At 41.6% G+C, this 102589-nt stretch overlaps 1 protein-coding gene and 2 long non-coding RNA genes across 4 annotated transcripts; 2 read left to right on the top strand and 1 right to left on the bottom strand.

Annotated features, from left to right (window-relative positions):
- Positions 1-9376: 9376 nt before the first annotated feature.
- pkp3.L (plakophilin 3 L homeolog) lies at positions 9377-71303 on the bottom strand. 2 transcript variants are annotated; one of them, XM_041589327.1, is made up of 14 exons: positions 71210-71303; positions 56073-56259; positions 19771-19859; positions 18849-19552; positions 16895-17018; positions 16303-16507; positions 15735-15909; positions 14891-15008; positions 14609-14770; positions 14263-14454; positions 12942-13095; positions 12532-12724; positions 12287-12374; positions 9398-10063 (listed from the first exon to the last, which is right to left on the bottom strand). In XM_041589327.1, the coding sequence occupies exons 1-14, from the start codon at positions 71243-71245 to the stop codon at positions 10028-10030; spliced, it is 2463 nt and encodes an 820-aa protein (XP_041445261.1). In that variant the 5' UTR covers positions 71246-71303; the 3' UTR covers positions 9398-10027.
- On the top strand, positions 23447-29003 carry LOC121402938. The gene is made up of 3 exons (XR_005966878.1): positions 23447-23569; positions 28643-28780; positions 28923-29003. It is a non-coding gene; the product is annotated as an uncharacterized LOC121402938 (long non-coding RNA).
- LOC121402937 lies at positions 29029-33056 on the top strand. Its single transcript, XR_005966877.1, has 3 exons — positions 29029-29112; positions 32586-32638; positions 32729-33056. It is a non-coding gene; the product is annotated as an uncharacterized LOC121402937 (long non-coding RNA).
- Positions 71304-102589: the final 31286 nt, after the last annotated feature.

Raw genomic sequence — 102589 nt, 5'->3', positions numbered from 1 at the left:
GCTGTACTGCAAGTTGGAGTGATATCACCCCCCCTCCCTTTTCCCCCCCAGCAGCCAAACAAAAGAACAATGGGAAGGTAACCAGATAGCAGCTCCCTAACACAAGATAACAGCTGCCTGGTAGATCTAAGAACAGCACTCAATAGTACTAGTGTAGTGTTCACTGAGTGTACTAGTAGTGTTCACTGAGACACATTCAGTTTCATTGAGAAGGAAAAACAGCAGCCTGCCAGAAAGCATTTCTCTCCTAAAGTGCAGGCACAAGTCACATGACCAGGGGCAGCTGGGAAATTGACAAAATGTCTAGCCCCATGTCAGATTTCAAAATTAAATATAAAAAAATCTGTTTGCTCTTTTGAGAAATGGATTTCAGTGCAGAATTCTGCTGGAGCAGCACTATTAACTGATGTGTTTTGAAAAAAAACATGTTTTCCCATGACAGTATCCCTTTAAGGCTGCTTTTCTACATCTTCCACGTACAGGTTCTCTATGACTGGAGAGATTATGGACCCATGGCACAAAGTCCAATAAGTAGTTTTGAATGTGGTGTGCTGTTTTATCAACTAAGGGGACTACTATGTTGATCAATGTAGCAATATCATGTCTCAAAATTTATGGAACTAACAACTGTCTTGATTGGATCGTCTTCCTTGTGAGTCCATATCGGCATGGAGTGGTTTCCCCTGGTAGAGGCCTTGATACATAGCTGGATTGATGACATTATCCTTCTCGCACTATTACAAGCTGCTTGTAGGATCCCTTGTGAGTTGTCCATATGTATTAAAATCACTGAGTAGTGTGGCCACTTTGGAGGGATAGTCTGATGGGTCACTACCACCGTACGTCTGTTATTTGGTGGCAGGATTGTGACACTTGGGCTCTTAGCAAGTGATGTCAGAGTCCTCCTCTCTTGCAAAGTTAGACCAGAAGGAGAAACTTTAGCATTCGCTACGGCAGCTGGTACTTTAACTGGATCTTTCCAGTGTATATGACATTATTGAGAATGGAACAACTGACCTTCCCTGGCTTGGTGAAACAGGATTGAGAAGGAAACCAGACACTGGACAACAGACCAAAATCCAGTATGTGATACCCAGAGGATCAAACATTCTTGTGATGAGAATTTGGTCAGTGGTCTTGGCAGGAGCCAATCAGAATAATCGAGGCCAATCAGAAAACTCAGGAACCAGGAAACCAGACAAATATTGCAAAACAGAGCACACCCTGGAACTTTGCAAGAAAGACCTAAAAATGTTAATTTTAAATAATGCCCCAGATCTATTTTACAATGGGCCTATAACTACATCTAACTTGGACTTTCTATGTTTGAACTAGAATCAAGACAAGGCAGATCTATACAAATGCTACTGTCATAATCTGTTTGATTTGACCCAGAATGAGTGAGACTGAGCAATGAACTGTAGAGATGGAGACATGGAATTTAATAAAGTCAAATTCGTAGGTCAGCATTACATTGTAACCTGCCCCGCGGGTAGAGGCTCCCATGGGGCATGGTCTTCCGGCGCCTAGTGGTGAGCGCGTTGCTTCTGCACATGTATGCCCGGTTTTGGCTCAGGCGAAAACTTGTGATGCACGTTCACATTTGGTGCATGCGCACCCTACACCTCTCCAAAATTGGACGCTGTTCTAAGGTTCATTGGTTCCCTTCTCCATGTCCATTTCATACTCCTGTCTCCCATTGGGCCTATTGGCCTTAAATAGCGGCTTCCCCTCCTTGCCCAAGCTGGCTTCTGTTTAATCAGTTCCTGCTCAAGCTTTGTACGTAGGGTTGCCACCTGGCCGGTATTTTACCAGCCTAGCCGGTAAAAATGATGGTTGATCCTAATGTTATTAATAGGGAAAAAAGATAAATATATAGGAAGGCCGGCATTTTTTTCCAGAAACACTTCAACCTTGCCTGTATTATTGTTACCATTGACGTGTTCAGGTTCCCTGATTGGTTCAGTTTTAGGGAAGTGGCCTCTAAATAAAATGCAAGTAAAATACAATTCACATAAAAAAACATGTTGAAATTCTAGTCCCAGCAGCCAACCTACAGCAGTCCGCTACATAATCATCACCAAACTGCCTTCCCCTCAGCTAGAACCGGCAGGATGGCAATCGGAACGCTTCGTTTTCTGATGTCGCCCGAAGTTTCCTCGTGATGCAACTTCCGTCGACTTCGGAAAACAAAGCGATCTGAGTGCCATCCAGCCAGTGGGAAGGCGGGGAGGCAGTTCGGGGAGATTAATCTTCCAAAAGAAGAGGATATTTGTCACCGGGCGACTAATCTCCCGGAATCTGTCCGTGTGTCTCTGCCCTTAAAGTCACGAAATACCTTAGTAAATAGTAGGGGAAAAGGACTGAAAAATTTTAAATATCTAACATTTTAGGAAAACCTGCTCCATGGTCTCATGCCTCTTCCACTGGGCTAAAATAGCTTTTGAAAGTTTTTCTGTTTAAGTGAATAAACACACAACCTTCTGAAGGGGTTAAACCTGTATGGGATCGACTCTGTATAAATGGCCATGATTGTGTATAGTCACCTTCTACTATTCTGTTTACTCGGCATTCAGCACAGACAATAGGTACCTCATTTGCTAATTCACCATGACATTAACGTACTAATATGGTGCATCCAAGTGGCACTCTGAACGCTTGGTTTTCTGAAGTCGCCCAAAGTTGCCTCACAAGGAAACTTGGGGCGACTTTGGAAAGTGCCTTCCTGCTGGTGATAATCTCCTTTTAGGGGAGATTAGTCGCCCGAAGAAGAGGCGATTTGCCGACAGGCGACTAATCTCCCCCAGTAGCAGCGTGTGCCACTGCCCTTACTTTCCTTGTGCTTTCCAATTATGTACTGGAGCAGGTCTGGGCAGGGGGTCCATAACTTATGCAGAGACCATATTTAAAATGTAAATTCAACTTTTATGGGGCCCATTTATTAAACCTCGTTTTTTTTTTCTGGTCGAGGTTGTAAGGAGGAAAACTAGATTTTTTTTCATGAAAAAATAAAAACTCAAATTTTTAGATATTTATCAAACCCATAAGCTGCTAAAAATCCGAAAATCTCAAACCTGTTGAGGTCACGTATTAGTCAAATTTTCGCGATAAAATACAGTTTTGAAGTGTTAATTGCAGAATATGAATTGACGCTTGGTTTCAGGGTTGGACTGGGCCCTGCCGCCCCAGTTCCGCACACAAATCTGAGCGATACAAAGGCATCTTCATGCCACGACCTCCCGACAAAGGAGGGTCTCACCTGGGGGCGCCAGAGGGAGGCCCTGGGCCCCCAGTCCGACCCTGCTCGGTTTTGTAGTTTTTTTCTGGAAAAATTATTGATAAATGAGTTTATTTGTGGAAGGGAGTTTGGTTGACTTAGTTTTAATACAAAACTGAGATTAATTTAATTATTTTAGTAAATAAGCCCCTTAAAGTTACCATAGGCAGCTTTCTTGCCACCCCTGTTAGCCTGCCACAAACTGAGGCAAGATTAAGGTTTCCACCTTTGCCTGGGGCTAAACCTGAACAATAGGGGTGTGGCAGATAGCATTGAGGGTGGAGCAGTGATCTTGGGATGGGCATGATGACATCAGAGGCAGGAACAATGATGTCGTGGAGCTGTGATGCTGGGTCAGGGTTATTACATCACTTATGCAACTGGGTGGATTTCTGTCCAGTTCTTGCAATGTTTTAAATGGGACAGAAAGTTTTAAACAGACCTTTGACAAACTGAGATGTCCAGTTGAAACCCTTCCTCTATCTTTTCTGCCTGATAAGTAAGACCAATCCTTTAACTACAGGTATGGGATCTATTATACAGAAATCAGTTATCCAGAAAACTCTGAAATACACCCATGCTCATTTAGAAAAGCTATCTCTTATTTTTAATTGATTTGCTTATTTCTGTTTCTTTAATAACAAGAAATTAGCTGCACTTTATAATAACTAAGCCACGGCAAGCCGGGAAAGGTAAGTGATCTTGGTATTTAATTGGTTTTCATTTGGCCAGATTATTGTTCGCTTTTCACAAGGAACAGGCAGTAACCCTGGACAAGATTCTTTTTTCAGGAAGCAGCAATCCCATCCAGTTGTCACTATCCCTGCACAGAAGAGCAATAGAGCGTGTCAGTCGTGTTGGCTGACCTATATATTATTCATTAATAAGGTGAGATAAAGCTACTCAGTCTTATAAGATATAGGTATTATTTATATATAGTATAGAATGGGGTACATTTTTACATGCTGGGAGTGTGGAGTGTGTTATTGTATAGTCACACACAGGCATGAAGTGTAGTGCCTGCTTCTTCTTCATACCTTTGCCGTACCGCTCCCTAAAGCTGGGGGTCTGTGGCTGGTGCACCCGGACCACATTAATATTTGGAGAGTCATTTACAATTTATTCTGGGGCACCTTGTTTTCTCCAAATTACTGCAACATTAATTAGATTGTCATGGGGCCCCCTATACCTCCTGGACCCCCTTGCAGCCGCATGGTCTGCTTCCTCTGTAGTTACGCCCCTGAAGCCTATGGAGTAGACTGGGGGGCATGAAAACCATTTGACCCACAAGCCTCCAGTTGGACAACCCTACATTAAGACATAATGGAAGGGATCCAGAATTTGTTGTGTTAAGTTAAAGGGATCCTGTCATCGAAAAACATGTTTTTTTCAAAACACATCAGTTAATAGTGCTGCTCAAGCAGAATTCTGCACTGAAATCCATGTCTCAAAAGAGCAAACAGATTTTTTTATATTCAATTTTGAAATCTGACATGGGGCTAGACATTTTGTCAATTTCCCAGCTGCCCCTGGTCATGTGACTTGTGCCTGCACTTTAGGAGAGAAATGCTTTCTGGCAGGCTGCTGTTTTTCCTTCTCAATGTAACTGAATGTGTCTCAGTGGGACATGGGTTTTTACTATTGAGTGTTGTTCTTAGATCTACCAGGCAGTTGTTATCTTGTGTTAGGGAGCTGTTATCTGGTTACCTTCCCATTGTTCTTTTGTTTGGCTGCTGGGGGGAAAAGGGAGGGGGGTTATATCACTCCAACTTGCAGTACAGCAGTAAAGAGTGATTGAAGTTTATCAGAGCACAAGTCATATGACTTGGGGCAGCTGGGAAATTGACAAAATGTCGAGCCCCATGTCAAATTTCAAATTTGAATATAAAAAAATCTGTTTGTTCTTTTGAGAAATGGATTTCAGTATAGAATTCTGCTGGAACAGCACTATTAACTGATTGATTTTGAAAAAAATGTTTTTTCCAATGACAGTATCCCTTTAATCACAAGATAAAACAATGAACCTTTTGTACAAAGGAGATTCTTATGTAACAAAGAAAAACCCTGTAACACTATTAATGTGATTCTTTTCCTTTAATCAGACCCTGTACAAGGAATCTTTTTACCACTAAATCAAGTAGTTCAGGCAGCCAGGTCACCAATCCTTATAACCTAAATATTACTCCAGCAGTGATCAAGCCAACTTCAACGCTAATCCTGCCAGACTTGTGTTTCCACATTCCCAAGGCAACAGCCACCACAAGACTATGTCAACTCATATGAAGTCTTCATGTAAAATGCACCATGTATTAGAATGGAAGAAAATGAATACTAACAGGTGTATTTCTAAGTCTGACAAAGCCCTTATTGCAGTTGCTTCTGAACGTGAGCCGCTGTTGGCACCTTATAGTTGTTCTCTTTCTCTGGGTTACCTGCAACAGGATTGGTGCCAAAATAGATTCAGGTGAGTGCTGTGTTTCCTTGAAACATGAAACCGAATGAATTCTGCTTGAATTATTTAACAACGCCTGCTATGCCCCATGCTGGACAGTCCTGTAACTGTAAGGTGGTGATACTGGGCCATTGTTTGTGTCTCTTGTACATAAGGAATATTTGTTTCACTTGCTGGAGCTTTCGCACAGACCCATCTTCATCCTGTTTGAAAACCAGTACAAGGAAGTCCCTGTGGACGTCACACAATTATTGGAGTCCAGAGAGGAAAGCTCAAAGTGCTGCTGTGGAAGTCTGGCTTTGTGGTATGTGCTGAGGGATCTGATGCTTAGATTTCAACGGGTTTCTATTCCAATGGGGAATCATCACCATGCCACAGCAGTTAGCATTGCTTTCCTTCACCGCTACAGTCCTACATTTGATTCCAGCCAGGGAGTCTGTCAGAGTTTCCTCCTGGTACTGCAGTTTCCTTCCACAATCCAGAAACATACAGACAGGTTAATTGGTTCTTGATAAAGTTGCCCTAAATCTGGGTAAATGTGATAGGAACCTTATACTAAAAGCCCCACTTGGGCAGAGATTGATGCATAGTCTCCGTAAAGTGCTGCAGAATATGTAGGTGCTGTAAAAATATAGGATATTGATAATAATGGTTCCCTAATGCACCTTATCAAATTGACCCTGCCGAGTGCCTTTATTGCCCTGTCTCTGGCCCTTTAATATCTCATCAAAGTTACATGGCATGGTGCCCTGTAATACATAATAGTCGTGACCTGCCCCCTTCGTGTTTCATTGGTTTGTCTCAGTTAGCCTCGAAGGTCTCCCTGTCAGAAGCGAGGGGTGATCCTCAAACCCCCGAACCAAGATGACGAGGAACCTATGATGACTCCAAGCAGTGAAACTACAAACCCTGATCCAGATGGTGATCTTGGTACAGTGCCCTTCACTCATGGGTGAACAACTCATCTTGACCTGTCAATCCCTATTCCATCTTTATTCGTTAGTTAGATCAGCTAGCGCTGGGCAGGTTTCACAGAACTCACATTGGTTGGTAAGAGGTAGTACAAGGCCAGCTAGCAGCATAGTTTGGGGTTCCACCACAGAGTAAAGAGGGTTCAGCAACCCACTGGCATGTCAGTCAGGGCCACAGTGACAGTTAGTCAGGGCTAGATAGAGCTTGAAAACTGTTGTTGGCAGGGCCGGACTTGCATAGTGGGCGCCCCTAGGCCCATTGCCGTTTGTCACCCGTGCCCCCCTGTATTCATGCAAATTTTCATAATCATGACCTGAGTAATGTGGATTGGGCACAGGAAATTTACAAAATTATTGTATCTTCTGCACATGCCCAGTGTTTTTGAACCAATGTGGGTGTGGTTGGGCAGCATGCTGCCCCCCTAAAATCCTGCCGCCCTAGGCCCGGGCCTAGGTGGCCTTTCCACAAATCCGGGCCTGGTTGTTGGTAGCAGAGACAAACTGGTCTTCTAGAGTCCCAGAGGATTCCCTGGTAGGCCACAAGTGTAGTTGGCACCAGTCTAGGACAGTTCCCATAAGTTATTTTTATATCTTAGGCCAAAGTAAGATAACATTTAGCAGTACAGGTATGGGACCTATTATTCAGAATGCTAGGGACCTTGGCTTTCCAGATAAGGGGTCTTTCTGTAATTTGGATCTCCATACCCTAAACGGGACCATAGACGTAACAATAACAATCTTTCTTGGAAACAATCTTTCAATACACACGTGTAGAGCTGAATCGTCAGATATACAGGTAGATATACGGGAAGAAACAATAGAATTCTACCTGTATCTGACGATTCAGCACTAACAATGGCCGATGTTTGAGTGGCTTCAAAGGAGCCCGATCAAAAATTTCCATCCAGCCCGATCAACGAGCCGACCGATATCCAAGTCTTTTGCCGATATCGGTCGGCTCTTTTCCCACCATACACGCAACGAATATCGTACGAAAATTTGTTTCGTACAATATTATCTGTGCGTCTAGGGCCACATTAAGACTACTAAAAAAATTATTTGAACATTAAATAAACCCAATAGGCTGGTTTTGCCTCCAATAAGGATTAATTATATCTTAGTTGGGATCAAGTACAAGCTACTGTTTTATTATTACACAGAAAAAGGAAAACATTTTTAATTATTCAATTAAAGTGGAGTCTATGGGAGATGGCTTTCCTGTAATTCAGAACTTTCTGGATAATGGGTTTACGGATAACGGATCTCACACCTGCATCTTCCCTATATGCTTTGAGAATGAAAGCCAGGTGTAAGCTTTGGTATAATGTTAAGTTGTTCTTTTGTTTACTATTTCAATCTCATATTCATCTACTATGGAAAATTATTTTATATACTGTACAAAATTCTTGCATTTTCCTTTTTAATCTACATGTCACTTATGTATTACCTAAGAATTGTTTATGAAAATTCCAATAAAATGTTACCTAAAAACCCAATTGGTTTGCGGGAACCCCATGTGCCTCATCAGTACACAGTGTTAAAGGGAAAGTAAAGTCTAAAATAGAATAAGGCTAGAAATGCTGTATTTTGTATACTAAACATAAACATGAATTTACGGCACCACAAGCCTAATCAAACAAATAATTTATGCTTTCAAAGTTGGCCACAAGGGGTCACCATCTTGTAACTTTGTTAAACATCTTTGCAAGACCAAGACTGTGGACATGCTCAGTGTGGTCTGGGCTGCTTAGGGATCGTCATAAATGATCAAAACAGGGAAACAAACAAAGCTGGTTGAGTTCTGCATGGCTGGGAAGTAAGGCGGGGGCTCCCCCTGCTGTTCATAAGTATGATTGTTTCCCTGCAGAGCAGTTAGGGACCGTCTGACAATTCCTATCCACAGCAGTAAATAAAGGGAGAATTTCACTGCATACAGTCAGGTTTCTTATAAAAACGGTGCATATTTTTTTAATTAAAGTATATTGGAGATATTAAAGGGATTTTTTTTTTTTGCCTTTACATGCCCTTTAAAGCCAAAACGTATTATAACAAAGCACACAGCCCACATTCCCCAGACATAGAACAAAGAAAGCCTGGGTCCTGAGTAAACGACAGAGTGTTGTACAGTTAAACAGGAATTGTTTGGGGGGGTGGGGGCTATAAGTCCACAGTTCTGTCCTATTCTAACTGCTCTTTTAGTTGAACTTTAATTCCCATACAAAAAAATACCCATATTAGAATACAGAAGAGCTCACAGAAGTCAGCAATCACAGCATACATTTGGGAAAAACAAGGGCCCCTAAGCATTCAGAACTCAAAACTGAAGAAACAATTTGCTATCCCCAAATATGAGTGAATTACATTCACATTCAATTTACAAGACCAGCTTCCTATGTCTTTGTTTTGTTCGGATGGAAACCCTCCTGGAAAGAATCCGCACTTTGTATTGTACTTAGGAACATACTGTAGCTTTGAAGATATTTCTGTCTGAAACTGTGCGCACCCCTAAGGGGTCATTAAATAGGACAGGTCCCAGCAAGACCTCCGAATCCATAAGAAAGGTTCTACCTCCGCCACGAAAGCCAGGGAATGGCGCTGTAAGAAACCTCCCGAAATTGAACTGTTAACCCATGAAACATATCCCGTAAGCTCGTTGTTTAAACAAATGCAAACCCATTTTTTTTTTGTCAAATTGTATATTTTATTGACGGAGCCGCTGCCCTCAATATTACAAGAATTGCACTAGAAGGAAGAAGGCACTTGTGCGTGAGGTCAAGAAGCAAGCGCACCCACTTAAATACTCCCCTGAGATAAAAAGTATCCAAATTCAATCATATTTCATTTCAATACAAGACAAAGTGAAAGGGCTTGCTTGTTATTTGCAGTCAAAGTGTTACAAAAAAGGTCCTTGAGGATCAATGTAAAAACCCAGTTATCGGCTATCTTCCACCCTTATCTAAAGCAAACGTTGCCGGTGGCCCTTAGGAAACAGGAAAGGAAGGCTTTGGCTACGCACCCCACCAGCACAGGAAGTGAAGGAGCAGAGATCTGCATATCCCAATAAGGCAAATTGTACTTATAGAAAAGTGTTAAATGAGTGTGTGTGTTAGTGCACTCTGAATGCACGCGGCCCACAAATGCACATTCACCTATATAAAATTTAAAAACAAACTATCAATTTATCTACAAAGACCTCCCCCTCTGCTCGGCCACTTGGAACAATGGGAAGTGTGGTGGCGTTTCGGAAGATCATTGACCCCTAGTTAATGTTGGCCTGGTGTTCTTAGTAGAGGAGAGGTATAACTGATCCATCCGCAGGGTAACACATCATGGATTGAGAAAGTCGTCCTTGCGATATCCTTTCTGTAAGAGTAAAAGAAACAATGGCGCCAGATGAGCACATACACCGCACTGGAAACTTGTACCATTAAGGCAACACGACTTACATATATATTACCATTAAACTAGAACTATGGAGGGTTCGCCCAGTAACAGAGGGTAAAAGCTGATTACATGTATATGCCGCAGAGGAGAGGTTTACACTAGAACACAGCAGCAGCACAAAGTAAGTACTATGCAGCCCAGGGTCAGACTGGACATTGGGGGCCCATCGGGTTACAAACCTACGGGGCCCCCCGCGTGCAAGCACGAACACCAGCGGGAGGTGCGCATGCGTGAAAGCCTTGCGCTGCACCGCTAATTTTAGTTTTCGGTCTGGTGAGGCGGTCTGGGCCAGCAGGGGCCAACCGTTTTTTTCCCAGAGTCAGTCCATTCCGACCTTGATGTAGCCAAAGCCATTTTGACATCATCTCCAACAGGAGCTAATAGGGAGGGTTTGGACTCTTCAAGTCCCTTCTTAACCTCAGATTAAGAAGAGGTGAGTTTGGGTGTGCGCTATCTGGAGAATCCCACCCAAACATCAGTACTGTGTCGGACTGGGATGCCAGGGGCCCACCAGAGAACATTAGTCATGGGCTCACGATCCAAACTATTTCTCCTCTTCCTCATCTCACTCTCTTTCTATACCTATTTAGCCTCTCTGTTTCCATACAGAAGGCAGTAATGACCATGAAATAGGCCAAATGGTTAGAAGCAAGAAGACCCACTGACACCTGGGCCCATCGGGAGTTTTCCTGGTTTCCCTGTAGGCCAGTCCGACTCTGCACCAGTAAACTGTACAGGTATGAGACCTGTTATTCAAAATGCTCAGTGCCTGGGGTTTTCCGGATAACGGCTTTTTCTGTAATTTGGATCTTCATACTTTAAGTGGCAGATTTATCAAGGGTCGAATAGTAAATTTGAATTCAAATTTTCCGAGTGTCAGAATTGACACATTCGAATTTTAACCCCCCTATTCGAATCTAAATTCAAATGTGAGATTAATCACACCTCGACCAGTCATAATTTGAATATTCGCCACCTAAAACCTGCGGAGTTCATGAACAAGTCAATGGCAGAGGTCCGTTGAGCCATTTGGAGATGTTAATAGCCTTTTTGACATTGAGTCTTTTTTTCCAGATAAAAAAATCCATTTGTACGAATCGAATACGAATCGAATTTTCGGGAATATTAGATATTCTTCTCTTTTCTTAAATAACCTCCCAGTCGAATTGTGAGTATATTTGAATTTTAAAAAATTCACATGAATTCGAAATTCGACCTTTGATAAATGGACCTCCCTGTCTACTAGAAAATCATGTGTAAACATTAAATAAACCCAATAGGCTGGTTTTGCTTTCAATAAGGATTAATTATATCTTAGTTGGGATCAAGTACAAGCTACTGTTTTATTATAAAAGAGAAATGGAAATTATTTTTAAAAATTTGGATGATTTATATAAAATAGAGTCTATGGGAGACGGCCTTTCCATAATTCTGAGCTTTCTGGATAATGGGTTTCCAGATAACGGATCCCATACCTGTACTACTTTGTGTCAACAATAACATTCTTTCTCCAGTAGGTGGTGCTCATGTTATATCATAGAACACACACTACCTTGAGCGGTTTCAGTATTTGTAGTATTTGTTTGCTGGAAAAAAAAAAAAAAAGGCCCATATACTCTAACGTTTAGTTTAAAAAGTTGTCCAGTCGCATGAAATTTTTGGAAAAAATGAAATGGGACGGGTTCTCCCATCACAAATTTTTCAAAGATCATGAAACATTCACTTGGGTTCATACATGGATTGCATTACTGATATTAACTCAGTCCAGTTGCAGGGCTGCTTAAAACAGTTGTAGTCTGCTGCATGCATCTGTGCAGATAACCATGCTGTGTGTGGATGTCATATGTGCACTGTGCTTTTTATAGTATCTATGCCAATACACTGCAACATAAAGCCTAAACACTTGTGATTGGAGGAGGAAGCAGTATGTGTGCTCAAAAGTCATAGTCCCCTGCATCAGGGAGAGGAGTTGCACTGAATCAACTTTAAAAGCAAACAAAACTAGAATAATAACGCAAATGTTTCATGTATGTATGTATATTTGATTTATACAGCTCTACGTGTGCATGTAGCAATATACAGCAGACAATTAGTTCCCTTTAAATCAGAGAGTGATTATCTATGTAAGGCAAGCCCACTTACCGCCTTGTATTCCCGATGCAACTTGCTGTACTGCCACATGTTGGTGAGGAGGCTGCAGGCTGCCCGAGAGGCTTTATCACTGTCAGGGCTGTAGGGATAAGACATTTTAAGGATCATTCTGACTTCTCAAAGCACTAATACTGGAAGGAGCCATATTGTATCCCTTGACAATCCCATTGCATCATGTGACCATATGCCACCACCCACCCAGTCCCAGCTCACACACATTTAATCCCTTGTCGTACCTGTCTTTCATCTTCTTGATATACATCAACTTGCTGAGCCCATTAAAGTAGGCAATATCTCGGGCTGCGAGGGGCCCAGCCACAGTCAGGTTGTTGAGGATAGCAATGATATTCACAAGCACTTCTGCTGGCGGACATTTCTCTCCTGAATCTGCTGGGAGTTTCTCCAGAAGATGGCTCACTAGCTTGGTGGCTAAGAGAACACAGCAAAGGAAACCCATGAGAATGCTAAACAGGAAAATGCAGCAGATAAAAATGAGGCTTAGTAAATAATATTGGAGATGTAAAACATAGGGAGGTCCAGAGTAGGTGTGTCCTTTATACACCAGCATGGTTGACCGGGAAGTCTAAGTCTAAGAGACTAAGGCATTGACCCTATGGTCACCATGAAGAATGCATAGGGCACTTACACATTTCATCCTTGTTCTTGGCGTGTCTGGACAAGTTGCGGATCAAGCCGGTGAGAGAGCGCAGTTGGTTGTGATCTGCTGTCCGCAATCGATCCAGAACTGGGTTCAAAATACGCTCCTGGTCCAGTGCCACCTGACTCAGAACGGATGCCCACTGTGAGGACACAAATATAACTGTATTAATAGATTTATTTTCCCTCTAAAACACTGTAAGTCAAAGAATATTGCCAGTGTGCCGGCCGATGTTCCCATAAGGGCTCACAGAGACGCCCAAACCTGGCTGTTTAACCCTGGAAACTCCCACTTGCAATGACTTGAAACTACACACACACACTTTTTGGACTAAAACCCTACTAATTAAGCATATGACAGGCTGCATGGCTTCTTAGCTGGCTAAAGAACCCCCTTTAAAGAATACCACAGTGTACCATGAACCTGAGTGAGGCTAATGAACACTTTTAGATTGTAAGCTCTCTTGGGCAGTGCCCTTTTCACCTTTTGTATCGGTTACTGGTCGCTATTTATGTAATTCTGTATGTTCTTTGTATAAACCTATTTAATTACAGTCCTGCGAAAAATGTTGGTACTCTAAAAATACATGTTAATAATAGTAATTATAATAAGTTCTGATGTACAGCTGCTTAGATATCAGCACAACATTTAAAAAAGCTGCTGGCTTGAAGGCAGTAGGTCAGGAGGGCCCATACTTTACTAATGTGAGGTCTACTTTTAGTGATGTTGTCCCATTATGATCTACATCCATAAAAGCATTGTTAGCATTCTGTTCCATGGAAAATATTACTTAAATATTATATTGATTTATGAGAGAATTTATATTGCTATATTTAACTGACAACTTCTTATGTAACCTTAACGTAATAAATAGCTGAATATGTTCATCATCACACGTTTATACTGCCTAAAGGTGACCATACACGATAAGATCCACTCGTTTGGCGAGGTTTCCAAAAGAGTGGATCTTTCCCCGATATGCCCACCGACAGCAGGATGATATCAGGTTAATCCGAACGATCTGATTATACAAAGGAATTGGCGCAGACAAATTGTAGGACCTCATAAACTATCCGATGTGGTCCTCAATCTGCCAGATAAATATCAGGACCGATATCAGCAGCTTTAATCTGCCCGGGTATGGCCACCCTTACCCTTCTCTCAGGCACGCAATGGTAATGAAATACACCATCCTCTCCTATGACTGACCATTCATTTCTTTTCTGTCAAGGTTCCAGCCTGATGTAATTCATCTAATATCCCTAAATCTGAAAATGCTGGGATTTTTTTTTTTTTTTTAATGGTTTACCCTGCGGTCTCCAGCGGTGATGTTCTGCAGGGCTCCTGCCGCTGCCTCTGTGGTGTATTTGTTCAGTTCACAGTGCTGCAGCAGCCGGTTGTAAAGATTGACTATCTGCGGGTGCCATAGTAACTCCATTCCTTTGGGATCCCTTGAGATCTCTGTGAAGGTGGCTATGTCTGCACCCTGCTGCTGCTGTTGCTGGAAAAGACATCAGGACTTGTATTATCAGAAAAGGACACTGGGACCTTCATACCATCTCAGTAGGGGAAAACTTCTGTTCTATACATTTGTTCTACTGCCACTGAATCAAAATAAAATGTAGAACAGAGTGCTCTGAAGTCCCACCGCTTACCTCTTTAAGTTTGCGGCTCTGGGGAGTGAAGCATCCCACCATATCACCCGCTGTGGTACGTCCTCTCTGACCGCCCTCCAACCTCTGCAAGCTGGACGGTGGCATCTCATCGTACAGACGGTAAGACAGATTCCTCAGCACGCACACTACATTCTCCACACTCTGCGATGGAAGGGAAGAAATCAGACAATAATGCATCTCTCCCACTACTGCCCTTCTAAATATCATAATGTGCCTCTTTTTTTTTTAAAGATTCTAACCCACACTTCAGACCACTCTCACCTTGTCTTCAGACTTTCCAGACTGCAAAGCATTGTTTGTGTAGGAGACCAGGGAATCCAGCAGACCTGGGCACTCGCGCATTTTCTGACGCGTCTCAGGGCTTGCTGAGCTCAAGTTCCTGCAGGGAAAATCGATACTTCGTCATCAGTGAACCCCACGAATAAAGTCCCCAAGTTGTAATGACCGGGATTGTTAATGCAACCATGGGTAACACAACAGTCAAACAAATGGGGCTATCCGTCACTCCAAGGAATCCACAAGGCCAAAATAAAGTAAAAACAATATGCCTTGTTTCGGATTTCCGCTCCTTGAAGCTGTGGGTCTGGGGCTGGTGCACCTGGACCATTTGTTACACTCGGTGATTAATTGACATTGGCACTGTAGCACCTTTTCCTCCTTTCTTTCTTGCACATTTATTTATCCTCTGTATCCTTTCCTCTGAGATCAGCACCCACTATCCATAATAATATAGAACTAGTACAAAGAAGAACTGAGCAACTGGGATATTGGGGGCAAGCTTCTGAAATATAGTGCACTGTTTGCCTTGAGACAAAGCACAATGACTTATCCCTGTTGTTCAGGTCTTCTGTGTGTGTGCCAGTTCTGTTTTCCTTTGGAGCTGAATTTGTGCTCAGCACAGTAGAACCCCTGTACACCCCTGATGGCTGGTCTGATTAGGGACCCAGTTACTATTGTCCATAGATAGAGGTGTAGAAGTGTTAAGGAGCCAACAGCAGCTCCACAGTCCTCAGCAGACACAATACAGAATGCATTGCTTAACTAAAAGTTAAAACACCATAACACACTTTGCAGAGTATATTTGGAGCCATAAAAAATGGAATACCTGAGGTAACCAGTAGCGTTGTAAAATATTTCTGCTTCCGAAACATTCTGCTGGATAACGGCAGAGCCGGCAGTTCCAGAGAGAGGAGAAAGTACCCTCTGTGTGAGTTGGTTTAAGGTGTCCCTTGCCAGCCTTGCTTTCAGGTTATCACTTGATGACAGGTTCCACAAGATACCTGTAATGGAGAAAGAGCGAGTGTGAGAAGTGTACAGGCAGATATGGCTGGTTAAGATGGGGGTGCGCATTCCCAAGAAATAGGGGAAAGTCTGCAACCCACATAAAGGAAATAAGACCCACCACTTCTGGAAGGGTTAACAACCAAATAAGTGGGGACATTGGCAGCCCTAATATTTTGCCCTGATATTGAGAGCAACCCGACAGGATCAGTTAAAACTGCCTCCATGATGGCACCTCTGGCAATAAACTGAAACCGGTGATTTTTTACAAATACAAAACTTTGCATATGGTCAACTTGAGCATCTGCGAGGAGCATAGTATGAAAGGCTAAATATATATAGCTCTTTATCTGAGTAAATTAGATGAGAAAGTTGAGAAGGAGGGAGAGAACCTGTAACATTCTTTCTGAGTTCATCATCGGGCTCTTCCAATGCAGTCATCAGTTCATAAATGCCATTCTCCTCCACCAGAGCCATCTTGTTCTCAGGGTTGTCATAGATGAGGTTACGCATGGCGCCTGTGGCATGGCGCTGGACTTCTTGGTTATCGCAGTTCAACAGCTTCACCAGCTTGGGGATGGCCTGCAGGCTGCGTGCCTTTGAGGTGCAAAAGAAAAAGAATTGTTTTATTGTCTTTGCTCTCCCTGGTCTATTTGGGGGCTGTGCTTCTGTTATGAACATGTCCCAGGGTATCACTATATATAGGTCTGATTGGCAGCTGTGCACTAGGATTATCATGACTGTGAATCATTCCTCTATTCTTCAACTTCTAGAGTTTAACTGGAGGCTGAATAAGACACATGGCGCCTATAATAATTCATGAAACATAATCTCATCTTCTGTTTGGCAGCAGGAACCTCCCATTCCCTTTTCACATCCAGCCACTATTATAACCAGCTCTGCTATTTCCTGCTGATAAGCACATAAAGTGACACCTGATTCTAATGAAAAGAGTGTGAAACATGCAATCACTGTGGGTCTCACCTGCTTTTTGGCCTCGCCGTCACTGTAGCATCGATGCTGTATATACGCAGCACCCAGAACCTGCAGGTTTGCATCGGAAGCCATTAAATACTTCACTGCCATTGGCATGTCCATATCATCAAACCTGAATGAGGCAGAAGCATACATTAATAAGTCATATCCTTACAGGCTGGAGACAGGTTGATATAAAAACAGTAAAACAGAGCCGGTTCTGTCTGCTGTATTTTGATGGTGGGCTAGGGGGCAGTACAAGGCTTTACTAGTGTTTTCACTTGATATCTAGATTAGGGATGCACCGAATCCAGGATTCGGTTCGGGATTCGGCCAGGATTCGGCCTTTTTCAGCAGGATTCGGATTCGGCCGAATCCTTCTGCCTGGTCGAACCGAATCCTAATTTGCATATGCAAATTAGGGGCAGGAGGGAAATTGCGGGACTTTTTGTCAGAAAACAAGGAAGTAAAAAATGTTTTCCCCTTCCCACCCCTAATTTGTATATGCAAATTAGGGCTCGGATTCGGTTCGGTATTCGGCCGAATCTTTCGTGAAGGATTCGGGGGTTCGGCCGAATCCAAAAAAGTGGATTCGGTGCATCCCTAATCTGGATACACAACCCTTATATTAGTGTCAGTGGATAATGGAAAGGCCCAGCAACAGAGGCAGAGCTTATAGCAAAACACTAGCACATAGATATGAACATGCAGTGCCAGATTTAGGGTAGGGCCAATAGAGCTCCGGCCTTGGCTCCAGCACCAGATGGGCTTATTGTGGAAAAATATTTTAACAGAATACAAAGACATAGGGGCAAATGCACTAAGCGACGAAAATGTGCTAGCGATGGCTTCGCCGCACTTCGCCACACTTTGTTTCGCCAGGGCAGCTCAAATTCACAAAAATTCGAAGTTGCGCCCAGGGAGGCGAAAGATAGCGAAGTTGCGCTATAGCGTTAATTGGTCAAGCAAAGCGAAGTTACGCTAGCGATGCCTAATTTGCATACGGCGCCAAGTTCAAGTACAATGGACGTATATGCAGCATAAACTACATTACACGACACAAGCCTGGGAAACATTCATTAAATAAAATAGAGGTCTTATATTGCCTTACACATGTGCCCACTGTATAGTTTAGGTGCCATATGTTAGGAAATGTAGGGGGGGGAAGGAGGGTACCCCCAAAAAAAAATTCGATCTTTTTTCAGCCCTGAAAAATATAAAAGACGCCAGCATTTTTTGGGACTTAGAAAAAAAAGTTCAACTATTTTTGAAGATCCTCCTATCTATTCTATTGCACTTTGCCTGGTCTGAGGTGACGAAGTCAAGTCTGGCGCAAGAGGTAACGTTCAGTAAAATCCGCAAGTTAGTGAATTAGCGTAGTTACGTCCCTTCACCAGAGCGCAACTTTGCCTGTCGTTGGGGAGCGAAGTAGCACTAGAGTATGTCTACTTCGCTAACGAATTTACGCCAGCACCCGTTAGTAAATCAGCGAAGTGCCAAAATGACATCACACTGGAGAATTTTCGCTAGCATTAGCCACTTCGCCCTTTAGTACATTTCCCCCATATTATCTTGTGAAAAGTGTTTTACTTTTAGCTGAACTACAGTTTCCAGCACCCCAATGACAGCAGCAGGTCATTATCACTTGAACAAACCCCACAGAGATATAAAAATGTGCTGAGTGTGAGCAAAGAATTTACCCTGGCCGCAAAATGCAGAGCTGAATAGCAAGACCACCAGTTTCCATTACCGAGTATGTGCACTGGAAATCAGCTTCCGGCGAACATGCCCTTATTTGGAGATCAGTAACTAAAAGACTGGGGGCATTTAATATCCTTTGGAGGAATGCAATTGGCCCTCAGGACTCCATCTAAACAGCCCCATATGGAGATTCCCAACTGCTGAACAGGGTTATGTTTTTGCCTTTTATGGATCCAATTCAGGTAAGTCACTTACTACTTACCCACTGGTGAAAGAGTGCTGGCTCATCAGGCTTTTGTGGCCATCAAACATATCGATGCCTCGAATTTCCTGCACTTGGTTACCAGACTCAGCAAGGCTCCGTACTGAAGGTGCCCTAGAATTATGTTCCATCATGTTTGTTACATAGGTGGAGCCAATGCCACCTGATGATTGCTGCAACTGTTGCATCTGCTGAATTTGCTGCATTTGCTGCATTTGCTGTTGGGAGCCTGTATTGATAGTGCCATAGGGAGCAGAACCCACTCGGTTGCGGTTGGTAGTCTGGAAGCGTTGGAGGGTGCGCATTGCAGGGGCACGGATAGTTCTAGTTTGTGCCACCTCTGCCCTTTCCACCCAAGAACTGCCTCCACCATCTTGCCCAATGTTGCCTGACAGAGATCTCTGGAGCATTGGTCCAGCGCTGGAAGTAGACATCTGACGGCCATAAAAGGATGACTGAGAGGCTGATCCCTGATTGTAGCGTTCTTCTCCATCTCCAATTCGCAGGGAGCGTAGAGACATTGAATCATAATCTCCCCGGGCTGGGTACATCTTTTCATGGTAGGAAGTTGGGCGGGAAGTGGTATAACCACGTGGCTGAGAAGCTACACTGATCCTCTGGTTGCCCCCAACATCCACAGCAGAACGAGATGAGTAGCCTGGACGCATTCCTCCCACCGATGAATATCCTGAAGTACGAACAGCCTGCAAAAAAAATATGCTTTTGTAAATAAGGCAAGACTAAGATCTCATAACCTGATATTTCAGGGGAAGTACAGTAATTGTATCCTTCACTTATCAGTTGATCCACTCTCCCACTTTTACCTCCAGCGTGAACCAGAACAAGTAAGGGGACAGCATCACTAGGTCCACTGCTAACCCCTCATGCACACCCTTATTTTCCTCCATCACTTGATACTTACAGACATCCTTGGTTCGCTGTTAAGAACCTGTGAGCGGGAACTGTAAGATGCTGACGCAGATCCATATTGTGTTCTGGGCAAGAAGACGTCTGTGAGGAAACAACCAAACAAACACCCTTTAGACAATGCCAATATAGACGATGTACCCCCAATCTATGGCCAAGAGTACAAACAGCAACTTGTGGTGCTATAGCCTCCACAGCTTTTCCACATTCACAACGTAGTGAAACAATGTTACAGATCACCCCAAATGACACTAATGGGAAGGCCCAATGTGCTACACCCCACAAGTGTGATACAATGAGAATAAAAGACCAGGAGAAACAGAAAACGTAGGCTCTGTGCATTGCGGAGGCCATAAAAGGCAAGTGAAACACTGGTAATTAAAGGGATTGTTCACCTTCCAAACACATTTTTAGTTCAATTGTTTTCAGATTGTTCTCCAGAAATAAAGACTTTTTTCAATTGGTTTCCATTTTCTATTTTTGTACCGTTTTTCCAAAATCTACATTTAAAGTTGAATGTTCCTGTCTCTGGTGTTTCAGTCTGGCAACTCGGGGATCCAGGAGCAGACTCTGAATTGTTACAGTTTTGCGACATTTAGTTGATACATTTCTCAGCAGCATCTCTGGCGTATTAGTAAATATTGTATCAATTCTAACAGCTGCCGTTAGTAAGTAAACCTTAAAACAAGTGAATGTAAAATTGAGGAGGGTGCTATTCTAAGAACATTTGCAAAGTATATATGAAAGGATACATGTACCGTTAACATGAATGAATTTTGTTACAACAGCGCCACCTGCTGGTCATTTACCAACCAGTTTGACCACCAAGTAGTCAAGAAAGTTGTCAGGAGAAAGAAAGAGGCTGCTCTGATGTTCTGCTTAGGGAAGATTTTAATTTCTAATTTTTTTTCTCACCAGAAGAACCACAGAGCAGCCTCTTTCTTTCTCCTGACAATTTCCTTGACTACTTAGTGGTCAGACTGTTTAGAAAATGACCAACAGGTTGGTAAGGTGAACAACCCTTTAATATGTGAGATCAAAATCATAAGAAACACGGTTCATGTATCTTGCAGTTTTGCAGCAGTTGAAGCTGATAAAACATTTATCAAGTGCAACCTTTTGTGCAAGTGAATGACACCTAACTTATAACCAATTAAAAGCAAGGCAAAACAAACCACATCTAAATACCCCTCCAATTTGCCCTTCTGGAAACAGAATTTTTTCCTCCATGAGGCAGTCAGACCAGTCCCTGGATTAACTTTGAACAATGAGTTTATTTTAGTAATCTCGCGTTTTCTCTCTTGCGAAAAAGACATCCGACCCTTTCTTAAACTATGTATAAACTCTACAACTTCCCAGCTCTCACTGTAGTAACACATGTTCACCCCTTAACCACATTAAGGGCAAAAGTAACCTACACGGGCATGGCAGAAAAGTCCTATTTTAAAAAGTCCTATTTTTAAATGTTGGAAGATACGGTATGTATTTTCGTATACCAGCCACCTTTTCTGTTTATCCTATTTTGCTAAAGAAATTAGGGATGCACCGAATCCACTATTTTAGATTCGGACAAACCCCTGAATCCTTCGCAAAAAAGATTCGGGCGAGTACCGAACCGAATCCTAATTTGCATATGCAAATTAGCGGTGGGAAGGGGAAAAATGTTTTATTTCCTTGTTTTGTGACAAAAAGTCACGTGATTTCCCTCCTGCCCCTAATTTGCATATGCAAATTAGGATACGGTTCAGTTTGGCTGGGCAGAAGGATTCAGCCGTATCCTGCTGAAAAAGGCCGAATCCTGGATTCGGTGCATCCCTAAAAGAAGTAAAACCCATTATTATTTAAAGGAACAGTAACATCAAAAAATTAAAGTGTTTTAAAGTAATAGAAATATAATGCAGTGTTGCCCTACACTGGTAAAACTGGTGTGTTTGCTTCAGAAGCACTACTATTGTTTATATAAATAAGCTGCTGTGTAGCAATGGGGGCAGCCATTCAAAGGAGAAAAGGTTCAGGTTACAAAGCAGACAACAGATAAGCTCTGTAAAACATAATGGTGTTATCTGTTATCCACTATTTAACCTGTGCCATATAGACTTTTTTCAATTTCCACCATTGCTACACAGCAGCTTGTTTATATGAACTATAGTAGTGTTTCTAAAGCAACCACAGCAGTTTTACCAGTGCAGAGCAACAGTACGTGATATGTGAATTGCTTTAAAACGATTTAATTTTTTTGATGTTACTGTTCTTTTAGGCAATAGATACAACATATTCATTGCTAAACAAGGGGTCATACTTCCCCTTTAAAGCTCTAGTGCGGGCTCGTAGCAATGAAACTGGGCTTCTCTTGTGTAAATTAGTGTAATAAGATGTTTGTCCAGTCTGCGCAAGGTTTGAAATCTCATAATGACTGATGAATGTCATAACAATCACACAGTGTTCCAGTGTTTGTGTGTGGTGTGAACGGCAGCCCTTTGTAGTGTTACTTCATACAATGTGACCTTGGAATGCAGTGTAATGGGATTCCTACTACGGGAAGAGTGAGAATGCAGACGCACTCACCTTACAGATGAGTTTCTCGCTCGCAGCGACTATTGAATAAGTATAATGAGCATTTACATTGTACTGAGAACCGAGAGTACCTACTTAAACCAATTACTAGGTGATGTGTAAAATAAAGGTCGATTTTCACAGTGCTTCGGGCAAAAGATTTCGATTGTTTGTATTGTGGGGCAGGGGACTAGTGTACCAGAAATAGGAAACCATTATATTGTCGAACTACAAGACTCAGCATTCCTCCAACAGCCAGTGGTGTAACTAGAATCAGTGATCCCCAACCAGTAGCTCGTGAGCAACATGTTGCTCTCCAACCACTTGGATGTTGCTCCCAGTGGCCTCAAAGCAGGAGCTTATTTTTGAATTCCAGGCTTGGAGGCAAGTTTTAGTTGTATAAAAACCAGGTCTACTGCCAAACAAAGCCTCAGTGTAGGTTGCCAATTCTCATAGGGGCTACTAAATGGCCAATCACAGCACTTATTTGGCACCCCAAGAAAATTTGTAATGCTTGTGTTGCTCTCCAACTCCTTTTACTTCTGATAGTTGCTCATGGGTTCAAAAGGTTGGGGATCCCTGAACTAGATGATACTGGGCCCCACAGCAAATACATTTTTGGTTCCCAAAACATTCCCAGTGGTTGTTTTGCCAATATATGTTGAAATTGATCATTAATTAGGGCCTCATGGGGCCCCTATACCTCCTGGGCCCCCCTGCAGCCGCATGGTCTGCTTTCTCTGTAGTGACGTCTTTGCCAACAGCCCATTATAAAGGTTTTACGATTGATGGCTCTGCACCATCTGGATCTGCTGCTGCACTAAAATACTTCTCGGCATAGGCATTGTATGAGGATAATTATAATATTAATAATGTATTTGTATTGTGCAACTCTATTGAAAACCACTGAAGCTTTATAAATAAGTCATAACATCTAAAAAAAAAAAAAAAAAAATCTGGAAGCAGGCCTGAATCCCAGAGAATCCCAATGACTGTTCTATGGAAATGCAACTTCCAATAAAAAGGTGCCGGCGCAGTTCTTGAGGGTGCGGATCTGCAGTTGGTGGCTCTCCAGATGTAGCTGAACTATTGTTCTCAATGGCTGGCGTGGAGATATTTACCCTCTATGCCTTAGGATAAATACTATTAAATGTTCAGGGACAGTGTCTGATGGGACAAGCAGGCGCCTCAAATCAATGGAAGGCCCCATGGCTCCTTTAACCTGTTCGATGGCTTTCCAGGTAACTGCAGCAATGTCTTTTTTCTCAAAATTTTCTGTAAAACTGCTTAAAGCATCACTGAAAAATGAATTGACATGTTTAGCACAAACATGAAAGGAAACATAAATGACATCTGTAGAGAGGGCTGCTGGCCCCAGGCCCTGCCTTGTTTAAAACCAGCTCTGAATGTAATTTTATTTTGCATATGCCTAATGGGACTTGTAATATGCTTTTAGGTCAGGAAAATTAAAGGGATTGTTCATCTTTGAATTGACTTTTAGAATGATGTAGAGATTGATATCCTGAGACAATTTGCAGTTGGTCTTCATTTTTTATTTGTGGTTTTTATTCAGCAGCTCTCCAGTTTTAAATTTTCAGCAATCTGGTTGCTAGGGTCCAAATTACCCTAGAAGCATGCATTGATTTGGATAAGAGACTGAAATATGAATAGGCGAGGACCTGATGAGTAATAAAACGTAGCAATAACAATACATAATAATATGTAACTTAGTAAGTAAGGTTGAAAAAAAGACACACGTCCATCAAGTTCAACCTTTTTACTTTTTTTTTTTTTTTAAATGATTGCCAGTTGATTCAGAGGAAGGCAAAAAAAACCCCATCAGAAGCCTCTCCAATTTGCCTCAAAAAAAAAAATTCCTTCCGGACTCCAAAATGGCAATGGGACCAGTCCCTGGATCAACTTGTACTATGAGCTATCTCCCATAATCCTGTATTCCCTCACTTGCTAATAAGCCATCCAACCCCTTCTTAAAGCTATCTAATGTATCAGCCTGTACAACTAATACATTTGTAGCCTTATAGAGTATTTGTTTTTTAGATGGGGTCAGTGACGCCCATTTGCAAGCTTGAAAGAGTCGGAAGAAGAAAATAATTAAACTATAAAAAAATGAAGGCCAATTGAAAAGTTACTTACAATACGCCATTCTATAACATTCTAAAGGTGAAGTGTAAGGTCAACCACCCCTTTAAGCACCAGGCCCTCTTGCATAGGAATGCACCACACTCTGCAGCTTGCACCAAATGCTCCATGAAACGTGCAGTTAATATATCGGCAGCTGTAGTGAATATGGCACAAGTACTGGGTGTATTGTGTGCATAGTGCACCCCTAATTTTCACTTTTGCATGTTGAATCTCATTCATTACTGGGAGGCCTTAAAGTGGTGGTTCACGGTTAACTTTTAGTATGTTATATAGAATGGCTTATTGTAAGTAACTTTTCAATTGGTCTTCATTTTTTTTTATAGTTCTTTTTAATCATTTGCATTCTTCTTCTGACTCTTTCAAGCTTTCAAATGAGGGTCACTGACCCCATCTAAAAAAACAAATGCTCTGTAAGGCTACAAATGTATTGTTATTGCTTGAAAGTGAATCGTGAAGAAACGGTTTACGGCATGAGTGGATCTGTTTACTGTAGTTAGACGCTGAGACGGCTAGGAACAGGTATGTTTGAAGCTTGTGAACAAAAGAATCGACTGAACAGGTAATGAAATAAAAAAGGTGCCACTTTTTCTCAAGTTCGGTTAGGTATAGCAACCAAATGAATACTTGGGGTGGTTAGCCATTGAGTTAACTTTTAGTATCATATAGAGAGTGATATTCTGAGACAATTTTCAATTGTTTTTCATTTTTTATTATTTGTGGTTTTGCAGTTAATTTTTATTCAGCAGCTCTGCAGTTTGCAATTTTAGCAGTCTGGTTGCAACGGTCCAAATCACTCTAGCGACCAGGCACTGATATGAATAATAGACTGGAATATTAATAGGAGAGGGCCTGAATAAAAACAAGAGTAATAAAAAGAACAATAACAATACATTTGTAGCCTTACATGTTGTTTTTTTTTAGATGGGGTCAGTGACCCCTATTTGAAAGCTGGAAAGAACTATAAAAAAATAAATAATGGAGACCAATTGAAATGTTGCTTTGAATTGGCCATTATATAACATACTGAAAGTTAACTTAAAGGTGAACCTCACCTTTAAAGGAACAGTAACAAAAACAAAGTGTTTTAAAGGAATGACAATATAATGTAGTGAAGTGCTGTACTGGTACAACTGGTGTGTTTGCTTCAGAATTCATATATTGTAACCTCTGCACACCTGTACTTCACTCTCCCTGCTTATGGTGGTGCTGGACTTCCGTAGACCGGGCAAGGTTCCTTAGCAACAGCGAAAAGAAGTAACCGGAACCGCACATACACCATTTTTTTAGCAGTCGAGGAATATTTATTGTGCCACCAACAAGATCAACGTTTTGACAAAGCAAGGTATAAGGCATCATTTCTTGGGGGGGGTCCTTTGTTTTAATAACAGATACAGACATTTGTATTGGAATAACTGATCACAAGGGTTAATATAAATCTACCTAAAAACCATGGTTATTTAGGGTAGAACTACACGGTGCACTTCCACGCGTTCTGACGTGATGAGAGGAAACGCAAGCATCGCATTGGATGTGCCGAATCTAATCTCACGTACAAGCGGATTGCACCCGACGCATCACGACTGTTGGATGCGAACGCTACATGTTGCCTCTTCATCCCACAGTTGTGTCGTGCCAGATGCAATCAGCTTGTACGTGCGACATTTGTATTACTTACATCCGACGCGACGCTTGCGTTTCCTCTCATCGCGTCGAAATGCATGGAAGTGCACGTGTAGTTCTACACTTAGTCTCAAGTTCATGGAAATATTAGATCATTTTGCCCAAAACTGTACCTTATTAATCAACGATTGTGGCAGTGCCTTGCCTTCCCAGCTGCCTATGCATTCTTATATTAAAATCATATGACTATGAATCGACACATAATCTCTAATTAGAAGTGTTTTGCTGGGAATGTCAAGCGCTGCCTACAATAACATCTGATTGCAGAGAGTCTGAGGTCACTGCTTGGAGTAAAGCCAGTGGCTGAATGTGATGTTGTCTCTGAGATACTCAGTGTTACACTGCTAGACCCTGAGACAGCACAGCCTTTGGGACTATCCCTGTATTTAACGTTTACACTCAAAATAATTTAAAAGGGATAATCTGTCAAGTGACTGCCCCACCTTCGCCATTCAGGAATGCAGTCTGACACTCCTGTCATAACTATTTTACCCCTGGAGCACTGCCTCTCAGAATTACCACTTTCCTATTCCCCTTTCCCTATTGCCACTATTCCTGTTGTTCTGGCTGGCCAAACAATGTTTAGGAGAACATTTTCTTAAAAGCCTGCATTAACAAGATTTGAAGCTGACCCGCTGTAGCATTTTCAGGTTGTCACATTTAGGGATTAAGAGAAATCACACGATGCCCCAGCAATCGCCACAGCATGAAAAACCGCTGGGACAATCCACACGGTGCAAAAATTGTATGAATCTTCGTTTCGTACGATAGTATCTTTGCTTCTATGGCCAGCTTTAATCTGTCAACTAGTAATGACATACTAACAACATGGTTTTAGCCATTTTCCCTACTCCAGACTAAAGGTAAAAAGTTCTATATAATAAACAGCTTATTTTTTAACCGTACATAAAGCGCATGCTTCAATGGACACCACTACTGTTGAAAACAAATGATTTACTTGAATTCTGAAAAACCTATAGCCTGCTCTACTGCTTCTATTCTTCAAAGGGCAAGTCAAGCCCAAAAAAAAAAAACTACCTAATAAAAGAAAACTTAATTCTAAGCAACATTGCAATGTACATTCATTACAAATGTTGTATAGTTTTTAAGTTATGTGATATCATCAGATAGGAAATACATGGAGAGATATTTATTGGTAGCCAATATATATCTTTTAACCTGTCCGATCCACTGAATTACTGATTGCCATGGTACGAAAATTGTCAGGACACTCTACATGGCCCGAAAATTGTACAAATATTTGTTTTGTTTCAGACCTGTCATTGCTGGGGAACCAAGAGTTTTGCAACATTGTTTAAAAAGTAACAACTAGGAGTTAAGCAAATGCTGCTTTCAATAGCAATTGCATTTTACACATCATTTTAAAAGCACAAAAACTCTTAAATAAATGCATATTGGAAAGATGCTTAGAATTATGTATTTTTTTAGGCAAATTTTTATTTTGGGGTTGACTTGCCCGTTACCGTTTTTGCTGTTCTGCAGGGCCCAGTGGAGGGGATGAAAGAGTGGGACTTGTATAAGAGAGAGAGAGAGAGAGAGAGAGAGAGAGAGAGAGAGAGAGAGAGAGAGATTTATATATCCATCTATCTCTATCTCTATCTATCTATCTCTATATATCCAAATAGCAAAGAAACCGCACTCCAGGTCTTTTAAGGTGAAAAAATCAAATCATATTTATTTCGATGTTTCGGCTCCTAACTCAAGCCGTCCTCAGGAAGTGATAACACTTCTGCCCAATTTTCGGCCAGATATCGGGTAGGCCTGTTGCAGGTCTCGGCCCACTGGTTGCTTTTATCAACCCGTGTATGACCACCTTAATTTGTAGCAGACTAACACAACTAACTGCTGATGGTTTGCAAAGGCACTTGTGTTAATTAGCACCGATGTTCAAAAATGCTCACAAAATCAATTAAGTGACTTGCTCAAGACTACAAGGGGTCAATTGGTGTAGCCTGTAAACACACACCCTCTCCAATTTGACATCAGCATTCACTTAACCAAAAGTTTATGTTTCTTTTTGTGTAAGTATTCAGTGCAGTGAGGATAACCAGAAAAGTTGACCAACTGCATGGGTGCCATATTGGTTAAATGATCTTTAATAAGCACATCACACTGTGTATGACCAGGTTTAGACCATAAGCAGTTTAGTAGAGGCTCCTCCTCATGATGAAGTGCACGTTTATATATACATATTTAATATGTATTAATTATTACTATGTGCTGTTAATGCTCATCTCTGTACTAACAAAAAATAAATTTCTGCATAAACGACCACTCGTAGGACTCGTATCAGTGTCCAGCCATGAACTCAACGGAATGTCAAGTGACACTTGAGTTAAGCTTGTGCACTTACAACACTGCAGCAAGAGATTAGTAACAATGCATTCTTTTAATAAATATAAAGAAAATAAATTAGAATTGTCTCTGATTTGTATTCTTCTATCCTATAGTCACGCTACTCATGACTGAAAATCAAAGGAATCAGAACTCTTTTTCTAATTTGACTAGTCCTCCAATTGAAATGGATCCCTCTGTATTGGCAGTTCAGTAACAGATGTTGGACAACAAGTTATATTCCTGCTCTACAAGTAAAGCCCTTTTACTGCTAGAATTTATTTTATGCCACCAACCTAAAGATCCTTCTAATAGTTTCCTTTCAATATTTCAAAACAACCTTCTGTATCCAATCTATGCTGTCGTTTATTTCTTTTAATGTCTCTGTTCCTGAAGATGGATTCAGATGAGTAGACATGTTTCACCATTAATTGAGGACAGCGAAAGCCTTGGTTACATCTGTATTTGTTTAGTTTCATCATGGAAGAGAGCATGAGATGTTAGAAGATTAAGAACCCATGACAGCTTTCAATGAAAAGCACAAAAGGAAGTACTTGACTTGCTCCCAGTGTTTATTACTGGCAAGGTACGTAAAATCTTACGGTGGATTGTCACCAACAACTAGTGAAGAAAAAGATTGTTATATTTGTTTTGTTTTTTAAAAGAGGGTTGACCTTTGAGGTACCTTTTAGTATATCACAGAATGGCTAATTCTAAGAAACTTTTTAATTGGATTAATTTTTTTCTTTTTTATAGTTTTTAAAGTATTTGCCTTTTTCTTCTGACTGTTTCCAGCTTTCAAGTGGGAGTCACTGACCTCATCTAAAAAACAAATGCTCTGTAAGTCTACACATTTATAGCTATTGCTACATTTTATTACTCATCTTTCTATTCAAGTCTCTCCTATTCCTACACCTCTTATTCAAATCAATGCATGGTTGCTAGGGTAATTTGGACCCTAGCCACCAAATTGCTGAAACTGCAAACTGGAGAGCAGCTGAATAAAAAGCTAAATAACTCAAACGCACAAATAATAAAAAATTAAAACCAATTGCAAATTGTCTCAGAATATCACTCTTATCATCTACACTAAAAGATAATTTAAAGGTGAACAATCCTTTAAATGTTGTGTCATGACACGAGGCACCAGTGTACAGTAGTAACTGTAAGGCCCATGACAAAAAAAAAATACACAAACAATCTTTACAATCTTACTTTATTTTTCTTATAGTTTTTGAGACCTAAGTTTTGTTGTTTTTCTTTAACATTAATGTCCCTAATAATACGATTTTTGAGTCAGCTTCAAAAAACAGTCCCTGATTCATTGTGCATCACTGTGTGTCAGCTGAAGCTGTTGGGGATAGGCAGTGAGAAGAATTTGGTATCACCAAAGACAAACAATTGTTGGGCTGTGGGAGCACAGTAATACAAAGTTACATGTTTCTCAGAAGAAGGGAGTATGTAACGTATGACTATTTGGATGTTTGCTATGTGGCTACAAATATTAATTATCTGATGCAGATCCCCAGATCCAATGTCAATAAGGAACACAATATAAACAGCAGATACACGCTATGATTCTGGGAGATTAGCTGCCTGGCGATAAATCGCCTCTTCTTCGGGGTGACTAATCTCCCTGAACTGCCTCCCGCCGGCTAGAATGTAAATTGTCGTCAGGATGGCACTTGGAGTGCTTCGTTTTCCTAAGTCGCTCCCGAAGTTTCCTTGTGGGGCGACTTCGGAAAACGAAGTGCACAAATTGCCAACCTGCCGTTGCTTTACATTGTAGCCAGTGAGAGGCAGTTCGGGAAGATTAGTCGCCCCGAAGAACAGGAGATTTGTCGATGGGCGACTAATCTCCCCGAATCTGAGCGTGTGTCTCTGCCCTTAGATCTGTTTGAGACATATTGTTCCTATCTTTCAAGTGCTGTCATCAGCCAAGTTTTACAGTATTTTGAATTTAAATATTTTTTAGTAGCTACTTAAATATTTATGTGCACCCTGTGATATGTCTATGAAAACAAGCATGGCAGCTTTGTCATCGAACACACCCTTGGATGAAAGAAATCACCTATGGTAAAAACTGCAATTACAGTACTTGCGTTCTGTTTTTTGTCACATTCACTGTCAGAGTCCCGCTATCTCGCTATCTCGGTCTATGAAGTGTCAGTCGTAAGTCTTATCTCTCAAGGCACAATAGAAAAGTATCCCAAGTATTTAAAGGGATACTGTCATGGGCATTCTTGTCTACAATGTTTTACTCAATTCTGCGGTCTTAGAAGGAATAATTACTGATGATATATATCGACTACTATTTAATGCACATCCGAATATTCCATATGTGTATTTCCTCCCTAAGATCCATAAAAGTCAAACAAACCCTCCTTGCAGACCTATCGTTTCCAATGTGGGCTCTATATGGCAACCGCTAGCCATTTACATTGATATGTTCTTGCAAGATATTCTTCCCACTTTGACTACATGTCTAATTGATACCACCGATTTTCCGACTAGGCTAGAGAAGGTAACATTACCATCGAGTGATTTCTTTCTATGTTCTTTAGACGTAAAAGATCTTTTTACGTCTATACCCCATGACGACGGAATAGAATGCATTCGTACATACCTGTCCCAGGGGAAGTTGCCCAACTACAAAATACATTTTATCTGTGATCTGTTGGATAATGTATTGAGGAAAAATTATTTACAATTCAACCAGGACTTTTATTTACAACTGCAAGGCTGTGCCATGGGTGCGAACATGGCACCTGCCTATGCCGATATCTTCATGGATTTTTTTGAAAAAAACCTTTATATTCTGCAATAACGAGTACACACAGTATATCCATGAATATATGCGCTACATGGATGATACTTTTTTTCTTTGGTCAGGTAGCCGCAAAACCTTGGATAATTTCCTTAAATATCTTAATGAAGTGCATGCTTCGATTAAATTTACTTTAGAGGTTAGTCCCACTGAAATACACTTTTTGGACGTTAATATTCAATCTACAGGCTCATCATTTGTCACAAGCGTATTCACTAAGCCCACAGACAGAAATAATTTGTTACCTATTAATAGTTTTCACCCACCAGGCCTAGTAAAAGGTCTCCCAAAAAGTCAATTTTTACGGGCAAGACGCATAGCATCTACGGATGACCTATATTAATTTGAAGCAACTAAAATGATGGGAAAACTTAAAGAGAAGGGACATAACTTAAACAGTTTACAAGAAAAATACGAGGAGGTGCGTAGAATCCCTAGGGATAAACTACTGTCCAAAAAAAAACCTTCATCTGCAACCACAACATCAAGAATCCCCTTTATTAGTTCATACGATAATAACTCTAAGGCAATCCGAAACACAATCTTGACATTGGGACATATTAAAAACAGATGCAAAATATGGTCATATGTTCCAGGCTCCCCCTCTTTTCTCCTACAGACGGGGTAAAAATATTGGACAACTTATTAAACCTCATAAACGAAAGTTACAGGTGGGTGGTTCAACGCATAATAAGGGCACCTTTCCCTGCAGAAACTGTGGTCATTGCAATGGAATAATATCAGGCAACACAGTTACACATCCACAACAGGGCACGAAACATGAAATTAATGGATTTTTTTTACATGTGATAGTTCTGATGTTGTTTATTGCATCAAATGCCCATGCGGCTTAGCCTATATAGGGCAAACTTCAAGACCCATAAAAACAAATCTAAATGAACATAAATCGACTATCCGCAACTATCAGCCTCATAAAATCGATAATGTCGAACCAACAGCCTCAAGTAAATTTAAAAAAGAAACATGGCTTGCCAAACATTTTTTTTACAAACGGCCACAGAGTAGCACAACTCCGCTGGCAAGTTCTAGAGAGAAAATAAAAACACAACAAGGACAGGATAAAAAGAGAATTTTATTGCAGAGAGTGTTATTGGATCTGGTTACTCCAGACTAAATATCCTAAAGGTCTTAATGAAGAGTTCAGTATGGCTTGTTATCTATGAATTCACTTTACCTTGGTTTAACTAACTATCTTTAATTAATCTTTTCAGATAAGAAACCTTCAGATAAGAAACCTTTGTACTAAATCCTGATGCAGGGACAGGTATTCTTCTATTTTTTCGCCTTCAGAGACAGGGTAAGATTATATAGTTACACATTGTAACCATTTTTTATGTCCATGTTTGTTTTATAGGTACTGCAACATTGTTAGAATTGTTTGCTACATTTGAAGCATTGCACTTATATCTTTTCCCTCTGGACTTTGAACTTTACTATTTGGGAAACGAATCAAAGACTTATGGTTTATGTTTTTGGCTATGTTTTTTTATTATTGTATTGTATTATTTTTTCACAGTTACCAAGGCCTTTTTTTAAATGAAGGTTCAATTTCACTAATTGAATGCACTTGTTAATTAATTGATTGATGCACCTATAAATGTACCATTGTACACAGATCCATTATGCTTGACAAAGGGGCTTGCCCCGAAACATTGCACTTCCGCTAATAAAATTTTACAAGGTTTTCACCTGCATTCACATCTTGTGTGCCAGTGTGCATTTTCTCAGTATCTGATTTGAGGTTGCCGGTTACCTCTATCACTGAGCACCAAGTGGATTTGGATTTATCAGCACAGACAGGTGTGCGGGAGCAATCACTAATTCTCGTCTACAAGACTTCTCTCGGGCTTCTGCTTTTCTCTGGAACTCTCTGCCACAAGCTGTCAGACTTTCTCCTTCTTTCCAAATTTTCAAGCGCTCCTTAAAGACCCATCTGTTTAAAGAGGCTTATTTGATGTACCTTAATTAATCATTGCTGTATCAAAAATGACAGTGTTTATACAATCCTAATGTCTCAATTGTACCCTAACCTTTTAGTTTGTAAACTCTTATCTCTAGGTCCTTCTAACCCTATTGTATTCTGTAATCATTGTTTGTTATCCACCATTTATTCCCTGTTTGCTATAACTGCAGTAAAGCACTGCGTATCTGGACAGCACTATATAAGTAAATGATGATGATGATGGGAAAAAAATGTTTTTTCAAAATGAATCAGTTAATAGTGCTGCTCCAGCAGAATTCTGCACTGAAATCCATTTCTCAAAAGAGATTTTTTTATATTCAATTTTGAATTCTGACATGGGGCTAGACATATTGTCAATTTCCCAGCTGCCCCAAGTCATGTGACTTGTGCTCTGATAAACTTCAATTACTCTTTACTGCTGTACTGCAAGTTGGAGTGATATCACCCCCTTCCCTTTCCCCCCCAGCAGCCAAACAAAAGAACAATGGGAAGGTAACAGCTGCCTGGTAGATCTAAGAACAACACTCAATAGTAAAAACCCATGTCTCACTGAGACACATTCAGTTACATTGAGAAGGAAAAACAGCAGCCTGCCAGAAAGCATTTCTCTCCTAAAGTGCAGGCACAAGTCACATGACCAGGGGCAGCTGGGAAATTGACAAAATGTCTAGCCCCATGTCAGATTTCAAAATTTAATATAAAAAGATCTGTTTGCTCTTTTGAGAAATGGATTTCAGTGCAGAATTCTGCTGGAGCAGCACTATTAACTGATGCTTTTTGAAAAAAACATGTTTTCCTATGACAGGATCCCTTTAAGTCTCCTGCTTAACTGAGACACTGCTATTCTCACTCCTTTACCATCATCCTCAACTGCTCATATATATTCTATTAGAAGCCTAACTTGATTTGCGGCTAAATGTAAAGAAAACCTACAGTATATACAGGGAAACCTCAATTTTACATCCCCTGATTTTAAGTTTTTCCTAATTTTACAGTTTTTGACTGATTTTACATTTTCCTGTATACGACACCATTTTTTTCAGTCCCATGAAAAACATAAAATGGAGGGTTCTACTGTAGTACGTATTATCTCCCATGCAGACTTGGATGTACCTTATGGTAGCTCAAACCTCAGTGCAATTTCCACTCACATAAGGAAAAGGAAAACTGAAGGATGGTTCTGGATGCTGACAACCTAAGGGAGTAAGAATGGTATGAGGAGCACTTAGGAGGTTTTATATCATTTTTTAAGTAACAAAAAAAAAAAAAATATTGATTAATTTATAAATATTGATTATTGATTAATAAAATATAATCAAATAATTCAAATGCTATAAAATGGTTTCCTTTTTCTCTGTAATAATAAAATGGTCCAAACTAAGATATAATTAATCCTTATTTGAGGCAAACCAACCTATTGGGTTTATCTATTTTTTTTTTTTAGTAGACTTAAGCTTCTGATGAAGTGGCAGGGAACCACAAACCGCGTTAAGCGGGCAGCCCTCATGGGAGATATGCTGCTGTGATTTTTAATGGATGTACAATAAATGTTTAACTTTTTAACTTTATATCCTGGCTCTACGGTGCTCCGTTCTTCTACACAAACTCTGATTTAGTAGACTTAAGGTATGAAAGATTCCTTATACCCAGGTCCTGAGAATGTTGGGTAACATGTCCCATATCTGTATACAATTATTCCTCTTGTCATGCCAGGCCATTCCAGGTAATCTGTACTAAGGCATGGGTCTACTCAAATACCATAGAGTCTGATAATGACTTGCATTAAAATAACTATCAAAAAAGAAGAAAAAAAAATCACCAGATCCAATTTACTAGACAGGTATGGGATCCGTTATCCAGAATGGATACTCTCTCTACATTTTATCCAAATAATCAAAATTTTTAAAAATGATTTCCTTTTTCTCGGTAATAACAAAACAGTACCTTGTACTTGTAATATAATTATTTCTTTTTGGAAGCAAACCCAGCCTATTTGATTTATTTAATATTTACATGATTTTCTAGTAGATTTAAGGTATGGAGATCCAAATTATAAGAAGTTCTGTTATCCTGAAACTCACAGTTTCTGAGCATTCTGGATAACAGGTCCCATACCTGTACTGCAATCACTCCTCTAATTGGCGATTTTTTGGCACACAAATTTTTTCACCTCTGCCCTACTGCAAACTAATTTACAGCACCCCCTAACCCCTTCCCAACCACAGCAAGCACTCCCCCCACTCACGGCAGCCACCGTGCAGGAGCTTCTGGCTTCTAGTGTGCATGCTCCTGGTTGTCCTGGGCACCAGACCTGAAGACATGTGGTCGACTTTCAAAGCCCCATACACGGGCCAATAAACTGCTGACTTGGTCAGTCGGCAGCTTTTATCTGTCCACCTTAAAGGAGAAGGAAAGCTACGGAGGCATTTTATTGCCAATAGATTAGCTGCAATAGTGCAAGCTAGAATGCTATATTTATTCTATAGAATGTTTTACCATACCTGAGTAAAAAGCTCTAGAAACTCTCTGTTTGTTTAGGATAGGAGCTGCAGTATTAATGTGGTGTGACATCACTTCCTGCCTGAGTCTCTCCCTGCTCTGGGCTCAGATTACAGTAGAAAGGGGAGGGGGTGGGGAAGAGGAGCAAACTGAGCATGCTCTTGCCCAGGGCAATGAGGTTTAAGCTGAAGGCAGGAAGTCTAATACAGAAGCCCATGAGTACACAATAGAAGGAAAGAAATGCTGTGTTTCTTTTGACAGGGGACTCAGAGCAGCATTACTTTGGGGGTTTACTGGTATATTTAGATGGACCTTTCTGATAAGGCTTACTTAGTTTTAACCTTTCCTTCTCCTTTAAGAGTGAGGGAAGAAACAATAGTCCACTCAATAGCCCAACAAAAAATAGTCCAGATTTGCACCTTAGGATCCCTCCTAATAGATACAATTCCCCGTTTAAACATTATGTTGTGCAGTTTTTGCAGTTGCAATTTAAAATGATTTCTGGTTACTGTGATATTTACACACACCTGGTTGAACTTGAGCTTCAACTGTGCCACTGAATGACAACATAAACTTTATTTCTTCTTGTGTCTCCCCTATGAGTCTGTACTTGCAGAAATATTAGAACACGATAGAGATAGCTGAAATTCCAAAATGTACAACAAAAAGGTCAAACAATGTAAATTATTGAAAATATGTCAAAGAATGTCACAGTTTACACCCCATAGTAAAAAAATTCACATTTGACCGTAACTGCTGAGGTTTCCTATTACGATTTCAGACGTGCTTGCCGCAAGGTGAACATAAGGTTGCTGCTGTTGGGGGGAGCTGTGTTGCTTTTGAAACAGAGGCTTCTGAAAAAATTTAACTACTGTACATCTTTCTAAGTTTTTGGAATTCCAGGTAAAGTTGTTGTACCATGTTAGTCAGTCACAGGGGAAAAAAAATAACAAAAAGTGGTATAAAGGTGATACCTTTATTGGCTAACTAAGATAAGCATAGCATGCTTTCAGAACATTTTGGTTCAAGCTGAATATATGATATATTTTATTTCTTTCTTTATTATTATTATTATTTATATCATGTTTTTTTTAATAAAAAACTTCTGACTCTTTCCAGTTTTTAAATGGGGGTCACTGACCCCAGCTAAAAACAAATGCTCTGTAAGGCTACACATTTATAGTTGTTGCTACTTTTTATTACTCATCTTTATATTCGGGCCCTCTCCTATTCATATTGCAGCCTCTTATTCAAATTAATTGTAAAAAAGAGAAGAGAAAAAAGAACCTTGTTTTGTGACTGCGAATTGCCTTCAACGGTTAAAACTAACCCTCACTTCTGTAGACCGTGTGTCAATTCGTTAAGTGACCAACTTTTTCATTCACCAATCAGTTAATACATATATGTAAATTTCTCACCTTGTGCCAATAAATATAAAGTGCATGTGCTTAAATAAATACAACCAATAAAATATTGATTGTCACTACACCGGCTCTGTGTGTATTTTATCAATTAATAATTCTATAAAAAAGCTAGTACCAATTAAATTAGCAAATTCTTAGTTTTATATTAGTTAACTAATGAATTATAATTGATTAATATAAGATATAAAATGCCTGTGCTGCATTGGTTGATAAAAAAAACCTCCTAATTCATATTTATCGTGATAATTGAGGTAATAAATACGAAAAGTGACCAGTGCTAATGATAAAAAAGTTGATTGAGTAAGTTTAAATTAGTGCTTCTCAGTTGCAGATTAACCCAACCGCTCCTTGAGAATAAGTGAGGAATTATGAAAAATAGATAGTTGGTGGAGTTGCTCCCAAGATTTCTAGTTATGATTTTTTCTAAGTGCCTAGGAGCACCACAAAGTGGGAGAAGGCAGAAACTGAAGGGCTGCGGTCTTGTTTGTTAAGCTTTTCTATCTAAGAAGAGAGGCTATTTAACCCTAAAAAAACGCAGACCATTCAGTTCATGGAGAGAAAACCGGTTTAAGATAAAGTTACAGGAAAGATACCCGTTTGTTTAAAAAGGTGCAATTTCTATTCACCGAGGTGAAATAATTATTAAAAGAAAATCAAGAGTCGAGTCTTGCCCTAACACGCGTTTCGCCACAGCTTTCTCAAAAGGCAAGAATGCATGTTTGTTATAGTAATTAGGACCCTAGCAACTAGATTGCTGAAATTGGTGGGATGCTGAATTAAAAGCTAAATAACTCAAAAATCACAAATAATAAAAAAATTAAATCAAATGCAAATTGTCAGAGAATATAACTCTCTGCATCATAATCAAAGTTAACTGAGAGATGAACCACCCCTGTTCGAATTTTCAGAAAATAGAGGTCTACTTTTAGTGATGTTGTCCCATTATGAAACAGGCCCGGATTTGTGGCAAGGCCACATAGGCCCGAGCCTAGGGCGGCAAAAAATTATGGGCGGCATGCCGCCCAGCCGCATTATGGGGACTAGTGCGTCCCCATTCAATAGCGCCGTTTGCTGGCACACGTGCGCTCGCGGGGGGAGTGTGGGCCTAGGGGCATCCGCCCGAGAAATCCGGGCTTGTCCATAAAAGCATTGTTAATTCTGTTCCATGGAAAATATTACTTAAATATTATATTATTTTACGAGATAACTTATATTTCTAAATTTAACAAAATACCATTTGTTCTACTCATCACCAGCTAAAGGTCTACTGGTAGATCCCGATCTAGCTTTTGGGCACCCCTGGCCTAAACCTAACAAATTGCATCTCTGCTTTAAAGGAATTGTTCAGTGTAAAAATAAAAACTGGGTAAATAGATAGGCTGTGCACAATAAAAAATGTTTCTAATATTGTTAGTTAGCTAGAAATGTAATGTATAAAGGCTGGAGTGATTTTATGTATAACAAGTCAGTCAGAAACTACTTCCTGCTTTTCAGCTCTCTTGGTTTACACTGACTGGTTACCCTGGCTACCAGGCAGTAACCAATCAGAGACTTGAGGGGGGGCTACATGGGTCATATCTGTTGCTTTTGAATCTGAGCTGAATGCTGAGGATCAATTACAAACTCACTGAACAGAAATGTCCCATGTGGCCCCCCTTCAAGTCGCTGACTAACTCAGAGTTATAGAGCTGAAAAGCAGGAAGTTGGATTCTGGCTGTTTTATTAGACATCTGTTCACTCCAGCCTTTATATATTACATTTTTGGCTAACTATATTAGAAACATTTTTTATTTTGCACAGCCTATCTATTTACACAGTTTTTATTTTCACACTGAACTATTCCTTTAAGGAAACAAAGTATATGACACTAAAAACATTTTGTATGGAACGCATAATGCAACATAAAATTACTGTTTATGGGAAAAGCATAGGAACCAAGAGCTATGTGTCACTACAGAAACAGACCAGTCATTTACAATAACACTTTGGGTGTGGTGTCTCCAGAAGAGAGCACTGATATAATTAGCTAGAAAAAAAAAACGTAAGGACCATTTAACTGTAAACAAATCTCCATAGTCCCTGCATAAGAGACCTCCCCAAATAGTGAATATGGTCACACGGTTATCTCTCACCCTGAACTGTGCAGAGCATGCTGCGTGTAGGGGCCCCAGTCATGGGTTTCCTGCATTACATGTACAGACTGTATGTAATTATGGGAGCAAGTGGCCATGTATTCCCTCACATTTCTATAGGCTTGGAAGTCAGATAAGATAAAAGCAAGAGGTCTCAGATTTCCTCAGCTGAGATGAGAAGTGGATTCATTATGTTCATGGGAAATGCCTGATAGTACAGTCAGTACTGGTACTTTTCATCTTAAAAACACTCAAGTATATTTAGCTGAAAAAGTCAGTAGTGCCATGAGAGGACACGAGAGCTTTAAGGTGCTTCTTTCCCAGCAAAAAAAAAAGCAACCAGTGCCATCCTCTCTTTCTGTGGCATGCAGCAGTTGTTTTATGTGGCCTTTTTTAAGGCCATGCATAGGTACTTACAAATTAAAAGCAAAGCAACTAGCCTTAATACAGCTCACAGACACCAGCCTATTCATTTTAAATCAGTTTAGAATTTATGTGATGAGACCCTGCTGAGAAGAGGGATGGCGGAAAGCAAAATTAAACTGAAGGAATATAATGTACTGTAGCAGATATGTCATACTGAATATGCAGGATTTTGTTTTTACTTGCCTAGTGACATCTTTTTCATTATAGATTTTCTTCCAAAGGTCAGGAAAGGACACACTTCATTGACAAAAAAAAATAAAGAACACTGAAAGTTAAACTAAAGATCCTAAGGCAAAATTCTACCTGGAGCATTACCCAATGCCACAAGGCTGCTCTAACTGCTCACATGTCAAACAGTCCTATGATAGATTCAGACAGGTACCTCTCTGGATATCCTGTGACACCTGTTCTGATCTCCTCCCATGTTTGGACAATGATGTGCATGCTCTGGGCCAGCGTTAGTGTTCAGTGTGCAGGCGCCAGAGCACTGTCAATGCTGTAAACTGGCTTTAGAGTAAGGAAGGCACACAAATTTGAGTGGCACAGGTCTGCTGTTTCTCAATGCATTTACTACAGCCCTATGAAAGGAAATAAAGGTGAAACACAGATAAATTCACATCCAAGCTTTGTCTAGGCATCTTTCATTGGCACACAGGGTGTTGGCACACAGGGTGTTTCTTCTACTGGAGTATTTTAGCTGGGGGAAAGGAACCCAAAACCCTGTCTGAATGGGAAATGCCTGATCGTACAGTCAGTGCTGGTATTTTTCAGCTTAAAAACACAAGTATATTTAGCCAAAAAAGTCAGTAGTGCCATGAGAGACACAAGAGAGGTTTAAGGTGCTGCTTTCCCAGCCGATATATTCCTGCAAAAAAATGCGACCAGTGCCATCCTCTCTTTCTGTGGCATGCAGCAGTCATTTTATGGTGCCTTTTTAAAGGAACAGTTCAGCGTAAAAAATAACAACTGGGTAAATAGATAGGCTGTGCAAAATAAAAAGTGTTTCTATCTAATATAGTTAGTTAGCCAAATATGTAATGTATAAAGGCTGGAGTGACTGGATGTGTAACAGAACAGAACACTACTTCCTGTTTTTCAGCTTTCTAACACTGAGTTAGTCAGGGACTATAAGGGGGCCCACATGGGACATAATTGTTCAGTGAGTTTGCAATTGATCCTCTGCATTCAGCTCAGATTCAAAAGTAACAGTTATGACACATGTTGCCCCCCTCAAGTCACTGATTGGTTACTGACTGGTACCCAATCAGTGAAAAGCAAGAGAGCTGCAAAGCAGGAAGTAGTGTTCTGTTCTGGTACGTTAGGCATCCAATCACTCCAGTCTTTATACATTACATTTTTGGCTAACTAACTATATTAGATACATTTTTTATTTTGCACAGCCTACTTACCAAATTTTTATTTTTATACTGAACAATTCCTTTAAAGGCCATGGATAGGTACTTACAAATCAAAAGTAAAGGAACTAGCCTTAATACAGCTCACAGGCAGCAGACTCAATTTTAAATCAGTTTAGGGTTTATGTGACGAGACTCTGAGAAAGGCTGTAAGCAAAATTAAATTGAAAGAAAAAGAATGCACATCACCTGTATTTCCTTTCAAAAGGCTGCAGTACATGCCTTGAGAAACAACAGACCTGTGACACTCACATTTGTGCTCCCTCCTTACTCTAAAGACTTTTAACTTTGACTGTGCTCAAACGCCTGCACACTGAACACTAACGCTGGCCCAGAGCATGCACAGCATTGTCCAAACAAGGGAGGAGATCAGAACAGGTGTCACAGGATATCCAGAGAGCTACCTGTCTGAATCTATCATGGGTCTGTTTGACATGTGAGCAGGTAGAGCTACAGCCTTGTGGCATGGGGTAAGACTCCAGGTATAATTTTGCCTTAGGGTCTTTAGTTTATCTTTCAGTGTTCTTTATTTTTTTGTCAATGAAGTGTGTCCTTTCCTGACCTTTGGAAGAAAATCTATAATGAAAAAGATGTCACTAGGCAAGCAAAAACAAAATCCTGCATATTCAGTATAATATATCTGCTATATTAAATTACTTCTAGTTTCAACTAGTTCCATGATTGGGGCCTACGTGACATTGGTGATTAAAGGGCAAGTCAACCCCAAAATAAAAACGTGCCTAATGCAAGTTATTTGTAAAAACAAGTGCTACTGACAGCAGCATTTGCTTAACTCCTAGTTGTTACTTTTTAAACAATGTTGCAAAAATATTACTTCCCCAGCAAAGACAGGTCTGTTAATCAGCTGCCTTATATTACATTGTATCAAGAGTCTGAGCCATCAGTGCAGAGAATAGAAAGGGGCAGAGAGACACTGCTTTCACTAGGAATATATAGTGAATAAAGTACCCCCTCTTGTAAATTATAAGGATATTATAAGTTACCGAAGAGTTTCATGACCATATAAAAACACGAAAGCACGAAAAACATACAGTCATGGAACTCCGAGGTAACTTCTAATATCCTCATATTTTGCAACAGGGGGTATTTTATTTATTATAATACACAAGTTGCAGTGAGTCATGTGACAGAAATGACATCAGAACTCACTGTTTATAACTGATGACTTCAGAACTCACCATTTACAAGGATATCATTTACAAGATATTCATGGCTTTTGTGTATTATATACACATAACTTAAAAACCATAGAACATTTGTAATGAATGTATATTGGACAGTTGCTTAAAATGGCGTTTTCTTTTATTAGGCTGAATTTATTTTTGGTGTTGACATTCCCTTTAAGGTGGGTAATCGTTAACCGGGGGACAGTTAGAAAACTTTAAAACTAAACGCAAATCCTATTTCTTCAAGCATAGTTTCTCATTCAGTCTTGGCACTTATGGGCAATTCCCCACTGTGAACTGCAACATTTATTACTCTTCTTTATGTGCCTGCGAATTACCTACTCACCTAGGGTGCAAGCTCTAGGGGAAGGAACTTCTTTCACCCTGCAACTCTGTATATAAAGATTTTTTGCAATCTTTCTTTGCCCTGTTGGTACTGTTTCTGTATTGTAGAAATCTATAGTATTCGGTATACACTAGCATATTACTATATTTGAATTTATTATGGTGAATATAAAAGAGTCAGCTTTAAAGATGCAGGCTCCCAGCATTCGTTGGCAGAAATTGAGGGACAGTAGGAGTTCTAAAATTGCTGGAGGGATGTAGTATGGACAAACATGCCCTAGCCCCACCCAATACCTTCAAACAAACAAAAACTCACCTTGGTTTCTTGTGTACCTGCAGTGGCAAGTGCCATGTTTATTTTGGATTTTCTTTTAATTCCCAAACAGGTTCTACCTATTTTGTACAACATCACTTTGTATATTACCATTTACATAATCTTTACTTGCGCTCAACCCACATTTTGGCAACTTGAAACTGATCAATTAATGGAGACAGATTTTCATTGATTATAAAGACAAGCAAAAATAAATAAATAGTATTAATAGCTGCTCTACCACTAGCCTGTCCCAATCTGTCTTAAAGATAAAGCAGTAATGCATCTACCCTATCTGTTTGTATATGGACAACTTTAGGACTGGGAGCATGTACTTGCTTTGGGAAATGGTGTAAGAGTGACCCACATAATTCTAAGTGTCAACTACTTTAATATTAAATGGCCTTTGGTTTGAATGCTAATTGCAACTCAGCTTTAGTTCTCCTTTAATAAAGAGAATATAGAATATATTTTAAAGTAGATAGATACATGGTAGCCATATGTATGTAATATGCATATGTCTCTTTGTGTATATATAGTATATATATATAGATTATATATATATATATATATATATATATTCTCCACAGGTCTTTATTTGGCAAGATGTAAAAAAAATGATTACACACTTAAGAAAATGCAATCGCTGGCAATGACAGTTGGTGCTTTCTGTGTAACCAAAAGCTTATTTTCAGCTGCATTTCCCTCCTTTGTAGGCAAAGGTACACAGACACAATAGCAGGGGGCTGACTTTAGCTCGCACATTATAGGGAATACTATTAAATGTTTAGGTCATACCCCCCCTAAATCAACTTGCTTTTCGTCTCTTACAGACCATTTGATGATTGGTGCCTCTTGAATTGTTGTCACCCACATAAGAAACATATACAGCACCATTTGCATTCCCACTATTTGCTGCTCCAAGATTTTATTTTGTCTTGGTCTCCAAATCAAAGGATTCTTCACACGTCCTCTCTTTCATTCCAATTCCTGATTGCAACCTCATACTGCCAGCCAACTATTCTACTCTTGGGTGGATGCTTTAGTAGCTATATTACCCCCTATCTTTCCACTTTTTTTTCCAAAAAGGAAATTATTTTTTGAAAATTGAAATTATTTGATTAAAATGGAGTCTGTTGTAGATGGCCTTCACATAATTTAGAGCTTTTTTATAATGGTTTTTTGGATAACAGATCCCATGCCTGTACTACAAGTTGCAATATTTAGTTAAAACATTTTATGGATGCTGGGTTTTCATTTGGAGGGGCTGAACTTGATGGACTTTGTCTTTTTTCAACCCAATTTAACTATGTAACTATAAACACCCAAGCAGTGTTTGGCCAGGCAGCATATTTGGTTATATTTTTCTGAAACAGAGAAGAAATGCCAAATGGATTTTAGAAATCCTGGAGTCCTGTAGCCAAATGGCTTTAAAAAAAAAAATCACAGAATTATGAAGTGATTTTTAAGGGGTAGTTCACCTTTAATATAGCAATTCTTCAAATAGTCTTACAGCATTTAATTTTTTTCTTTTTAGTTGGACTGTTTCCAGCTTTCAAGTGGGGGTCACTGACCCCCCAGAAGCCAAGAAACTATTGCTCTGTAAGGCCATGATTGTATAGTTTTTGTTAGATTTCATTACTTATCTTTCTATTCATGGCTCTCCCGTTCATAATTCAGTATTTCATTCATATCACTGCCTGGTTGCAAGCGATACATGAAATCGCCAGATAGCTGCTGAAATTCCAAACTAGACAGCTGCTGAACATAAAGCTAAATAATTAAAAAACCTCATATAATACAAAAAAAACCCATTCTCTCTCTGCACCACTGTCTGTATCATACTAAAAGCGGATTTAAAGGTGAACAACTCCTTAGAGCAGAGACACACGCTCAGTTTCGGGGGGAGATTAGTCGCCCAGCTTCTTCGGGCGTCTAATCTCCCAGAACTGCCTCCCACCGATGTTAATCGGTCGTTTTCCAAAGTCGCCTGAAGTTGCCTCACGAGGAAACTTCGGAAAATGAAATGCTTCGTGTGCCATCCTGCCTGCGATTTAGATTCTAGCCAGCAGTAGCCAGTTCAGGGAGATTAGCCGCCCGGAAGAAGAGGCGATTTATCGCCAGGCAACTTAATCTCCCCGAATCTGTGTGTGTGTTTCTGCCCTTATTTAAAAAAAAAAAAAAAAAAAAAAAAATTATGTAATTATATTCTCCATGCAATTAACAGGTTACTCAGACACCTAGATTAATGAATCTAAGTGAATAATAAGGTCAACCCATGGCCAGACCTATATCATTACAAATAACATGATTCAAATTACTCTAATTAAATTCCATCAACATGTCATTAGGGGGATAAATGTCATAATGACACCCAGTTCTAGATTCTTTTTTTATAAGATTGACACTAAATAGTGACATGAAATAAGTTCTCATAAATGCTCCGAGTTGATCGTTATCACCCTAATGATATGGGGTTAGTCAGTCTAATTGGTGTTTGCGACAGAAATAAACTTAGAAATTGTGTTGGAATGATGCCACATATCCTTAAAATACTGCCGACTCTTTGTTTTATAACTAAACATACAAAATCTTGTAATGAATGTATGATGAGATCTCTATAAAACATATAACGAGGTAAATCATATTAATAAGAAGAAAAGCTTGCAAATAATCAAAGAAATAAAGGTTTACACCCATATTAACAGAGGCTGAGACACACATCTCCATAGCAACCTGTAGGCACACACACACCCAAACATGCCCACACACACACACAGCTGTGTCTCAGACTTTGCCTTTATTCATGGGGGAGTTTCCCAGTGGACAAATTCAAAGCCAGGATCCACATAAGAAGTGAATGATGTGTGGCAAGGGAAAGAGGGACACGGATAAAGGAGAGAGTCAGATAGAAATGAGGGGGAGGGGGAGAGAGGCTGCATGAGAGAAAAGCAAACATAGCAAGGTGGGCTCTCAGGAAGGGAGGGAATGAGAAGGACAGGGATTCAGTCAGGGAAAGAAAGACTGGTATTGTGACCAGCTGATGAAGATACACTTAAAAAAGGGTTATATAAGCAACAAGCCATAGATAGACAAACATTTCAGGTAGCGTTAGTGACCCATTGTGTGAGGCAGTGAGTAAGAACAGACACGCCCCTTGTAGGTAAAGACATCAAGGAAATGGCTTCCCCACCCAGGGAAAGGTAATCTTAGTGTGTAACAACACCACACCCTTCCTGAATCAGCACATGTTGTATGGGTGAGGTGTCCAGAGGAAACACATTTATGTGCAATACATACCTGCGCATTAAAATATATATAGTGTGTTTCCCACACATGTACAAGTGTGTATAGAATGAGTCACCCCATAACGGGGGGACACCCCTGTTTGAACACATAAGCCCTCAAACAACTAGATTAGGCATCTAATGCTACTTGACAGATTGATTTTATCATTTATACTCATTGCCCAACAATTTGCAGTGATTTGTAATCTAGAGCAAAAATGCACTCTAGGCCAATGCAGTGTGACGCTCCTGTCACTGTATCATTATACTGACACTTGGTCACAAACCCTGCCTCCCACATATACAGAATGAACAAATTATAAATGTTGTTTAACTCCAACCACCACACTTTGTAATTGTTGTAATTCCTTTAGACCCTGGTCACGCAGAGCGTTGGCTATGCTTCTCTCCACCCACGTTTTGTAGGCAAACGGATCCGCTCTTTTCTCTAGCGAAACCGACACTGACAGGCACAGCTTCTGTCTGGGTGCAGCTACACAAACCATTCGGTAATCTTTGGGTCTTCTTCCTTACCTTCAGCAATATTCGCCACTTTCGGCGCATGTGCAGTTATCACAAAGCAGAAGACTGCTCCAACTGCGCATGCGCCGATACGGGCGCTTACTTTCCGCAGATTAAGCAATGAAGATGGCGCCTGTGAGCTCCACTGCACCAACTCTGCAACAAGGGGTAATTAGGGGCATTTACAGATGTTAACACCTGTGCGGGGGGGGAGCAGAGAGGGAGGACTATGGAGGGTAGAGTTTTTTATTAGTTGGGGGGTTAAATTCCCCTTTAATTGCACAGTCTGCTGTGGACAAACTTGTGGCAGGTCAACCGATTGACTGCAAACTCCCACCATCATCAACAATCTTCTGTTTAACCCTTTAGCTGGCCATAGATGTAAAGATTTTTAAAAGATCCGATCGTCATCGTGAGTCCACGATTATCTCGAAACGATCGTACAAATTGTCCGTCAACTAAAAACACCAATTTGCTAGGAAAACAAAGGGTAGCTGCCTGCTTGGCCCTGCAAACATAGATAGATTGCACTGGGACCGATAAAAGATTTTTTAACCTGGCCGATCAATTTCTTGACAGATGTCGGACAAAAAATAGTAAGATGTACGATCGTTCGAATCCCACTAATCGCACGATAATTTCAAAGGATTGGTCGGACTTCGCTAAAATCGGTCGTTCGGCAAGAGAAATCTTTGCCTCTATGGGGAGCTTTAGACTTTTGGATTATATTTTGATTGTGCCATGCTGTAAAGTGCCAAAAAAATATGATTTGTATATACTTAATAGACTGGGCATTTCATTTATTGAGAAATTTCCAAAGAGCCTCCTTCTGCTTATGCAGATACAAATATACTGTCCCCATTACCCAGATCACGTTAATGGAGGCCAAACCAAAGACTGTCCAACCAATAACTGGCTATTTATCAGGCTAGCATGACAATACCATTGACCCCTGTGAACTGTTTACCAACTATGTATGGCTAGCTTCACACACAGCATCTGAAATTCATCACCCATCTGACAATGTTTCCAGCCACCAGCACCGCGCCCAAACTCCCCTGTTTATAACTGATATGTACATTATTGTAAGGAAACAATCGCAGCGATGAAGTCAGGGATCTGAGATTAGGTGTTTGGACAGCAGAGAAAGCCGATCTCCAAACAGCAGTACACTGGCCAAGAGCTTTACCAAAAATGCAACACATAGGAATATTTGACTCGCTACATATGGCTGCATTATTAATACGTATCTCAACGATCCGAAGAACAAGACTGAGCCTGCAGAACACTGTACAGCTTAGCCAGACACACGCCAGCTGCACATTATTTCCCATACATAGCAGGTACATGTACAAGGGACCAGCTGATCACTTCTTCTAAATTAGACCATAGGCCCATAAATGGTTACCAAGGATAGGTGCCAGGGAAGATCATTTCGAGTGGGCAAACTTTTTTTTTTTTATCCTCCCAGTTCCCCGTTGGCTGCCCACATCAACATATGCAACCAAGGCAGAAAATTCTGATTCCAAGGCTATGTTCTGGGGGCCTTTGCTACATACCGAGTTTAGTTAATCCAAATGCCACTCACTGAGTTTGGCTAATCCAAAGGACACTCACTGTGTTTGGCTAATCCAAAGGCCATTAACTAATTTGGCTCTCAACTCACATCTGTGTATTATTCTAAGGAAATGTATAGCGTTAAAACCATGACCTACAACACAGCAGTTACTAAGTGAATTTCAGCTTCAGTGAAAAAAAATAAAAATAAACACACAATCTTACTATATACCTAAAGTACCTAAGGCTATACAAACACCCATGCTTATAGACTACATCTCCCAGCATTCCCAAGATACAGAGAACAGTAGATCTACAGCATACAGGGTCAGCAGTTCTAAGACAGTAATGATCCATGCCTTCCAAAGTTGTACACAGGAGCTTATCATCTTGGATCTTGTTAGGGCATCTTTTGAGTGTCAGTGGCACTGCCCATTTTCAGTGTGAACTGGGCAGCTGTTGAAAAGTTAAGTTTAGGTGCTGTAGGAAATCATCAAGCAGAACATGAAATTCCTCTGTCAGCAAAGTTGACAGGGACCAATAATTAAATTCTGATACAAAATGCACTGTTTTCTAATTGCCATTTAATGCGGATCCAAATTAGTTATTATCAGCCTTGTATAATCAATTTTATATTGTATATATACTGTATAATGTGAATTGATCCCTAAGCTCAGTTAACAGCAACCCAGAGCATGTGATGTGAATCTACTGAGGGCATGTTCAGAGGTACAGATTCACTTCTAAACTACTGTGGTCCCCTTAGGCTGGTACAGAATCCCAAAACATTAAAGGGATACTGTCATGGGAAAAAAATTTTTTTTCAAAATGAATCAGTTAATAGTGCTGCTCCAGCAGAATTCTGCACTGAAATCCATTTCTCAAAAGAGCAAACAGATTTTTTTATATTCAATTTTTAAATCTGACACGGGGCTAGACATTTTGTCAATTTCCCAGCTGCCCCATGTCATGTGACTTGTGCCTGCACTTCAGGAGAGTAATGCTTTTTGGCAGGCTGCTGTTTCTCCTTCTCAATGTAACTGAAGGAGTCTCAGTGGGACATGGGTTTTTACGATTGAGTGTTGTTCTTAGATCTACCAGGCAGCTGTTATCTTGTGTTAGGGAGCTGTTATCTGGTTACCTTCCCATTGTTCTTTTGTTTGGCTGCTGGGGGGAAAAGGGAGGGGGTGATAATCACTCCAACTTGCAGTACAGCAGTAAAGAGTGATTGAAGTTTATCAGAGCACAAGTCACATGACATGGGGCAGCTGGGAAATTGACAAAATGTCTAGCCCCATGTCAGATTTCAAAATTGAATATAAAAAAATCTGTTTGCTCTTTTGAGAAATGGATTTCAGTGCAGAATTCTGCTGGAGCAGCACTATTAACTGATTCATTTTGAAAAAAAATTTTTTTCCCATGACAGTATCCCTTTAAGTAACCATTAAGTGAAGCACCACTAGCCTTATTCTTTGTTAGCTTTTAGCTTTCCAATAAGGACCTTCCATACTTTGTGAACAACCATGTCTCTGTCCTTTTTTAACAGATGCGCATTAAACACATTTTTCAGAGTACCAAATACCAAAACAGCCCCATCATTCTCAATACTTGGCCTGAAATTGTTGGGAACCTATTCATTATTAGACAAACTGACCTATCAGTCCATGTATGGTCCCAATATTGGCCCAACCAGATACTTTCAATGTTTTATGGATGACCTACCAAAATAACACAATATGAAGAGCAAAAACACACAAATGAAAGCATTAACCAACCAGATGTTTAATTTGCTCAGCCCAACCCATTGTCTGGTCTTGCACAGCTAACAACGGATTCTAAGAAGTATGTAAGCACAGCAAAATGTTCCTTATATTGAATTCTAAACTAGTCATACTGCTTTGTCAGGGTAATTCCTTGTTCCTGAATATTTGCAGGCTGACTACCTAAATTAGACCAGGGCGGACCATTTCTAAAAGTTCTTATAGTCTGATATTAGCAGGTGATTAAGATGGGTGATGCTCTAGTATTAAAACTATTTAGGAGTTCATAAAACCTCTTAATTATAAGCTGTTAATACAATTGGAACAGTTGAACACATTCATCATGTTGCCAATTGCAGTTCTAAGACCGGATATATTTTTATGTGTATGCACTACGGGGGTCTCTAATTAGGTTCACTGGCCAACCCATAAAGGCATACGGTCACATTTGACCATGCAAGCTGATTCTGAAAATTTCTGAGTGTTTTAAGGTGGGGGACTTTCTTATTTTTGCTTGATATTTCTAAAGAAGGCAACATGTTAGCAGAGAGGCAGGAGCCAGACGGTAAAAAGTAATCTGAAACACAAACTGTGGCACAGGGGGTAATATACACCCCCTAGATATGGTTTGCCAAGTACTGATGCTCATGCTGACCAATCACCCAATGCATTTCTAATAATGAGAACTGAATGCTCAGGAATTTTTGGAAGTGCAGCCTGTTGCCATGGGCATTCCCACAATTACAGTAAATGTCTTAGCACTAGAAATGTACCAGAATGATTCCAGTATTACAATGGACTTGCCAGTGATTAGTCTAGCAAGGTATTACTTAAAATGTATTACATATGCATTATGATAAAGTTAAAAATATAGCTTATTTCCTAAATTCAACCTACTACATTTCATACTTATCCAGAACTTCATCTTAGACCCCAAAAGGTTGCACTTGGTCACCAGTCTAATCAAGTTAAAACCGCACCCCTATTTCTAACAATATAGCTTGCTATACCCCATCACAAGCTATTGTATCTTATGCTATAAACATTGAACTATTATTTTTATAATACATGGGCAGTACCGAAAACAAAACAATGACACATTACAAACTATCCATAAGTCAAGATGAATTTCCACTCCTCCTTAGTAATATTTTATTATTACACCAGTATAAATGATGTAATAAGATATTATATAAATCCAAACATAGCAAGTCCCAACAAAATCATAGGTCTAAGGTAGGTCTAAGGTATACTACGTGAAAGTCTTTCTATTACTACTGTCAGACTCCCAACCAGGTTTTGTCCTGCTCAGGTCGTTTTATTGTTGCCTAAATGACCACCATTAATTTTAGTACATAGGATTGCCCCAGTAACATCAGAAAGCCAACTGTGTTTCTGTTTGGGGGAGGGGGAATTACTTTTTAATGTCAGGATCCCTACCTACTGAAAATGATAATATGATTCAATTCCTTAGTTGCCCCTACTGTGCTGTGGGTGTTTTCTAACCCAACCATTCCCTGATCCAAAGCCCCTAGCTATGAAACCATTTATTATAATGCTAAACTTTACCATCTAGTTAAGAAGAGCTTTATTAGTCTTGCAACACTAGGCCTGAAACATTTGCTGAAAAAGGAATGTGAATAAAATGTACACAGCTCTGTGATCTTTCAGGAAAGGACAATAAGCGTAGGAAATCCTAAAAGATCTGTACAGACCTCAGTGAAATTTCTGTGCAACACAATGTAAAGTTATTTTGTAACAACTGGGCAGGGACTAATTATGGACCGTGTCGGCGGAGTATTATATAATACATTGTTGCTATGTATATAATAATGATTATCATATCACACTTTCTGATGTAAGAAACATGACATATAGATTTCATGGTTTTGCCCTGCGATTCCTTCTAATGGTACAATATGTGCACAACAAGGCCAGTGATAGGAAATAATTGGGCAAACACACAAAAGCACATGACATAGCGTGACCTAAATCAGAGTTCAATATGACTCTATTATACATGTTTATAAGTCTCTCTCTACTAGAAAGCGGACATGTATGTTTATATTGGTATATGTGTGTGAAGTATGTGTACACGTGTGTCTCTTGGTTTCTCTTTAGTGTGGAAGCTTTAAAAATCCAACCAATCCTGAACTTGTAAAGGCCTGTCCTTCTGGGCCACTGTTCTGTTGACTAAAACATACCCTCTTTACACCTTACTCTGCTTAATTACACCTAGAAAAATTACACCAGGACTGTGCAGAAGTTGTAGAGCCACATTAGGTTTAGCACCTAGAGTAAATTGCCTTCAGCCATATCAGTGCAGAATACAATAAACTTTCAGTTACTTAAAGGAGAATGTTGACATTCCCCTTCTAATTAATAACTTATATTGTCCTTAAAGTAGGGATGCACCGAATCCAGGATTCGGTTCGGGATTCGGCCTTTTTCAGTAGGATTCGGATTCGGCCGAATCCTTCTGCCCGGCCGAACCGAATCCGAATCCCAATTTGTATATGCAAATTAGGGGTGGGGAGGGAAATCACGTGACTTTTTGTCACAAAAAAAGGAAGTAACAATTTTCCCCCTTCCCACCCCTAATTTGCATATGCAAATTAGGGGTCGGATTCGGTTCGGTATTCGGCCGAATCTTTCACAAAGGATTCGGGGGTTCGGCCGAATCTAAAATAGTGGATTCGGTGCATCCCTACCTTAAAGGGGTTGTTGACCTTCCAAACACGTTTCCAGTTCAGTTGTTTTTTAGATTGTTCCACATAAACAAATACTTTTTTCAATTGCTTTCCATCTTTTATTTCATAGGGTAAGGCCACATGAGGAGATTCAGGGAGATTTTGTTACAGATGTTACTGTTGCTTTAAGGTAGTCCCCATAGGATCCTTGAATTAAATGACCTGGATCTTGCTGTTTTAGGATAAGGCATAGAGGGCACTGGCCCTGTGCCCCTGGATAAAATGTTAATAAACTATGGCTATCGTCCAAGGCCCTTGCTTTCCAATATTGCCAAGGTCCCTTCTCTTTTCTAACACCTGCCCTGCCACTTATTGAACAAACACCTTTGCAAATAAACTGCAGTGTCAGTTTCCATAAGACAAAAGCAAGCAGACTTAGTATTTAACCCTATTTCAGTTTCGGGAGTTTTTCACATTGTTAGACATTGTGTTCCAAAGCACTTTGATCTTTTACAAGAGGCGCAGGCTATACCTGCTCAGAGGAAAATGAGCAAATTAGACTAATAAAAGAAGCAAGTCATTATCCCAGATTTTGCATTATAAGGAGTATCTTCGATTCCATGCTGAAACTGCACGACAGGACACCAATACATTCATTATTTACATCAGCAGTAGCAACACAATGGGTGTGCTGCTGTACGCACAGGTGTCTGTGTGTTTGTGTATGTGACAGCGTGACAATAGAATCAGAAATGGGAATTATCACATTTAATCCAAGTAAAACTAGTATAAAAAGAAAGTCCACTTTAAAGGGGTTGTTCACCTTTAAATTAACTTTTAGTATGATGTAGAGAGTGACATTTCGAAACAATTTGCAATTGGTTTTCATTTTTTATTATTTGTGGTTTTTGAGTTATTTCGCTTTTTATTTAGTTTGCCATTTCAGCAATCTGGTTGCTGGGGTCCGAATTTCCCTAGCAACCATGCACTGATTTGAATAAGATCAAAGTAGGTTGGAGTGCAGGACAAATCCACGGCAGTAGGTCGTGACTGCAAAAATTATTTTATTTTATTATTATTATATCCAAAATGTGCGATTTTTTTGCAATATCAGACTACTGCTGTGGATTTGTCCTGCACTCCAACCTATCTTTGAGCAATTCTATCAGGGTATCAGCACAGGATACCCTGCAGGACGAACAATAAGCAATTGGTGTCGGTGAGCTACAGTTCATCTTATATTGTGGTATTATCCTACACTGATTTGAATAAGAGACTCGAATATGAATAGGAGAGGATCTGAATAGAAAGATGAGTAATAAAAAGTAGCAATAACAATACATTTGTAACCTTACAGAGCTTTTGTTTATTTTTTTTAGATGGGGTCAGTGACCCCCTTTTGAAAGCTGGAAAGAGTCAGAAGGAGAAGACAAATCATTCAAAAACTGAAGGCCAATTGAAAAGTTGCTTAGAGTTTGCCATTCTATAGTATACTAAAAGTTTATTTAAAGGTGAACAACCCTTTAACTTTGACCTTTTGGGCTGCTGATGAACTATAAGTCCCATTAACATCATCAAGGTTAATAAGTGATCAAGTCTCATCTTTTCTAGTAGACACCAATGAAGAATACATGCTACAATAATAAGCTACTTCTAATGCTTTACTAAGAGCGGGCATTTTTGATGGCACTCCTATGTCTAAAGTTTGGTAGCCCTGCCCAGTTGGCACACCTTGTCTGTTTTATATGAATGACTGTTTGTGTTTAGTACAAAAGAGGGAGAAGTGAGTAAGGTCTGCTCAACTCATTGAGATTGCCTATGACTAAGTGCTAGGTAGGCATGAAATGCATTAGGCCATGTGGGGACTTTTTGATACTTTTGAATATGGATTAATAAATAATATTTTTATTACAATTAGCATGTTTTGGGGATTTTTATTTTGAAATTCTGATCATCTCATTGAAATATCGCTTTAACCCTGTGTGTGCTGGAGGGATAACAGGTTCCTGTAGGAGCATAAAGAGTTAAAGGGATACGGTCATGGGGGGGGGAAAAATGTCAAAATTAATCAGTTAATAGTGCTGCTCCAGCAGAATTCTGCACTGAAATCCATTTCTCAAAAGAGCAAACAGCTTTTTTATATTCAATTTTGAAATCTGACATGGGGCTAGACATATTGTCTATTTCCCAGCTGCCCCCAGTCATGTGACTTGTGCTCTGATAAACTTCAATCACTCTTTACTGCTGCACTGCAAGTTGGAGTGATATCACCCCCTCCCTTTCCCCCAGCAGCCAAACAAAAGAACAATGGGAAGGTAACCAGATAGCAGCTCCCTAAAGCTGGCCATAGATTTTTAAAAGATCCAATCGTTATCGTGAGACCACGGTTATTTCGAAATGATCATTTAAATGTACGATTTGTCCATCAACTAAAAAGACCATTTCAGGCGACATTGCCAAAATGAAGAGTAGCTGCCTGCTTGGCCCTGTAAACATAGATAGATTGCACTGGGACCGATAAAGATTTTTAAACCTGACCAATTTTCTGGCAGATGTCAGCTGAAAAATCGTAAGATGTACGATTGTTCGGATCCCACTAACCGCACGATAATTTGACGGATTGGCCGGACTGCGCTGAAATTGGTCGTTCACCAAAGAAGAATCGTTGCGTCTATGGGGACCTTAACACAAGATAACAGCTGCCTGGTAGATCTAAGAACAACACTCAATAGTAACAACCCATGTCCCACTGAGACACATTCAGTTACATTGAGAAGGAAAAACAGCAGCCTGCCAGAAAGCATTTCTCTCCTTAAGTGCAGGTACAAGTCACATGACCAGGGGCAGCTGGGAAATTGACAAAATGTCTAGCCCCATGTCAGATTTCAAAATTGAATATAAAAAAATCTGTTTGCTCTTTTGAGAAATGGGTTTCAGCGCAGAATTCTGCTGGAGCAGCACTATTAACTGATGAAAACATGTTTTTCCCCCATGACAATATCCCTTTAAAGTAAACAGTGCAGAGAGGAAAGGTTTACACGTGACACATAAAGGGCAACTCTACCCAAAACCTGTTGTTGTTTTTTGTTTTTTTAATAAATGTAAGAAACTTTCATCAAAATATTCCAAAGCAGTTTTAGGGCGGAGAGGCAACAGGTGGAGAAGGAAGGTCACTTACCTCCATAGCTGGAGACGGAGAAGTTGTTGCTGCTGTTGCTGCCGGTCCCACGAGGGGTCTTCTGCGTCATCTTGGCCCGGACCTGCTCCTGTACCCGCGCATTGCGCAGCGTCACGCTCTCTTCGCGCATCCGGCGGTCCATTTGGGAGTCGGTGGGGAGAGCCAGCGAGGTGATGTCAGTGTACGGCTGCAGGACCGACATAAGAAAGTGACTTTCCTGCATGGCTAGAGGCTGTAGTCTGGGGCTCAACCCCGCTCTCTCGCTGCACCTGAGGAGTATTGCGCACCTTTTACACTCTCTCTCTCTCTCTCTCTAGCTGCCGCTTCCCCTCCTATGCATGAACTTGGTTGTGCCTAGTATTCCTTCTCTCTCGGTCTGTGACAGATGCAGGTGTCTGTCCTTCCCTATCTGTGAGCTTTGCACTCTCTCTCTAACTACCTGTCACTGGACTCTTCCCCCTCACCACTCACTCAGTCTGGGCCCCGCCCTTAATTGCCTCATCCGCTTACCTGGCCCCTGCCCTTTCTTCGCACCGCCCCTTCTCCCTGCACTTTCCTGTCAGCTCTGCAACTGTCACCTGTCTGTGAAGCGGCTCAGTCTCTGCCGGACACTAACTACTTTTCTTGGGGCTTTTGCTGATAACCCTCCGCTTCCTGTTTCTTTGCCCTCAAACTTTCACACCTGCTTTTGCTCCACAAATAAAATCCCTCACAACTTCCGGTGCCCTCACAGCATTTGCTCGTCTCCCCTTGTTGTTCTGCTCTCGTTCCTCTTTTCCCTTTTCACACCCAACTCCTAAGACTCTTTGTCTCCCAAGCAGGAATGTTACACCCCCCTCTCAGTGACACTGTGGAATCTTCCTCCCCCTCTCTACCCATTTAGTCCGCCCCTAACTATTGGCACAGAGCCATGGCCCTATCACCTTCACCAGACATGATGAGCTCCTTCCCTATTCTGCCAGCTCTCCTGCTTCCCACACACACAGGCACAAGTACAGGCAGTGTCGGACTGGGACACCAGGGGCCCACCCTAAAACCTTAGACCAGGGCCTACCAAAGAACCATAGACCAGGGGCCCACTCTCACTACTATTATTATTTTTCTCCTTAATCAATCTCTAGTCTCCTAGTCTCTATTCTTTACATACTATAATCTATTATTCCATATATTTAACCTCTTTGTTCTCAAAGAAATAGGGAATAGCCATGAAATAGGCCAAATCTTTAGCAGCTCAAGCATACCTCCCAGCATTTTGGAAGTAAAAATAGGGACAAAAAAAATTTTCCCGCACGTAGCGCAGCAATTTGTTTGACCACACCCCTTTCTGTGGCCACACCCCCTAATTACCATGTTTGTTTTACAAAATTTTGCAGGTTATGAAAGTTTGAAAATATTTCTCCTTATCTAAATTGTGTTTTTGTGTCTAAAAATTGTTACAAAGTATCTTATTTGCACCTGTTAGCTATTCTGGGCTCTCCGCTAAAAGCCAATTAAGTGAGAAACTTTATTTCTTTTTCTGGCTGTTCAGTGCAGAGAAAAGAGGGACTTTCCAGTACAAATGAGGGACTGCTGGTTGAGCTGTTAAAAGAGGGACTGTCCCTCTGAAAAAGGGACAGTTGGGAGGTATGGAGGCTCAAGGGCCCCCTGACACCTGGGCCCACTGGGAGTTTTCCTGGCATCCCAGTGGGCCAGTCCGACACTGAGTACAGGTTACTGGGCCCCACAGCAAACTCTTTTTGCATTTGGAAATAAGATATTTTTAATAAAGTGGGACTGTCACTCCTTTTATACCCCCTGGGCTCCCAACAGGGTCTCCTCTAAAACTAAACCCATGACAACACAGTATCAGCTTCCCCAGTGTCGGACTGGGACACCAGGGGCCCACCCAAAAACGTTTGACCAGGGGCCCACCAATTAATCTTAGACCAGAGGAACACTCTCAGTATTATTCTTCTTCCTCTCCTCACTCAGCCTCTATTCTCCTAGTCTCTTTTCTTTACATACTATAATCTATTATCCCATCTATTTAGCCTCTTTGTTCTTATAGAAATAGGAAATGACCATGAAATAGGCCAAATGTCTAGCAGCATGTGGGCCCACTTACACCTGGGCCCACCGGGACTTTTCCTGGTATCCCTGTGGGCCAGTCCGACACTGAGCTTCCCCAAAACATTCATAATAATATAACATTACATTTTTCTTGTGCAACATCTCTCATAAACTGAAAATGCTTCTCCTTAAATGCTCACCTTTAGAACAGGCAAATGTCTCTTTAAATTAACCTCTAGTATATCCGCAAGGCCCAGTTTTTGGTCAAATGTTGGTGAGACAGTCTGTTGGGAGGTCCCCATACAGAGACCAATAAGCTGCTGGAGGGGCTTTTATGAGCTCATGTATGGCTAGCTTAAAGGGAAAATATAATGTAGGCATTGAATCTGCTTTTTGGGGATCCAGCCGAATTCTGAATCTCTTACCATTCATTTGACTGATTGGAACCCAAATTTGTATATGCAAACCAGTGCAAAAGGGGTGAATTGTGTTCAGACCAGGGTGTGCAAGTAGGGTTGCCACCTTTTCTGGAAAAATACCATCCTTCCTTATCTTTTTTTCCCTATTATTAACATTTGGATCAACCATCATTTTTACAGGCCATTTTTACTGGTAACCCTATGTGCAAGGCCCACCAGTACTGTTACCCCAGGGGCCCCCAATCCCCCCGGGCCCTAACCCACCGCCAGCCCATTCCCCATGGGTGCATTTTACACTTACTATTGCTGTGATCAGGGTGGGCATGGGAGAGCAACAGCAGAGGGAAGTGGGGATTGGGTCTGGGTGGGCGGGGTGTCCTGCAGACCCAGTCTGACCCTGCTTGCAACTTCCATAAACGTGTGACCTAAAGTCACGTGTTTTTCAGGGTTAGCATTTTGGGTGTAAGGTTGCGGTGGTTTGAAAGGGTGCCCTATGCAAGGGTCCTAAGTTGGCTAAGTGGGTTTAGTTCTCCTTTAATATCTATTACATAACCTAGCAACCAAGCAGTTGTTTATAATGCAGACTGGAAGATGAATAGGAACATATCTGAACAGAAGGATAAGTGATAATCTAGGATTAATCTGCTTTCTGGTTGCCAAGGTCCATGATCCCCACATCTGGATAGTATTACCACCAGGGAGAGGCAAAACAAAAGGCCCAATAGCTCAAAAACCAAAAAAGAAAACCAATTGCAGATTCTCTCAGAATATCTGTCGACATCACTGCAACTTTGTGCATGTAGTGAGCTAAATGTTTCTTAAAATGCACATTCTAGAGCCCAGTTCAAAAAATATGCCTTATTTGTAAATAGTTGTCTTGTTCTATGTATGTAACACGTGAGGGCATAGTATAGGATCTACCTGCTCTGCACATTGCACTGAAACGTTGAAGTAGGAGCTGCAATATTGCTTGCCTCAGCTAAGGTTAACATAATAATTCTCTGTAAATAAAAGGAAGCACTACAAAGAATGTATAGCCCTACCTTGGTCAAGGTAATTGGTAGTGCAGTTCAGACTCATCTTACATACTATAAATACTATAAACCTCTTTTCTTAGTACTACAGAGCAATATACCAACATACTCCTTTGCCGTTATCCTTGCACCGCATAAAGGTAAAACCGCTGACTCTGCCCCTCCAGACTAGGTGTATGGACCTTTATATGGTGCCTTTCAGTCAACCAGATATCTATCAAAAAGGCTTGAAAATATCATTGGGCTTCCCATTAGGATCTGATCGTTGGCCCAAATGATTGGATCATCCCAACTAAAACTGGAAATTATTCCTCAGTGATCCACCAGTAGCTTTAGTAAGTCAGACTCTTCCACAGACCAATGGAGTAGCCATCTCCACCTCAGTAACATAAAATAACAAGAAAGTCTGGAGAGTCTTTGCAATTAATGGCCGGAATGTTGTCTGATTTGTTGTTTTTCCTACTTTAATCCTACAATTTAAGTCTGTTTGGTCCGTTTTAGATTGTTGCATTAAAACAAACTATCACTATCCGAGCATTCGGCGTACAAGGAATAAAATCTGAACGTGTATAGCCAGCTTTAGTCATTTGAGAGGTTTTGTGGCCAGTGAGGCTGAGAGTCGGGCAGCCAAAAAAGGTATTGAATGGGTACAACAAACTGGTTTTATTGTATGCCCTACTGACCTGATACTTGCTCCACTGCCACTCATGTGTATTCCAAAGCAGTACAGCTTTGTGCTGTTTCCATTGCTTTGTTCTCCCTTCCTTTTGTTATAGAATACAATAGATCCCTGCTGTCATTTTTATGGTCATTGTTCCTATCGTCTGCCTTTGTGAACATGCCCTATACAAATTAATTTATATTTGTTGGAACTCACAGTGGACTGTCCAGCTTTCATGATCTGCAATGCTACAAGTCAGAGCCATTGCACCACTGAAAGCATTTGTGATCATGGGCTGGGGCTTCCAAATGCTTGGCTTTTTGTTTGATACTCTAACCTACCAAAGGCCTTTAGGGTAAGGACACATGAGGAGATTCAGGGAGATTTTGTCGCCTGGCTACTAATCTCCTTGTCTTTTGAGCAACTATCTCCCTGAACTGCCTCAGCGTTTTTCCCCATAGGCTACAATGAAAAGTTGCCTGCGCTAATGCACACAGGGCGATGCGTTTTCAATAGTTGCCTGAAATTGCCTCACTGAGGCAACTTTGGGCAACTATTGAAAACGCATCACCGTGTGTGCATTAGCGCAGGCAACTTTTCATTGTAGCCTATGGGGAAAAACGCTGAGGCAGTTCAGGGAGATAGTTGCTCAAAAGACAAGGAGATTAGTAGCCAGGCGACAAAATCTCCCTGAATCTCCTCGTGTGTCCTTACCCTTAGGCAATGTTGCACTGGAAGGGAATATTTATAAATGGCCTAAATGGCAGCATCATGCACTGCAATTAAATTTTTCCAGGGCTACAGCTTGCACTGTGTATAAGGATAGAGCGACACTGGGGATTCTTTTTGTAAGAACCTACAAAAACTGTTGCGCCATCCACTTCCCTTTAAATGTTTAAAACCACTTAATAACTGATGAAACTCATGACATATCCACAGGTATAGATAAATATGTTTTTTAACACTATTTTAATACTTCTTAATCTAGTTCAGGCATATGCCTTAGTTTAGGGCCAACGGCACACTCAGCGTTTGCTCCTGCGACTCCATCTTGAGTATGTACTCACATGGATGGGATCAGCCTGTTAGGGCAGATTTTGGCATGAAAATGTTCTCCAGAATGCTTAGGAACTGGGGTTTTCTGCATAAGGGGTCTTTCTATAATTTGGATCTTCCATACTTCAAGTCTGCTAAAAATCATTTAAACAATAAACAAACCCCATACAATTATATTGCCACCACTAAGGATTAATTTTATGAGAAGTACAGTTTTATTATTATGAACTGCTGATTGGTTGCTAATGAGTAGGGATGTAGCGAACGTCGGAAAAAAAGTTCGCGAACATATTCGCGAACTTGCGTCAAAAATGCGAACGGTTCGCGAACGTCGCGAACCCCATAGACTTCAATGGGAAGGCGAATTTTAAAAGCTAGAAAAGACATTTCTGGCCAGAAAAATGATTTTAAAGTTGTTTAAAGGGTGCAACGACCTGGACAGTGGCATGCCAGAGGGGGATCAAGGGCAAAAATGTATCGGAAAAATACATTGTTGACACAGCGCTGCGTTTTGTGCTGTAAAGGGCAGAAATCACACTACGTCACTCAGGTGATGTTTCTGGACACGGAATGTGAAAAAGCTCACACAGCTAGGTGGCACTTGGTTAAAGACTGGGCAAACAATGCCTGCAAGGGCAACGTATACAGTAGTGGATACGGAATATATTATTGCTGCTGTAAAAACATCACTCAGGTGATGTTTACGGACACGGAATTATTATTGTTATTATTTAGACAGAATGTGAAAAAGCTCACACAGCTAGGTGGGACTTGCATACCTCCCAACTGTCCCTCTTTTGACCACTCAACCCCCTGTCCCTCTTTTGTACTGGAAAGTCCCTCTTTTCTCTGCACTGAACAGCCAGAAAAAACCCAGTTTCTAACTTAATTAGCTTTTGGCAGAGAGCTCAGAACAGCTAACAGGTGCAAATAAGATACTTTGTAACAATTTTGACTCTGGTTGGTGCTGGTGGTGGTGAACTACTAGGAGGAGCAGCACACCAGTCCCACTCCCCAACACAGCTAGACTAATAGAACTGGGCTCTTACAGTAGCAAAGTAAAAAAAACAAAAAAGAAAATAAAAGCAGTCCTTACAAGGACTATTGGGTTACAGGCAGCAGTCAGCAGATGAGATCAGAAGAGATCAGTGCCCACAGCAGCTACATACAGAGCACTGCAGTAGAAGGTAGATTACTAGTCAGCAAAGCTAACTAACCTAAACTCACTGTCCCTCAAATCCCTGCAGAGTTCTGTCCCTACAATACAGAGCAGTATCAAGTAGATTACTAGCCAGCAAAGTTACTATCAACTGTCCCTCAAATCACTAAACAGCTCTCTCCCTACACCAGTGTCGGACTGGCCCGGCGGGACACCGGGAAAAAACCCGGTGGGCCCTGACCCTCGTGGGCCCCCGCCGGGCCAGGCCCCCTCCCCCGATGCTTGTTTTTTGAAAAAAAAAAAATAAGTATCTTCGTGGATGCGCAGTGTGCGCATGCGTGCAGACGCAGCGCCGTGCGCGCATGCATGCAGACGCAGCGCCGTGCGCGCATGCGTGAAGACGGAGAGCGGTGCGCACACAGAGGGGGCCATCGTGTGCACACTGCAGTGTGCACACTGAAGGACGACGCGTTGCAGCAGGGGGACGGGGGTCATTAGGGGGGCCCTGGACTGGAGTCCCGGTGGGCCCCGGGCCCCCCAGTCCGACCCTGCCCTACACTAGCTCTTCCAAGCACACACAGGCAGAATGAAAAAACGCTGCAGGGCTTCAGTTTTTTATATGGAAGGGGAGTGGTCCAGGGAGTGTGGGGGTGGTCCAGGAGGGAGAGCTTCCTGATTGGCTGCCATGTATCTGCTGGTCTGGGGGAGAAATGGCAAAAATAAGCGCCAGCTAAGGCGAACCCAAATTGGCGAACGTCGCGCGACGTTCGCAAACATTCGGCGGACGCGAACAGTCGATGTTCGCGGGCGAACAGTCCGCGACATCCCTACTAATGAGAACTGCACCTGCACTTCAGAGACTATGTTAGTTAATTAGCCACTCTTGGCCTGCAATTTTCTCACCTAATGCCCTTTAGAATGTCTCCTACTAATGACCTGCAGAATGCCTCCTGCTACTAGCCTGCATAATGTCCAGGATGTCTCCTACTACTGGCCTGCAGATTGCTTCCTATTACTGGCTTGTACAATGTCGCAGACAATGTGTCACCTACTAGTGACGTACAGAACATGTTTTCTACTAATGTCCTTTAGAATATCTCCTACTAATGCCATGCACAATGTCCAAGATGTCTTCTACTACTGGCCTGCAGAATGCCTCCTACTACTAGCCTGCATAATGTCTAGGATGTCTCCTACTACTGGCCTGCAGAATGTCCAGAATGTATTCTACTAGTGGCCTGCAGTATGTTTTCTACTAGTGGCCTGCAGAATGCTTCCTACTAGTGGCCTGTACAATGTCTCCTACTAATGACTTACAGTATGTCTCCTACTAGTGACCTACAGAGCATGCATCCTAATACTGGCATTCAGGGCAGAATCTCTCTCCTTCTAATTCCTTGCTTAACCCTGCTCCCACAGAACTAATAAACTTGCTATTACATATTTCTGCTACCTTAACATTTCAGGACATTTCTCCACTACACTAATACTAACCTATAAAGATTTCAATTCTCCAGTGCTACAGCTAGGGGGAGTTCAAACAAAGAAATGTAGTATATACTGAAAAATGTATGCCACCCTGCTATCTTGTTCAGTAAACAGTGAGTTTAATTGTGGTTCCATTGATCTGTGAGCCAAAGTCATTGTTGAATCATTGTAGTATAGGTAGGTATTCATAGACCCAGATAGTCACAACAAACAGAATTTATATCAACTGTAGGTATGGGACCTGTTATGCAGAATCCTCAGGACCTATGGTTTCCAGATAATGGATCTTTCTGTAATTTGGATCTTCATACCTTAAGTCTACTAGAAAATCATGTAAACATTAAATAGGCTGGGTTTGCTTCCAATAAGGATTAATTATATTTTAGTTTGGATCAAGTACAAGGTAGTGTTTTATTATTACAGAGAAAAAGGAAATCATTTTTCATATAGCTAAAATGGAGTCTATGGGAGATAATCTTTCCAGATAACAGATCCCATACATGTACAGCCCAGCAGCCAGCATCTATATGTATATGGGGCATATCAAGCAGGACAGATACAAAAATCTATAGTTATGGCTTCTTGTAAACACCTGTCTGCAATACTTATTCTAACCTGTTGTTTGGCAAGCACACCCAATACTGGAGCCTCCCTTCTACTACTGATTTACGGAATATGCATTAGTGACAAACAGAGCATTGTGACTGTCTCCTGTTTCTGATATGATTTATGAGTTTTCTATGTACACACATGCCTCCTACTACTCACCCACAGAATCTGTTTCCTACTACTGGTCTGCAGGACATGTTATTTACTAGTGACCTGTACAACGTCTCCCATGAGTAGCCTGCAGAACATGCCTCCTACTACTGACCTGCAAAACATGTGTCCTATTAGTGGCCTGCAGAGCATGTGTCCTACTACTGACCTGCAGGGTAGAATCTCTATCGCTCTAATGCCCTGCAGAGAACCTCTCTGCAGAACTAATAAACCTGCTGAATCTCTCTCTCTCTCTCTCTCTCTCTCTCTCCTACTACCGACAGGTAAACATGTCACCTATTGGTAGCCTGCAGGACATGCGTCCTATTAGTCACTTCTATAATGTCTCCTATAAGTGGCCTGCAGAACGTGTCTCCTAGTAGTGAGCTGCAGAATATGTCTTCTTCTACTACTGACCTGCAGAACATGTCTCTTATTACCAGCATGCAGAACATGTATCCTAGTAGTGGCCTACAGAACATGTGTCCCACTACTTACTTGCGCTAAACTGCTTATTACATTTCTACTACTGAACTTGCAATAATAAATATATTATTTCTCTTTGACAGTGTCCATACTAAAACTAAGCTGGCTTGTGTTCCTACTACTGACATGCACAGCATCTTTACTTATTCCTGCACAAATGATCTGCCCTGTGTCCTGCTTAGCATCTCTTCTGTAAACATCTGTGTCTTGCAGTACAGCCGAGGTTATTGTAACGGTTGGCACCCTAAATCAATGCCAAGCACCCTGGTCTCGGCTTGTGCTTCTGCCTGTAGCAGCTGCCTTTGGCCTCGGAGGAGCCCTCAGCTACTCAGATGCCGCCAGATCTTAAAACGACAGGTGCAAAGTGAGGGGTAATAGACAGGCAGAGGGGCACAACTGTAAGCAAACTCTTTGGGCAGAAGGTCGTGGTACAAGGCGTTAGGCAATAGAGTAGTCAGATCAGGCTGGGTCGGGGCAGGCAGAGAATAAACGTAGTCAGGCAAGGGTCAAACCAATGAGTCAATCAGAAGGGTTAAGCAGAATCGAAGTCGCTAGTCAGGCAAGGGTCAGGATTCAGAAGTCAGGATAGTCAAATAGCCAGGCAGGGGTCACAACAGGAATCAAAACACAGATTAATCAGAAGCTCAATAGCACAGAAGCACCAGGAACAAGATCCTATAACGGGCAAGGTCTTGAAGCCCAAATGATCCATTTATACTGTTTCGATTTTCGTGCCATTGCACGTCATTGCGCGCCAGCGTCATTACGCCAGCGCGTCTGCGTCTATTTTTGAAACGAGATGCGGGCGTGCGCGCCCTAAGAAATAGACATGTTGGCCGAAGAGGAGCAGCGTGGCAGGCGTCCACTCCGCACCACTGGACCACCAGGGTGAGTCAGATTTGTTACATTACCCCCCTCGAGGGGGGCCACTGGACCCCCAGGTCTCTCAGGAAACTTTAGGTGAAATTGTTTCCTGAGATGATCAGCCCTAATGTCCCAAACTGGAACCCAAGAATTCTCCTCAGGACCGTAGCCCTTCCATTTAACTAGATATTGCAACTTACATCGCACAAGGCGAGAATCAAGGCGTTCTTGGACTACAAACTCAGGCTGACCTTCTACCAACACTGGGGGAGGAAAAAACTGTTGACGGACCTGAGATGCTGGCCAAAAATGTTAACATCTTGCTAAAGGAAGGCCACCATACATTGTGAGACAAAAGGGACAGTCTTAGAGATGCCAGGATGTCCCTCCATTTTTGAATTATGATCCTCACTTAAAACCTGTTCCCTAAAGTCCTCAGGTACAAATAACCTCCTGGAGGGAGTGTCTACAGGAGCAGATGATTGAACTGAGGATAAGAGAATGATGGGAATACACTCACTAGGTTCAGATGGATTAGATTCAAAACTCCTAGAGAGTGCATCTGCCTTGGTGTTTTTGGAACCAGGCCTGTATGTGAGGGAAAAATTAAACCGGGTAAAAAACAAAGCCCATCTGGTCTGCCTAAGATTCAACCGCTTGGCAGACTCAATGTACAATAGATTTTTGTAGTCAGTAAAGACTGTTATCATATGTTTAGCCCCCTCCAACAGGTGTCACCATTCCTCAAAGGCCCATTTGACAGCCAACAGTTCTCTATTCCCAATGTTATAATTAGCCTCAGCAGGCGAAAATTTCTTAGAGAAGAATGCACACATGTGCACCTTGTTGGTTATTGGATGCCTTTGAGAAAGGACTGCCCCTGCCCCAACTTCTGAGGCATCTACCTCTACAATGAAAGGAAGAGTGGTGTCAGGGTGACGAAGAATGGGGGCAGAAACAAATTTTTTTTTGAGAAATTCAAAGGCTTGAATAGCCTCGGGGGACCACATACTTGTATCTGCACCTTTTTTAGTTAGATCCGTGATGGAAGCCACAATCAGGGAGAAGTTTTTTTATAAATTGACGATAGTAATTGGCGAAACCTAGGAACCTTTGGGTTGCATGCAAAGAAAGAGGCTGGGCCCAGTCCAGTACAGCCTTAACCTTCCCAGGATCCATTTCTAGACCCTTACTGGAGATATTGAACCCCAAAAATTGAACAGAAGAAACCTCAAAGGTGCATTTCTCAAGGTTAGAAAAAAAGATTATTCCTCCTTAACCTGAGTAACACTTCCCTGACATGCTTTTGATGGTCACTCAAGTTAGAAGAAAAAATTAGAAAATCGTCAAGATAGACCACTACGAATGACCCCAGCAGGTCCCGGAAGATGTCATTGACAAATTCCTGGAACACTGTGGAGGTTTTACAAAGACCAAATGGCATTACCAGATATTCGTAGTGGCCGTCCCTGGTGTTAAAGGCCTTTTTCCACTCGTCCCCTTCCCTGATACGGATGAGGTTATATGCACCTCCAAGATCAAGCTTGGAATAAATATTGGCATTTTTAACCTGATCAAATAATTCGGAAATCAGAGGAAGGGGGTAAGGTTTTTTTATGGTGATCTTATTAAGATCTCTGTAGTCTATACAAGGACGAAGACCACCATCTTTTTTACCAACAAAAAAAGAAACCCGCACCAGCAGGGGAACTAGAGGGTCTGATGAAACCTCTTCGCTTGTTTTTTGTCAACCGCTAAAATTCTCATAGGGGGATTTAAAGAGGTTAAAGGAATATTAAACCTTACTGCGAAGGCAGCATCCATAAAATTCCCTTCCGCCCCAGAATCCACAAAAGCGGAAACCTTAACAGAGCCAGTAGGCCAGGTTAACTTAACCGGTAACATAATCCTAGAGGAAGAATGGGGAGAGGAAACTTCTTGACCCAAATGGAGCTCCCCTTCTCTATTTAGGCTTGGAAGTTTCCCGGCCTCTTAGGACATTGATTTAGAAAATGACCCTTTTCCCCACAGTAACTGCATAGACCCAAAGATCGCCTGCGAGCCTTTTCCTCAGGAGTCATGTGGGATGTGCCCAGTTGCATGGAGGGATTAGGAGGTTTAACATTGGTAACCACATTCAGAAAGAAAGACTTGACATTGGTAACACCAAAATGAAAGGAAGTACCCATCTCACCCCTTCTCTCCCTCTGTCTTCTATCTACTTGGATGGCAAGAGACATGAGATCATCCAAGTTAGTAGATAGAGGATAGTTTACTAGACTGTCTTTGACAGGATCTGAGTGCCCTATCCGGAACTGGCTACGAAGAGCCATGTCGTTCCAACCAGTTTCTACTGCCCACTGGCGGAACTCAGTGCAATACACCTCCCCATCCCGTTTTCCCTGGCGTAATTTACGAATCGCAGAATCGGCAGATGATGCATGATCCGGGTCATTGTAGAGTATCGCCACGGTGTTAAAGAAGGTTTCTAGGGAAAAGCGGGCAGGGTCAGTGGAGGGTAATCTTAGGGCCCAAATTTGGAGGTCACCCTGTAACAGGGTCATTACAAACCTCACTTTTTCTCGCCAGTAGCGAAAAATTGTGGGAAAAAGCTGAGGTATAATTTGCATGAATACATAAAATTTGGTTCTATCCCCACTAAATTTCTCGGGGAAAGAGATTTTGGCTTCATGGAGTTTGTGTACATTACCCATTACGGCAGAAGAACCCACTGGAATGGCCACAGGAGGAGAGACTACTGGACGGCGAGTGAGATTATGGAAGCCTTGCATTAGGTAGTCTTGCTTCCGCTCGTGATCTTCCAAGCACTGTAGCAGAGTGGTAAGAAGTGCGTCAGTAGTGGAAGGAGCGGCAGCATCGGCGTAAACTTCTTCATCCATGGCCCGTTATAATGTAACGTTTGGCACCCTAAATCTAGAACCAATGCCAAGCACCCTGGTCTCGGCTCGTGCTTCTGTCTGTAGCAGCCGCCTGGGGCCTCGGGAGGAGCCCTCAGCTACCCAGATGCCACCAGGTCTTAAAATGACAGGCGCAAGGTATGGGGTTCTAGACAGGCAGAGGGGCATAAGGTCATGGTACAAGGCGTTAGGTAATAGAGTAGTCAGATCAGGCGGGCTGGGGCAGGCAGAGAATAAACGTAGTCAGGCAGGCAAGGGTCAAACCAGGAAGTCAATCAGAAGGGTTAAGCAGAATCGAAGTCGCTAATCAGGCAAGGGTCAGGATTCAGAAGTCAGGATATTCAAATAGCCAGGCAGGGGTCACAACAGGAATCAAAACACAGATTAATCAGAAGCTCTATAGCACAGAAGCACTAGGAACAAGATCCTATAAAGGGCAAGGTCTTGAAGCCCGAATGATCCTTTTATACTGTTTTGATTTTTGCGCCATTGCACGTCATTGCGCGCCAGCGTCATCACGCCAGCGCGTCCATTTTAGAAACGAGATGCGGACACCCTAAGAAACAGACATGTCGCCCGAAGAGGAGCTGTGTGGCAGGCGTCCCCGCCGATGGCGTGGTGGGCATCCCCGCCAATGGCGGCGGGCGTCCCGTCCGCGCCACTGTACCACCAGGGGAATCAGATTTGTTACAGTCATCTGCTGTAGGCTAATGTGCTAATATCTGAGAGTAACTCCCCTATTACTGACTTGCAGAACATATCTTCTACTACATAAGTGATGTGCAGAACATCTCCACTTTATCTACTTCTGATTTTTGCAATGACGCCTACCAATGAGAAAAGTATGTAAAAGAGCAATTTTCATACTAGTGACCCACAGAGCATCTCTCCCCCTCAATTTCTACTAACATGTACAGCCACTTTTCAAAACATTGACATTTGTCTTCTACTTGTGAACTGCAGAACATCTTGTCGTCTACAACATGTCTGCCCAACCACTATCCTACAAGTACCATTACAGTACCATTACATCTCTCTTCCAATGGAGCTTGTTTGGCCAACTTCTCTCCTATAAGCAACTCTCCTGCACATCTGCAGGACTTCTCTCCTATAAGCAACTCTCCTACAAACCTGCAGTACATTTCTCTTCTAATAGGTCTTGTCTGGCCAACTTCTCTCCTATAAGCAACTCTCCTACAAACCTGCATTACATCTCTCTTCTAATGGAGCTCTTCTGACCAACTTCTCTCCTAGAAGCAACTCTCCTGCAAACCTGCAGAATATCTCTCTTCTAAAGGATCTTGTCTGGCCAACTTCTCTCCTATAAGTAACCCTCATACAAACCTGCAGTACATCTCTCTTCTAATGGATCTTGTCTGGGCAAATTCTCTCCTATAAGCAACTCCCCTACAAACCTGCAGTGCATCTTTCTACTAATGGATCTTGTCTGGCCAACTTCTCTCCTATAAGCAACTACCCTTCAAACCTGCAGTACATCTCTCTTCTAAAGGATCGTCTGGCCAACTTTTCTCCTATAAGTAACTCTCCTACAAACCTGCAGCACATCTCGCTTCTAATGGGTCTTGTCTGGCCAACTTCTCTCCTATAAGCAACTCTCCTTCAAACCTGCAGTGCATCTCTCTTCTAATAGGTCTTGTCTGGCCAACTTCTCTCCTATAATCAACTCTCCTACAAACCTGCAGCACATCTCTCTTTTAATGGATCTTGTCTGGCCAACTTCTCTTCTATAAGCAACTCTCCTACAAACCTGCAGTACACATTTCTTCTAATGGATCTGATCTTCCCAACTTCTCTCCTATAAGCAACTCCCCTACAAACCTGCAGTACATATCTCTTTTAATGGATCTCGCCTGGCCAACTTCTCTCCTATTAACAACTCTTTTTCAAACCTGCACTACATCTCTCTTCTAATGGACCTTGTCTGCCTTACTTCTATCCAAAAAAGCAACCCTAATGCAAACCTGCAGTTTATCTGTATTCTAAAGAACCTGATTTACACAACCACTCTCCTATAAATTTTCCTACTGCACACCAACAGAATGTCTCTTTAAACACTATCCTTACCCTATTTCCCTGTTGCCTAAAATAATAGTGCAAAAGAACCTAATTCTCTCTACAATGTAAAACACCACAAAGCTTGTCAACCGAAATCCAGCATGAGGCCTATCAAACAAACCCTGTTGTTTTCAGAAAATGACTTCATTAACATATTGCAGTAAATACCTGAGGCTGCCCGGTGGGAATCACGGCGCTGCGCATTGCCTACTCCACTGAGTGTCTTTGCCTGTAAGAAGTCTAGTTGTAACATCCCAAAATGTATCTAACACAGAGAATGGAAACGATATCATCCCGTGATGTCACTAAACCTGTTCATGCACCTCCGCCCTGCGCAGTGTTAACTCTTCCAACAATCAGCTTTGTAGCATACAAACGCTTAAATAAGGTTTGAGTACTGCAACCAAATAATACAGTACAGATGCCATGGAGAGGGTGTAGTTATAGGGCCTCGAGCAAAGAAGCCTAGCAAGTCTGACATTCAGAATGCGTGAGATGTGTTTCTCAGTACTAGAACAATGAGATCCACTTCCTCATCACAATCTGGTTCAGGTATAAATGTTTAACAAATCTGTCCAAGCACAAAAACCCATAAGATACCCAATCAGATATTTGCTTTTATAGTACACTAACCAAAGCAGGGTAACGTTGTGCTGCCACAACTAAAGTTAAGTGCAATTAAGTACAGCAGGTATAGTACTGGATTTCCAACTTTGCAGATTATCCGCACTGGCTTCCAGGATGAAACTGGACCAGCAGGACAACAGCAGAAAACACTATGGGCCTAAGGAGATGCGTGATTATGCATACTCTAAGGACGTGGTTTTAGGACATTGTTGATTCAAGACCCCCCCCCCCCTTCAAAGGCATCCCATAGTTCACAACAAGGGTAAATATATTTAAAACATTGCTTTACCACAGTTCCAACAATATTTATACTTCCCAAGTCCCTCACATAATAAGCTTCCAAGAGTATCTATAAAAGCAAATGAACAACATTCTAAAATCTACCTGTAACTGACTTCCAAGTTAACCACACCAGCTACTACTCCAGGCCCAAAGTTTGGGAACCATCGGATTACAATGCACTATGCACTATTACTTGAATTGACTCAATGCCTAACAGCAATGCAATGCTTTGAAACACCTTAAATTGAAGCACAAAAAAAAAAACAGGGTTATGAGCCCTAAAGATGTAGAGTAGCCACTTAAACAAATCTATCCTGCCCTGTGTGCAAATTGGCAACCAATCAGTAATTAACGCTGACCAGTCAACTGCAACAAGACTTTTATAAGCAATATTCTAATATTGCTTAGGGTTATAACTCCAAAGAAAGGTTTACTCCATTCCTATAAATTCTTTGTGGTATTGCACTGCTTATACAATATGGCCAAAAGTATCTGGACAAGCCACACCCATTATTGACTTAAGCACATAGCCATGTAATCTCCAGCAACAAACATTGGCAGTAGACTGGGTCTTAGTAAAGTGCTCAGTGACTTTCATTTTGATATAATCACAGGATTCCACCTTTCCAGCAAATCTATTCAACAAGCTTCTAGCCTGGTTGAGCCACCTCTATCAAATGTAAGTGAAATCATTGTGAACTGGGAAGATCTAGGACTACAACTGTTCAGTTGTGGAGTGTTGGGCCACCCAAGTCCACAGGGAGCACCAAGCACTGAAGCAGGTAGTACATACCATTTGTATGTTTTCAATTAAAATGTTGTGTTCAAAATTGGAAACTATGTCAGCACAAAAACCTTCATCGGGAGCTTAATGAGATGGGTTTCCATGGGTGAGCAACCACAAACAACCCAGACCCAACATCCTATGCATCACGCCACGCTCCTGCTGGAGTGGTATATAGGTTGCCGCCATTGGACGCTGGGACAGAAGTCATGCATTCTCTACACTAGAGTGATGAATCACACTCCATTATCAGGCAATCTGACAAAAGGAAGGTTTTGCAGAGAGGGAATAATGGTTGGGCCACTTCTTCATAGTTTGGACTTTGGCTCCTGATTCAAGTGTAAGCAAACCTTAATGATACAGTGTAAAATATTCTTTGCTTCCTACTTTATAGAAACAATATGGCAGTATGGTGACAGTTTGTCTCAAACACACAGAAATAGGATGGTGGTGCCATCCTATTATTGTGTGTCTCATTTTGAATATCTGATAAAGTGAGGTCCAGGTCTGAAGTATCCAGACCATCTATGTTATGCTCGGCTTTAAACACCAAGGCTGGGGCATTCTGGCACCAGTTCTTCATTTTCCCATGTTTGTTTCATGAATTTTAACATTTTTTATTCACAAATTATTTTTGTTTAATGAATATATAGGTGGTAGAGCACTGGTATTTCTCTTTTGTCATGTCTCTCCTCATCAGCAGAATAGAGCCCCCTTGAACAAAACAAGGTCTGTGCAGATTGGGGTTACTAAAATGCGAGTGGAATATCCTAACTGGCCTACAGTGAGCCATGACCTCAAGCCAACCAAACCCCCGACACTGTTCCAAAATCTATCGGAAAGCCTTCCTAAAAGAGTAGGGGCTGTTATTGCAGCAAATGTAGGACAATCTTCAAATAAATACCCTTGGTTTCAGGATGAGATATTGGACAGACAGGATCATATACCTTTGGTCTTATAGAGTATATTAGTGCAGCTTAAATCTGGCCATACACAGGCAGATTTAAAGGGATACTGCCATGGGAAAAAAAAATTCAGAATGCATCAGTTAATAGTGCTGCTCCAGCAGACTTCTGCACTGAAATTCATTTTTTTTTTTAAAAGAGCAAAACTTATTTTTTTTATTTAATTTTGAAATCTGACATAGGGCTAGACATATTGTCAGTTTCTCAGGTGCCCCCAGTCATGCTCTGATAAACTTCAGTCAGGCTAGGGCCACACGGCGCGATTTTGCCGCGATTCTGCGCTGGGCGAGTTGCGAGTTGCGAGTCGCTGCGGTTTTTAAGCCGAAATAGCTTTGTTAACTTTGGCGCTGGCGTCAATGCAAATCGCGGCGAAATCGCTGCGCTAATTCACACGCGGCGATTCGTTTTCTATTGTCGCCCGAAGTTGCCTCGCTGGGCGTTTCCGGGCGACAGTAGAAAAAGAATCGCCGCGTGTGAATTAGCGCAGCGATTTCGCCGCGATTTGCATTGACGCCAGCGCCAAAGTTAACAAAGCTATTTCGGCTTAAAAACCGCAGCGACTCGTAACTCGCAACTCGCCCAGCGCAGAATCGCGGCAAAATCGCGCCGTGTGGCCCTAGCCTCACTCTTTACTGCAAGTTGGAGTGGTATCACCCCCTTTCTTCCCCCTCAGCAGACCATTAACAGAACAATGGGAAGGTAACCAGATTATAGCTGCCTGGTAGATAATATAAGAACAGCACTCAATCGTAAAATCCCATGTCCTACTCTGACCCCATTCAGTTTCATTGAGTAGGAGAAACAATAGCCTGTCAAAAAGCAGTTCCATAGTGCAGCACTGGCTCTTTCTGAAAGCAGGTAAAATGACACGAGATGGCTGCATTCACACCAATATTACAACTACAAAAATATATACTTGTTAGTTCAGGATCAGGAATGACATTTTATATGTTAGAGTGAATTATTTGCAATGTAAACAATAAAAGTCATGACAGAAACCCTTTAGAGTCAGGGCACACAGGCAGATTCGGGGAGATTAGTTGCCTAGCGTCCCATCTCCCTGTTGGAATTTATATTTTAGCCAACGGGAAAGCAGGTGAGGCAATATGGGGAGATTAGTCGCCCCGAAAAAGAGGAGATTTGTCGCCAGGTGACTAATCTCCCCAAATCTGCCTGTGTGCCCTGACCCTTAAGATATTGTCCCCTTTCAGACCAAGTTTGCAGTTTATGTGTGTATAAACCCCAGAGTCGGGCCAACCCGGCCAGGCGCCCTAGGCAACGTGGCGGGCCACCGCGCCAGCTCAGTGCCTGTGAAACTGCGCATGCGCGAAAATACACTCCAGTGCGCATGCTCAAAGCTTCGCTACAGTGCGCATGCGCGAAATGGTGTGCGTGCATGCGCGAAATGGTGTGCACGTATGCGCAGAGGCGCAAATTTCGTGAAAGTTAACCTCGGACACAGGGTAGGTGACAGAGCAGGTACGTGCCTGGCGCCCCCCTCAGCTTTGCGCCCTAGGCACGTGCCTACTCTGCCTACCCCTAGTTCCGGCCCTGACAAACCCTCCTTTCTGACCTGAAATTAGCCCAATATCTATGGGGCAGGGTAAAAAAAATCCAGTTGGGCGTGTTGATGCAATTCTCTCCAAACAGGCTTGGCACTAATTATAATCTGTTTGTTGGACTAGGGGCCAAATGATCGGATCAGCCCAATTCTGCTCAGAGTGTAGGCTGCCAAATCAGGAAAGATCCACCTGCTTTACTCTTGTGCATTGACACCACTGTATAACCACCTCCGGTTATTCTCAGACTCTTTATGCATTGATGTCTCCTCACTCGCTAAGTTTCTTTTCTATCAGTACATCGTAAAATATTTGCATTAAAGACAGGGAACACAACTGCCTGACTGCCAGAGAGCTCCTGCGGGGGTAACTCCAGTCTAGGACTGACTCACTTTCTCACAGGGTTGGGAGGGAACCAGTCATACCCCCCCCCCCCTTGCAGGTGCAAACTTGTATAGGGGTTATTAGAGCCACACCCAGCACCTTGCATTCTCCACCCAAGAAACAACCTCTATAGGGAAACACATTAGACACTCAGGGATATGAAAGAAAGGAATATACTGAGTCAGCCTATAACAGCTCCAGGGGGGATGGATGTTTAAAAATATTAACCTTCATTAAAGGGGAACTATCGTGTAAATTAAAATTTAATATAAGCTTAATCACACTGAAATAAGAAACTTTCTAGCTACAATCAATGAAACATTCTGCATTGTTTCGGAAATAATTCACTATTTCTCTCTCAGCATCTGTTTCTCTTCACTCTCTCTTAAAGGACCAGTAACATCAAAAAATGAAATTGTTTTAAAGTAATAAAAATATACTGCAGTGTTGCTCTGCACTAGTAAAACTGCTGTGTTTGCTTCAGAAACACTACTATTGTTTATATAAATAAGCTGCTGTGTAGCAATGGGGGCAGCCATTCAAAGGAGAAATGGCTCAAGTTACACAGCAGATAAGCTCTGTAGAACATAATGGTGTTATCTGTTATCCATTATTTAACCTGTGACATATAGCCGTTTTTCAATTTCGGCCATTGCTACTCAGCAGCTTGTTTGTATGAACTATAATAGTGTTTCTGAAGCAAACACACCAGTTTTACCAGTGCAGGGCAACACGACATGATATTTTCATTACTTTAAAACACTTTCAGTTTTTGGTGTTACTGTTCCTTTAATGCAGCAGTTGGGTTTCAGATATTCATTGAAAGTAAGATCCAATATATCTTATAGGGGGGGCTTCCTTTTCTAGCAGATTTATTATGGCTCTTGCATATGGGCGTTTTTTGGTGCACTTCCCTGGGTTCCTCTTTCTTTTGTTCATTTGCAGGGGAGTGCAGGAGTAGACGCACTGAATTATTGTCAATGGGGCTGTAGTCAGACGCATGTAAGCACCAAACGCAGGTGGAATGCAACATGCTGCGTCCCACCTGCGTTTGGAGCTTACATGCGTCTGAGTACCCCCCCATTGACAATAATTGAGTGCGTCTACTCCTGCACTCCCCTGCGGCTGAATGGAAGAAAGCAGAACGCAGGGGAGTGCACCAAAAAAACGCAGTGTGCAAGAGCCCTTAGAGCTCACTCAACTAACTGATTCCAACACAAACAAAATCTAATAAGATACCTGCGTTTTGCACAAATTCTGCATGTAGAGAGACTGGATTTCTTATGATTTTAATAGAGTGAGTTCTAATACATCTTCTAGGCAAAAGGAGCCCCCCTATAAGATATTTTGGATCTAACTGTCTATGAATATCTGACACCCAACTGCTGCATGAAGAGAAACTAATGCTGAGAGAGAGATAGTGAAGATAAACTTGATTATTTCAGAAACGGTACAGAATTTTGATTGTATTTAAAAACGTCTTATTTCAGTGTGCTGAAGCTTATATAAAATTTTCATTTTCACAATCGTTCCCCTTTAAGTCAAACATTAAAAATTAGAGCTCAGGATCTTTGCTGTCATTTGACAGGGCCATACATTAACGATAAACTTGCTGACAACCAAACGGCAGTGCTTCTGTTTGACCCATGAACTACAACATCATGCTGCAGTATTTTAGGGATTGTCAGTTTAAAACTGGACACATTAAATCTGCATACTGCTTACCTAAATGGCTCTTAATCTAAATACAAGCTACCGAATGCATTCTTTGATGGGTAGATATGCTTATTAATTGCCAATTAGTCTTTCAGCAAGCAGATTTATTGTGTCTAGTTTGACAGGGTTGAAGGGGCAAACAACCTGCCGTCAACTGGACATCTCTTGCCTCCACACTCAGTTAACTGACCTGTTTTTCCTGATTTTTCTTTTTTCTAGGGCTCTTACTCACGAGCGTTTTTACCTGCGCTCCCCTGCGTTCCGTTTTTCGTCGTTCAGCCGCAGGGGAGCGCAGGAATAGACGCATTTTTTCAAATGGGGCTGTACTCACACAGGCGCATGTAGGCGCCGAACGCAGGAAAAATGCAGCATGTTGCGTCTCAACCTGCGTTCGGCGCCTACATGCGCCTGTGTGAGTACAGCCCCATTTGAAAAAATGAAATGCGTCTATTCCTGCGCTCCCTGCGGCTGAACGCTGAAAAACGAAACGCAGGGGAGCGCAGGTAAAAACGCTCGTGAGTAAGAGCCCTAGGAAAAAGAAAAATCAGGAAAAACAGGTCAGTTAACTGAGTGTGTAGACAAGAGATGTCCAGTTGACAGCAGGTTGTTTGCCCCTTCAACCCTGTCAAACTAGACACAATAAATCTGCTTGCTGAAAGACTAATTGGCAATTAATAAGCATATCTACCATTTGGGGAAATAAATGAAAGGACATGTCGTAAGGGGACACTTTTACCTAAGCAGATAACAATCCATTACACGTCATTGTGCACTGTGCGTAATGATTGGCAAATGGGTAGGGTAGGATAATCAATTAATCATTGTTATCTGTTGAAACATCAAAATGTTTAAGATGTTTGTACATCCGACATTTCAGTATGCAAATGGCATCCTCCTTTCTCATTCACATACTAGTGCTCTTACACTTGCGCAGTTAAAGTCACACATACTTGCTTGTAGCATGCCAATGATTTGACTTAATAGTTTAGTTTACCTTTATAAATGGACCATTACTATGGACCATTTTTAGCACCCTTTCAATTGGTCTTCATTTTTTATTTTTTTCTATAGTTTTGCAATTATTTGCCTTCTTCTTCTGTAGCTTTCCAAATTTGAAATGGGTGTCACTGGCCCCAGTAGCTATCTTTCCATTAAGGCCATATTCTATTCATCTTCCAGTCTCTCATTCAAAACGCTACCTGGTTGCTAGAATAATGTGGACCTTAGCAGGTCTGGACTGAGAATCAAAATAGGCCCTGGCATTTCAGGTACACAGAGGCCCCAACAGCACACACAGAGGCCCAAACACAGGGCATTCAGTAGGTACAGTCCCCATAGAGAAGATTTTGGCCAGTTAACTCCTGCAATCCCATGAAATGGAACCAGCATATGGGAACACAATTTAAGGGAATATTCAGCAGCATAATTAAATTGTGCTGCCCCCCGCAAAAAACCATCGGAGGCGCCATGCCTCACACACTTACTGCTCCCCTCCCTCACACTGAGAATTTGTAGCTGGTGCGCAAATGTTTCCAGTTTATGATGGCCTATAGAGGAAGTAGACCAGGTCCAGGCCCTCCTGCAACCACGGCATCTGCTTCCTTAAGTGTGAGTACAGCCCCATTGACAATAATTGAGTGCATTTACTCCTGCGCTCCCCTGCGGCTGAACGGAAGAAAGCGGAAAGCAGTGGCATTCACCAACAACCTCCCGTGTGTAAGAGCCCTTAAGTAGAGCCATGCAGCATGCATCTAAATGAATTGCTAATTAGCCATGCAGGCTGTGGATTCCATATGTGTTCGGTTTTAAAGGGGTGACAACCTTACCTACCTCTCTAAGGGCTCTTACACACGGCCGTTCCGACCTGCGCTCCCCTGCGTTCCGTTTTTTGGCGTTCAGCCGCAGGGGAGTGCAGGAATAGACGCAAGTCATTATTTGAAATGGGGCTGTACTCACTCAGGCGCGTGTAGGCGCGGAACGCAGGAAAAATGCAGCATGTTGGGTCTGAACCTGCGTTCGGCGCCTACACGCGCCTGAGTGAGTACAGCCCCATTTCAAATAATGACTTGCGTCTATTCCTGCGCTCCCCTGCGGCTGAACGCCAAAAAACGGAACGCAGGGGAGCGCAGGTCGGAACGGCCGTGTGTAAGAGCCCTTACCGATTAAACAAGTTTTGACTGGCCTCAAAGTCTCAAGCACATAATTGAAAGATATATATTTTTAAATTATACAATTATTTGTAAGCTAAAGGAAAGTGGAAATTCTTCCAGTTTTTATGCTATGTATATTTTGATCTATTGTATTATCCCTTACAATGAAACAAGTGATATCATAATAGTGTTAAAGCCATTGCCTGATAAAATTGTTATTGTGCCGTAGGACAAATGGAAAGAATCTCAGCTCTGTATTATGCCACAATAACAGAGACGTGAACCCGGTGGGCCTTGTTTTTCGGGAGAATTTTGGTCCTGCCCTGTTCCACCCTCACCATGCTCCTGTTTGTGGGTCCAGCTCTGTCCAATACTGCTGGGGACCAGATAAGGGGGGTCAAATAAGTTTTAATCATGAAAAATTCTTTTAGTTGGCATGTCTGCAATAAGCGATGGATACATGTGTTTGGTTTCCTAGCAGAAAGAGAAAGTGTACTTTCTATTTAAATATGGGCTTTTGGCTGCAATTAGTCAGCAGAACAATGAAAAATAAACAAGACAGCAATAGCCAAGGAGTCTCGTAACTGGATCTGCCACTCCTTCTCTCCCAGCGTTATAGATTGACAGCTTGTCGTCCAGTCTGTAAATGCCTACGGGGGCAGCATGTCAGTCAGAGGTTGTGCTACGTATGTGGTTACTCTGGGTTTGGGGTGGTTCATGGAATCACTGGGGCTGGGATTTCTCTGAATCCTGAATTTTGATTTTAGCCCTAAATACTGAATTTAATAATTATGACATCCTAGTTTGTGTTCCACAGTTTACATTGAAAGGGTAAAAAAAGGGTTTGTGACAAATGTTTCGGGCTTTGAAGGGGTTAATGATTATAGGTGTCAGGACAACACGGTGGATTTTATTGTACACAGTGGATTTTATTGTTCATTTATACCTTCAGTGGCTGCAATTTCAATTTACACAGGAAGAAAAAAACAAAACAAAAAGGAATTATGACTGGGGGAGATATGATAAGAATTCTGTACATTAGACTGCTGCTCTGATTGGCTGGACAAGATAGATGCTGTGAGTTTGACTTCAGGTGCGTCGGGATTGGCTGAAACAAATCATAACAAAGTTCCTGCCTTCAGAAGGAGGAAGGTAAAGCAGAGAGAGGAAGGTGAAACTCTTTTTTTATGGCTCTGAGGGTTCTGCTGGTCAAATAAACAGCACATATTAAACACAGTTTCGCTTGTGAATACCAAGGAGATAAAAAGCTTGTGAGGTTTTATAGGCTTCTAATGCCACCTGATAAACTGCTGCACTGTGTGAATTCTCTATTTCAAGCGTGTAAGTGCCGAACACAGGTAAAATGCAACATGCTGCGTCCCAACCTGCGTTTGACGCTTACACGCGTCTGTGTGAGTACAGCCCCCTTCACTATAATTGACTGCATCTACTCCTGCGTGTAAGAGCCCTGACTTGGGGCAGCTGCGAGATTGACAATATGTCTAGTCCCATGTCAGATTTCAAAATTGAATATAAAAAAATCTGTTTGCTCGTTTGAGAAATGGATTTCAGTGCAGAATTCTGCTGGAGCAGCACTATTAACTGATTCATTTTGAATTTTTTTTTTTCCCATGACAGTATCCCTTTAAAAACAGCATTGACTTTATTCAAGCACAGACAGCGATGGCAACTCCATGTCAATGGGGTAATATTGATCCAGTCCCAAATCCTTTTTTTTAATCATAATTCCTCTTCGTACTAAATGGCAACAGAAAATCACTGGATCGCTATCACCCTAATGATATGGGATTAGTTGACAAAGGACTGCTCTGCCCACATTTACCAGTCATTATGATCCCACCCATAGCTAGCAGGGTATGTTATCCTGACCTTACCCACCGGGCATTTAATCCTTCCTATAGCTATCAGGCATATGATCCCACCCATACTTACCTTGTTTAAGAACAAGAGTCAAATGTGGAATGTGATATCGGTCGCTAATGCAAAAATTGTTCACTATTTGTTCTGTGTGAATAAATGTTCGCAAAATGAAAAATGTTGTCTTTGCGAACACTTTGCCCCTCATGTGACAGTAGGATATCAATTGAGAATGTTTTACTTTGCGATAGTGCACAGTGTATGTAATAAAATCTCACAATCAGCAGGTGTTAGGTGCAAGGTTCACAATGCCTAACGAAGAATATTACATTGTGACATGCAAATTTTTATTCGCAAAGTTTTGCATTTTGCAAATGTCATTACATTTCCCCCATAGTGTATCGGCTGCTACTGGACACAGATCTCTATCCAAAAAATAATGTATTCTGGAGGGGTGCAATGATTAAATGTCGTTTTTTTAATTTTAATAATCTTATTCGCTCGGTTTACACTGCTCACTGATTACTGTGTAACCTAAATAGGCATACGGGATTATAAAATAAATATTGTAGTATTCCTTATCATTACGTGTGATTATTGGGCTGGGCTGGGCCAGGCTGTTCTTAAAGGGGACCCGTCACCCAAAAAAATTATTCAAATTCCCATTTTATCATTTTATCATTTATTAGTCAAGCGAAATGAACTTTAATTACACTATATAAATTATTTAATTCTTGTTTCCTTCAGTCTGGGATTTCAAAATTAGAGCAAGCAGGCAGCAGACATTTTGTGGACACTGTTATTAAGACAAGCCTTGTATCATCTCAGAATCTTGTTTGTGGGACCCGATGTCCATCCCCATGCACTGGCTCACAATTAAATGGTAAAGAGAACGGGGGAATGTGTGCAGAGCAGTGACATCTGGGAAGTGCTGAATAGAAAGTGAAAGTCATTGTCTGCCCCGCCTCTATGCCACTGGCATAGAGGAGTGGCAGACAATATTTGATTGACAGCTGAGATTTTTAAATGAGCTTACAACAGCTATGAATGCTTTAAAGATAGAAATTGGATTTGATGTTTCATTTGAAAAGGACTTTTATTATACAGATTTTTGTGTCTGGGTGACAGGTCCACTTTAAGGAGTAAGGAATTGTTGGCACTTGTTAAGACACAAACCGGAACGTCTAAACCAAAATGAATGGGGCCACCAGAGCTGGAAACCCTTCCTTATATTCAGGAGGTATCCAGGATCTGTATACTGGACTTGAAGAGAGCTGGGACATAACAGGGCATGGCCCAGGTCTAGGCTTGCCAGGGTGGGTTAAAAGATGTCTCTGCAGCACAGCCTACATTAAAAAAGTCACCTTATGCGTTCCTTTTTTTAAAGGGGTTATTCACCTTTGAGAGTGATATTCTGAGTAGGGATGCACCGAATCCAGGATTTGGTTCGGGATTCGGCCAGGATTCTTCTTCCTGGCCGAACCGAATCCAAATCCTAGTTTGCATATACAAATTAGGGGCAGGGAGGGAAATCGCGTGACTTTTTCTCACAAAACAAGGAAGTAAAAAATGTTTTCCCCTTCCCACTTCTAATTTGCATATGCAAATTAGGATTCGGTATTCAACCAAATCTTTCGCAAAGGATTCGGGGGTTCGGCCAAATCCAAAATAGTGGATTCGGTGAATCCCTAATTCTGAGACAATTTGCAATTGGTTTTCATTTTTTAATATTTGTTGGTTTGAGTTATTTAGCTTTTAATTCAGCATCTCTCCAGATTGCAGTTTTGGCAATCAGGTTGCTAGGGTGTAAATTACTCCAGCAACCATGCATTGATTTGAATAAGAGACTGGAATATATATAGAAGAGGCCTGAATAGAAAGCTGAGTAATAAAATGTAGCAATAACAATACATCTGAAGTCTTAGGGCTCTTACAGACGAGCGTTTGAAGCTGCGCTCCCCTGCGTTCCGTTTTTATGCATTCAGCCGCAGGGGGGCGCAGGAGAATGGGGCTGTATTCACACAGGCACCTGTAGGCGCCGAACGCAGGAAAAATGCAGCATGTTGCGTCTCAACCTACGTTTGGCGCCTACATGCGCCTATGTGAGTACAGCCCCAATGAAAAAAACTGAATGCGTCTACTCCTGCGGCTGAACGCATAAAAACGGAACGCAGGGGAGCGCAGCTTCAAACGCTCGTCTGTAAGAGCCATTACAGAACAGAGAGTTTTTTTTAGATGACCCCCATTTGAAATCTGGAAAGAGTCAGAAGAAGAAGGCAAAAAACTATAAAAAAAAAAAAAATGAATTTGCCTAGAATTTGCCTTTCTATAACATACTTAAAGTTAAGTTAAAGGTAAACCAGTCCTTTAAAGGGGAATGTTAGCCTGTACCCACTAGCATAGAATAAATACATTGCAAATCTGTGGGTGCTTAATGCCATTGCCGCTGCATCCGTATTTATACATGAGAACAGGGTATAAACACACATGTGCACGAGACCTAAGGATCATTGTCTGTAATATATTAAATCCATAGTAATTCCAGTTGTATCTGTAACTTGCCCTTTAGACTATATTTGGTGATAAAAAATAAGTTGTAATTGTTGTGAGTGACATGACTCGGCATGGACATGAGATACAGCTACGACCCCTATGGGAGCAGAGAAGGAGACTCCTGGGAATAAACTGTGCATTTGTCAGACATTTCCCCAGAAAACTGTTATAAAGAAGGGGTCGGATTTGCAGACAGTCTTGAATTGTTCTTGATCTATAACCACTCATTGCAGTGTCAGTGGAGGTTGTTACTGGACTTGGATCCAGGTAGTGTTCATGCACAACCCTGCATATCCCCCAGGCTAATAATTGTCAGTGTCCACCTCACTGACTCAAAAGGGTTTTAAACCCAGAAATAACATTTGCAGTAAGAAAATGTGATTTAAAATACAATATAATTCTTCAATAATTAAAGGGATTGTTCACCTTTAAATTAACTGTTAGTATGGTGTAGAGAGTGATATTCTGAGACGATTAGCTATTGGTTTTCATGTGTTTTTTGAGTTATTTATCAGTTCTTCAGTTTGCAATTTCAGTAATGTGATTGCTAGGGTTCAAATTACCCAAGCAACCACGTATTGACTTGAATAAGTGACTGGAACATGTATAGGAGAGGACTCAAATAGAAAAATGAGTAATAAAAAGTAGCAATAACAATACATTTGTAGCCACTAGCCTTACAGAGCATTTGTTTTTAGATGGGGTCTGTGACTCCCATTTGAAAGCTGGATAGAGTCAGAAGAATAAGTCAAATGTTCCAAAAATTGGAATAAATAGCAAAGACCAACTGAAAAATTGCTTAGAATTGGCCATTCTATAATATGCTTAAAGTTAACTTGACGGTGAACCACTCCTTTAAATAAATTTGTAAATGTAATTACAATAGAAAGCAGTATCTGCCCCTTGCTATTTTCTGCACTGCTGGTTATGGCTATTAATGTAGCAGAAGCTGGTGGTGCAGAAAGGGACAGACCGATGCTGCTCTCAAGAGCAATTTCATTTACAGATAACTTTTGCAGAGGAGGTTAATATAGAACATAAAAGAGATGGAAATAGGTTCCCAGATAAGAATATGAATTCACATTTGAAGGAGAAGGAAAGGCTTGCTGCACTTGGGGGTGCCAAATGTTAGGCACCCCCAAGTGATTGTATTGACTTACCTGAAACCCCGGGCCGGTGCTCCTATCAGCAGAAAACTGCACCTGCCCCGGGGTTATACCAGTGAGCATCATGGAACGATCCACTTCCGTCTTCCTCTTTCTTCAAATTTCCTGGGGCAGACGCATGCGCAGTTGAACGAAATAGCCGACTTTTTAAAGTTTGGCTTCTCGTTCTACTGCGCAGCCGCGCGAAGCAGGAGGAAGAAGGAAAAAGATCTCTCCGTGGTGCTCACTGGTATAACCCCTGGGCCAGTGCTCCTATCAGCAGAAAACGGCACTGCCCGGGGTTATACCAGTGAACACAACGGAGAGATCTTCTTCCTCCTGCTTCGCGCGGCTGCGGATGCGCAGTAGAACGAAAAGCCAAACTTTAAAAAGTCTCTTATTTCGTTCAATTGCGCATGCGTCTGCCCCGGGAAATTTGAACAAAGAGGAAGACGGAAAAGGATCGCTCCGTGGTGCTCACTTGTATAACCCTGGGCCAGTGCAGTTTTCTGCCGATAGAAGCGCGGGCCCGGGTTTTAGGTAAGTCAATACAATCACTTGGGGTGCCTAACATTTAGCAGCCCCAAATGCAGCAAGCCTTTCCTTCTCCTTTAATACATTCTACACTCTCCCATAATGGAACGTGACTGTGATATGCTTTTAGCCTGGCAAGTATAGATTTAAGGCTTTGCCGCGCAGCGTGTTCATACTTGATGTTGTTTGTATGGCAGGAGCCAAAGTTTAGTTCCATTGAACTCAATTAGCAATTCACACATACTCTTTAAGTCTTTTATCCTGAGCCTTTCTCTACGGAGAAGAGAAGTGCATTGGGTGGGGCCCGTACCCTGCGCTGAACTGAACTGGCACAATATCAGACACTTAGTTTAGGATAGCCATTTATAGCAAGCTGGGTTTCATATAAACGTGTGTCAGTGCACATCTGGGTGTCCCATATGACTTCACATTACTATTAGAATTTTAAGAAATGCACACCTTAAAGGGTCACTATACCTTCATTAAATTGAATGTAACATTAAACAGAAGGCAGTGTGCAGAGGTCACTTTCAGTTATTTGCACATTGCCCTCTGGTCTTTCTGAATTTCTGTAGGTCTCTGCATTCCGTTTCACAGCGCTACCCCCATGAATGCAATGCTTGGATAGAGCTAGGATATAACAGGGCATGTCCTGGGCGTAATGGGGGTATGTCCTGGGTCTACAGGGTTTTTTTTACAGTGAAAGCTGTGACGTTGTGGAATTCTCTCCCATAATCAGTTGTACGGGCTGATACATTAGATAGCTTTAAGAAGGGGTTGGATGGCTTATTAGCAAGTGAAGGAATACAGGGGTATGGAAGCTCATAGTACAATTGCCATTTTGGAGTCAGGAAGGATTTTTTCCCCCTCTGAGGCAAATTGGAGAGGCTTTTTTTTGCCTTCCTCTGGATCAACTGGCAGTTAGGCAGGTTAAAATAGTTGAAGGGTTCAACTTGATGGACATGTGTCTTTTTAACTTACTATGTTACTATGTAATGCATTGTGTCCAGGGTATAATGAGGCATGCTCTGGGCTTGCCAGGGGTGGGCTAAAAGATGTCTCTGCAACACAGCCCTGCATAAAGAATCACCTTTTTTTACAGGTGATTGTTGGCAGGTACCCACTATCATAGAACAGATACTGTACATAGAGGGTCTCATTGCAAGTCTGTGGGTGCTAGTTCCCACTGCCCCTCATCCAGATTGATACATGAGCACAGGGATTGACTACAGTGTGTATAATATATTATAAATAATGTAATAAATGCATAGTAGTTCCAGTTGTATATATAACTTGCCCTTTGGAATATATTTGTTGCTAGAGAATAAAGATTAAAAATCTTCAAAGAATCTGCGTCGGCCATTTATTGGCGGGAGTGGGGAGGCATGGTAATTGGTGTCTGAAATTCCCCACTGCACTTGTGGTTGTAAATGACCATTAGCATTATTCTTTGCCTGTGTGGATTCAAACTGCCTCATTACCCCCTACACACCTTGGTATGTGCTGTGGGGGCCCATGGACACATGAACTGATGCCACTGTGGGTGCCACCATCCAAAATGCCAAGTAATAAAATATTACACTTAAATTGACTTCCACTAACGTCAGTTACATCTAAATGTGCCCCAAAGTTGAAGGCAGAGTTAAGTGACAAGAAACTGGATCCCTTGTCAGTGGGACTGATGAATTATAAAGCCGCAGGTCTATAAACTGTCATTCATCCACGTGTTTGGGAGCAGTTTAAGGTGAAGGTAGAGATATTTGACCTGTGTGAAGGGGAAGGGGTCACATTAAAACCTATTGCGTCTGAGTGTTATCTCACAAGTCTGGATTTACTGAACGTACTACATTTTCTTTAAAGTAACAATAAACAATTTACAGGGCTTTACCTTAAGCTCCCCAGAGAGGCGACGATTTTTCTGGCCGAACGACCGATTTTAGAGAAGCCCGACCAATCCTTCGAAATTGTCGTGCGGTTATTGGGATTCGAACGATCGTACATCTTACGATTTTTCGGCCTACATCTGTCAGGAAATTGATTGGCCAGGTCTAAAAATCTTTGTCGGTCCCAGTGCAATCTATCTATGTTTGCAGGGCCAAGCAGGCAGCTCCCCTTTGTTTTCCTGGCAAATTGGTCTTTTCAGTTGATGGTAAATTCGTACGATCGTTCTGAGAAAATTGTGGTCTCACGATGAGGATCTGATCTTTTAAAAATCTCAACATCTATGTTCAATGTCATTACTACACAGCAGCTTGTTTATATGAACTATAGTAGTGTATATGAAGCAAAAACATCACTTTTAGCAGTACAGGGCAACAGTACATAATATTTTCATTACTTTAAAACACTTTCATTTTTTTGGTGTTACTGTTCCTTTAATTTATACTACTGAGATGTAATGTTGAAAAGCCTCCACCCTATAGCCGTGCCACCTCCATGTTACCATTAATAAGCCTCTGCAAGGTCTAGTAACCCATAGGAACTAAGTAGCATTTAATGGCTCAGCAAGTGTAGCAAACCTGGCAGAGATTTCAAGAGATTCAAGTTTATCAGACTTTCCAGGCTTTCTTCTCATACACTCCTATGGGCTTCGCCAAGTTTAGTGATGTATATCAACATTATGTAGATATTGGTGTAGCATTGCACTTGCACTAACTGGAGCTTTTGTTTACCGTACAGATTTATAACTATGTGTTAATTTTAGACACAATTTTGCACTTTTTTGGAACAATATTAAATATCATAGCTTTTAGCTTCGAAATAGAGCCCTGCAGTGGGTCAGGTACTCGCGGGTCAGGTTGCGGGCCGGGTTGTGGGTCCAGGTCAGATAGCGGATCAAAGTAGGTAAATATGCGGGTTGCGGTTCGGGTCGCGGGCTTCGGGTTGCGGGTTCTGGTCTGGGTGTGGGTCTTAGAAATTGGTTCTGTGCAGGACTCTATTGCAAAGGACCCTGGCACATAGAGAATTTTGCCTGGCACTGGCAAAGAACAGCAGTGCATGGGCGGAAAGGGGTGTTTTGTCCGCCATTGTTCTGCTGGATAGACAGTAGGGAAAAGATGTCCCATGTAGCTGTAACTAGTAGAGATTTGCATGGGAACTTCAAAGTAAATAAGGGGTACCGTACATACTCATATACTCGAGTATAAGCCGAGTTTTTTAGCCCCCAAAATATGCTGAAAAACTCTACCTCGGCTTATACTCGGGTCAAGCGCAAAAACGGACGCCGGTGTCTCAGAATAGTTGCCGGTGCCTAAGAATAGTCGCAGGCGTCCAAGAATAGTCTCCAAGAATATTTACCGGCATCCAAGAATGGTCGCCGGCATCCAAAAACGAGACGCCGGCACCTCCAATGGGAGCAGAAACACTCAATTTTTTGATTGAAACTTACCAGAAGCTGCTGCATTTCTCACCCTAGGCTTATACTCCAGCCAGGGTCGGACTGGGGGGTCCGGGGCCCACCGGGACTGGTGTCCAGGGCCCCCCTCTGGCCCCCGCTACCTACTTGTTCGGCGAATCCCTGCTCGGCGCATCGCGCATGCGCAAACGGAAACGGCGCTCAGCGCGCATGCGCAAACGGCGCTGCTATGCGGCGAATTTTTTTTTATTATTTTTAAAAAACTGTTTGGGAGAGGGGGACTGGCCCGGCGGGGCCCACTAGGGTCGTGGCCCACCGGGTATTTTCCCGGTATCCCGCCGGGCCAGTCCGACACTGACTCCAGCCAATAAGCTTTCCCAGTTTTTGGAGGTAAAATTAGGTACCTCGGCTTATTCTCGGGACGGCTTATACTCGAGTATATACGGTAAGTTATTAAGACCCCCAGGTCACAGAGATGCCATCCTGGATCTGAAGGGATTCAGGTGCATCTTGGATGGATATCAGTCAACATCAGGGAACAAACAATTCCTGTTAAGTTATCTCAGATTTGGTAAAGCAACATTTTTCATTAAATGTGATTCAAGAGTGTACAGCTTGAACGTGTTAGAGTTGTTTACTGTTGAAGTGTAATGGCTGCATGAACCTGCTAATAAAGCACTGTTTTACTCTACTCATCCTCGGCTACAAAAACACAACAAAGAGCTAGCTAGGGCATGCTGGGAGTTGTAGTTCCCCAACAGAGTAGGAATGGTCGTATATTGTGGTTATAGAGGGTACTGATTTTGTTGCCTTCGAGGCACGAGCTATAAAGTGATCTTTATAAGATCTCAGTAAGGTTATATGAGATGTGAATGAGCTGTCTGTCCTCCAGGGCTCGGTGCTTGGGCATAGTAAGCCAGGCTTTTATTTGGCACGCATATTGCCGTACACACCCTGCCCAGCAAGTTGGTTTTTCAAGTTCCTTAATCTCCTTCAAGATCATTTTTTATGACAGACCTTTTGGATCTTCCCTGCCTCTGGTGACAGTTGTAAAAACATGCCACTGTCTGCATTCTACTAGCTAATTTTAAAGGGGAACTCTCCTACATGTCTTTTTAAGTTCTTATTGGGGCGCTATGTAAAACTATTGCAGGTCTATAGCTAAGATGCAGTTGGCCTTTGTGCATTAATGCTCAAATCTACTGACAAATGCCTGTAGCTTTATCACTTCAGTTGCCACATTTGCTGGAATTATGGTTCTAAAGTCACTTTAAAGTACAAAACGATGTCACATTGTCACTGAGGGACCTATCCCGGATGAGCGGCTCAGCTGCTATTACAATGTCCATCCTCAAGTGCTACAGTGATCAAGTGTTTCCAGTAAACATAATGAGTAACCTCTGAGGTGCAAAGCCTTTCAAAAAGTGGTGCTGCATCTTGCACTGTTGTGCACAACTGACCCAATAGCTGCTGGGTGGCGCAACAGTATAGGGGTTTTAGGCCGATGAATAATTTTAATCAAGCAGACTATTTTCTCCTATAATTCTCAAAAAATTGCCAGGTTGGGGGGGGTGGCAAAACATACATAATATAGTTCCAAGAATGCAGACAAGACTAGTTCACAATAAAGTCAATAATAGCATGGTGAGAAGCATTTGGAGTCCTGCTTTGAGGTGAGAGTTGTATTATTATGATGTAGCCTTTGCCCGGTGAAGTTGCCTCTTCTTTAACCTATCATGTCGTCATGCACTGAACCCCAACTCTTGTACCCCTTTCTATGAGGAGCATGACATGTCCTAATTGATGGCTCTACCTTCTCACACCATAGATTTATATTTGGTGTCAAGCGTTCCAGAGCTCTTTGCCTGTCATGTCCTGGTGTTTGTCCCCTAAACAACACATTCTTTGTCTTAGACTTCCGCACAATGCCACTGGTTCTCTTGGCACATCCCACCACAACCAACCCTTTCTCCAAAGCCATGGAGTTCTTCCCGGCAGTTCTGTCTATGACCCATAAGTCTTATGATTATTAAATATTCATTGATTGATTAAACGTCATGAGGAAGCCCCATATCCACTTCAATAGATTTGATTTACCAAACAGCATTCTCTGTTTGCCCCAGTTCCACATCCACCATAGTTTTCCTATAAAAATCTTTACTTCTAAATCTTTATCCTTAGATACTTTCTCCCTGTTCACTGATTTGTATACAATTTGCCCATCTGGCTCATCCAGCTGTGGTCAGCCAAGTAGGGTGCACTGTAATTCTTCTGGGCCACCATCATGACTTCGTACCAAAAATTCATCATTTCCAAGTAGTGCCATTGGTAGCATGGAACTCTGTGCATAAAGACCACTCCTTACTTGTCAGCCACCCTCTGCCATGGCTCTAAGAATATGTTTCCTCTTACGTCAATTCAGACCCTTGCAGCACTTTATGGTATCATGGAAATTACTATACCTTCATAAACTCAAATTACCCAATAGTTGGCAGTCACTGAAACCTGTTCCTTCTGTAGACAACTTTGATGTCAGTTTCTCTGTCTGTGACATATGGTTACTCACTTAGTTCATCTCTTCCAAGCCCACCTATACACACCCCTCCATACACACATATATGCACTCAGTGAGCAGTCAGTTTCATTAAGTGTTTCATTTATTAGTAATACTTTGGGGGGGGGATAGAGGATTCTTTCTCTATAGAATTAGATAACTTCATGGCCAGCTTCCAGAGTCATTCTTTGGAGGAAATATATACTGGGGAAAACCAATAAAGCTCTTAAAGAATTCATTGAGTTGGGTTAAGTCTAGAGGTTAAAAAGTTGCCAAGAAAACTCCAGGTAAACACAAATGTGAGTGGGCCATCGTGCTGACCCAACTATGCAAGGTAGTATGTCTATAACATGGCCATTCTCCATTTCTGTGTGAGAGAAGGGGGAAACAGAAGGGAGAGTAGACAAGCACATGTAAAATATACCACACAGGCCCTGTTCGTAAAACATGAATCCTGTAGTTACTGTCATAACTCGTATCCACTAGACAAAGGCTGATTCAGCAAGACAGTGGTGAGTAATTCTTTATATTCCAGCCTGACCCAACTGAATCACTACACACTCCGATTGCTTATTTGTCCCTTTGCTGCCACCTGCCTGTGTCTGTGCTTGGCTCATATTTCTTACATCATATAGTAACATCTTACCTTCTCATTCCATTCTTCTTGGTGTATTTTGCTGGGATATTCCTGCCTTAGTCTTGTCTTGCCTTATAGTTTTGCCCAACCTGTTCCAGTATCCCTGCCTTTTCCAGTTTCCCAGCCAGGATCCATCAGCCCTGCATACACCTTTCTAGACTGCAACTTCAGTCATTCCACACCCTTTGCAAGTGCCTTGTTCAGTAGCTTAACTAAATGTTACTGGGCAACATAGCAAATTCAATTTAGGGCCCCAAAGCATTGTTAAATTGACATATTCTATAAAGATATATTAAAGTGCTCACTCCTGGACTCCTGCAACCACAGGGTCTGCTTCCTCTGTAGTCACACCCCTGGCCTTGTTCCAGTCTCTCTCTCTGTGTCTCCTTGCACAGGGTTCCATTCCTGCCATAGCAGTTCCGTTACCAATCAAAAAATACTCCGTTTGACCCAAGTGGTTTATAGTTACTGGAAATCTTTGAAGGTTACATCTTGTAGATGGTTAAAAATAGGTTTTATTCCCTCATATGTTATAAAAGGCACAAAGTTTGGCCAGGAGCAATAACTCATAGCGACCAATAAAATGTTTGCTTAGGTTATGAGTAAATGCTACCTGTTGATTGGTTGGCTAGATCGGTAGCAAACGTTGCATTTTTTTACTACTTAAACCTTTCTAGGATGAAAGTAGTCTACAAATTTTCTCCAGAATTCTCTCTATCCCTGTGCCTACCTACTAAAGTCCCTATACAGGCAGGTGGCACTCAGAATACTAACCCTCCTCCTCTCCTCTTGGAGCCTCTACCCTAAGCTGGAAACTCCCAGAGACTCTAAACTCACACTAGCAAATCTTAGCACTTCTGGAACTCATCCTTCTCCTAAAGCTCTCTAACACCATCCGACCAATGCAAAAAGATGGGTCCAAAGAGAATGAACTATATATTGACTCCCCTTTTAAAGACCAGGGACACCCGACACCCCTGACCATTAAGGAACTTCCAGTGTAACTTTACTCTGGAAAGATAAATAGCTCTCTGAAGTCTCTTTCCCAATTCTAAACAGGACCAGCCTAATGGTAGACTAGCCTTTTAGGGAACTTTTTAAGTAGATATGGCCAATGTCATTATCCTCCTACACATATAAACCATGAGTGCCATAGAAAGTCTCTAAGATTGCCTTCTAGTATTTCCACTGTTCTAGAACCAGATTAGACAGTACAGTGGGGGAACTCTGATCTCCTGTGTTGGCCAATAGTCAATGCTGATCATTCATTCACACCAGCACTTGGTTGCACTTACTCTTTTATTGGCACCAGACTCTGGTCTGATGTTTCCTGTACTTTGTCACTCTGTCCAGTCTCCTAAAACAGAAATGTCATTATTCCTACATGTAACAATATATTTTCATTCCCGGATACATTTACAGGATCTACTAAACAGAAGACTAAATAGTCCAGGTTCTAATTGTGCACACAATCTGGGGACGCCCTCAATTGTATTGTGAATGAGGTGCCACTTTTGTTTATCATCCTTGTGTTCCAAACTGGGCATGTGGAATCTTGTGGGTACTGGATCTGGTTCAGATTGTCTGGAAAGACAACAACCTGGAGCCACCAGTTAAAATCGCAGTGCTCAGCGAGGAGGAACAGCAGTTCACCTGCAAAACCATTGCCGTAAATCTGCCATATTTATTCATAGATAAAGAGATAGCTATAAATCTGACCGTTCACATAAAACTGTTGGGTTTTTAATTTATGCCCCATAAAGTCTCTTCTAGTATAAGAGGGTGGCAGTTTCATCCCACACCCATCCCTCGCTATAATAATTTATTCTGCTGAATATTCTGGGCAGTGAGAGATATAAAGTCACTGTAGAGGGTGCAGTCATTGCCAGCACTTGCTTATTAAACCTACGTAAGTATCAGTCCTACTCACCTCTTATAGGTTTCACTGACAGGGAATTCTACAGGTTTGTGTAATAAATATTTCATAGCTCTTGTCTGTAATTAGGATACAGGAGGCATGTGAATTCCTTAGACTGTAGTCCATAACTTACTCTGCAGGGTCTCTGCAAGTGTTTGACTCGGCATGGCTGCATCTGAGCAGATGTTTCCAAACTGGGAAGGCCCACAGCAGTTCTTCACAGGAATTTTACCATTTTGTCTGTTGCTAGAACTATAGCACAGAGACACCAAAGGGCTCATTTTTTGTCCACATCTAGAACCGGGCCAAAAGATAGTGGCACTGAGGCCTGCCACCAACATAACCCAGGTAGTTTGCTTGCTCGCTCATTGCTGGTTCTTTGTAGGGCCAGAGTTAGAGAATCAGCAGGGGTACTTGCCTCATGTTTAGGGAATAACTGGGGGGAGGGGATAAAAGGCCCCTAGGAATGTCTCTGCTGCCAACTAGTTCTGGCCCTGCCCAAAGCACATCTTGCTCCTGCTCTTGTGTGCCAGCTTCTCTCAAAGAAAACTCTTTGTACCTCCATAATAGTGAATTGCACACTGAATGGTGCAAGTTGCCCATGGGCATTCACATGCATGCCTCTTACTTAAAGGGATACTGTCATGGGAAAAAAAATGTTTCAAAATGAATCAGTTAATAGTGCTGCGCCAGCAGAATTATGCACTGAAATCCATTTCTCGAAAGAGCAAACAGATTTTTTTATATTCAATTTTGAAATCTGACCTGGGGCTAGACATATTGTCAATTTCCCAGCTGCCCCAAGTCATGTGACTTGTGCTCTGATAAACTTCAATCACTCTTTACTGCTGTACTGCAAGTTGGAGTGATATCACCCCCTCCCTTTCCCCCCCCAGCAGCCAAACAAAAGAACAATGGGAAGGTAACCAGATAGCATCTCCCTAACACAAGATAACAGCTGCCTGGTAGATCTAAGAACAACACTCAATAGTAAAAACCCATGTCTCACTGAGACACATTCAGTTACATTGAGAAGGAAAAACAGCAGCCTGCCAGAAAGCATTTCTCTCCTAAAGTGCAGGCACAAGTCACATGAACAGGGGCAGCTGGGAAATTGACAATATGTCTAGCCCCATGTCAGATTTCTAAATTGAATATAAAAAAATCTGTTTGCTCTTTTGAGAAATGGATTTCAGTGCAGAATTCTGCTGGAGTAGCACTATTAACTGATGTGTTTTGAAAAAAAAAAACATGTTTTCTGATGACAGGATCCCTTTAAGTGTAAGGGACAAGTACTGTAGGTGGGCCTCTGGGCACCATGGGCATTTGGAGCCCTAAGTACAGGCTGCACCCTTCACTAGATGTTCCATCAAATATGCAACTGGATCAATTTACAGAGAACATTTTGCATCGCATATCAGTTGTGTAAAATCTGTCCCGCCAATTTGCTCTGGTCTCTTAGCAGATGAGCCCTTCTTATTAGGGACTTTATAAGCACAGTATTGGAAAGCATTGATGTGTAATGCAATTATGTCTGACACTCTCTGTCCTAAGGGCTAAATGGGGTGCAATATCAATCTCTCCACTAACAATTCCTCCAGGGTAAGTAAAGGCATATTTCTAAAGCAACTTTGCATGTACACCAAGGCACACTGTCCTGTAGAATGCTGCATAGTTACAAAGTTGTGTAAGGAATGTTGGTGTGTAAGGGTAGCAACGTGTACAAATTTAGAGTAAATGAGGTGTTAACTTGGGAAAAGCTGCTTAAAAATAGAAGTGGAGTTTTTTTTTAACGGACTAATTGGGTCAGATTTACTTGAATGAGTCGCGCTAGGTCTGAGCTAATGTCAAATAATGACATTAAATGAGGTGTTAATCTGCCATTAAATGACACTTTTATAAATACTGCAAGTGGCTGTTTGCAATTTACGTGTTTATGATGCTTGATACATTCCTTGTTAGTACAAGACGAAACAGCACCACCTTCTTGATACATTCCTGCCTAATGAATACAACTCTGCTTTTTTGTGTCATTTAACACATTGTAAATGACCAATTTGTTAGGTATGAATAGAAATATATTGGGAGCACCCTACACCTCCTGGGCCACCAGCAATTGGACGATTCTTAAAGGGGTTGTTTCAGTTCTATTATTTTCAGATAGTTCACCAGAAATAAAGACTTTAAAATTACGTTCTATTTGTGACCATTTTTCTAATATTGACTTATAAAGTTAAAATTTTTCACCTTTTTATGTTTTTCTGAAGCAGCTCTTGGGGGCGGGGGGGTTGCCAAATTTCTAAACTGAAACATTAGTCAATACATTTGTTATCTTTGTCCCTGATGAGCAGAATCTCTGGGTTTCATTTCACCCACAGATGCTGCTGAGAAATGTATCAACTAAAGGCCCCCATACACGGGCCAATAAAAGCTGCAGACAGACCGAGTCGGACCGAGTCTGGCTGAAAGTCGGTCAGATGCCGATCAGGCAGGGTAAAAAATCCCGTCAGATCACGGCTGCATCTGTTCGTTGATGCGGTCCTGCGATCCGAGCACCCGTATCGCCTCCATTCTGATCTGATCGTTGGCCCCTTTTTGGATCAGCCCAATATCACCCACCTCAATGTGGGCATGTCGGGGAGAGATCCGCTCGTGTGGCGAAATCGCCAAATGAGTGGATCTGCCAGTGTATGGCCACCTTAATGTAGCAAAGGTGCAGGTCGCAGACAGGTTCAGGTTGTGCTTGCTATACCCATCCACGACCTTAGACTGCTGGCTTCTATCTTTTGGTTTTATAGGCGTGCGCCTGCCTGCCCCGCCCCTTTTCTGACCTCAACCGCGGAGAGGCATGGGTCTATAAAAGGAGAAGGGAAGCCTGGTGTATGTGTAAGTGGATTGGATGGCTGGGTGCTGGTCAACCTTTTTTTTCCCCGACCTGCACATCACAAATGTGTACCCCAACCCCATGTTGTCTATTGGGGAGATTTTATTGTGTGTGGCCCTAACACTATTACTCTCTACTTATTCTTGGCCTGCACAAAGCTCTGGCCTCAACCCAATCATTTCTGTAGAACTGAAACTCTGACTGCAAACAACAACCAGTGATGTGAAATTAAAGGGGGTCTTAACAGGGTCCCCGTATCTGCCGATACAGAATTTTGCTACTGTCTTTTGCCATTAGTGTAATTATGGGGTGTACAATTCTAGTGTATGTCTCAGGCTCATAGCATAGATGGCAGTTTCTTCATTGGGGAAAAAAACACCTAAATCCAGCCATACCACCTGCTATTTACAATAATATAAACCTGCCTGCCACTGCTGCAACAGAATGAAAGCCATCTTTCACAGTATTGTCAAATGGATTTCTACATACAGTTACAAGACCTGTTATCCAGAATGCTCGGGATCTGGGATTTTCTTGAAAAACCGATCATTCCATAATTTGGATCTTCATACTTTGTCAACTAAAATATAATTTAAACATAAAATAAACCCAATAGGCTGGTTTTGCTTCCAATAAGGATTAATTATATCTTAGTTTGGACGAAGGTACTGTTTTATTATTACAGAGAAAAAGGAAATCATTTTTGAACATCTGGATTATTTGGATAAATTGGGAGATGGCCTTTCTTAACTTTGAGCTTTCTGGATAATGGGTTTCCGGATAACGGATCCCATACCTGTAGTCAATGACAAATGGTATGGCCAAGCTTGGGTTTTTTGCCAATGGAAAAACCACCACCTGTGCCAAATAAGTGAGGGGTACCAGTGCCCAACCAGTGAGACTCAGGGTAAGGCAGTCCATTAGTGAAAAAATTCTCTCTTTTGTTTGTGTGTATTTATTATTTAACCAACTACTGAATTTGAGTTGTGCTTGGGACATTCTGCACAACATCTATTTCCAGAAATAGCTGATCTGCTGACTTGGATTTTTCACTTCATTCATTTCGGCCCTTAGAAAGTCTTTACCCTAATTCTCTTTGTAAGAGTGTAATTAAGCATAGGAGAGAGCCTGTAAGGGGAAGACGTGGGAAAGGGAGCAGACAGTTAGAGAGGGGTTATTACACAGCAATTTGCTTGGGAACGTCAAACAATTGTGCAGTTACTGACAGCTTGCCCTTTAATAAGCCTTGTTTAGCTGTAAGTCTTGGGTTAGTAGGTTATTATCAGAACTTGCACTATTTCCCTTAGGAGATCTAATAGGGCAATAAATGCATTTCTAATCCAGGTGTCCTATGCTAATGTCATATTTAATATGCCCATCAGTAATAAAATTCCCTTGCCTACCACCAGGATACCAGGGAAAATTCCAGTGGGCTCCACCACCCCGTATTTTAGAGAGTGCAGTTCTCCTGCCCAGCATTCTCCATGCCCTCTATTTTATCCCCCACTTGCCACACTGATGATCAGTCTCAAGGTCTGGTACATTTTCCTGCACCCAATCAGAACTCTTTATTACAGGCAGGCAAATGTACCAATCAGGAATTCCCTACAGAGCAGAAATGGGTGAGTCTGACCTGGGAGTTCAAGCTAAATGTTGAACAGTAGAGAAGATTGAGGACTATAAGTAGTAAAAGTCTTCTATGCTCCCCAGACCCACTAAAATCACTTTACTCTTGTTCACCCATTTGCCTTGGCCCCCATATTTGTTGAGTTGACCCTGTGCCCTGGGTTTGCTTGTTTTCTACCTGCGGTAACGGTCCCTCTTCCAGCCGCAGCCGGCACCAATTCATTCTATGTTGAGGTTGCAGACATGGCCAGAGGCAACAAAGATCCCTTGAGGATGAGGTTCTCTGGTGGGCCCCAAGAATCCCAGTAAGACACTGTATTACTGTATGCTACAGCTGAGTTGGATAAATGACATATATGGGGAGAATTGTTTATCTATATATATATATATATATATATATATATATCCGTGATTTGGGTGTTCAACCAAATTGTAATGTTGCAAAGGATTTATTACTCCCTTCAGTGATCCAGATATGATCCACAACAATGAGAAATACCCCTTTTTTTAAGTCATTACCCTAATGCAAACCAGAGATTCCTGTTCTGTCTGATAAAGGACACAGCACAGAGGCCACTCGCTGATAACCCAGATATTTGAGACTTCAGCCATATACCGTGTATACTCGAGTATAAGCCGTCCCGAGTATAAGCCGAGGTACCTAATTTTACCTCGAAAAACTGGGAAAGCTTATTGACTCGAGTATAAGCCTAGGGTGAGAAATGCAGCAGCTTCTGGTAAGTTTCAATCAAAAAATTGAGGGTTTCTGCTCCCATTGGGAGAAAATTATTACTCTGATATTTGGTTTCCTTCCCAGAATTCCTTCTGCTTCACATGCAAATAAGGAGAGGGTCTCCCCCACTTGAAATGCTTTTCTTGTGGTTGAATTTCTAAATGTTCCAAGATTTATACACCAAATGGCCACATGAGCAAAGTTTCACTGGACTCCATAGTAAAATCTTTATAAATCATCAGGATAATCTGTTTCAAAAAATATATTACAATTATTAAAGATCAGGTGGGGCCTCCGTAGCTGGGGAGGTGGGGATTTGTTCCCCTCTTGTTATGGCCACGTGGAGACCTCAGTGGTGAAATAGATGTTTTGCATCACTATACAACCTGTTTTAGAAAACCAAACATTTAAGCATTAACGTAACTAGAGGGGGGCGGGCCCTGGCGCGGGACGTACAGCCGGGCCCCGCCCCCCTCTGTACGCCCGGAAACGGATGCATTTACCCAATCGCACCCCCTGCTCCCCAGGTAGTTACGCCACTGCATTTAAGGATGCTTTGGTTTCCCTTGAAACACTCACAATAGATTTCTGTCAGTTAAGAAAAAATAAAAAGGGCAACAAATTCAAACTGAAAACTGTTTATTTTAGTTTAAAAAGAAATTCATGTTTGAAAACTTCTAAAAACCACTTTGCTACATTGTAATTTCACAGAAATTAGTGTAAATGCTGAGCGGGGCTGGACCTCGGCTCAGGAGATGAGCTGTTGGGGCCAAAGGGAATTCTGTCTTACAGCCCAACATTCCCAAATGGAAAAGTGAGACAATCGTGCCGTGGTCCTGATCTGCCGTGGCCATGCCCAGACACTCCCAAAATTTGTTCCAAACCCTTCCCAGGATAGGAACAGGTAGGAGGTGTGATCTCAGACTGACAGTCCTCCCTTTGCATGGAAGAGGACTCTCTGGTAAGTAGGGGGTTAATGTTGGGTTATTAAAGGGCGAACAAATCCCTATAATAAGTGCATTATTTTCTTTGCAGTGATGTAAAATCTCTGCTTACTGCCCTCATGCCTTCAGACACGTTGCATATCTTGTAAAACAAGATCTGGAGCTGAGACACTTTCATGGTTTGGGTTCAGCAGCCCATAGAAAGGGAAAGTGTGGATACGTGAAAATAATGTCATGCTTTCAAGAAATCATTCAACCTTTTAAAAACTGCAGAGTGCTCACTGCTTGCGAGTGCGGGCGCCACCTGCCTGAATAAATATAATAGGCGGGAGGGAGATGACGACCCTACTTGTGGGTAAATGGATATGGGGCAATATCGTGTGTAGGTGTTACAACTAAATATTACTGCGCCCCACAGCAAATATTTTTCAGGGCCCCTGTACTTTGTGGGCCCAGCCGCAGGGTCTGCTTCCTCTGTAGTTAACTGGTTATAACTCATTATAACTCATTACAACTCATTATAACTCACTATAACTAATTATAACTCACTATAACTCATTATAACTCACCATAACTCATTATAACTCACTATAACTCATTATAACTCACTATAACTCACTATAACTCATTATAACTCAGTATAACTCAGTATAACTCATTATAATTCATTATAACTCACTATAACTCACTATAACTCACTATAACGCATTATAACTCATTATAACTAAATCATTATAACTCATTATAACTCACTATAACTCCCACTTTGCTTGGCTGTGTCAGGATTCCTAATAGACTGCGCCCCCATGTGACCATTGCACTTATTACATGGAATAATTCCTATGGTTACTGTACATTCCTGGGTGCCCTTCCTGTGGGGTGTCAAGTCAAAAATCCCCTGATAAATACTAGTCACTGTCTGCCTAAAGCTGCTGGTGGGTCTGCTTCCACCCTGGTATAGTGGCATTCAGTTGGGTGATTATTGTAGTGCTTTGTATGCCTCGGGCATGTTGGGCAGTGTATTCCTGGAGACAGTTGCAGCAGATACTCATTGCATTAGAGGAGAAGATTAATGTGTTGAATATTATCAGGTGCAGAACTATGCATTCCTATGCTCACTATAATTTCACTATTCCTATGAGTGTAACACACAGGGTAAAAGACCCATAGAGGGTTAAAAACAATGTAATCCTGCAGTTTGGGTTGCCTTCCTATATATTTATCTTTTTTTCCCTATTAATAACATTGGGATCAGCCATCATTTTTACCGGCCAGTACAGTAGTACATTCAGTCTCACTGAGCTTACAATGGTGGTTATATAAAAGCATACACTACTCATATCTGTAGCGCTCCAACAAGCCCATTAAAAGCCCCATACATAAAGAAGGGGCTTGTGCCAAGGGTAGGGTTGCCACCTTTATTGAAAAAAATAATCGGCGGTGGGGGGCGGGTTCAAAAAGGAGGCGGTCCATGATGCAAAAAAGGGGTGGGGCTACGCAGCGTGCCAAAAAATGGGGCAGAGCAACATCGCGGCGATGTCAAGAACACTGCAAAAAAAGGTAAGTTCTGCACAAATTGGGGGCAGGCCAAGGGCTTTTTTTTAAAGGGTATTACAAATTACCGGCAAATTACTGGTAAATTTGTAATACTGGCCCCGGCCTTGGCAGGTGTTTTACCGGCTAGGCCGGTAAAATACCGGCCGGGTGGCAACCCTAGCCAAGGGGCAATACATAAGGTGCATGGAAGCCTTATTGCAAACCCCTGCCTTGCCCATGGCTTCCTATGTCTACTGCATGTGCACTATCAAAGTGGTAGTTCACCTTTAAGGTAACTTTTAGGGGCACATTTACTTAGCTCAAGTGAAGGATTAGAATGAAAAAAACGTAGAATTTTTTGGCTACTTCGACCTCCCAGTACGACTTAGAATCGAACGATTCGAACTAAAAATCGTTCGACCATTCGATAGTCGAAGTACTGTCTCTTTAAAAAAACTTTGACCCCCTACTTCGCCACCTAAAACCTACCGAGCACCAATGTTAGCCTATGGGGACCTTCCCCATAAGCTTTCTAAGCTTTTTTTGATCGAAGGAAAATCCTTTGATCGATGGATTAAAATCCTTCGAATCGTTCGATTCGAAGGAATTAATCGTAAATTTTATCGTAAATGCGGTAAATCCTTCGACTTCGATATTCGAGTCGAAGGATTTTACTTCGATGGTCGAATATTCGATATTCGACCCATAGTAAATGTGCCCCTTAGTGTGTTATAGAAAGTCTCTTTCTAAGCAACTTTTCAGCTGGCCTTTATTTTATCTTTTT

The sequence above is a fragment of the Xenopus laevis genome, chromosome 4L (genome assembly GCF_017654675.1).
Source record: "Xenopus laevis strain J_2021 chromosome 4L, Xenopus_laevis_v10.1, whole genome shotgun sequence".
Lineage (NCBI taxonomy): Eukaryota > Metazoa > Chordata > Amphibia > Anura > Pipidae > Xenopus > Xenopus laevis.
This window is presented reverse-complemented; position numbering and strand designations above follow the sequence as displayed.

Excerpts from the sequence above, each read along its gene's own strand:
- pkp3.L (XM_041589327.1), bottom strand. The coding sequence starts at position 71,245 with ATGCGCAGCGCCGTGATTCCCACCGGGCAGCCTCAG. Across the intron at positions 19,553-19,770 it reads ACAGCGAACCAAGGATGTCT|GCTGTTCGTACTTCAGGATA; the intron begins GTAAGTATCAAG and ends TTTTTTTTGCAG. Across the intron at positions 15,910-16,302 it reads ACTCAGAAAGAATGTTACAG|GTATCTTGTGGAACCTGTCA; the intron begins GTTCTCTCCCTC and ends TCTCCATTACAG.